The sequence below is a fragment of the Borostomias antarcticus genome, assembly GCF_949987555.1.
Source record: "Borostomias antarcticus genome assembly, chromosome: 20".
In the NCBI taxonomy this organism is placed as follows: Eukaryota; Metazoa; Chordata; class Actinopteri; order Stomiiformes; family Stomiidae; genus Borostomias; species Borostomias antarcticus.
The window spans coordinates 17202863-17347041 of record NC_140253.1 but is presented as its reverse complement, the minus strand read 5'-3'; the positions used below and the strand labels follow the sequence as shown (position 1 = coordinate 17347041).

The window sequence follows — 144179 nt, the reverse complement described above, 5'->3', positions numbered from 1 at the left end:
CGAGTTTCAATAGGGCCTCGCACAGCCAGTGCTCGGGCCCTAACTAGGGCTGCGAGCAGCAGTGAGCGGGCCCTCGCACCCCATGCGGGTCGGGGTGTGGCGCCGTTAAAGTGTGTGCTATTTCGGTGTCCAGTACTGAGAGAAACTTCCTGTCACCAGTAGGTGGCGCTCTAAGCGTGACTCAATACAAACGCATAGATGTGTTCAGGACAGTACCTTGATGAAGCGTGAGAAATGTTGTGTAAATCGGACAATGTATGTAGGAGTTATGATGACTTCCTGTAAGCAGTAGGTGGCGCTATTTGTATGACCCAATGCTCACGCAGAGATGTGTTCAGGATGCGACCTTCATCAAGCGTGAGCAATTTGGAGTGAATCGGATAACGTATGTAGGAGTTATGAGTACTTCCTGTTTCACCAGTAGGTGGCGCTGTAAGAGTGACTCAATCCGGACGCATAGATGTGTTCAGAATGCGACCTTCATGAATCGTCAGCAATTTGGTGCAAATCGGATAATGTATGGAGGAGTTATGAGGACTTCCTGTTTCACCAATAGGTGGCGCTATAAGTATGACGCAATACTGACACATAGATGTGTTCAGGACAGAACCGTCATGAAGCGTGAGATATATCGGACAAATTGGATAATGTATGGAGGAGTTATGAGGACTTCCTGTTTCACCAATAGGTGGCGCTATAAGTATGACGCAATACTGACACATAGATGTGTTCAGGACACAACCGTCATGAAGCGTGAGATATATCGGACAAATCCGATAATGTATGGAGGAGTTATGAGGACTTCCTGTTTCACCAATAGGTGGCGCTATAAGTATGACGCAATACTGACCCATAGATGTGTTCAGGACACAACCGTCATGAAGCGTGAGATATATCGGACAAATCCGATAATGTATGGAGGAGTTATGAGGACTTCCTGTTTCACCAATAGGTGGCGCTATAAGTATGACGCAATACTGACCCATAGATGTGTTCAGGACACAACCGTCATGAAGCGTGAGATATATCGGACAAATCCGATAATGTATGGAGGAGTTATGAGGACTTCCTGTTTCACCAATAGGTGGCGCTATAAGTATGACGCAATACTGACCCATAGATGTGTTCAGGACACAACCGTCATGAAGCGTGAGATATATCGGACAAATCGGATAATGTATGGAGGAGTTATGAGGACATCGTGTTTTATGGCGAAATGTCAAACTTTGGCGGGGCGCCGCGGCAAGGGTGTTTGGTGAAAACTCAATTTTTTTGATAACTTTTGATCACAAAGGTCTTAAGATGAAGCTGACCGGATATGAAGTTGATCGGATGAAATCTGTAGGAGGAGTTCGTCGAAGTACGAGGCATGGAAATGGTCAAAACAAGGACAAAATGGCACATTAAGAGCAAAATGGCGGACTTCCTGTTGCATGTTGGGTATAGCTCCAAGAGACATTTTAGTGTGTCTCGGTGAAATACATGTGCCCTCCGAATTTCTTTCCCCTACATCAAACTGAAAGGTGGGGCTCGCCATTTTAAATTTTCCAGGGGGCGCTCTTGAGCCGTTTTGCCACGCCCATTTCCGTCACCCATGAATTATCAAATTTTTCACCGGGACTGACGTATCTGCAAAGTTTCATCCGTTTTCATCGATGTTTAGGCCGCCAAAAATGCATTTGTTTTGGAAGAAGGAGAAGGAGAATAATAATAACTAGTGCTGCGAGCAGCAGTGAGCGGGCCCTCGCACCCCACGCGGGTCGGGGTGTGGCGCCGTTAAAGGGTGTGCTATTTCGGTGTTCAGTACTGACAGAATCTTCCTGTCACCAGTAGGTGGCGCTCTAAGCGTGACTCAATACCGACGCATAGATGTGTTCAGGACAGTACCTTGATGAAGCGTGAGAAATGTTGTGTAAATCGGACAAAGTATGTAGGAGTTATGAGGACTTCCTGTTTCACCAGTAGGTGGCGCTGTAGGTATGACGCAATACTGACCTACAGATGTGTTCAAGATGCGACCTTCATCAAGCATTAGCAATTTGGAGTAAATCGGATAATGTATGTAGGAGTTATGAGTACTTCCTGTTTCACCAGTAGGTGGCGCTGTAAGTGTTACTCAATACCGACGCATAGATGTGTTCAGAAGGTGACCTTCATGAAGCGTCAGCAATTTGGTGCAAATCGGATGATGTATGCAGGAGTTATGAGGACTTCCTGTTTCACCAATAGGTGGCGCTATAAGTATGACGCAATACTGACACATAGATGTGTTCAGGACAGAACCGTCATGAAGCGTGAGATAAATCGGACAAATCGGATAATGTATGGAGGAGTTATGAGGACTTCCTGTTTCACCAATAGGTGGCGCTATAAGTATGATGCAATACTGACACATAGATGTGTTCAGGACAGAACCGTCATGAAGCGTGAGATATATCGGACAAATCCGATAATGTATGGAGGAGTTATGGGGACTTCCTGTTTCACCAATAGGTGGCGCTATACGTATGACGCAATACTGACACATAGATGTGTTCAGGACAGAACCGTCATGAAGCGTGAGCTATATCGGACAAATTGGATAATGTATGGAGGAGTTATGAGGACTTCCTGTTTCACCAATAGGTGGCGCTATAAGTATGACGCAATACTGACACATAGATGTGTTCAGGACAGAACCGTCATGAAGCGTGAGATATATCGGACAAATCGGATAATGTATGGAGAAGTTATGAGGACATCGTGTTTTATGGCGAAATGTCAAACTTTGGCGGGGCGCCACGGCAAGGGTGTTTGGTGAAAACTCAATTTTCTTGATAACTTTTGATCACAAAGGGCTTAAGATGAAGCTGACCGAGTATGAAGTTGATCGGATGAAATCTGTAGGAGGAGTTCGTTGAAATACGAGGCATGGAAATGGTCAAAACAAGGACAAAATGGCACATTAAGAGCAAAATGGCGGACTTCCTGTTGCATGTTGGGTATAGCTCCAAGAGACATTTAAGTGTGGCTCGATGAAATACATATGCCCTCCGAATTTCGTTCGCCTACATCAAACTGAAAGGTGGGGCTCGCCATTTTAAATTTTCCAGGGGGCGCTCTTGAGCCGTTTTGCCACGCCTATTTCCGGCACCCATGAATTATCAAATTTTTCACCGGGACTGACGTATCTGCAAAGTTTCATCCGTTTTCATCGATGTTTAGGCCGCCAAAAAGGCATTTGTTTGGGGAGAAGAAGAACAAGAATAATAATAATAATCCTTCGAAATACAATAGGGCCTCGCACCGCCAGTGCTCGGGCCCTAATAACTAGGGCTGCGAGCAGCATTGAGCGGGCCCTCGCACCCCACGCGTGTCGGGGTGCGGTGCCGTTAAAGGCTGTGCTATTTCGGTGTCCAGTACTGAGAGAAACTTCCTGTCACCAGTAGGTGGCGCTCTAAGTGTGACTCAATACCGATGCATAGATGTGTTCAGGACGGTACCTTGATGAAGCTTGAGAAATGTTGAGTAAGTCGGATAATGTATGTAGGAGTTATGATGACTTCCTGCTTGACCTGTAGGCGGCGCTATAAGTATGACTCAATACTGACCTACAGATGTGTTCAGGACGCGACCTTCATCAAGCATGAGCAATTTGGAGTAAATCGGATGACGTATGTAGGAGTTATGAGGACTTCCTGTTTCACCAGTAGGTGGCGCTGTAAGTGTGACTCAATACCGACGCATAGATGTGTTCAGAAGGTGACCTTCATGAAGCGTCAGCAATTTGGTGCAAATCGGATGATGTATGCAGGAGTTATAAGGACTTCCTGTTTCACCAATAGGTGGCGCTATAAGTATGACGCAATACTGACACATAGATGTGTTCAGGACAGAACCGTCATGAAGCGTGAGATATATCGGACAAATCGGATAATGTATGGAGGAGTTATGAGGACTTCCTGTTTCACCAATAGGTGGCGCTATAAGTATGACGCAATACTGACACATAGATGTGTTCAGGACAGAACCGTCATGAAGCGTGAGATATATCGGACAAATCGGATAATGTGTGTAGGAGTTATGAGGACTTCCTGTTTCACCAATAGGTGGCGCTATAAGTATGACGCAATACTGACACATAGATGTGTTCAGGACAGAACCGTCATGAAGCGTGAGATATATCGGACAAATCGGATAATGTATGGAGGAGTTATGAGGACTTCCTGTTTCACCAATAGGTGGCGCTATAAGTATGACGCAATACTGACACATAGATGTGTTCAGGACAGAACCGTCATGAAGCGTGAGATATATCGGACAAATCGGATAATGTATGGAGGAGTTATGAGGACTTCCTGTTTCACCAATAGGTGGCGCTATAAGTATGACGCAATACTGACCCATAGATGTGTTCAGGACACAACCGTCATGAAGCGTGAGATATATCGGACAAATCCGATAATGTATGGAGGAGTTATGAGGACTTCCTGTTTCACCAATAGGTGGCGCTATAAGTATGACGCAATACTGACCCATAGATGTGTTCAGGACACAACCGTCATGAAGCGTGAGATATATCGGACAAATCCGATAATGTATGGAGGAGTTATGAGGACATCGTGTTTTATGGCGAAATGTCAAACTTTGGCGGGGCGCCACGGCAAGGGTGTTTGGTGAAAACTCAATTTTTTTGATAACTTTTGATCACAAAGGTCTTAAGATGAAGCTGACCCGATATGAAGTTGATCGGATGAAATCTGTAGGAGGAGTTCGTCGAAGTACGAGGCATGGAAATGGTCAAAACAAGGACAAAATGGCACATTAAGAGCAAAATGGCGGACTTCCTGTTGCATGTTGGGTATAGCTCCAAGAGACATTTAAGTGTGGCTCGATGAAATACATATGCCCTCCGAATTTCGTTCGCCTACATCAAACTGAAAGGTGGGGCTCGCCATTTTAAATTTTCCAGGGGGCGCTCTTGAGCCGTTTTGCCACGCCTATTTCCGGCACCCATGAATTATCAAATTTTTCACCGGGACTGACGTATCTGCAAAGTTTCATCCGTTTTCATCGATGTTTAGGCCGCCAAAAAGGCATTTGTTTGGGGAGAAGAAGAACAAGAATAATAATAATAATCCTTCGAAATACAATAGGGCCTCGCACCGCCAGTGCTCGGGCCCTAATAATAATAACTAGTGCTGCGAGCAGCAGTGAGCGGGCCCTCGCACCCCACGCGGGTCGGGGTGTGGCGCCGTTAAAGGGTGTGCTATTTCGGTGTCCAGTACTGACAGAAACTTCCTGTCACCAGTAGGTGGCGCTCTAAGCGTGACTCAATACCGACGCATAGATGTGTTCAGGACGGTACCTTGATGAAGCGTGAGAAATGTTGTGTAAATCGGACAAAGTATGTAGGAGTTATGAGGACTTCCTGTAAGCAGTAGGTGGCGCTGTAGGTATGACGCAATACTGACCTACAGATGTGTTCAAGATGCGACCTTCATCAAGCATGAGCAATTTGGAGTAAATCGGATAACATATGTAGGAGTTATGAGTACTTCCTGTTTCACCAGTAGGTGGCGCTGTAAGTGTAACTCAATACCGACGCATAGATGTGTTCAGAAGGTGACCTTCATGAAGCGTCAGCAATTTGGTGCAAATCGGATGATGTATGCAGGAGTTATGAGGACTTCCTGTTTCACCAATAGGTGGCGCTATAAGTATGACGCAATACTGACACATAGATGTGTTCAGGACAGAACCGTCATGAAGCGTGAGATAAATCGGACAAATCGGATAATGTATGGAGGAGTTATGAGGACTTCCTGTTTCACCAATAGGTGGCGCTATAAGTATGACGCAATACTGACACATAGATGTGTTCAGGACAGAACCGTCATGAAGCGTGAGAAATATCGGACAAATCGGATAATGTATAGAGGAGTTATGAGGACTTCCTGTTTCACCAATAGGTGGCGCTATAAGTATGACGCAATACTGACACATAGATGTGTTCAGGACAGAACCGTCATGAAGCGTGAGAAATATCGGACAAATTGGATAATGTATGGAGGAGTTATGAGGACTTCCTGTTTCACCAATAGGTGGCGCTATAAGTATGACGCAATACTGACACATAGATGTATTCAGGACAGAACTGTCATGAAGCGTGAGCTATATCGGACAAATTGGATAATGTATGGAGGAGTTATGAGGACTTCCTGTTTCACCAATAGGTGGCGCTATAAGTATGACGCAATACTGACACATAGATGTGTTCAGGACAGAACCATCATGAAGCGTGAGATATATCGGACAAATTGGATAATGTATGGAGGAGTTATGAGGACTTCCTGTTTCACCAATAGGTGGCGCTATAAGTATGACGCAATACTGACACATAGATGTGTTCAGGACAGAACCGTCATGAAGCGTGAGATATATCGGACAAATTGGATAATGTATGTAGGAGTTATGACGACTTCCTGTTTCACCAATAGGTGGCGCTATAAGTATGACGCAATACTGACACATAGATGTGTTCAGGACAGAACCTTCATGAAGCGTGAGAAATATCGGACAAATTGGATAATGTATGGAGGAGTTATGAGGACTTCGTGTTTTATGGCGGAATGTCAAACTTTGGCGGGGCGCCACGGCAAGGGTGTTTGGTGAAAACTCAATTTTTTTGATAACTTTTGATCACAAAGGTCTTAAGATGAAGCTGACCCGATATGAAGTTGATCGGATTAAATCTGTAGGAGGAGTTCGTCGAAGTACGAGGCATGGAAATGGTCAAAACAAGGACAAAATGGCACATTAAGAGCAAAATGGCGGACTTCCTGTTGCATGTTGGGTATAGCTCCAAGAGACATTTTAGTGTGTCTCGATGAAATACATATGCCCTCCGAATTTCGTTCGCCTACATCAAACTGAAAGGTGGGGCTCGCCATTTTAAACTTTCCAGGGGGCGCTCTTGAGCCGTTTTGCCACGCCCATTTCCGTCACCCATGAATTATCAAATTTTTCACCGGGACTGACGTATCTGCAAAGTTTCATCCGTTTTCATCGATGTTTAGGCCGCCAAAAAGGCATTTGTTTTGGAAGAAGGAGAAGGAGAAGGAGAAGGAGAATAATCCTTCGAAATACAATAGGGCCTCGCACCGCCAGTGCTCGGGCCCTAATAATAATCCTTCGAAATTCAATAGGGCCTCGCACCGCCAGTGCTCGGGCCCTAACTAGTGCTGCGAGCAGCAGTGAGCGGGCCCTCGCACCCCACGCGGGTCGGGGTGTGGCGCCGTTAAAGGGTGTGCTATTTCGGTGTCCAGTACTGACAGAAACTTCCTGTCACCAGTAGGTGGCGCTCTAAGCGTGACTCAATACCGACGCATAGATGTGTTCAGGACAGTACCTTGATGAAGTGTGAGAAATGTTGTGTAAATCGGACAAAGTATGTAGGAGTTATGAGGACTTCCTGTAAGCAGTAGGTGGCGCTGTAAGTATGACGCAATACTGACCTACAGATGTGTTCAAGATGCGACCTTCATCAAGCATGAGCAATTTGGAGTAAATCGGATAATGTATGTAGGAGTTATGAGTACTTCCTGTTTCACCAGTAGGTGGCGCTGTAAGTGTTACTCAATACCGACGCATAGATGTGTTCAGAAGGTGACCTTCATGAAGCGTCAGCAATTTGGTGCAAATCGGATGATGTATGCAGGAGTTATGAGGACTTCCTGTTTCACCAATAGGTGGCGCTATAAGTATGACGCAATACTGACACATAGATGTGTTCAGGACAGAACCGTCATGAAGCGTGAGATAAATCGGACAAATCGGATAATGTATGGAGGAGTTATGAGGACTTCCTGTTTCACCAATAGGTGGCGCTATAAGTATGATGCAATACTGACACATAGATGTGTTCAGGACAGAACCGTCATGAAGCGTGAGATATATCGGACAAATCCGATAATGTATGGAGGAGTTATGGGGACTTCCTGTTTCACCAATAGGTGGCGCTATACCTATGACGCAATACTGACACATAGATGTGTTCAGGACAGAACCGTCATGAAGCGTGAGCTATATCGGACAAATTGGATAATGTATGGAGGAGTTATGAGGACTTCCTGTTTCACCAATAGGTGGCGCTATAAGTATGACGCAATACTGACACATAGATGTGTTCAGGACAGAACCGTCATGAAGCGTGAGATATATCGGACAAATCGGATAATGTATGGAGAAGTTATGAGGACATCGTGTTTTATGGCGAAATGTCAAACTTTGGCGGGGCGCCACGGCAAGGGTGTTTGGTGAAAACTCAATTTTCTTGATAACTTTTGATCACAAAGGGCTTAAGATGAAGCTGACCGAGTATGAAGTTGATCGGATGAAATCTGTAGGAGGAGTTCGTTGAAATACGAGGCATGGAAATGGTCAAAACAAGGACAAAATGGCACATTAAAAGCAAAATGGCGGCCTTCCTGTTGCATGTTGGGTACAGCTCTAAGAGACATTTTAGTGTTGCTCGATGAAATACATATGCCCTCCGAATTTCGTTCGCCTACATCAAACTGAAAGGTGGGGCTCGCCATTTGAAACTTTCCAGGGGGCGCTCTTGAGCCGTTTTGCCACGCCCATTTCCGTCACCCATGAATTATCAAATTTTTCACCGGGACTGACGTATCTGCAAAGTTTCATCCGTTTTCATCGATGTTTAGGCCGCCAAAAAGGCATTTGTTTTGGAAGAAGAAGGAGAAGAAGGAGAAGAAGGAGAAGGAGAATAATCCTTCGAAATACAATAGGGCCTCGCACCGCCAGTGTGCTCGGGCCCTAACTAGGGCTGCGAGCAGCATTGAGCGGGCCCTCGCACCCCACGCATGTCGGGGTGTGGCGCCATTAAAGGCTGTGCTATTTCGGTGTCCTGTACTGAGAGAACCTTCCATTCACCAGTAGGTGGCGCTCTAACCGTGACTCAATACTGATGCATAAATGTGTTCAGGACGGTACCTTGATGAAGCGTGAGAAATGTTGTGTAAATCGGACAATGTATGTAGGAGTTATGATGATTTCCTGCTTGACCTGTAGGCGGCGCTATAAGTATGACTCAATACTGACTCACTGATGTGTTCAGGACGTGACCTTCATCAACCCTGAGCAATTTGAAGTAAATCGGATAACGTATGTAGGAGTTATGAGTACTTCCTGTTTCACCAGTAGGTGGCGCTGTAAGTGTGACTCAATACCGACGCATAGATGTGTTCAGAGGGTGACCTTCATGAAGCGTCAGCAATTTGGTGCAAATCGGATGATGTATGCAGGAGTTATGAGGACTTCCTGTTTCACCAATAGGTGGCGCTATAAGTATGACGCAATACTGACACATAGATGTGTTCAGGACAGAACCGTCATGAAGCGTGAGATAAATCGGACAAATCGGATAATGTATGGAGGAGTTATGAGGACTTCCTGTTTCACCAATAGGTGGCGCTATAAGTATGACGCAATACTGACACATAGATGTGTTCAGGACAGAACCGTCATGAAGCGTGAGATATATCGGACAAATCGGATAATGTATGGAGGAGTTATGAGGACTTCCTGGTTTACCAATAGGTGGCGCTATAAGTATGATGCAATACTGACACATAGATGTGTTCAGGACAGAACCGTCATGAAGTGTGAGATATATCGGACAAATTGGATAATGTATGGAGGAGTTATGAGGACTTCCTGTTTCACCAATAGGTGGCGCTATAAGTATGACGCAATACTGACACATAGATGTGTTCAGGACAGAACTGTCATGAAGCGTGAGATATATCGGACAAATTAGATAATGTATGGAGGAGTTATGAGGACTTCCTGTTTCACCAATAGGTGGCGCTATAAGTATGATGCAATACTGACACATAGATGTGTTCAGGACAGAACCGTCATGAAGCGTGAGATATATCGGACAAATTGGATAATGTATGGAGGAGTTATGAGGACTTCGTGTTTTATGGCGAAATGTCAAACTTTGGCGGGGCGCCACGGCAAGGGTGTTTGGTGAAAACTCAATTTTTTTGATAACTTTTGATCACAAAGGTCTTAAGATGATGCTGACCCGATATGAAGTTGATCGGATTAAATCTGTAGGAGGAGTTCGTCGAAGTACAAGGCATGGAAATGGTCAAAACAAGGACAAAATGGCACATTAAGAGCAAAATGGCGGACTTCCTGTTGCATGTTGGGTATAGCTCCAAGAGACATTTAAGTGTGGCTCGATGAAATACATATGCCCACCGAATTTCGTTCGCCTACATCAAACTGAAAGGTGGGGCTCGCCATTTTAAACTTTCCAGGGGGCGCTCTTGAGCCGTTTTGCCACGCCCATTTCCGTCACCAATGAAATATCCGATTTTCACGGGGACTGATGTATCTGCAAAGTTTCATCCGTTTTCATCGATGTTTAGGCCGCCAAAAAGGCATTTGTTTGGGGAGAAGAAGAATAAGGAGAACTAGGGCTGCGAGCAGCAGTGAGCGGGCCCTCGCACCCCACGCGTGTCAGGGTGCGGCGCCGTTAAAGGCTGTGCTATTTCGGTGTCCAGTACTGAGAGAAACTTCCTGTCACCAGTAAGTGGCGACTCAATACTGATGCATAGATGTGTTCAGGACGGTACCTTCATGAAGCGTGAGAAATGTTGAGTAAATCGGATAATGTATGTAGGAGTTATGATGACTTCCTGCTTGACCTGTAGGCGGCGCTATAAGTATGACTCAATACTGACTTACAGATGTGTTCAGGACGCGACCTTTATCAACCCTGAGCAATTTGGAGCAAATAGAATAACGTATGTAGGAGTTATGAGTACTTCCTGTTTCACCAGTAGGTGGCGCTGTAAGTGTGACTCAGTACCGACGCATAGATGTGTTCAGAAGGTGACCTTCATGAAGCGTCAGCAATTTGGTGCAAATCGGATGATGTATGCAGGAGTTATGAGGACTTCCTGTTTCACCAATAGGTGGCGCTATAAGTATGACGCAATACTGACACATGGATGTGTTCAGGACAGAACCGTCATGAAGCGTGAGATATATCGGACAAATCCGATAATGTATGGAGGAGTTATGGGGACTTCCTGTTTCACCAATAGGTGGTGCTATAAGTATGACGCAATACTGAAACATAGATGTGTTCAGGACAGAACCGTCATGAAGCGTGAGATATATCGGACAAATTGGATAATGTATGGAGGAGTTATGAGGACTTCCTGTTTCACCAATAGGTGGCGCTATAAGTATGACGCAATACTGACACATAGATGTGTTCAGGACAGAACCGTCATGAAGCGTGAGACATATCGGACAAATCGGATAATGTATGGAGGAGTTATGAGGACGTACTGTTTCACCAATAGGTGGCGCTATAAGTATGACGCAATACTGACACATAGATGTGTTCAGGACAGAACCGTCATGAAGCGTGACATATATCGGACAAATTGAATAATGTATGGAGGAGTTATGAGGACTTCGTGTTTTATGGCGAAATGTCAAACTTTGGCGGGGCGCCACGGCAAGGGTGTTTGGTGAAAACTCAATTTTTTTGATAACTTTTGATCACAAAGGTCTTAAGATGAAGCTGACCCGATATGAAGTTGATCGGATGAAATCTGTAGGAGGAGTTCGTCGAAGTACGAGGCATGGAAATGGTCAAAACAAGGACAAAATGGCACATTAAGAGCAAAATGGCGGACTTCCTGTTGCATGTTGGGTATAGCTCCAAGAGACATTTAAGTGTGGCTCGATGAAATACATATGCCCTCCGAATTTCGTTCGCCTACATCAAACTGAAAGGTGGGGCTCGCCATTTGAAACTTTCCAGGGGGCGCTCTTGAGCCGTTTTGCCACGCCCATTTCCGTCACCCATGAATTATCAAATTTTTCACCGGGACTGACGTATCTGCAAAGTTTCATCCGTTTTCATCGATGTTCAGGCCGCCTAAAAGGCATTTGTTTGGAGTAAAGGAGAAGAAGGAGAAGGAGAAGGAGAAGGAGAATAATAATCCTTCGAGTTTCAATAGGGCCTCGCACCGCCAGTGCTCGGGCCCTAATAACTAGGGCTGCGAGCAGCAGTGAGCGGGCCCTCGCACCCCATGCGTGTCGGGGTGTGGCGCCGTTAAAGGGTGTGCTATTTCGGTGTGCAGTACTGAGAGAAACTTTCTGTCACCAGTAGGTGGCGCTCTAAGCGTGACTCAATACCGATGCATAGATGTGTTCAGGGCCGTACCTTGATGAAGCGTGAGAAGTGTTGAGTAAATGGGATAATGTATGTAGGAGTTATGAGGACTTCCTGTTTCACCAGTAGGTGGCGCTGTAAGTGTGACTCAATACCGACACATAGATGGGTTCAGAAGGCCACCTTCATGAAGCGTCAGCAATTTGGTGCAAATCGGATGATGTATGCAGGAGTTATGAGGACTTCCTGTTTCACCAATAGGTGGCGCTATACGTATGACGCAATACTGACACATAGATGTGTTCAGGACAGAACCGTCATGAAGCATGAGATATATCGGACAAATCCGATAATGTATGGAGGAGTTATGGGGACTTCCTGTTTCACCAATAGGTGGCGCAATAAGTATGATGCAATACTGACACAAAGATGTGTTCAGGACAGAACCGTCATGAAGCGTGAGATATATCGGACAAATTGGATAATGTATGGAGGAGTTATGAGGACTTCCTGTTTCACCAATAGGTGGCGCTATAAGTATGACGCAATACTGACACATAGATGTGTTCAGGACAGAACCGTCATGAAGCGTGAGATATATCAGACGCATTGGATAATGTATGTAGGAGTTATGAAGACTTCCTGTTTCACCAATAGGTGGCGCTATAAGTATGACGCAATACTGACACATAGATGTGTTCAGGACAGAACTGTCATGAAGCGTGAGACATATCGGACAAATCGGATAATGTATGGAGGAGTTATGAGGACGTACTGTTTCACCAATAGGTGGCGCTATAAGTATGACGCATGCTGACACATAGATGTGTTCAGGACAGAACTGACATGAAGCGTGAGACATATCGGACAAATCGGATAATGTTTGGAGGAGTTATGAGGGCGTACTGTTTCACCAATAGGTGGCGCTATAAGTATGACGCAATACTGACACATGGATGTGTTCAGGACAGAACCGTCATGAAGCGTGAGATATATCGGACAAATCGGATAATGTATGGACGAGTTATGAAGACTTCGTGTTTTATGGCGAAATGTCAAACTTTGGCGGGGCGCCACGGGAAGGGTGTATGGTGAAAACTCAATTTTTTTGATAACTTTTGATCACAAAGGTCTTAAGATGAAGCTGACCGAATATGAAGTTGATCGGATGAAATCTGTAGGAGGAGTTCGTTGAAGTACGAGACATGGAAATGGTCCAAACAAGGACAAAATGTCACATTAAAAGCAAAATGGCTGACTTCCTGTCGGATGTTGGGTATAGGTCCAAGAGACATTTTAGTGTGTCTCGATGAACTACATATGCCCACCGAATTTCGTACGCCTACATCAAACTGAAAGGTGGGGCTCGCCATTTTAAATTTTCCAGGGGGCGCTCTTGAGCCGTTTTGCCACGCCCATTTCCGTCACCCATGAATTATCAAATTTTTCACCAGGACTGACGTATCTTCAAAGTTTCATCCGTTTTCATCGATGTTTAGGCCGCCAAAAAGGCATTTGTTTTGGAAGAAGGAGAAGGAGAAGGAGAAGGAGAAGGGAGAATAATAATAATCCTTCGAAATACAATAGGGCCTCGCACCGCCAGTGCTCGGGCCCTAACTAGTGCTGCGAGCAGCAGTGAGCGGGCCCTCGCACCCCACGCGGGTCGGGGTGTGGCGCCGTTAAAGGGTGTGCTATTTCGGTGTCCAGTACTGACAGAAACTTCCTGTCACCAGTAGGTGGCGCTCTAAGCGTGACTCAATACCGACGCATAGATGTGTTCAGGACAGTACCTTGATGAAGTGTGAGAAATGTTGTGTAAATCGGACAAAGTATGTAGGAGTTATGAGGACTTCCTGTAAGCAGTAGGTGGCGCTGTAAGTATGACGCAATACTGACCTACAGATGTGTTCAAGATGCGACCTTCATCAAGCATGAGCAATTTGGAGTAAATCGGATAATGTATGTAGGAGTTATGAGTACTTCCTGTTTCACCAGTAGGTGGCGCTGTAAGTGTTACTCAATACCGACGCATAGATGTGTTCAGAAGGTGACCTTCATGAAGCGTCAGCAATTTGGTGCAAATCGGATGATGTATGCAGGAGTTATGAGGACTTCCTGTTTCACCAATAGGTGGCGCTATAAGTATGACGCAATACTGACACATAGATGTGTTCAGGACAGAACCGTCATGAAGCGTGAGATAAATCGGACAAATCGGATAATGTATGGAGGAGTTATGAGGACTTCCTGTTTCACCAATAGGTGGCGCTATAAGTATGATGCAATACTGACACATAGATGTGTTCAGGACAGAACCGTCATGAAGCGTGAGATATATCGGAAAAATCCGATAATGTATGGAGGAGTTATGGGGACTTCCTGTTTCACCAATAGGTGGCGCTATACGTATGACGCAATACTGACACATAGATGTGTTCAGGACAGAACCGTCATGAAGCGTGAGCTATATCGGACAAATCGGATAATGTATGGAGGAGTTATGAGGACTTCCTGTTTCACCAATAGGTGGCGCTATAAGTATGACGCAATACTGACACATAGATGTGTTCAGGACAGAACCGTCATGAAGCGTGAGATATATCGGACAAATCGGATAATGTATGGAGAAGTTATGAGGACATCGTGTTTTATGGCGAAATGTCAAACTTTGGCGGGGCGCCACGGCAAGGGTGTTTGGTGAAAACTCAATTTTTTTGATAACTTTTGATCACAAAGGTCTTAAGATGAAGCTGACCCGATATGAAGTTGATCGGATGAAATCTGTAGGAGGAGTTCGTCGAAGTACGAGGCATGGAAATGGTCAAAACAAGGACAAAATGGCACATTAAGAGCAAAATGGCGGACTTCCTGTTGCATGTTGGGTATAGCTCCAAGAGACATTTTAGTGTGTCTCGATGAAATACATGTGCCCTCCGAATTTCTTTCCCCTACATCCAACTGAAAGGTGGGGCTCGCCATTTTAAACTTTCCAGGGGGCGCTCTTGAGCCGTTTTGCCACGCCCATTTCCGTCACCAATGAAATATCCGATTTTCACCAGGACTGATGTATCTGCAAAGTTTCATCCGTTTTCATCGATGTTTAGGCCGCCAAAAAGGCATTTGTTTGGGGAGAAGAAGAAGGTAGAATAATAATAATCCTTCGAGTTTCAATAGGGCCTCGCACCGCCACATTTGTTTGGGGAGAAGAAGAAGGTAGAATAATAATAATCCTTCGAGTTTCAATAGGGCCTCGCACCGCCAGTGCTCGGGCCCTAATTAAAGCTGCAAGCAGCGTTGTGGGGGCCAAGCTGACAACGCAAAAGAGGAAGCAAATACGACTGATGTTTTGAAGGCTTTAGAGATATGTTTGTCGGACTGCAACTACACTGCAGACTTGGTAAACACACCAAACGTTATAACCACTGCAAAGTTCAACCACTGCAAACTATGAAAATCATTCAGCTCAATAAAACAAGAAAAGTAGGCTGGTCTAATACTCAACACTCGTGGGCAGCGGATGAGAGCTAAAGTCTTTCCCACACCCGTGTGTCCAGCCCGTTCGTGGAAATTCTGCCACACCTTCTCTTTCAAGGCTGTAGGGAGGACCAGCTGAAAGATGGAGTTTGCGGTGTTGGGGTCCCTCACACACTGATGCAAGACTCCCTCCCTCAGAGTCAGCCTCTATCTCTCCTTGAGGATCTGCCGAGTGTCACGTTGCAGGGCGATCCTTTCTGTTGCACTGGGCGGTTTCCCTGTCTGCAAGGATAACAGCATGTGGCGAATCATGTCATCTTTTTTGCTGGGCGTCCTTCCATTCTCCAGGGGGTTCGGCCCAGCTGCACTTCTTCTAGGTCAACTTGGACAGGAGAGTTAAGCATTTCTGGGCATGGGTTTTCCACCCCGGTGAGAAAAGTCTTCAGGGCCAGGATCTCCTCCTCTTCACCATCCTCTCCTCCATCCACAGGTACACGAGATAGGGCATCAGCATTAACATTGGTTTTGTCAGGCTGGAACTTGATGTTGAAGTGGTAGTTGTAGAGTCTGGCTGCCCACTGTTGCTCCAAGCTTCTCAGGTTCACCTCCTGTAAGTTTGCGAGAATGTTGTTGTCAGTGAACACTACAAAATGGGAGCCTAGTGTGGAATTTCTTGCTGCACCAGCGAAAGACGGCCTACCTTCTGATAGCAATGAAGGTAAACAGGAGTCTGGCCAGTGTTCTTCACTTCTTCACTTGTACCTTCCCATTCAGACAAACTAGACTCCATTGAATCTTCAAAACCTTCCCCTACTCCACAGAAGTCTACACCCACTCACTGCATTTCCTTTACCCACTTTGACTATTTGTACACGGCCATGAACATGGCAAACAATACGCAACCAAGTTCCGTCTGCTGCATTTTACACAAGAGGACCGCATTATTGTACTATATGTGATTGTCTGTACTGTATGTGCTTGTGTCTATGTAATTGTGTCTATTGTATGTTATGTTCTCTGCTGTACTGTATGTCTGTGATTGTCTACTGTATGTGCTTCCGTCTGATTTTCTCTACTGTATGCAATTGTCTATGTGATTATCTTTACTGTATGAGCTTGTCTATGTGATTGTCTGGATAATCGTCTCTACAACAAAACCCATGAATATGATGTACCGTACTGTAAGATGCCTCCCCCACATGGCAAACATTTGTAATACACACATATTACTTACTCTAAACAATAGGCACACGAGTCCCTGGTCTGTGAGCCAAATTTCACAACTTTTAACTGGCAGGAGCGACCGACAATGATTCTGTTGTCTGCCATTGACTTCCACAGCAGCATAATTACAATAATTATAAGAATGCACTTTGGATGAACGGGAATCGAACCCTGAACTCGCTGCTTGCGAGACTGACGCGCTACCCGCTATGCCACGACGGATCTTACAAAGTGCGTCGCAGATTTGAGTGGATAATGTCAGCTTCTGCTTCCTCTTGGTAGAGTGAGTCCTGAGCACTTAATGAATGTCACCTGGTAGGGTTGCTTCCTCTCGGTAGAGTGAGAGGGGGGGGTGTCTTTGTTTAAATTGGCACACAGCGAAAAGTATACATAGCATAGCTCAACTATTTACTTCTTCAGAATCCAGACAATCACGCGAACATTTCCATGTATAAAATGTCCTTCGGTCTTCAGAAGTGTAGGAGAGGTGAAGAGTTAGAAACAGTTAGAGATTCTAGAGCGAAGAGAGATTTTCTAGAGTGTGGCTCCATTGATTTCAATGGAGGGGGGGGGGTCATTATTCGAACTGTCACAGAGTGAAAAATATACATCGAAGAGCTTAGCTTTTTTTTATTTTATGAATCCCAAGAGTCGTGTGAACGTTTTGATATATAAAATGTGTATGAGCTGTGAGAATTGGAAGAGGGATGGCAGTTTAGAAAATGTGTGACTTTTTCCAAAATGCGCCTTTCAGCACTCTGACACTGGTGAAATTGTGCAGAAGACAAAAAGTGTTCCTTTCATTCTGCAATCAAACAAATGAAGTAATAATGAAACCATGGGGTGTTTTGAACTCGGCATGAGCCAGGGAATCCATTGCTACCATCATTTTGAAGATTGGACATACAGTTCAAAAGTTACTGGCATAAACGCAACTCCAACTTTGACATGCTGGTGGCGCTAGAGTGCACGAGATGTCAACATGAGGCTTGGTGACAGATGTCATGGGTATGTCCCGAATGAGTGTGCCAAATGTGGTTTTGATAGATTAAAAGATTAATGAGATATGACCACAGTTCCTGTTCTGCAGCTTTTCTGCCAATTTTGATTGGCTGTCACGAGCGAACGCAATGGATAATCAAAAATCCCTGTACATCCTCTGTAGACATTAATGTATAGATGACATCCACTGATGTCCGTGCAAATTGGTGAAAGTTCCTAGGAGGAGATACATTTTAAGGGTTTTGCACATCATTCAAAATGGCGGAGAAGCCAAGAAGGCCACAATGACGTCATAGAGTGCGTTGAATCCGGCTTGAGCCAAGGAATTGAAGGACACCTGAAGTTTGAAAATTGGACTTGCTGAAGAAAAGCTGCATGCATAAATGCACCTCCAACTTTGACACGTTGGTGGCGCTAGAGAGGGTGAGGTGTGGACATGAGACTTGGTGAGGAGGGTCAGGGCACTGTCCCGAATGAGTGTGCCATTTTTCATAACTTTCTACCATAAGCTTCTATGGGCTGCCATAGACTACAATGGCAGAGGAATAAAGAAGAAAGAGAAACGGTACAAACTTAATGGGTGCCTGCGCAGCTGCGCTGCTTGGCCCCCAATTAAAGCTGCAAGCAGCGTTGTGGGGGCCAAGCTGACCACGCAAAAGATGAAGCAAATACGACTGATGTTTTGAAGGCTTTAGAGATATGTTTGTCAGACTGCAACTACACTGCAGACTTGGTAAACACAGCAAACGTTATAACCACTGTAAACTTCAACCACTGCAAACTATGGAAATCATTCAGCTCAATAAAACAAGAAAAGTAGGCTGGTCTAATACTCAACACTCGTGGGCAGCGGATGAGAGCTAAAGTCTTTCCCACACCCGTGTGGCCAGCCCGTTCGTGGAAATTCTGCCACACCTTCTCTTTCAAGGCTGTAGGGAGGACCAGCTGAAAGATGGAGTTTGCGGTGTTGGGGTCCCTCACACACTGATGCAAGACTCCCTCCCTCAGAGTCAGCCTCTATCTCTCCTTGAGGATCTGCCGAGTGTCACGTTGCAGGGCGATCCTTTCTGTTGCACTGGGCGGTTTCCCTGTCTGCAAGGATAACAGCATGTGGCGAATCATGTCATCTTTTTTGCTGGGCGTCCTTCCATTCTCCAGGGGGTTCGGCCCAGCTGCACTTCTTCTAGGTCAACTTGGACAGGAGAGTTAAGCATTTCTGGGCATGGGTTTTCCACCCCGGTGAGAAAAGTCTTCAGGGCCAGGATCTCCTCCTCTTCACCATCCTCTCCTCCATCCACAGGTACACGAGATAGGGCATCAGCATTAACATTGGTTTTGTCAGGCTGGAACTTGATGTTGAAGTGGTAGTTGTAGAGTCTGGCTGCCCACTGTTGCTCCAAGCTTCTCAGGTTCACCTCCTGTAAGTTTGCGAGAATGTTGTTGTCAGTGAACACTACAAAATGGGAGCCTAGAGTGGAATTTCTTGCTGCACCAGCGAAAGACGGCCTACCTTCTGATAGCAATGAAGGTAAACAGGAGTCTGGCCAGTGTTCTTCACTTCTTCACTTGCACCTTCCCATTCAGACAAACTAGACTCCATTGAATCTTCAAAACCTTCCCCTACTCCACAGAAGTCTACACCCACTCACTGCATTTCCTTTACCCACTTTGACTATTTGTACACGGCCATGAACATGGCAAACAATACGCAACCAAGTTCCGTCTGCTGCATTTTACACAAGAGGAGCGCATTACTGTACTATATGTGATTGTCTGTACTGTATGTGCTTGTGTCTATGTAATTGTGTCTATTGTATGTTATGTTCTCTGCTGTACTGTATGTCTGTGATTGTCTACTGTATGTGCTTCCGTCTGATTTTCTCTACTGTATGCAATTGTCTATGTGATTATCTTTACTGTATGAGCTTGTCTATGTGATTGTCTCTACTGTATGTGCTTGTCTGGATAATCGTCTCTACAACAAAACCCATGAATATGATGTACCGTACTGTAAGATGCCTCCCCCACATGGCAAACATTTGTAATACACACATATTACTTACTCTAAACAATAGGCACACGAGTCCCTGGTCTGTGAGCCAAATTTCACAACTTTTAACTGGCAGGAGCGACCGACAATGATTCTGTTGTCTGCCATTGACTTCCACAGCAGCATATTACAATAATTATAAGAATGCACTTTGGATGAACGGGAATCGAACCCTGAACTCGCTGCTTGCGAGACTGACGCGCTACCCGCTATGCCACAACGGATCTTACAAAGTGCGTCGCAGATTTGAGTGGATAATGTCAGCTTCTGCTTCCTCTTGGTAGAGTGAGTCCTGAGCCCTTAATTAATGTCACCTGGTAGGGTTGCTTCCTCTCGGTAGAGTGAGAGGGGGGGGTGTCTTTGTTTAAATTGGCACACAGCGAAAAGTATACATAGCATAGCTCAACTATTTACTTCTTCAGAATCCAGACAATCACGCGAACATTTCCATGTATAAAATGTCCTTCGGTCTTCAGAAGTGTAGGAGAGGTGAAGAGTTAGAAACAGTTAGAGATTCTAGAGCGAAGAGAGATTTTCTAGAGTGTGGCTCCATTGATTTCAATGGAGGGGGGGGGGTCATTATTCGAACTGTCACAGAGTGAAAAATATACATCGAAGAGCTTAGCCTTTTTGATTTTATGAATCCCAAGAGTCGTGTGAACGTTTTGATATATAAAATGTGTATGAGCTGTGAGAATTGGAAGAGGGATGGCAGTTTAGAAAATGTGTGACTTTTTCCAAAATGCGCCTTTCAGCACTCTGAAACTGGGGAAATTGTGCAGAAGACAAAAAGTGTTCCTTTCATTCTGCAATCAAACAAATGAAGTAATAATGACACCATGGGGTGTTTTGAACTCAGCATGAGCCAGGGAATCCATTGTTACCATAATTTTGAAGATTGGACATACAGTTCAAAAGTTACTGGCATAAACGCAACTCCAACTTTGACACGCTGGTGGCGCTAGAGTGCACGAGATGTCAACATGAGGCTTGGTGACAGATGTCATGGGTATGTCCCGAATGAGTGTGCCAAATGTGGTTTTGATAGATTAAAACATTACTGAGATATGACCCCAGTTCCTGTTTTGCAGCTTTTCTGCCAATTTTGATTGGCTGTCACGAGCGAACGCAATGGATAATCAAAAATCCCTGTACATCCTATGTAGACATTGGTGTATAGATGACATCCACCGATGTCCGTGCAGATTGGTGAAAGATCCTAGGAGGAGATACATTTTAAGGGTTTTGCACATCATTCAAAATGGCGGAGAAGCCAAGATGGCCACAATGACGTCATAGAGTGCGTTGAATCCGGCTTGAGCCAAGGAATTGAAGGACACCTGAAGTTTGAAAATTGGACTTGCTGAAGAAAAGCTGCATGCATAAATGCACCTCCAACTTTGACACGTTGGTGGCGCTAGAGAGGGTGAGGTGTGGACATGAGACTTGGTGAGGAGGGTCAGGGCACTGTCCCGAATGAGTGTGCCATTTTTCATAACTTTCTACCATAAGCTTCTATGGGCTGCCATAGACTACAACGGCAGAGGAATAAAGAAGAAAGAGAAACGGTACAAACTTAATGGGTGCCTGCGCAGCTGCGCTGCTTGGCCCCCAACTAGTGCTGCGAGCAGCAGTGAGCGGGCCCTCGCACCCCACGCGGGTCGGGGTGTGGCGCCGTTAAAGGGTGTGCTATTTCGGTGTCCAGTACTGACAGAAACTCCCTGTCACCAGTAGGTGGCGCTCTAAGCGTGACTCAATACCGACGCATAGATGTGTTCAGGACGGTACCGTGATGAAGCGTGAGAAATGTTGTGTAAATCGGACAAAGTATGTAGGAGTTATGAGGACTTCCTGTAAGCAGTAGGTGGCGCTGTAGGTATGAAGCAATACTGACCTACAGATGTGTTCAAGATGCGACCTTCATCAAGCATGAGCAATTTGGAGTAAATCGGATAACGTATGTAGGAGTTATGAGTACTTCCTGTTTCACCAGTAGGTGGCGCTGTAAGTGTGACTCAATACCGACGCATAGATGTGTTCAGAAGGTGACCTTCACGAAGCGTCAGTAATTTGGTGCAAATCGGATGATGTATGCAGGAGTTATGAGGACTTCCTGTTTCACCAATAGGTGGCGCTATAAGTATGACGCAATACTGACACATAGATGTGTTCAGGACAGAACCGTCATGAAGCGTGAGATATATCGGACAAATTGGATACTGTATGGAGGAGTTATGAGGACTTCCTGTTTCACCAGTAGGTGGCGCTGTAAGTGTGACTCAATACCAACACATAGATGGGTTCAGAAGGCCACCTTCATGAAGCATCAGCGATTTGGTGCAAATCGGATGATGTATGCAGGAGTTATGAGGACTTCCTGTTTCACCAATAGGTGGCGCTATAAGTATGACGCAATACTGACACATAGATGTGTTCAGGACAGAACCGTCATGAAGCGTGAGAAATATCGGACAAATCGGATAATGTATGTAGGAGTTATGAGGACTTCGTGTTTTATGGCGAAATGACAAACTTTGGCGGGGCGCCAAGGCAAGGGTGTTTGGTGAAAACTAAATTTTTTTGATAACTTTTGATCACAAAGGTCTTAAGATGAAGCTGACCGAACATGAAGTTGATCGGATGAAATCTGTAGGAGGAGTTCGTCAAAGTACGAGGCATGGAAATGGTAAAAACAAGGGGAAAATGGCACATTAAGAGCAAAATGGTGGACTTCCTGTTGCATGTTGGGTAAAGCTCCAAGAGACATTTTAGTGTGGCTCGATGAAATACATATGCCCACCGAATTTCGTTCGCCTACATCAAACTGAAAGGTGGGGCTCGCCATTTTAAACTTTCCAGGGGGCGCTCTTGAGCCGTTTTGCCACGCCCATTTCCGTCACCAATGAAATATCCGATTTTCACCGGGACTGATGTATCTGCAAAGTTTCATCCGTTTTCATCGATGTTTAGGCCGCCAAAAAGGCATTTGTTTGGGGAGAAGAAGGAGAATAAGGAGAACTAGTGCTGCGAGCAGCAGTGAGCGGGCCCTCGCACCCCACGCGGGTCGGGGTGTGGCGCCGTTAAAGGGTGTGCTATTTCGGTGTCCAGTACTGACAGAAACTTCCTGTCACCAGTAGGTGGCGCTCTAAGCGTGACTCAATACCGACGCATAGATGTGTTCAGGACAGTACCTTGATGAAGTGTGAGAAATGTTGTGTAAATCGGACAAAGTATGTAGGAGTTATGAGGACTTCCTGTAAGCAGTAGGTGGCGCTGTAAGTATGACGCAATACTGACCTACAGATGTGTTCAAGATGCGACCTTCATCAAGCATGAGCAATTTGGAGTAAATCGGATAATGTATGTAGGAGTTATGAGTACTTCCTGTTTCACCAGTAGGTGGCGCTGTAAGTGTTACTCAATACCGACGCATAGATGTGTTCAGGAGGTGACCTTCATGAAGCGTCAGCAATTTGGTGCAAATCGGATGATGTATGCAGGAGTTATGAGGACTTCCTGTTTCACCAATAGGTGGCGCTATAAGTATGACGCAATACTGACACATAGATGTGTTCAGGACAGAACCGTCATGAAGCGTGAGATAAATCGGACAAATCGGATAATGTATGGAGGAGTTATGAGGACTTCCTGTTTCACCATTGGTGGCGCTATAAGTATGATGCAATACTGACACATAGATGTGTTCAGGACAGAACCGTCATGAAGCGTGAGATATATCGGACAAATCCGATAATGTATGGAGGAGTTATGGGGACTTCCTGTTTCACCAATAGGTGGCGCTATACGTATGACGCAATACTGACACATAGATGTGTTCAGGACAGAACCGTCATGAAGCGTGAGATATATCGGACAAATCGGATAATGTATGGAGAAGTTATGAGGACATCGTGTTTTATGGCGAAATGTCAAACTTTGGCGGGGCGCCACGGCAAGGGTGTTTGGTGAAAACTCAATTTTCTTGATAACTTTTGATCACAAAGGGCTTAAGATGAAGCTGACCGAGTATGAAGTTGATCGGATGAAATCTGTAGGAGGAGTTCGTTGAAATACGAGGCATGGAAATGGTCAAAACAAGGACAAAATGGCACATTAAAAGCAAAATGGCGGCCTTCCTGTTGCATGTTGGGTACAGCTCTAAGAGACATTTTAGTGTGGCTCGATGAAATACATATGCCCTCCGAATTTCGTTCGCCTACATCAAACTGAAAGGTGGGGCTCGCCATTTGAAACTTTCCAGGGGGCGCTCTTGAGCCGTTTTGCCACGCCCATTTCCGTCACCCATGAATTATCAAATTTTTCACCGGGACTGACGTATCTGCAAAGTTTCATCCGTTTTCATCGATGTTCAGGCCGCCTAAAAGGCATTTGTTTGGAGTAAAGGAGAAGGAGAAGAATAATAACTAGTGCTGCGAGCAGCAGTGAGCGGGCCCTCGCACCCCACGCGGGTCGGGGTGTGGCGCCGTTAAAGGGTGTGCTATTTCGGTGTCCAGTACTGACAGAAACTTCCTGTCACCAGTAGGTGGCGCTCTAAGCGTGACTCAATACCGACGCATAGATGTGTTCAGGACAGTACCTTGATGAAGCGTGAGAAATGTTGTGTAAATCGGACAAAGTATGTAGGAGTTATGAGGACTTCCTGTAAGCAGTAGGTGGCGCTGTAGGTCTGACGCAATACTGACCTACAGATGTGTTCAAGATGCAACCTTCATCAAGCATGAGCAATTTGGAGTAAATCGGATAATGTATGTAAGAGTTATGAGTACTTCCTGTTTCACCAGGAGGTGGCGCTGTAAGTGTAACTCAATACCGATGCATAGATGTGTTCAGAAGGTGACCTTCATGAAGCGTCAGCAATTGGGTGCAAATCGTATGATGTATGCAGGAGTTATGAGGACTTCCTGTTTCACCAATAGGTGGCGCTATAAGTATGACGCAATACTGACACATAGATGTGTTCAGGACAGAACCGTCATGAAGCGTGAGATATATCGGACAAATTGGATAATGTATGGAGGAGTTATGAGGACTTCCTGTTTCACCAATAGGTGGCGCTATAAGTATGACGCAATACTGACACATAGATGTGTTCAGGACAGAACCGTCATGAAGCGTGAGATATATCGGACAAATCGGATAATGTATGGAGGAGTTATGAGGACTTCCTGTTTCACCAATAGGTGGCGCTATAAGTATGACGCAATACTGACACATAGATGTGTTCAGGACAGAACCGTCATGAAGCGTGAGATATATCGGACAAATTGGATAATGTATGGAGGAGTTATGAGGACTTCCTGTTTCACCAATAGGTGGCGCTATAAGTATGACGCAATACTGACACATAGATGTGTTCAGGACAGAACCGTCATGAAGCGTGAGATATATCGGACAAATCGGATAATGTATGGAGGAGTTATGAGGACTTCCTGTTTCACCAATAGGTGGCGCTATAAGTATGACGCAATACTGACACATAGATGTGTTCAGGACAGAACCGTCATGAAGCGTGAGATATATCGGACAAATCGGATAATGTATGGAGGAGTTATGAGGACTTCCTGTTTCACCAATAGGTGGCGCTATAAGTATGACGCAATACTGACACATAGATGTGTTCAGGACAGAACCGTCATGAAGCGTGAGATATATCGGACAAATTGGATAATGTATGGAGGAGTTATGAGGACTTCGTGTTTTATGGCGAAATGTCAAACTTTGGCGGGGCGCCACGGCAAGGGTGTTTGGTGAAAACTCAATTTTTTTGATAACTTTTGATCACAAAGGTCTTAAGATGAAGCTGACCCGATATGAAGTTGATCGGATGAAATCTGTAGGAGGAGTTCGTCGAAGTACGAGGCATGGAAATGGTCAAAACAAGGACAAAATGGCACATTAAGAGCAAAATGGCGGACTTCCTGTTGCATGTTGGGTATAGTTTCAAGAGACATTTTAGTGTGTCTCGATGAAATACATATGCCCTCCGAATTTCGTTCGCCTACATCAAACTGAAAGGTGGGGCTCGCCATTTTAAACTTTCCAGGGGGCGCTCTTGAGCCGTTTTGCCACGCCCATTTCCGTCACCCATGAATTATCAAATTTTTCACCGGGACGGACGTATCTGCAAAGTTTCATCCGTTTTCATCGATGTTTAGGCCGCCAAAAAGGCATTTGTTTGGGGAGAAGAACAAGAAGAACAAGGAGAACTAGGGCTGCGAGCAGCAGTGAGCGGGCCCTCGCACCCCATGCGTGTCGGGGTGCTGCGCCGTTAAAGGCTGTGCTATTTCGGTGTGCAGTACTGAGAGAAACTTCCTGTCACCAGAAGGTGGCGCTCTAGGCGTGACTCAATACCGAAGCATAGATGTGTTCAGGACGGTACCTTGATGAAGCGTGAGAAATGTTGGGTAAATCGGATAACGTATGTAGGAGTTATGAGGACTTCCTGTTTCACCAGTAGGTGGCGCTGTAAGTGTGACTCAATACCGACACATAGATGGGTTCAGAAGGCCACCTTCATGAAGCATCAGCAATTTGGTGCAAATCGGATGATGTATGCAGGAGTTATGAGGACTTCCTGTTTCACCAATAGGTGGTGCTATAAGTATGACGCAATACTGACACATAGATGTGTTCAGGACAGAACCGTCATGAAGCGTGAGATATATCGGACAAATCCGATAATGTATGGAGGAGTTATGGGGACTTTCTGTTTCACCAATAGGTGGCGCTATAAGTATGACGCAATACTGACACATAGATGTGTTCAGGACAGAACCTTCATGAAGCGTGAGATATATCGGACAAATTGGATAATGTATGGAGGAGTTATGAGGACTTCCTGTTTCACCAATAGGTGGTGCTATAAGTATGATGCAATACTGACACATAGATGTGTTCAGGACAGAACCGTCATGAAGCGTGAGATATATCGGACAAATTGGATAATGTATGTAGGAGTTATGAGGACTTCCTGTTTTACAAATAGGTGGCGCTATAAGTATGACGCAATACTGACACATAGATGTGTTCAGGACAGAACCTTCATGAAGCGTGAGATATATCGGACAAATTGGATAATGTATGGAGGAGTTATGAGGACTTCCTGTTTCACCAATAGGTGGTGCTATAAGTATGACGCAATACTGACACATAGATGTGTTCAGGACAGAACCGTCATGAAGCGTGAGATATATCAGACAAATTGGATAATGTATGTAGGAGTTATGAGGACTTCCTGTTTCACCAATAGGTGGCGCAATAAGTATGATGCAATACTGACACAAAGATGTGTTCAGGACAGAACCGTCATGAAGCGTGAGATATATCGGACAAATTGGATAATGTATGGAGGAGTTATGAGGACTTCCTGTTTCACTAATAGGTGGCGCTATAAGTATGACGCAATACTGACACATAGATGTGTTCAGGACAGAACCGTCATGAAGCATGAGATATATCGGACAAATCGGATAATGTATGGAGGAGTTATGAGGACTTCCTGTTTCACCAATAGGTGGCGCTATAAGTATGACGCAATACTGACACATAGATGTGTTCAGGACAGAAGCGTCATGAAGCGTGAGATATATCGGACAAATTGGATAATGTATGGAGGAGTTATGAGGACTTCGTGTTTTATGGCGAAATGTCAAACTTTGGCGGGGCGCCACGGCAAGGGTGTTTGGTGAAAACTCAATTTTTTTGATAACTTTTGATCACAAAGGTCTTAAGATGAAGCTGACCCGATATGAAGTTGATCGGATGAAATCTGTAGGAGGAGTTCGTCGAAGTACGAGGCATGGAAATGGTAAAAACAAGGACAAAATGGCACATAAAGAGCAAAATGGCGGACTGAGAAATGTTGTGTAAATCGGACAAAGTATGTAGGAGTTATGAGGACTTCCTGTAAGCAGTAGGTGGTGCTGTAGGTATGACGCAATACTGACCTACAGATGTGTTCAAGATGCGACCTTCATCAAGCATGAGCAATTTGGAGTAAATCGGATAATGTATGTAGGAGTTATGAGTACTTCCTGTTTCACCAGTAGGTGGCGCTGTAAGTGTAACTCAATACCGACGCATAGATGTGTTCAGAAGGTGACCTTCATGAAGCGTCAGCAATTTGGTGCAAATCGGATGATGTATGCAGGAGTTATGAGGACTTCCTGCTTCACCAATAGGTGGCGCTATAAGTATGACGCAATACTGACACATAGATGTGTTCAGGACAGAACCGTCATGAAGCGTGAGATAAATCGGACAAATCGGATAATGTATGGAGGAGTTATGAGGACTTCCTGTTTCACCAATAGGTGGCGCTATAAGTATGACGCAATACTGACACATAGATGTGTTCAGGACAGAAGCGTCATGAAGCGTGAGATATATCGGACAAATTGGATAATGTATGGAGGAGTTATGAGGACTTCGTGTTTTATGGCGAAATGTCAAACTTTGGCGGGGCGCCACGGCAAGGGTGTTTGGTGAAAACTCAATTTTTTTGATAACTTTTGATCACAAAGGTCTTAAGATGAAGCTGACCCGATATGAAGTTGATCGGATGAAATCTGTAGGAGGAGTTCGTCGAAGTACGAGGCATGGAAATGGTAAAAACAAGGACAAAATGGCACATAAAGAGCAAAATGGCGGACTGAGAAATGTTGTGTAAATCAGACAAAGTATGTAGGAGTTATGAGGACTTCCTGTAAGCAGTAGGTGGTGCTGTAGGTATGACGCAATACTGACCTACAGATGTGTTCAAGATGCGACCTTCATCAAGCATGAGCAATTTGGAGTAAATCGGATAATGTATGTAGGAGTTATGAGTACTTCCTGTTTCACCAGTAGGTGGCGCTGTAAGTGTAACTCAATACCGACGCATAGATGTGTTCAGAAGGTGACCTTCATGAAGCGTCAGCAATTTGGTGCAAATCGGATGATGTATGCAGGAGTTATGAGGACTTCCTGCTTCACCAATAGGTGGCGCTATAAGTATGACGCAATACTGACACATAGATGTGTTCAGGACAGAACCGTCATGAAGCGTGAGATAAATCGGACAAATCGGATAATGTATGGAGGAGTTATGAGGACTTCCTGTTTCACCAATAGGTGGCGCTATAAGTATGACGCAATACTGACACATAGATGTGTTCAGGACAGAACCGTCATGAAGCGTGAGATATATCGGACAAATTGGATAATGTATGGAGGAGTTATGAGGACTTCGTGTTTTATGGCGAAATGTCAAACTTTGGCGGGGCGCCACGGCAAGGGTGTTTGGTGAAAACTCAATTTTTTTGATAACTTTTGATCACAAAGGTCTTAAGATGAAGCTAACCCGATATGAAGTTGATCGGATGAAATCTGTAGGAGGAGTTCGTCGAAGTACGAGGCATGGAAATGGTAAAAACAAGGACAAAATGGCACATAAAGAGCAAAATGGCGGACTTCCTGTTGCATGTTGGGTATAGCTCCAAGAGACATTTAAGTGTGGCTCGATGAAATACATATGCCCACCAAATTTCGTTCGCCTACATCCAACTGAAAGGTGGGGCTCGCCATTTTAAACTTTCCAGGGGGCGCTCTTGAGCCGTTTTGCCACGCCCATTTCCGTCACCAATGAAATATCCGATTTTCACCAGGACTGATGTATCTGCAAAGTTTCATCCGTTTTCATCGATGTTTAGGCCGCCAAAAAGGCATTTGTTTGGGGAGAAGAAGAAGGTAGAATAATAATAATCCTTCGAAATTCAATAGGGCCTCGCACCGCCAGTGCTCGGGCCCTAACTAGTGCTGCGAGCAGCAGTGAGCGGGCCCTCGCACCCCACGCGGGTCGGGGTGTGGCGCCGTTAAAGGGTGTGCTATTTCGGTGTCCAGTACTGACAGAAACTTCCTGTCACCAGTAGGTGGCGCTCTAAGCGTGACTCAATACCGACGCATAGATGTGTTCAGGACAGTACCTTGATGAAGTGTGAGAAATGTTGTGTAAATCGGACAAAGTATGTAGGAGTTATGAGGACTTCCTGTAAGCAGTAGCTGGCGCTGTAAGTATGACGCAATACTGACCTACAGATGTGTTCAAGATGCGACCTTCATCAAGCATGAGCAATTTGGAGTAAATCGGATAATGTATGTAGGAGTTATGAGTACTTCCTGTTTCACCAGTAGGTGGCGCTGTAAGTGTAACTCAATACCGACGCATAGATGTGTTCAGAAGGTGACCTTCATGAAGCGTCAGCAATTTGGTGCAAATCGGATGATGTATGCAGGAGTTATGAGGACTTCCTGCTTCACCAATAGGTGGCGCTATAAGTATGACGCAATACTGACACATAGATGTGTTCAGGACAGAACCGTCATGAAGCGTGAGATAAATCGGACAAATCGGATAATGTATGGAGGAGTTATGAGGACTTCCTGTTTCACCAATAGGTGGCGCTATAAGTATGACGCAATACTGACACATAGATGTGTTCAGGACAGAACCGTCATGAAGCGTGAGATATATCGGACAAATTGGATAATGTATGGAGGAGTTATGAGGACTTCGTGTTTTATGGCGAAATGTCAAACTTTGGCGGGGCGCCACGGCAAGGGTGTTTGGTGAAAACTCAATTTTTTTGATAACTTTTGATCACAAAGGTCTTAAGATGAAGCTAACCCGATATGAAGTTGATCGGATGAAATCTGTAGGAGGAGTTCGTCGAAGTACGAGGCATGGAAATGGTAAAAACAAGGACAAAATGGCACATAAAGAGCAAAATGGCGGACTTCCTGTTGCATGTTGGGTATAGCTCCAAGAGACATTTAAGTGTGGCTCGATGAAATACATATGCCCACCAAATTTCGTTCGCCTACATCCAACTGAAAGGTGGGGCTCGCCATTTTAAACTTTCCAGGGGGCGCTCTTGAGCCGTTTTGCCACGCCCATTTCCGTCACCAATGAAATATCCGATTTTCACCAGGACTGATGTATCTGCAAAGTTTCATCCGTTTTCATCGATGTTTAGGCCGCCAAAAAGGCATTTGTTTGGGGAGAAGAAGAAGGTAGAATAATAATAATCCTTCGAAATTCAATAGGGCCTCGCACCGCCAGTGCTCGGGCCCTAACTAGTGCTGCGAGCAGCAGTGAGCGGGCCCTCGCACCCCACGCGGGTCGGGGTGTGGCGCCGTTAAAGGGTGTGCTATTTCGGTGTCCAGTACTGACAGAAACTTCCTGTCACCAGTAGGTGGCGCTCTAAGCGTGACTCAATACCGACGCATAGATGTGTTCAGGACAGTACCTTGATGAAGTGTGAGAAATGTTGTGTAAATCGGACAAAGTATGTAGGAGTTATGAGGACTTCCTGTAAGCAGTAGCTGGCGCTGTAAGTATGACGCAATACTGACCTACAGATGTGTTCAAGATGCGACCTTCATCAAGCATGAGCAATTTGGAGTAAATCGGATAATGTATGTAGGAGTTATGAGTACTTCCTGTTTCACCAGTAGGTGGCGCTGTAAGTGTTACTCAATACCGACGCATAGATGTGTTCAGAAGGTGACCTTCATGAAGCGTCAGCAATTTGGTGCAAATCGGATGATGTATGCAGGAGTTATGAGGACTTCCTGTTTCACCAATAGGTGGCGCTATAAGTATGACGCAATACTGACACATAGATCTGTTCAGGACCGAACCGTCATGAAGCGTGAGATATATCGGACAAATTGGATAATGTATGGAGGAGTTATGGGGACTTCCTGTTTCACCAATAGGTGGCGCTATAAGTATGACGCAATACTGACACATAGATGTGTTCAGGACAGAACCGTCATGAAGCGTGAGCTATATCGGACAAATTGGATAATGTATGGAGGAGTTATGAGGACTTCCTGTTTCACCAATAGGTGGCGCTATACGTATGACGCAATACTGACACATAGATGTGTTCAGGACAGAACCGTCATGAAGCGTGAGCTATATCGGACAAATTGGATAATGTATGGAGGAGTTATGAGGACTTCCTGTTTCACCAATAGGTGGCGCTATAAGTATGACGCAATACTGACACATAGATGTGTTCAGGACAGAACCGTCATGAAGCGTGAGATATATCGGACAAATCGGATAATGTATGGAGAAGTTATGAGGACATCGTGTTTTATGGCGAAATGTCAAACTTTGGCGGGGCGCCACGGCAAGGGTGTTTGGTGAAAACTCAATTTTCTTGATAACTTTTGATCACAAAGGGCTTAAGATGAAGCTGACCGAGTATGAAGTTGATCGGATGAAATCTGTAGGAGGAGTTTGTTGAAATATGAGGCATGGAAATGGTCAAAACAAGGACAAAATGGCACATTAAAAGCAAAATGGCGGCCTTCCTGTTGCATGTTGGGTACAGCTCTAAGAGACATTTTAGTGTGGCTCGATGAAATACATATGCCCTCCGAATTTCGTTCGCCTACATCAAACTGAAAGGTGGGGCTCGCCATTTGAAACTTTCCAGGGGGCGCTCTTGAGCCGTTTTGCCACGCCCATTTCCGTCACCCATGAATTATCAAATTTTTCACCGGGACTGACGTATCTGCAAAGTTTCATCCGTTTTCATCGATGTTTAGGCCGCCAAAAAGGCATTTGTTTTGGAAGAAGGAGAAGGAGAAGGAGAAGGAGAATAATCCTTCGAAATACAATAGGGCCTCGCACCGCCAGTGTGCTCGGGCCCTAATAACTAGTGCTGCGAGCAGCAGTGAGCGGGCCCTCGCACCCCACGCGGGTCGGGGTGTGGCGCCGTTAAAGGGTGTGCTATTTCGGTGTCCAGTACTGACAGAAACTTCCTGTCACCAGTAGGTGGCGCTCTAAGCGTGACTCAATACCGACGCATAGATGTGTTCAGGACAGTACCTTGATGAAGCGTGAGAAATGTTGTGTAAATCGGACAAAGTATGTAGGAGTTATGAGGACTTCCTGTAAGCAGTAGGTGGCGCTGTAGGTATGACGCAATACTGACCTACAGATGTGTTCAAGATGCGACCTTCATCAAGCATGAGCAATTTGGAGTAAATCGGATAATGTATGTAGGAGTTATGAGTACTTCCTGTTTCACCAGTAGGTGGCGCTGTAAGTGTAACTCAATACCGATGCATAGATGTGTTCAGAAGGTGACCTTCATGAAGCGTCAGCAATTTGGTGCAAATCGGATGATGTATGCAGGAGTTATGAGGACTTCCTGTTTCACCAATAGGTGGCGCTATAAGTATGACGCAATACTGACACATAGATGTGTTCAGGACAGAACCTTCATGAAGCGTGAGATATATCGGACGAATTGGATAATGTATGGAGGAGTTATGAGGACTTCCTGTTTCACCAATAGGTGGCGCTATAAGTATGATGCAATACTGACACATAGATGTGTTCAGGACAGAACCTTCATGAAGCGTGAGATATATCGGACAAATTGGATAATGTATGGAGGAGTTATGAGGACTTCGTGTTTTATGGCGAAATGTCAAACTTTGGCGGGGCGCCACGGCAAGGGTGTTTGGTGAAAACTCAATTTTTTTGATAACTTTTGATCACAAAGGTCTTAAGATGAAGCTGACCCGATATGAAGTTGATCGGATGAAATCTGTAGGAGGAGTTCGTCAAAGTACGAGGCATGGAAATGGTCAAAACAAGGACAAAATGGCACATTAAGAGCAAAATGGCGGACTTCCTGTTGCATGTTGGGTATAGCTCCAAGAGACATTTAAGTGTGGCTCGATGAAATACATATGCCCTCCGAATTTCGTTCGCCTACATCAAACTGAAAGGTGGGGCTCGCCATTTGAAACTTTCCAGGGGGCGCTCTTGAGCCGTTTTGCCACGCCCATTTCCGTCACCCATGAATTATCAAATTTTTCACCGGGACTGAGGTATCTGCAAAGTTTCATCCGTTTTCATCGATGTTCAGGCCGCCTAAAAGGCATTTGTTTGGAGTAAAGAAGAAGGAGAATAATAATAATAATAATAATCCTTCGAGTTTCAATAGGGCCTCGCACAGCCAGTGCTCGGGCCCTAAATATACCTGCAAGCAGGAATGTGGGGGCCAAGCTGTTTAACTGCAAGCAGACAAGGAATCAGCTAGACTGACGTGGTGACATGTTTGACAAGGGTCAAGGATGGGCCCGAGATTTTCGGAAGTCAGACATGGTTGAACGGGATTCGATCTCTGTACCTGCTGCTTGCAAGGCCGACACGCTAACCACTGTGCTACGCAGGCTGTTGCGAAGGTGAACCACCCTAGTCCACAAGGCATGTGAGCCTTCCCTAACCCCGTGTGTCTGAGTCCTGAGCACTTAATTAATATCACCTGGTAGGGTTGCTTCCTCTCGGTAGAGTGAGAGGGGGGGTGTCGTTGTTTAAATTGGCACACAGCGAAAAGTATACATAGCATAGCTCAACTATTTACTTCTTCAGAATCCAGACAATCACGCGAACATTTCCATGTATAAAATGTCCTTCGGTCTTCAGACGTGTAGGAGAGGTGAAGAGTTAGAAACAGTTAGAGATTCTAGAGCGAAGAGAGATTTTCTAGAGCGTGGCTCCATTGATTTCAATGGAGGGGGGGGAGTCATTATTCGAACTGTCACAGAGTGAAAAATATACATCGAAGAGCTTAGCTTTTTTGATTTTATTAATCCCAAGAGTCGTGTGAACGTTTTGATATGTAAAATGTGTATGAGCTGTGAGAATTGGAAGAGGGATGGCAGTTTAGAAAATGTGTGACTTTTTCCAAAATGCGCCTTTCACCACTCTGAAACTGGTGAAATTGTGCAGAAGACAAAAAGTGTTCCTTTCATTCTGCAATCAAACAAATTAAGTAATAATGAAACCATGGGGTGTTTTGAACTCAGCATGAGCCAGGGAATCCATTGCTACCATAATTTTGAAGATTAGACATACAGCTCAAAAGTTACTGGCATAAACGCAACTCCAACTTTGACACGCTGGTGGCGCTAGAGTGCACAAGATGTCAACATAAGGCTTGGTGACAGATGTCATGGGTATGTCCCGAATGAGTGTGCCAAATGTGGTTTTGATAGATTAAAACATTACTGAGATATGACCCCAGTTCCTGTTTTGCAGCTTTTCTGCCAATTTTGATTGGCTGTCACGAGCGAACGCAATGGATAATCAAAAATCCCTGTACATTCTTTGTAGACATTGGTGTATAGATGACATCCACCGATTTTTTTGCAAATTGGTGAAAGTTCCTAGGAGGAGATACATTTTAAGGGTTTTGCACATCATTCAAAATGGCGGAAAAGCCAAGATGGCCACAATGACGTCATAGAGTGCGTTGAATCCGGCTTGAGCCAAGGAATTGAAGGACACCTGAAGTTTTAAAATTGGACTTGCTGAAGAAAAGCTGCATGCATAAATGCACCTCCAACTTTGACACATTGGTGGCGCTAGAGAGGGTGAGGGGTGGACATGAGACTTGGTGAGGAGGGTCAGGGCACTGTCCCGAATGAGTGGGCCAATTTTCATAACTTTCTACCATAAGCTTCTATGGGCTGCCATAGACTACAATGGCAGAGGAATAATAATAAAGAAAGAAAGAAAGAAATAAGAAAAGGTAGAAACTTAAGGGAGGCCTACGCAGCTTCGCTGCTTGGCCCCCAATAATCCTTCGAGTTTCAATAGGGCCTCGCACAGCCAGTGCTCGGGCCCTAATTAAAGCTGCAAGCAGCGTTGTGGGGGCCAAGCTGACCACGCGAAAGATGAAGCAAATACGACGGATGTTTTGAAGGCTTTAGAGATAGTGTTTGTCGGACTGCAACTACACTGCAAACTTGGTAAACACAGCAAACGTTATAACCACTGCAAACCTCAACCACTGCAAACTATGAAAATCATTCAGCTCAATAAAACAAGAAAAGTAGGCTGGTCTAATACTCAACACTCGTGGGCAGCGGATGAGAGCTAAAGTCTTTCCCACACCCGTGTGGCCAGCACGTTCGTGGAAATACTGCCACACCTTCTCTTTCAAGGCTGTAGGGAGGACCAGCTGAAAGATGGAGTTTGCGGTGTTGGGGTCCCTCACACACTGATGCAAGACTCCCTCCCTCAGAGTCAGCCTCTTCCTCTCCTTGAGGATCTGCCGAGTGTCACGTTGCAGGGCGATCCTTTCTGTTGCACTGGGCGGTTTCCCTGTCTGCAAGGATAACAGCATGTGGCGAATCATGTCATCTTTTTGCTGGGCGTCCTTCCATTCTCCAGGGGGCCCGGCCCAGCTGCACTTCTTCTAGGTCAACTTGGACGGAGAGTTAAGCATTTCTGGGCATGGGTCTTCCACCCTGGTGAGAAAAGTCTTCAGGGCCAGGATCTCCTCCTCTTCACCATCCTCTCCTCCATCCACAGGTACACGAGATAGGGCATCAGCATTAACATTGGTTTTGTCAGGCTGGAACTTGATGTTGAAGTGGTAGTTGTAGAGTCTGGCTGCCCACTGTTGCTCCAAGCTTCTCAGGTTCACCTCCTGTAAGTTTGCGAGAATGTTGTTGTCAATGAATACTACAAAATGGGAGCCTAGAGTGGAATTTCTTGCTGCACCAGCGAAAGACGGCCTACCTTCTGATAGCAATGAAGGTAAACAGGAGTCTGGCCAGTGTTCTTCACTTCTTCACTTGTACCTTCCCATTCAGACAAACTAGACTCCATTGAATCTTCAAAACCTTCCCCTACTCCACAGAAGTCTACACCCACTCACTGCATTTCCTTTACCCACTTTGACTATTTGTACACGGCCATGAACATGGCAAACAATACGCAACCAAGTTCCGTCTGCTGCATTTTACACAAGAGGAGCGCATTATTGTACTATATGTGATTGTCTGTACTGTATGTGCTTGTGTCTATGTAATTGTGTCTATTGTATGTTATGTTCTCTGCTGTACTGTATGTCTGTGATTGTCTACTGTATGTGCTTCCGTCTGATTTTCTCTACTGTATGCAATTGTCTATGTGATTATCTTTACTGTATGAGCTTGTCTATGTGATTGTCTCTACTGTATGTGCTTGTCTGGATAATCGTCTCTACAACAAAACCCATGAATATGATGTACCGTACTGTAAGATGCCTCCCCCACATGGCAAACATTTGTAATACACACATATTACTTACTCTAAACAATAGGCACACGAGTCCCTGGTCTGTGAGACAAATTTCACAACTTTTTTTTAACTGGCAGGGCGACCGACAATGATTCTGTTGTCTGCCATTGACTTCCACAGCAGCATAATTACAATAATTATAAGAATGCACTTTGGATGAACGGGAATCGAACCCTGAACTCGCTGCTTGCGAGACTGACGCGCTACCCGCTATGCCACGAGGGATCTTACAAAGTGCGTCGCAGATTTGAGTGAATAATGTCAGCTTCTGCTTCCTCTTGGTAGAGTGAGTCCTGAGCACTTAATTAATGTCACCTGGTAGGGTTGCTTCCTCTCGGTAGAGTGAGAGGGGGGGGTGTCTTTGTTTAAATTGGCACACAGCGAAAAGTATACATAGCATAGCTCAACTATTTACTTCTTCAGAATCCAGACAATCACGCGAACATTTCCATGTATAAAATGTCCTTCGGTCTTCAGAAGTGTAGGAGAGGTGAAGAGTTAGAAACAGTTAGAGATTCTAGAGCGAAGAGAGATTTTCTAGAGTGTGGCTCCATTGATTTCAATGGAGGGGGGGGGGTCATTATTCGAACTGTCACAGAGTGAAAAATATACATCGAAGAGCTTAGCTTTTTTGATTTTATGAATCCCAAGAGTCGTGTGAACGTTTTGATATATAAAATGTGTATGAGCTGTGAGAATTGGAAGAGGGATGGCAGTTTAGAAAATGTGTGACTTTTTCCAAAATGCGCCTTTCACCACTCTGAAACTGGTGAAATTGTGCAGAAGACAAAAAGTGTTCCTTTCATTCTGCAATCAAACAAATGAAGTAATAATGAAACCATAGGGTGTTTTGAACTCAGCATGAGCCAGGGAATCCATTGCTACCATAATTTTGAAGATTAGACATACAGTTCAAAAGTTACTGGCATAAACGCAACTCCAACTTTGACACGCTGGTGGCGCTAGAGTGCACTAGATGTCAACATGAGGCTTGGTGACAGATGTCATGGATATGTCCCGGATGAGTGTGCCAAATGTGGTTTTGATGGATTAAAACATTACTGAGATATGATCCCTGTTCCTGTTTTGCAGCTTTTCTGCCAATTTTGATTGGCTGTCACGAGCGAACGCAATGGATAATCAAAAATCCCTGTACATCCTTTGTAGACATTGGTGTATAGATGACATCCACCGATGTCCGTGCAGATTGGTGAAAGTTCCTAGGAGGAGATACATTTTAAGGGTTTTGCACATCATTCAAAATGGCGGAGGAGCCAAGATGGCCACAATGACGTCTTAGAGTGCGTTGAATCCGGCTTGAGCCAAGGAATTGAAGGACACCTGAAGTTTGAAAATTGGACTTGCTGAAGAAAAGCTGCATGCATAAATGCACCTCCAACTTTGACACGTTGGTGGCGCTAGAGAGGGTGAGGTGTGGACATGAGACTTGGTGAGGAGGGTCAGGGCACTGTCCCGAATGAGTGTGCCATTTTTCATAACTTTCTACCATAAGCTTCTATGGGCTGCCATAGACTACAATGGCAGAGGAATAATAAAGAAAGAGAAAAGGTAGAAACTTAATGGGTGCCTGCGCAGCTGCGCTGCTTGGCCCCCAATAAGGAGAACTAGTGCTGCGAGCAGCAGTGAGCGGGCCCTCGCACCCCACGCGTGTCGGGGTGCTGCGCCGTTAAAGGCTGTGCTATTTCGGTGTGCAGTACTGAGAGAAACTTCCTGTCACCAGTAGGTGGCGCTCTAGGCGTGAATCAATACCGAAGCATAGATGTGTTCAGGACGGTACCTTGATGAAGCGTGAGAAATGTTGTGTTAATCGGATGATGTATGCAGGAGTTATGAGGACTTCCTGTTTCACCAATAGGTGGCGCTATACGTATGACGCAATACTGACACATAGATGTGTTCAGGACAGAACCGTCATGAAGGGTGAGCTATATCGGACAAATTGGATAATGTATGGAGGAGTAATGAGGACTTCCTGTTTCACCAATAGGTGGCGCTATAAGTATGACGCAATACTGACACATAGATGTGTTCAGGACAGAACCGTCATGAAGCGTGAGATATATCGGACAAATTGGATAATGTATGGAGGAGTTATGAGGACTTCCTGTTTCACCAATAGGTGGCGCTATAAGTATGACGCAATCCTGACACATAGATGTGTTCAGGACAGAACCGTCATGAAGCGTGAGATAAATCGGACAAATCGGATAATGTATGGAGGAGTTATGAGGACTTCCTGTTTCACCAATAGGTGGCGCTATAAGTATGACGCAATACTGACACATAGATGTGTTCAGGACAGAACCGTCATGAAGCGTGAGATATATCGGACAAATTGGATAATGTATGGAGGAGTTATGAGGACTTCCTGTTTCACCAATAGGTGGCGCTATAAGTATGACGCAATACTGAAACATAGATGTGTTCAGGACAGAACCGTCATGAAGCGTGAGATATATCGGACAAATTGGATAATGTATGGAGGAGTTATGAGGACTTCCTGTTTCACCAATAGGTGGCGCTATAAGTATGACGCAATACTGACACATAGATGTGTTCAGGACAGAACCGTCATGAAGCGTGAGATATATCGGACAAATTGGATAATGTATGGAGGAGTTATGAGGACTTCCTGTTTCACCAATAGGTGGCGCAATAAGTATGACGCAATACTGACACATAGATGTGTTCAGGACAGAACTGTCATGAAGCGTGAGATATATCGGACAAATCCGATAATGTATGGAGGAGTTATGAGGACATCGTGTTTTATGGCGAAATGTCAAACTTTGGCGGGGCGCCACGGCAAGGGTGTTTGGTGAAAACTCAATTTTCTTGATAACTTTTGATCACAAAGGTCTTAAGATGAAGCTGACCCGATATGAAGTTGATCGGATGAAATCTGTAGGAGGAGTTCGTCGAAGTACGAGGCATGGAAATGGTCAAAACAAGGACAAAATGGCACATTAAAAGCAAAATGGCTGACTTCCTGTTGCATGATGGGTATACGTCCAAGAGACATTTTAGTGTGTCTCGATGAACTACATATGCCCACTGAATTTCGTTCGCCTACATCAAACTGAAAGGTGGGGCTCGCCATTTTAAATTTTCCAGGGGGCGCTCTTGAGCCGTTTTGCCACGCCCATTTCGGTCACCCATGAATTATCAAATTTTTCACCGGGTCTGACGTATCTGCAAAGTTTAATCCGTTTTCATCGATGTTTAGGCCGCCAAAAAGGCATTTGTTTGGGGAGAAGAAGAAGGAGAAGGTAGGAGAATAATAATAACTAGGGCTGCGAGCAGCAGTGAGCGGGCCCTCGCACCCCATGCGTGTCGGGGTGCTGCGCCGTTAAAGGCTGTGCTATTTCGGTGTGCAGTACTGAGAGAAACTTCCTGTCACCAGTAGGTGGCGCTCTAGGCGTGACTCAATACAGAAGCATTGATGTGTTCAGGACGGTACCTTGATGAAGCGTGAGAAATGTTGAGTAAATCGGATAACGTATGTAGGAGTTATGAGGACTTCCTGTTTCACCAGTAGGTGGCGCTGTAAGTGTGACTCAATACCGACACATAGATGGGTTCAGAAGGCCACCTTCATGAAGCGTCAGCAATTTGGTGCAAATCGGATGATGTATGCAGGAGTTATGAGGACTTCCTGTTTTACCAATAGGTGGCGCTATTCGTATGACGCAATACTGACACATAGATGTGTTCAGGACAGAACCGTCATGAAGCGTGAGCTATATCGGACAAAAATTGGATAATGTATGGAGGAGTTATGAGGACTTCCTGTTTCACCAATAGGTGGCGCTATAAGTATGACGCAATACTGAAACATAGATGTGTTCAGGACAGAACCGTCATGAAGCGTGAGATATATCGGACAAATTGGATAATGTATGGAGGAGTTATGAGGACTTCCTGTTTCACCAATAGGTGGCGCTATACGTATGACGCAATACTGACACATAGATGTGTTCAGGACAGAACTGTCATGAAGCATGAGCTATATCGGACAAATTGGATAATGTATGTAGGAGTTATGAGGACTTCGTGTTTTATGGCGAAATGTCAAACTTTGGCGGGGCGCCACGGCAAGGGTGTTTGGTGAAAACTCAATTTTTTTGATAACTTTTGATCACAAAGGTCTTAAGATGAAGCTGACCCGATATGAAGTTGATCGGATGAAATCTGTAGGAGGAGTTCGTCGAAGTACGAGGCATGGAAATGGTCAAAACAAGGACAAAATGGCACATTAAGAGCAAAATGGCGGACTTCCTGTTGCATGTTGGGTATAGCTCCAAGAGACATTTAAGTGTGGCTCGATGAAATACATATGCCCACCGAATGTCGTTCGCCTACATCAAACTGAAAGGTGGGGCTCGCCATTTTAAACTTTCCAGGGGGCGCTCTTGAGCCGTTTTGCCACACCCATTTCCTTCACCCATGAATTATCGAATTTTTCACCGGGACTGACGTATCTGCAAAGTTTCATCCGTTTTCATCGATGTTCAGGCTGCCTAAAAGGCATTTGTTTGGAGTAAAGAAGGAGAATAATAATAACTAGGGCTGCGAGCAGCATTGAGCGGGCCCTCGCACCCCACGCGTGTCGGGGTGCGGCGCCGTTAAAGGCTGTGCTATTTCGGTGTCCAGTACTGAGAGAAACTTCCTGTCACCAGAAGGTGGCGCTCTAAGCGTGACTCAATACCGAAGCATAGATGTGTTCAGGACGGTACCTTGATGAAGCGTGAGACATGTTGAGTAAATCGGATAATGTATGGAGGAGTTATGAGGACTTCCTGTTTCACCAGTAGGTGGCGCTGTAAGTGTGACTCAATACCGATGCATAGATGTGTTTAGGATGTGACCTTCACGAAGCATGATCAATTTGGTGTAAATTGGATAATGTATTTAGGAGTTATGTATATACTTCCTGTAAGCAGTAGAGGGTGCTATAAGTATGACTCAATGCTGACGCACAGATGTGTTCAGGATGTGACCGTCATCAACCCTGAGCAATTTGGAATAAATGGGATAACATATGTAGGAGTAATGAGAACGTCCTGTTTCACCAGTAGGTGGCACTGTAGGTATGACGCAATACTGACTTACAGAAGTGTTCAAGATGCGACCTTCATCAAGCATGAGCAATTTGGAGTAAATCGGATAACATATGTAGGAGTTATGAGTACTTCCTGTTTCACCAGTAGGTGGCACTCTAAGTGTGACTCAATACCGATGCATAGATGTGTTCAGAATGCGACCTTCATGAAGCATCAGCAATTTGGTGCAAATCGGATTCTGTATGTAGGAGTTTTGAGGACTTCCTGTTTCACCAATAGGTGGCGCTAAAAGTATGACGCAATACTGAAACATAGATGTGTTCAGGACAGAACCGTCATAAAGCGTGAGAAATATCGGACAAATCAGATAATGTATGGAGGAGTTATGAGTACTTCCTGTTTCACCAGTAGGTGGCGCTGTAAGTGTGACTCAATACCGATGCATAGATGTGTTCAGAATGCGACTTTCATGAATTGTCAGCAAATTGGCGCAAATCGGATAAAGTATGTAGGAGTTATGAGGACTTCCTGTTTCACCAAAAGGTGGCGCTATAAGTATGATGCAATACTGACACAAAGATGTGTTCAGGACAGAACCGTCATGAAGCGTGAGATATATCGGACAAATTGGATAATGTATGTAGGAGTTATGAGGACTTCCTGTTTCACCAATAGGTGGCGCTATAAGTATGATGCAATACTGACACAAAGATGTGTTCAGGACAGAACTGTCATGAAGCGTGAGATATATCGGACAAATTGGATAATGTATGTAGGAGTTATGAGGACTTCCTGTTTAACCAATAGGTGGCGCTATAAGTATGATGCAATACTGACACATAGATGTGTTCAGGACAGAACCGTCATGAAGCGTGAGATATATCGGACAAATTGGATAATGTATGTAGGAGTTATGAGGACTTCCTGTTTCACCAATAGGTGGCGCTATAAGTATGATGCAATACTGACAAAGATGTGTTCAGGACAGAACCGTCATGAAGCGTGAGATATATGGGACAAATTGGATAATGTATGGAGGAGTTATGAGGACTTCCTGTTTCACCAATAGGTGGCGCTATAAGTATGACGCAATACTGACACATAGATGTGTTCAGGACAGAACCGTCATGAAGCGTGAGATAAATCGGACAAATCGGATAATGTATGGAGGAGTTATGAGGACTTCCTGTTTCACCAATAGGTGGCGCTATAAGTATGACGCAATACTGACACATAGATGTGTTCAGGACAGAACCGTCATGAAGCGTGAGATATATCGGACAAATTGGATAATGTATGGAGGAGTTATGAGGACTTCCTGTTTCACCAATAGGTGGCGCTATAAGTATGATGCAATACTGACACAAAGATGTGTTCAGGACAGAACCGTCATGAAGCGTGAGATATATCGGACAAATTGGATAATGTATGTAGGAGTTATGAGGACTTCCTGTTTCACCAATAGGTGGCGCTATAAGTATGATGCAATACTGACACATAGATGTGTTCAGGACAGAACCGTCATGAAGCGTGAGATATATCGGACAAATTGGATAATGTATGTAGGAGTTATGAGGACTTCCTGTTTCACTAATAGGTGGCGCTATAAGTATGATGCAATACTGACACAAAGATGTGTTCAGGACAGAACCGTCATGAAGCGTGAGATATATCGGACAAATTGGATAATGTATGTAGGAGTTATGAGGACTTCCTGTTTCACCAATAGGTGGCGCTATAAGTATGACGCAATACTGACACATAGATGTGTTCAGGACAGAACCATCATGAAGCGTGAGATATATCGGACAAATTGGATAATGTATGTAGTAGTTATGAGGACTTCCTGTTTCACCAATAGGTGGCGCTATAAGTATGACGCAATACTGACACAAAGATGTGTTCAGGACAGAACCGTCATGAAGCGTGAGATATATGGGACAAATCGGATAATGTATGGAGGAGTTATGAGGACTTCCTGTTTCACCAATAGGTGGCGCTATAAGTATGACGCAATGCTGACACATAGATGTGTTCAGGACAGAACCGTCATGAAGCGTGAGATAAATCGGACAAATCGGATAATGTATGGAGGAGTTATGAGGACTTCCTGTTTCACCAATAGGTGGCGCTATAAGTATGACGCAATACTGACACATAGATGTGTTCAGGACAGAACCGTCATGAAGCGTGAGATATATCGGACAAATCGGATAATGTATGGAGGAGTTATGAGGACTTCCTGTTTTACCAATAGGTGGCGCTATAAGTATTATGCAATACTGACACATAGATGTGTTCAGGACAGAACCGTCATGAAGCGTGAGATATATCGGACAAATCCGATAATGTATGGAGGAGTTATGAGGACATCGTGTTTTATGGCGAAATGTCAAACTTTGGCGGGGCGCCACGGCAAGGGTGTTTGGTGAAAACTCAATTTTTTTGATAACTTTTGATCACAAAGGTCTTAAGATGAAGCTGACCCGATATGAAGTTGATCGGATGAAATCTGTAGGAGGAGTTCGTCGAAGTACGAGGCATGGAAATGGTCAAAACAAGGACAAAATGGCACATTAAGAGCAAAATGGCGGACTTCCTGTTGCATGTTGGGTATAGCTCCAAGAGACATTTAAGTGTGGCTCGATGAAATACATATGCCCTCCGAATTTCGTTCGCCTACATCAAACTGAAAGGTGGGGCTCGCCATTTTAAATTTTCCAGGGGGCGCTCTTGAGCCGTTTTGCCACGCCTATTTCCGGCACCCATGAATTATCAAATTTTTCACCGGGACTGACGTATCTGCAAAGTTTCATCCGTTTTCATCGATGTTTAGGCCGCCAAAAAGGCATTTGTTTTGGAAGAAGAAGGTAGGAGAATAATAATAACTAGTGCTGCGAGCAGCAGTGAGCGGGCCCTCGCACCCCACGCGGGTCGGGGTGTGGCGCCGTTAAAGGGTGTGCTATTTCGGTGTCCAGTACTGACAGAAACTTCCTGTCACCAGTAGATGGCGCTCTAAGCGTGACTCAATACCGACGCATATATGTGTTCAGGACAGTACCTTGATGAAGCGTGAGAAATGTTGTGTAAATGGGACAAAGTATGTAGGAGTTATGAGGACTTCCTGTAAGCAGTAGGTGGCGCTGTAGGTGTGACTCAATACCGAAGCATAGTTGTGTTCAGGACGGTACCTTGATGAAGCGTGAGAAATGTTGAGTAAATCTGATAACGTATGTTGGAGTTATGAGGACTTCCTGTTTCACCAGAAGTTGGCGCTGTAAGTGTGACTCAATACCGACACATAGATGGGTTCAGAAGGCCACCTTCATGAAGCGTCAGCAATTTGGTGCAAATCGGATGATGTATACAGGAGTTATGAGGACTTCTTGTTTCACCAATAGGTGGCGCTATACGTATGACGCAATACTGACACATAGATGTGTTCAGGACAGAACCGTCATGAAGCGTGAGATATATGGGATGAATTGGATAATGTATGTAGTAGTTATGAGGACTTCCTGTTTCACCAATAGGTGGCGCTATAAGTATGATGCAATACTGACACATAGATGTGTTCAGGACAGAACCGTCATGAAGCGTGAGATATATCGGACAAATTGGATAATGTATGGAGGAGTTATGAGGACTTCCTGTTTCACCAATAGGTGGCGCTATAAGTATGACGCAATACTGACACATAGATGTGTTCAGGACAGAACCGTCATGAAGCGTGAGATATATCGGACAAATTGGATAATGTATGGAGGAGTTATGAGGACTTCCTGTTTCACCAATAGGTGGCGCTATAAGTATGACGCAATACTGACACATAGATGTGTTCAGGACAGAACCGTCATGAAGCGTGAGATATATCGGACAAATTGGATAATGTATGGAGGAGTTATGAGGACTTCGTGTTTTATGGCGAAATGTCAAACTTTGGCGGGGCGCCACGGCAAGGGTGTTTGGTGAAAACTCAATTTTCTTGATAACTTTTGATCACAAAGGTCTTAAGATAAAGCTGACCCGATATGAAGTTGATCGGATGAAATCTGTAGGAGGAGTTCGTCGAAGTACGAGGCATGGAAATGGTCAAAACAAGGACAAAATGGCACATTAAGAGCAAAATGGCGGACTTCCTGTTGCATGTTGGGTATAGCTCCAAGAGACATTTAAGTGTGTCTCGATGAAATACATGTGCCCTCCGAATTTCGTTCCCCTACATCAAACTGAAAGGTGGGGCTCGCCATTTTAAATTTTCCAGGGGGCGCTCTTGAGCCGTTTTGCCACGCCCATTTCCGTCACCCATGAATTATCAAATTTTTCACCGGGACTGACGTATCTGCAAAGTTTCATCCGTTTTCATCGATGTTTAGGCCGCCAAAAATGCATTTGTTTTGGAAGAAGGAGGATAATAATAATAACTAGTGCTGCAAGCAGCAGTGAGCGGGCCCTCGCACCCCACGCGGGTCGGGGTGTGGCGCCGTTAAAGGGTGTGCTATTTCGGTGTCCAGTACTGACAGAAACTTCCTGTCACCAGTAGGTGGCGCTCTAAGCGTGACTCAATACCGACGCATAGATGTGTTCAGAAGGTGACCTTCATGAAGAGTCAGCAATTTGGTGCAAATCGGATGATGTATGCAGGAGTTATGAGGACTTCCTGTTTCACCAATAGGTGGCGCTATAAGTATGACGCAATACTGACACATAGATGTGTTCAGGACAGAACCGTCATGAAGCGTGAGATATATCGGACAAATTGGATAATGTATGGAGGAGTTATGAGGACTTCCTGTTTCACCAATAGGTTGCGCTATAAGTATGACGCAATACTGACACATAGATGTGTTCAGGACAGAACCGTCATGAAGCGTGAGATATATCGGACAAATTGGATAATGTATGGAGGAGTTATGAGGACTTCCTGTTTCACCAATAGGTGGCGCTATAAGTATGACGCAATACTGACACATAGATGTGTTCAGGACAGAACCGTCATGAAGCGTGAGAAATATCGGACAAATTGGATAATGTATGGAGGAGTTATGAGGACTTCCTGTTTCACCAATAGGTGGCGCTATAAGTATGATGCAATACTGACACATAGATGTGTTCAGGACAGAACAGTCATGAAGCGTGAGATATATCGGACGAATTGGATAATGTATGTAGGAGTTATGAGGACTTCCTGTTTCACCAATAGGTGGCGCTATAAGTATGACGCAATACTGACACATAGATGTGTTCAGGACAGAACCCTCATGAAGCGTGAGATATATCGGACAAATCCGATAATGTATGGAGGAGTTATGGGGACTTCCTGTTTCACCAATAGGTGGCGCTATAAGTATGATGCAATACTGACACATAGATGTGTTCAGGACAGAACCGTCATGAAGCGTGAGATATATCGGACGAATTGGATAATGTATGTAGGAGTTATGAGGACTTCCTGTTTCACCAATAGGTGGCGCAATAAGTATGACGCAATACTGACACATAGATGTGTTCAGGACAGAACTGTCATGAAGCGTGAGATATATCGGACAAATCCGATAATGTATGGAGGAGTTATGAGGACATCGTGTTTTATGGCGAAATGTCAAACTTTGGCGGGGCGCCACGGCAAGGGTGTTTGGTGAAAACTCAATTTTTTTGATAACTTTTGATCACAAACGTCTTAAGATGAAGCTGACCCGATATGAAGTTGATCGGATGAAATCTGTAGGAGGAGTTCGTCGAAGTACGAGACATGGAAATGGTCAAAACAAGGACAAAATGGCACATTAAGAGCAAAATGGCGGACTTCCTGTTGCATGTTGGGTATAGCTCCAAGAGACATTTAAGTGTGGCTCGATGAAATACATATGCCCTCCGAATTTCGTTCGCCTACATCAAACTGAAAGGTGGGGCTCGCCATTTTAAATTTTCCAGGGGGCGCTCTTGAGCCGTTTTGCCACGCCTATTTCCGGCACCCATGAATTATCAAATTTTTCACCGGGACTGACGTATCTGCAAAGTTTCATCCGTTTTCATCGATGTTTAGGCCGCCAAAAAGGCATTTGTTTCGGAAGAATAATAATAATAATAATAATAATAATCCTTCGAGTTTCAATAGGGCCTCGCACCGCCAGTGCTCGGGCCCTAACTAGGGCTGCGAGCAGCATTGAGCGGGCCCTCGCACCCCACGCGTGTCGGGGTGCGGCGCCGTTAAAGGCTGTGCTATTTCGGTGACCAGTACTGAGAGAAACTTCCTGTCACCAGTAGGTGGCGCTCTAAGCGTGACTCAATACCGATGCATAGATGTGTTCAGGACGGTACCTTGATGAAGCTTGAGAAATGTTGAGTAAATAGGATACCGTATGTAGGAGTTATTAGGACTTCCTGTTTCACCAATAGGTGGCGCTATAAGTATGACGCAATACTGACACATAGATGTGTTCAGGACAGAACCGTCATGAAGCGTGAGATATATCGGACAAATTGGATAATGTATGGAGGAGTTATGAGGACTTCCTGTTTCACCAATAGGTGGCGCTATAAGTATGACGCAATCCTGACACATAGATGTGTTCAGGACAGAACCGTCATGAAGCGTGAGATAAATCGGACAAATCGGATAATGTATGGAGGAGTTATGAGGACTTCCTGTTTCACCAATAGGTGGCGCTATAAGTATGACGCAATACTGACACATAGATGTGTTCAGGACAGAACCGTCATGAAGCGTGAGATATATCGGACAAATTGGATAATGTATGGAGGAGTTATGAGGACTTCCTGTTTCACCAATAGGTGGCGCTATAAGTATGACGCAATACTGAAACATAGATGTGTTCAGGACAGAACCGTCATGAAGCGTGAGATATATCGGACAAATTGGATAATGTATGGAGGAGTTATGAGGACTTCCTGTTTCACCAATAGGTGGCGCTATAAGTATGACGCAATACTGACACATAGATGTGTTCAGGACAGAACCGTCATGAAGCGTGAGATATATCGGACAAATTGGATAATGTATGGAGGAGTTATGAGGACTTCCTGTTTCACCAATAGGTGGCGCAATAAGTATGACGCAATACTGACACATAGATGTGTTCAGGACAGAACTGTCATGAAGCGTGAGATATATCGGACAAATCCGATAATGTATGGAGAAGTTATGAGGACTTCGTGTTTTATGGCGAAATGTCAAACTTTGGCGGGGCGCCACGGCAAGGGTGTGTGGTGGAAACTCAATTTTTCTGATAACTTTTGATCACAAGGGTCTTAAGATGAAGCTGATCGAATATGAAGTTGATCGGATTAAATCTGTAGGAGGAGTTCGTTGAAGTACGAGGCATGGAAATGGTCAAAACAAGGACAAAATGGCACATTAAAAGCAAAATGGCGGCCTTCCTGTTGCATGTTGGGTATAGTTTCAAGAGACATTTTAGTGTGTCTCGATCAAATACATATGCCCTCCGAATTTCGTTCGCCTACATCAAACTGAAAGGTGGGGCTCGCCATTTTAAACTTTCCAGGGGGCGCTCTTGAGCCGTTTTGCCACGCCCATTTCCGTCACCCATGAATTATCAAATTTTTCACCGGGACTGACGTATCCGCAAAGTTTCATCCGTTTTCATCGATGTTTAGGCCGCCAAAAAGGCATTTGTTTTGGAAGAAGGAGAAGGAGAAGGAGAAGGAGAATAATCCTTCGAAATACAATAGGGTCTCGCACCGCCAGTGCTCGGGCCCTAACTAGGGCTGCGAGCAGCAGTGAGCGGGCCCTCGCACCCCATGCGTGTCGGGGTGCTGCGCCGTTAAAGGCTGTGCTATTTCGGTGTGCAGTACTGAGAGAAACTTCCTGTCACCAGTAGGTGGCGCTCTAGGCGTGACTCAATACAGAAGCATAGATGTGTTCAGGACGGTACCTTGATGAAGCGTGAGAAATGTTGAGTAAATCGGATAACGTATGTAGGAGTTATGAGGACTTCCTGTTTCACCAGTAGGTGGCGCTGTAAGTGTGACAATACCGACACATAGATGGGTTCAGAAGGCCACCTTCATGAAGCGTCAGCAATTTGGTGCAAATCGGATGATGTATGCAGGAGTTGAGGACTTCCTGTTTCACCAATAGGTGGCGCTATACGTATGACGCAATACTGACACATAGATGTGTTCAGGACAGAACCGTCATGAAGCGTGAGCTATATCGGACAAATTGGATAATGTATGGAGGAGTTATGAGGACTTCCTGTTTCACCAATAGGTGGCGCTATAAGTATGACGCAATACTGAAACATAGATGTGTTCAGGACAGAACCGTCATGAAGCGTGAGATATATCGGACAAATTGGATAATGTATGGAGGAGTTATGAGGACTTCCTGTTTCACCAATAGGTGGCGCTATAAGTATGACGCAATACTGACACATAGATGTGTTCAGGACAGAACCGTCATGAAGCGTGAGATATATCGGACAAATTGGATAATGTATGGAGGAGTTATGAGGACTTCCTGTTTCACCAATAGGTGGCGCTATAAGTATGACGCAATACTGACACATAGATGTGTTCAGGACAGAACCGTCATGAAGCGTGAGATATATCGGACAAATTGGATAATGTATGGAGGAGTTATGAGGACTTCCTGTTTCACCAATAGGTGGCGCTATAAGTATGACGCAATACTGACACATAGATGTGTTCAGGACAGAACCGTCATGAAGCGTGAGATATATCGGACAAATTGCATAATGTATGGAGGAGTTATGAGGACTTCCTGTTTCACCAATAGGTGGCGCTATAAGTATGACGCAATACTGACACATAGATGTGTTCAGGACAGAACCGTCATGAAGCGTGAGATATATCGGACAAATTGGATAATGTATGGAGGAGTTATGAGGACTTCCTGTTTCACCAATAGGTGGCGCTATAAGTATGACGCAATACTGACACATAGATGTGTTCAGGACAGAACCGTCATGAAGCGTGAGATATATCGGACAAATTGGATAATGTATGGATGAGTTATGAGGACTTCCTGTTTCACCAATAGGTGGCGCTATAAGTATGACGCAATACTGACACATAGATGTGTTCAGGACAGAACCGTCATGAAGCGTGAGATATATCGGACAAATTGGATAATGTATGGAGGAGTTATGAGGACTTCCTGTTTCACCAATAGGTGGCGCTATAAGTATGACGCAATACTGACACATAGATGTGTTCAGGACAGAACCGTCATGAAGCGTGAGATATATCGGACAAATTGGATAATGTATGGAGGAGTTATGAGTACTTCCTGTTTCACCAATAGGTGGCGCTATAAGTATGACGCAATACTGACACATAGATGTGTTCAGGACAGAACCGTCATGAAGCGTGAGATATATCGGACAAATTGGATAATGTATGGAGGAGTTATGAGGACTTCCTGTTTCACCAATAGGTGGCGCTATAAGTATGACGCAATACTGACACATAGATGTGTTCAGGACAGAACCGTCATGAAGCGTGAGATATATCGGACAAATTGGATAATGTATGGAGGAGTTATGAGGACTTCCTGTTTCACCAATAGGTGGCGCTATAAGTATGACGCAATACTGACACATAGATGTGTTCAGGACAGAACCGTCATGAAGCGTGAGATATATCGGACAAATTGGATAATGTATGGAGGAGTTATGAGGACTTCGTGTTTTATGGCGAAATGTCAAACTTTGGCAGGGCGCCACGGCAAGGGTGTTTGGTGAAAACTCAATTTTTTTGATAACTTTTGATCACAAAGGTCTTAAGATGAAGCTGACCCGATATGAAGTTGATCGGATGAAATCTGTAGGAGGAGTTCGTCGAAGTACGAGGCATGGAAATGGTCAAAACAAGGACAAAATGGCACATTAAGAGCAAAATGGCGGACTTCCTGTTGCATGTTGGGTATAGCTCCAAGAGACATTTAAGTGTGGCTCGATGAAATACATATGCCCACCGAATTTCGTTAGCCTACATCAAACTGAAAGGTGGGGCTCGCCATTTTAAACTTTCCAGGGGGCGCTCTTGAGCCGTTTTGCCACGCCCATTTCCGTCACCCATGAATTATCAAATTTTTCACCGGGACTGACGTATCTGCAAAGTTTCATCCGTTTTCATCGATGTTCAGGCCGCCTAAAAGGCATTTGTTTGGAGTAAAGGAGAAGAAGAAGGAGAAGAAGAATAATAATAATCCTTCGAGTTTCAATAGGGCCTCGCACCGCCAGTGCTCGGGCCCTAATAACTAGGGCTGCGAGCAGCAGTGAGCGGGCCCTCGCACCCCACGCGGGTCGGGGTGTGGCGCCGTTAAAGGGTTTGCTATTTCGGTGTCCAGTACTGACAGAAACTTCCTTTCACCAGTAGGTGGCGCTCTAAGCGTGACTCAATACCGACGCATAGATGTGTTCAGGACAGTACCTTGATGAAGCGTGAGAAATGTTGTGTAAATCGGACAAAGTATGTAGGAGTTATGAGGACTTCCTGTAAGCAGTAGGTGGCGCTGTAGGTATGACGCAATACTGACCTACAGATGTGTTCAAGATGCGACCTTCATCAAGCATGAGCAATTTGGAGTAAATCGGATAATGTATGTAGGAGTTATGAGTACTTCCTGTTTCACCAGTAGGTGGCGCTGTAAGTGTAACTCAATACCGACGCATAGATGTGTTCAGAAGGTGACCTTCATGAAGCGTCAGCAATTTGGTGAAACTCCTATTGAAACTCGAAGGATTATTATTATTCTTCTTCTCCTTCTTCTTCTCCTTTACTCCAAACAAATGCCTTTTAGGCGGCCTGAACATCGATGAAAACGGATGAAACTTTGCAGATACGTCAGTCCCGGTGAAAAATTTGATAATTCATGGGTGACGGAAATGGGCGTGGAAATTGACCTGTAGGCGGCGCTATAAGTAGGACTCAATACTGACCTACAGATGTGTTCAGGACGTGACCTTCATCAACCCTGAGCAATTTGTTGTAAATCAGATAACGTATGTAGGAGTTATGAGTACTTCCTGTTTCACCAGTAGGTGGCCCTGTAAGTGTGACTCAATATCGATGCATAGATCTGTTCAGAAGGTGACCTTCATGAAGCGTTAGCAATTTGGTGCAAATCGGAAGATGTATGCAGGAGTTATGAGGACTTCCTGTTTCACCAATAGGTGGCGCTATAAGTATGACACAATACGGACACATAGATCTGTTCAGGATCGAACCGTCATGAAGCGTGAGATATATCGGACAAATTGGATAATGTATGGAGGAGTTATGAGGACTTCCTATTTCACCAATAGGTGGCGCTATAAGTATGACGCAATACTGACACATAGATGTGTTCAGGACAGAACCGTCATGAAGCGTGAGATATATCGGACAAATTGGATAATGTATGGAGGAGTTATGAGGACGTACTGTTTCACCAATAGGTGGCGCTATAAGTATGACGCAATACTGACACATAGATGTGTTCAGGACAGAACCGTCATGAAGCGTGAGATATATCGGACAAATTGGATAATGTATGGAGGAGTTATGAGGACGTATTGTTTCACCAATAGGTGGCGCTATAAGTATGACACAATACTGACACATAGATGTGTTCAGGACAGAACCGTCATGAAGCGTGAGATATATCGGACAAATTGGATAATGTATGGAGGAGTTATGAGGACGTACTGTTTCACCAATAGGTGGCGCTATAAGTATGACGCAATACTGACACATAGATGTGTTCAGGACAGAACCGTCATGAAGCGTGAGATATATCGGACAAATTGGATAATGTATGGAGGAGTTATGAGGACTTCCAGTTTCACCAATAGGTGGCGCTATAAGTATGACGCAATACTGAAACATAGATGTGTTCAGGACAGAACCGTCATGAAGCGTGAGATATATCGGACAAATCGGATAATGTATGGAGGAGTTATGAGGACTTCCTGTTTCACCAATAGGTGGCGCTATAAGTATGACGCAATACTGACACATAGATGTGTTCAGGACAGAACCGTCATGAAGCGTGAGATATATCGGACAAATTGGATAATGTATGGAGGAGTTATGAGGACGTACTGTTTCACCAATAGGTGGCGCTATAAGTATGACGCAATACTGACACATAGATGTGTTCAGGACAGAACCGTCATGAAGCGTGAGATATATCGGACAAATTGGATAATGTATGGAGGAGTTATGAGGACGTACTGTTTCACCAATAGGTGGCGCTATAAGTATGACACAATACTGACACATAGATGTGTTCAGGACAGAACCGTCATGAAGCGTGAGATATATCGGACAAATTGGATAATGTATGGAGGAGTTATGAGGACGTACTGTTTCACCAATAGGTGGCGCAATAAGTATGACGCAATACTGACACATAGATGTGTTCAGGACAGAACTGTCATGAAGCGTGAGATATATCGGACAAATCCGATAATGTATGTAGGAGTTATGAGGACATCGTGTTTTATGGCGAAATGTCAAATTTTGGCGGGGCTTCACGGCAAGGGTGTTTGGTGAAAACTCAATTTTTTGGATAACTTTTGATCACAAAGGTCTTAAGATGAAGCTGACCCGATATGAAGTTGATCGGATGAAATCTGTAGGAGGAGTTCGTCGAAGTACGAGGCATGGAAATGGTCAAAACAAGGACAAAATGGCACATTAAGAGCAAAATGGCGGACTTCCTGTTGCATGTTGGGTATAGCTCCAAGAGACATTTAAGTGTGGCTCGATGAAATACATATGCCCTCCGAATTTCGTTCGCCTACATCAAACTGAAAGGTGGGGCTCGCCATTTTAAATTTTCCAGGGGGCGCTCTTGAGCCGTTTTGCCACGCCTATTTCCGGCACCCATGAATTATCAAATTTTTCACCGGGACTGACGTATCTGCAAAGTTTCATCCGTTTTCATCGATGTTCAGGCCGCCTAAAAGGCATTTGTTTGGAGTAAAGAAGAATAATAATAATAACTAGGGCTGCGAGCAGCAGTGAGCGGGCCCTCGCACCCCACGCGGGTCGGGGTGCGGCGCCGTTAAAGGGTGTGCTATTTCGGTGTCCAGTACTGAGAGAAACTTCCTGTCACCAGTAGGGAGCGCTCTAAGCGTGACTCAATACCGACGCATAGATGTGTACAGGATGGTACCTTGATGAAGCGTGAGAAATGTTGTGTAAATCGGACAAAGTATGTAGGAGTTATGAGGACTTCCTGTTTCACCAGTAGGTGGCGCTGTAAGTGTGACTCAATACCGACACATAGATGGGTTCAGAAGGCCACCTTCATGAAGCATCAGCAATTTGGTGCAAATCGGATGATGTATGCAGGAGTTATGAGGACTTCCTGTTTCACCAATAGGTGGCGCTATAAGTATGACGCAATACTGACACATAGATGTGTTCAGGACAGAACCGTCATGAAGCGTGAGATATATCGGACAAATCCGATAATGTATGGAGGAGTTATGGGGACTTCCTGTTTCACCAATAGGTGGCGCTATAAGTATGACGCAATACTGACACATAGATGTGTTCAGGACAGAACCGTCATGAAGCGTGAGATATATCGGACAAATCCGATAATGTATGGAGGAGTTATGGGGACTTCCTGTTTCACCAATAGGTGGCGCTATAAGTATGATGCAATACTGACACATAGATGTGTTCAGGACAGAACCGTCATGAAGCGTGAGATATATCGGACGAATTGGATAATGTATGTAGGAGTTATGAGGACTTCCTGTTTCACCAATAGGTGGCGCAATAAGTATGACGCAATACTGACACATAGATGTGTTCAGGACAGAACTTTCATGAAGCGTGAGATATATCGGACAAATCCGATAATGTATGGAGGAGTTATGAGGACATCGTGTTTTATGGCGAAATGTCAAACTTTGGCGGGGCGCCACGGCAAGGGTGTTTGGTGAAAACTCAATTTTTTTGATAACTTTTGATCACAAAGGTCTTAAGATGAAGCTGACCCGATATGAAGTTGATCGGATGAAATCTGTAGGAGGAGTTCGTCGAAGTACGAGGCATGGAAATGGTCAAAACAAGGACAAAATGGCACATTAAGAGCAAAATGGCGGACTTCCTGTTGCATGTTGGGTATAGCTCCAAGAGACATTTAAGTGTGGCTCGCTGAAATACATATGCCCTCCGAATTTCGTTCGCCTACATCAAATTGAAAGGTGGGGCTCGCCATTTGAAACTTTCCAGGGGGCGCTCTTGAGCCGTTTTGCCACGCCCATTTCCGTCACCCATGAATTATCAAATTTTTCACCGGGACTGACGTATCTGCAAAGTTTCATCCGTTTTCATCGATGTTCAGGCCGCCTAAAAGGCATTTGTTTGGAGTAAAGAAGAAGAAGGAGAATAATAATAATAATAATCCTTCGAGTTTCAATAGGGCCTCGCACCGCCAGTGCTCGGGCCCTAACTAGTGCTGCGAGCAGCAGTGAGCGGGCCCTCGCACCCCACGCGTGTCGGGATGCTGCGCCATTAAAGGCTGTGCTATTTCGGTGTGCAGTATTGAGAGAAAATTCCTGTCACCAGTAGGTGGCGCTCTAGGTGTGACTCAATACCGAAGCATAGATGTGTTCAGGACGGTACCTTGATGAAGCGTGGGAAATGTTGAGTAAATCGGATAACGTATGTAGGAGTTATGAGGACTTCCTGTTTCACCAGTAGGTGGCGCTGTAAGTGTGACTCAATACCGACACATAGATGGGTTCAGAAGACCACCTTCATGAAGCGTCAGCAACTTGTTGCAAGTCGGATGATGTATGCAGGAGTTATGAGGACTTCCTGTTTCACCAATAGGTGGCGCTATACGTATGACGCAATACTGACACATAGATGTGTTCAGGACAGAACCGTCATGAAGCGTGAGCTATATCGGACAAATTGGATAATGTATGGAGGAGTTATGAGGACTTCCTGTTTCACCAATAGGTGGCGCTATAAGTATGACGCAATACTGAAACATAGATGTGTTGAGGACAGAACCGTCATGAAGCGTGAGATATATCGGACAAATTGGATAATGTATGGAGGAGTAATGAGGACTTCCTGTTTCACCAATAGGTGGCGCTATAAGTATGACGCAATACTGACACATAGATGTGTTCAGGACAGAACCGTCATGAAGCGTGAGATATATCGGACAAATTGGATAATGTATGGAGGAGTTATGAGGACTTCCTGTTTCACCAATAGGTGGCGCTATAAGTATGATGCAATACTGACACATAGATGTGTTCAGGACAGAACCGTCATGAAGCGTGAGATATATCGGACAAATTGGATAATGTATGGAGGAGTTATGAGGACTTCCTGTTTAACCAATAGGTGGCGCTATAAGTATGACGCAATACTGACACATAGATGTGTTCAGGACAGAACCGTCATGAAGCGTGAGATATATCGGACGAATCGGATAATGTATGGAGGAGTTATGAGGACTTCCTGTTTCACCAATAGGTGGCACTATAAGTATGATGCAATACTGACACATAGATGTGTTCAGGACAGAACCGTCATGAAGCGTGAGATATATCGGACAAATTGGATAATGTATGGAGGAGTTATGAGGACTTCCTGTTTCACCAATAGGTGGCGCTATAAGTATGACGCAATACTGACACATAGATGTGTTCAGGACAGAACCGTCATGAAGCGTGAGATATATCGGACAAATTGGATAATGTATGGAGGAGTTATGAGGACTTCCTGTTTCACCAATAGGTGGCGCTATAAGTATGACGCAATACTGACACATAGATGTGTTCAGGACAGAACCGTCATGAAGCGTGAGATATATCGGACAAATTGGATAATGTATGGAGGAGTTATGAGGACTTCCTGTTTCACCAATAGGTGGCGCTATAAGTATGACGCAATACTGACACATAGATGTGTTCAGGACAGAACCGTCATGAAGCGTGAGATATATCGGACAAATTGGATAATCTATGGAGGAGTTATGAGGACTTCGTGTTTTATGGCGAAATGTCAAACTTTGGCAGGGCGCCACGGCAAGGGTGTTTGGTGAAAACTCAATTTTTTTGATAACTTTTGATCACAAAGGTCTTAAGATGAAGCTGACCCGATATGAAGTTGATCGGATGAAATCTGTAGGAGGAGTTCGTCGAAGTACGAGGCATGGAAATGGTCAAAACAAGGACAAAATGGCACATTAAGAGCAAAATGGCGGACTTCCTGTTGCATGTTGGGTATAGCTCCAAGAGACATTTAAGTGTGGCTCGATGAAATACATATGCCCACCGAATTTCGTTAGCCTACATCAAACTGAAAGGTGGGGCTCGCCATTTTAAACTTTCCAGGGGGCGCTCTTGAGCCGTTTTGCCACGCCCATTTCCGTCACCCATGAATTATCAAATTTTTCACCGGGACTGACGTATCTGCAAAGTTTCATCCGTTTTCATCGATGTTCAGGCCGCCTAAAAGGCATTTGTTTGGAGTAAAGGAGAAGAAGGAGAAGAAGGAGAAGAATAATAATAATAATCCTTCGAGTTTCAATAGGGCCTCGCACCGCCAGTGCTCGGGCCCTAATAATAATCCTTCGAGTTTCAATAGGGCCTCGCACAGCCAGTGCTCGGGCCCTAATAATCCTTCGAAATTCAATAGGGCCTCGCACCGCCAGTGCTCGGGCCCTAATAATCCTTCGAAATTCAATAGGGCCTCGCACCGCCAGTGCTCGGGCCCTAATAATCCTTCGAAATTCAATAGGGCCTCGCACCGCCAGTGCTCGGGCCCTAACTAGTGCTGCGAGCAGCAGTGAGCGGGCCCTCGCACCCCACGCGGGTCGGGGTGTGGCGCCGTTAAAGGGTGTGCTATTTCGATGTCCAGTACTGACAGAAACTTCCTGTCACCAGTAGGTGGCGCTCTAAGCGTGACTCAATACCGACGCATAGATGTGTTCAGGACGGTACCTTGATGAAGCGTGAGAAATGTTGTGTAAATCGGACAAAGTATGTAGGAGTTATGAGGACTTCCTGTAAGCAGTAGGTGGCGCTGTAGGTATGACGCAATACTGACCTACAGATGTGTTCAAGATGCGACCTTCATCAAGCATGAGCAATTTGGAGTAAATCGGATAATGTATGTAGGAGTTATGAGTACTTCCTGTTTCACCAGTAGGTGGCGCTGTAAGTGTAACTCAATACCGACGCATAGATGTGTTCAGAAGGTGACCTCCATGAAGCGTCAGCAATTTGGTGCAAATCGGATGATGTATGCAGGAGTTATGAGGACTTCCTGTTTCACCAATAGGTGGCGCTATAAGTATGACGCAATACTGACACATAGATGTGTTCAGGACAGAACCGTCATGAAGCGTGAGATAAATCGGACAAATCGGATAATGTATGGAGGAGTTATGAGGACTTCCTGTTTCACCAATAGGTGGCGCTATAAGTATGACGCAATACTGACACATAGATGTGTTCAGGACAGAACCGTCATGAAGCGTGAGATATATCGGACAAATCGGATAATGTATGGAGGAGTTATGAGGACTTCCTGTTTTACCAATAGGTGGCGCTATAAGTATGACGCAATACTGACACATAGATGTGTTCAGGACAGAACCTTCATGAAGCGTGAGATATATCGGACGAATTGGATAATGTATGGAGGAGTTATGAGGACTTCCCGCTTCACCAATAGGTGGCGCTATAAGTATGATGCAATACGGACACATAGATGTGTTCAGGACAGAACCGTCATGAAGCGTGAGATATATCGGCCAAATTGGATAATGTATGGAGGAGTTATGAGGACTTCGTGTTTTATGGCGAAATGTCAAACTTTGGCGGGGCGCCACGGCAAGGGTGTTTGGTGAAAACTCAATTTTTTTGATAACTTTTGATCACAAAGGTCTTAAGATGAAGCTGACCCGATATGAAGTTTATCGGATGAAATCTGTAGGAGGAGTTCGTCGAAGTACGAGGCATGGAAATGGTCAAAACAAGGACAAAATGGCACATTAAGAGCAAAATGGCGGACTTCCTGTTGCATGTTGGGTATAGCTCCAAGAGACATTTAAGTGTGGCTCGATGAAATACATATGCCCTCCGAATTTCGTTCGCCTACATCAAACTGAAAGGTGGGGCTCGCCATTTTAAATTTTCCAGGGGGCGCTCTTGAGCCGTTTTGCCACGCCTATTTCCGGCACCCATGAATTATCAAATTTTTCACCGGGACTGACGTATCTGCAAAGTTTCATCCGTTTTCATCGATGTTTAGGCCGCCAAAAAGGCATTTGTTTTGGAAGAAGAATAATAATCCTTCGAAATACAATAGGGCCTCGCACCGCCAGTGCTCGGGCCCTAATAATAATCCTTCGAGTTTCAATAGGGCCTCGCACCGCCAGTGCTCGGGCCCTAATAATAATAATCCTTCGAAATACAATAGGGCCTCGCACCGCCAGTGCTCGGGCCCTAATAACATACAGTAACATAACAGAAAAAAGTTGGTGTTCCAACTTGGTGCCCAGATCCCTTTGGTCAAAGTTGTCAACAGCATCACTAACGTCAGGCTGTGGCATATCACTGTTTTGCTGCTGCTCTACAACACTATCTTGCGCCTCTGTCACTTCACTGTTGTCACAGTTATCAAAATCCATCAGTTCCTGTGCTATACTGTCAACAGTTTGGTCACTAGAGGAGGCTTCATCTCTGATAGATATGTCATTATACTCAGAATGAATCTCTTTCAACTTTGATAAGGCTGTTAGCACTTTCCTCATGTTTAGTGTCTGGAACTGGTAATGGCCTTTGTAGTTCATGCATCTTTTCAACTTAATATGGAGCTGCCCCCCCCTCCTTTGCAGCTATAACAGCTTCCACTCTTGTGGGAAGGCTTGTGTCTGTGGGAATTTTTGCCCATTCATCCAAAAGCATTTGTGAGATCAGACACTAATGTTGGACGGGAGGACCTAGCTCGCAATCTCCAGTCTAGTTCATCCCATATAGTGTATTACTATACCATGGTGTTGCTGCCAGCAGACAAGAACAACTATGCTCATGAGTTGACTTGTAGATGCACTTGGACATAGTGAAGAGTGAGCCTATTGAATTTGTACATGTTCAACTAAAGTGAATTACCACCTGACCTGCACTGTGCAACCTTCAAGGGCTTATAAAGTAATTGATTTAACCCTCACCCTTAAACACAGCTCAATGTTGCTGTTTTATCTATTTTTAAGCAAATGGCTTATGGCATCTGGGCCACAGGCATGAAGCCCAATAACTAAACAAAATTGAGTGACTCACTGTTGAGCGTGGCCAACCAAAGGATCCAACAGGACTCTGTAGTATGACAGGGGGAGAGAAAGCACATTATATTAATATAGGGTTAGATTAGAAAGAGCATGGCCTGAGGTAGCTAATTGTCAAAACAACAATTTAGCCAGAAATATAGCAGATGGTTTTCATGCTTTAACTTACCTGAATCACAATCAAATCTGTGAAGAAAGACAAAAGACAGAGGCATAAAAAAAGGGTTTCATTCTGTCCACAAGGGGGCGTCATAGCCTTTATGTCCATTGTGGTGCTATGGAAGCTTGTATTTATCAAGCATCCAAGAGTAGGAGTGCTGATCTAGGATCTGTTGTCCCGTTTGAATGAAATCATATGGAGAAGTAGGGCCCTGATCCTAGATCAGCACTAACTCTGAGACGCTTGATAAATACAGCTTCCTAATTTTTTACTGTACGTTGAATCTATCAACCACTTACAAGTAAGCTACAGTTCAGCTACAGACCAGCACTAGCAGACCACTACAGACTTATCAAGTCATACCAATTCCAAATAGGTAGGAGAAATTAAACGGGCATAGACAGCAGTTCGGGTCTCAGGAGGCTAGTGCTAGCTATAGCTTAATCGTTAACTATAGCTGACAGTGCCGAGATTATCAAGCTAAGTTAGCTAATGTTAGCTAGCCTGTCGAATTTAGGCGTTCTCTAACGTCCCTTACTTTATTAATATGGAGGTTTACAATAACATTCCGCGATTTATTCTTGTAAAACCTGTTGCCATGTGAATAAACATCAAATGTTGGTCTTGTTTAAATGAGTCATTCTGCCTACGGCTCGCTAGTGCTATCGTTTGCGTTAGCATTAGCCAGTTAGCCAGTGTTCAAACTATGTTCAACAAAAACACATCATGTTCATATCAATAACATTGGCATGGTTTAGTTATGACATATTAACATTAGCTAGCCAACCGTCTTAACATTGCTAGCTAACGTTACCTTGCCGGAGATTCAAAGGTGATGGAATGACGGTCCGAGCTGTTGGCCAGGGCAGCTGACAACACAGCGTTCACACGCGCGTCTCTGTACTTCATTCAGAACTGGTCTAAACAAGGTTAGAGTTGACATTTTATGTTCACCTGTTGCAACAGTAGCTTTAACTTGGATACTGAATTTGATGTCTTCCGGTCTCCGTTATTAATAATGCACTTCTAGTTAGGCTACATAGTCATCATCATATCATTTAAACTACAGTAGGGTATAGCATGCAATGACAACACAGGCAATAATGACCTCAGGTTATTGCAAACCATGCATGTGCTGGATTCAGACATTCAGGATCCTGGTCTTGGGAATGCTTAGTGTTTAGTTAATTTGAAAAATAAAATGGCTCAAATGGCTTTATTCTATCCCTCTTTCCCAAAATACATGAACAATGCCAAAGACAACTCAAATAAGTCTCAATAGGTTTGTAGCTTTAATGCACACACGCAGCCCAGGGCTGCAATCATTTCCATGGACAGAGCAGGACCATGTGACTGGAGCTGACAGTGTAGAGCTCCAGACGGAGGGCTTCCTGTATGTGCAGGTCTGACCGGTACCAGCCTCCAGCTACACACTGGGTCTATGGAGATCTGCTCATAGTCCGGACTGGAGGGAGGTGAGAGACAGAAATAGATAAAAAGAAAATATATCATCAAACGTGAACACAAACGCACAGACAGACAAAACACACACACTAACACAATAACTGTCTGGATGAGAATGTATAGATCAACTTCCCGACAGTTTGATAACGCTGTCTTATGCCAGGCTCACATTACAGGATATTTGGGCCAATTTATCTCCAATTCACACCCCCGCCAATCGTAGTTGTCATAGAATTTACAACTGGCCTCAAGACCTTTCTGATCTCAGCTTTTGTTCTTAAAATCTATTGATCCAGTCCCCTGCCTTTTGCTTTCCAAACACCTTAAACCTTTGTCCTCTCTCTCCTTTTGTAATTCACCACCTCCTCAACCTAATTCATGACAGGATGACCTCCAGGAGGTCCACACACCTAGAAATCTGTCTACTCCAGAATAACCATCCTTTGTCCCTTTGTCTTCAAGAAATTACCGCCTTTTCTCATGTCACGTGTCTGTATTCTCGACCACGCCTGCCATTTCATATGACGTGCAATGGGTTAGCCAATCACATCCTCAAAGCGATATACCTGTATTTTGCTTGAGAATAAAGGCCGCGCTGACCAAGAGGCGGCGCTTCTTTGGATGAACCACTCGTGCATTGTCCAGGAAGTCCTTGCGCTCGTATTGTTTTCTCAATAAACCAGACTTAACCTTAACCTGCGAATCTTGGTAAATCCTTTTTGACTAGATCAGTTAAAAATCTATTACCGTTTGGCGACACGGATGAAAGGGAGGACTGCCTGTGTGTTGATTCGAGATTCCAGTGATACGTGTCGGTCCATAGTGGGTTTGGAAAATCAATTTTCTCTCTTGCGCCAGAGCGCACGCTGAGATTATTTCCCCAGTTCTTTCACTGGCTTCCTGAACTCACAGGTACGTTTTGAACAAACCCTCTTATGGTTCTGAGTTGTATTTGCCTTGTTTTCGTTTCGGATTGTGTTGTCAGTCTGGCGTATTGTTGGAAACAAACTCCCCGGGGGGGGAGTAGGTGGTATCGATCTAAGTAGTTGTAACTCAACAATAACGATATATGATTGGTTATATTGTATTGTTCTTTGACTTCGTCTTTGTTTCGTTACTAGAGGGTTTTGCTTTTCAGTAGAAGTGTGATTTTGGTCTTGTGACTCATTTCTTCCCCTGCAATTGATGTACAGTTTAGATTGTTTATCGGCTGCAGTTTAGAATGGTTGAGTTGGTGTTGAGTCAATGCGCCAAAGTTGAACTAGAACTAGAAACGGGCTTCCCCTTTGGCCGGTCGCGGGTGTAATTCAAACCGCAAGCCGTTGTGTGTTTCTCAACGAAGGTAGCTACTGGGAGTGATTTGGTGTTGTCCAATCCGCGTTTCTTGGAGAAGCGTCCTTACCCAATTTATCCCGGGTGGTTGGTGTAGCCTAACGAGTTTATCTTCCAACCAAGGGGCTGTGGTTCAGCCGGGCAGGCATATGCTTTTTTGTTTGTTTTAACGTAGGCCTTTGTTCGTCCTTTGTGTTCCGTGTCCCTACACGGGGTTGTTCATTTTGTTGTTTACTGTTTGAGCTTCGGCTCTTGCCTTGTATTGTTTGTTAAGCGCGCCTATTATCCAGGTAAGTATTGTTTACATTTTCGACACTGTTTCGACTGCCATAAATCGTAACTGCTATGTTTCCGGTAGCTGGTTGTCTGGGAGACAAAGGAAACAACAACAACTACTCCGCTCTCCCGGTGATCCCGCCCGAGCCAGAGGGACAACAAAGGGCCAGTTGCTGGGTGAGTTATGTAGTGGTTTAATGTGTCTTTGTTTCTTTCAAAATTGTATTCCTTTGTTTATTTCCCGCCGTGCGTTTTAACTATACATTTCATTTCATCGTTGGTTTTGAATTATAGGGTGTAGGCGTAGGCTATTGTGTTAATTATGATATCAATACTAGTTCGCTGTCTGGCCCAGCTAAGATTGTTGCGCAAAGGTTTTGGGATGATGCTTGTATGCAGATTTCGCTATGGGCGAGATATTCTGATTTTCCCCTGTCCGGTACAGTCTCGATTCTCGAGTTAGTGACTGTTAGAGCTCAGTTACAGGCGTTTGAGATGACTAAGTTAGGAAGGGAGCCTAGGAATACCATAGATTGGAATGCATTCAGGAAGGGGGAAATAGTCGCACATGAGGGGTTTTTTTTCCAAGTCAGAAAGAGGGTTAGCTGACAAAGTTAATCAGAGAGATGAATATTCAAAGTCCCTTCCTCCTCCTAGTCATTCCGTTTTGAGCTCTATTGCGCCGACTCGGCACTCAGAGCTCACACATCCTTCCCAAACTATGTCTGTTTCACCCGCTGTTGTAGCTGCCGCCCCGCCTCCCGACTCTGTTTTTCCGCCTGCTCCCAACCAACAACGACCAAAGAGTCAAAATAGATGCAATAGAAAACGAGATAATAAGAATAGAAAACTTCACAAACTGAAAAGGAGTGAGAAAGACAGAAATAAGGATGCATGTTTTCATTGTGGTGAACCGGATCACTGGATTAAAGACTGTCACAATTACCGCAAGATAAAAGAAAGGGAGAATTCTCAGACTTGGGGTCCAGCAGGTGGAATTCCATTGAACAATCCATTAGGGAGATTTTAGGTAAATAAACAGGACAAGACAGATGTAGCTGAGGACGTAAGGTTTGTGCATGATGGTGGGAGGATGGATAATGTTTGCCAGTGTCTTAATCTGCATACAGCACCGCCTAACAACCCTTTTATATTTTTTTTTATGTTTATGTTAAATATCTCATGTTTATAGTTTTCAGAGGCACATTCATCGGGTCTGAGTGTTTTCTGAGTGTTTTTACAGACAACTGTCGTTCCGGGAGTGACGGATGAATGCCGAACCTGTCGGAACCAGGAGACGGGCACGGGACCGGAGGTGGTGGTTACCGGCCTGCTTCCCTACAGATGGTTGACACCTGTGGTTCGTGGGATGCAGAGCCAACGCCATGTCACCCGACTCACCGTGAGTGACAGATAAGTATGACATAGGGAAGATTGTCAAACCCAAGAGACCATTTCGTCCGAAGCATGCCCAATACTCTGTCCTCAAATGCAGAAGAGGGAAGTTTTAGATAATAAATATTTAGTTAATTGTAAATGAAGCGAGTTCATTTTAGTGTTATTTTATTTGAGTAATGCATTTTTCCCCCCATCTGTTTCACCCTGACTTCAGGGAATTTTCATTTTCACCCTTAGAGGGTGTTGTTTTGTTGAGACGAGTGTTTTTTATTTTTTATTTTATGAAATGGCCACAGAAATTCTAAGGGCAAAATCCAATTGGTGCGTGAACAGGTCAATTACCTTGATCACGGCTGGGGACTGGGCGTGTTAAAGTAATTCTTACACTGCCCCTGATGTCACTGCAGGCTACTACAGAGCCTAGATCCCTGCTACTGTCCGATTCGGTAAATGGACAAAAGCTAGGTCCCCACTGACAAACTACATGGACTGACGGGCCCGACTGGCTCTAACGACACTTAAACAGAGACTGACCAACGCACCCTGTTTAAGTTTTCCTGACTATGACTAACACCGTTTTCCCCAAAGCAGGATCATCTCCTGCCAGGAAGAGGAGATGATAGAATATGACTTGCACTTAACGATGTTTCTGAGAATATCTTCAACAGACTGCTGCCAGAGTAGCTGAGAGAACTTTGTGGGTCCATGAGAGTCATTGCATCCCAGGGCGTCCTCAAGGGCAAAGCAGTGGACCGCCACACTGTCCTTTCCTCTGATGAGCAATCGGAGAGTGACCTTGCCGGTCACCTCCTTCTCGTGGTCGTTGTTATGACAACGTGGACAAGCTCAACAGAAATGACTGCATCAAAACACACACACACACACTCTCTGGAACCAACATTGAACATTCAGTGGACAAGCCCAACAGCAATGACTGCATCAAAACACACGCACACACTGGAACCAACATTGAACATTCAGAGACGTGAACATGGAAGCTGCGATCCAGAAGAGGAAAAGACATTCGATTGTTCACTACAGGAGTGAATGGACTTTGAAATTATCTTGAGGAAATATATTTGTTTCAGAAGAGTTACAATGGTTAAAACATGAGCTGATAAATGAGTTTGAAGCATATTTCTTTGGGTTTTTCCTCTAAATTGACCAAGAGGTTTTTTGCCCTTTTCAGAACTTCGACTGTTTTAGACTAGTAATCATGTCATCTTTTTTACCTTGTTTCCTGTCAAATTTCTGAACCAAGGAGTTTTGGTGCGTGATTTGCATGTGGAAAGAAAATAATCAAATTTTTGTTAAATATTTCCACCTAGTGGAAAAGAAGAGATTACTTCCTTTCCACATGTATAGCATAGCTGAATGTTTACATTTTGTGTTTGGATTTTATATTTCTATATTTTTATGTGCCTGGTTAGGCATAGCTGTGCTAACCTAATTCATGACAGGATGACCTCAAGGAGGTCAACACACCTAGACGTTGTCTACTCCAGAATAACCATCCTTTGTCCCTTTGTACCGCCTTTTCTCATGTCATGTCTGTATTCTCGACCACTGTTGATGACGCCTGCCATTTAATATGACGTACAATGGGTTAGCCAATCACATCCTGGAAGCGCCATACCTGTGTATTGCTTGAATATAAGGCTGCTCAAGACCAGACTGCGGGACTTCACTTGGATAAACCACTCACGCTGTTTTGTCCTGAAGTCCTTGCGCTCGTATGTTTTCTCAATAAACCAGACTTAACCTGTTTGAGCGAATCTTGGCAAATCCTTTTTGACTAGACAAGTTAAAATCCATTACAATGACCAAAACGGGTCTTTTGAGCAAAAAAGTAATGCTTTATTGGCCTTAATTAGCTAGCTAGATATATGTTCGACTGTGTAGTTACCGTTAACTATCTAGCACCGACTAAGCTAACTAACAGCTGACTGATTTTATAGTGAAGGGCCATTCTTAACGTTGAGAGTTGACGTTATTTAACGCTAAGTACAATTACAGCAACTCTTTATCCCAGTATTAATGTAAAATATATTAGTATTACTTAATTACGGAATCAAACTTATTTTATATTAATATACGTTAGCTAACTAGCTAGCTTCACGTTAGTTAACCTGAAGAGAAGCTAGCTACACAGCACGAGCCTGTCAAATCCATTTAAACTTTCACGGGCTTACGCAAACTGCGCTAGCTCGAGCTACGCAGACTGCGTAGTTAGCTAACAAGCTTAAAGTTAGCCAACCTGAAGTGAATCTACACAGCGCGAGACCCTGTCAAATCCATTTAAACTTTCGCGGACTTACGCAAGCTGCACTAGCTCGAGCTACGCAGACGGAGTGAAGGCTGGCGCGAGTTGACACAGAGTGCAGTATACCAGCAAGTGACAATTTAGCAAAATTTAATACCACCCTACTCAACTATGTTAAACTATGTTACACAAAGAAATTGTCCATTTAAAATATTATTTTCACAAGCCAAGAAAATTGCAGTTTGTCAATGACATATTCAACCCTCTTGTAATGAAAATGAAAAACCAACCAACCAAATAAATAGATAAATAAAGACACAGATTACAAAACAGTAGGCCTAAAGCTGGAGCCGAGAATCAGCACTAGTTTCATCAATGCTGCTTTCTTAACTAGCCTAACTATATGATCAACCATACAAGCATGGTGTCACTATTCAAGCATCACAGTTGCATTAATAAAAAGAAAAAGATTTAAGCTCCAACATATTTTCTTGTTAGGCCATCACTCAACAAAAAGTGCAAAGCATTGGGCCTCTGCCGCACATACACATAGGGCCTATAACCAAAATGCAAACATCTGGGTGTTGGATGAGGAAAAAACTGATCCGGTTCTGTTTCATTTTTCAGAATGGCTCTTGCAAAAATCCTTGCGGACAGATCCACCGGCCCCTACTTCCGGCCGCCTCAACTGACCGTTAAGGTGGTGGCCGAAAAGATGGCAGTTAAGGTCCTGCGCTGGAACTTCAGCGGGGAGGACTGCACACCAGCGGTGGAGAAAAATAATAAGATGGTCGCCATTTCTGATGGCGACAGTGTAGCAAAAATGACTCTCTATGAGCAGAGTGCTGCACGCTTGCAGGTTTTTACTGTTTCATTATCACACTACATACTTATGCCAATAATTGAATTGAATTGAACTGAAAGCTTTATTGTCATTATACAAGACGCTAAGTATCCTATGTGAATATGAATGAAAATTGCTGTGCAAAAAAATAATTATTTATCAACTTGACCTTACACTCACAATATCAAATACATCTAACATTAGATATCAGTTGACTTCCTATGTGTGAAATATGTAGTCTTGTTTGTAGTCTATCCTTATGCATTTCTCATCTGTATTCCTTCCATCTCATTAGTCTGGCAGGACCTATATAATTAAAAATATAGACATCCATGAGCTGCAGGGGAGAAGGATCCTCAATATAAAACCGACCACCTCCGTGTTCTACACCGCTCCCCTCCTCATCACCGAGGATCTCAGGGCAGAGGCAGAGCGCCTCATCAGCCCCCCGTCACCACTGGCCAAGCTCGGCGAGATGAAGACGGAGGGGCTGATGAGCCTGGAGGGCCGGCTGGTCGAGGTTAGTTCACATTCTGAGGCAGGACTCAAACAACTTCAAGTTGTGGGCTAGCTTTTCAAATTCTGATCCAAAGTTGATGTATGTAATGTATCTATTGTAGATGGCTGCGGTACTCAAAATAACCAACCCCAGAGAGGAGTACCCAATGAGGAAAGTCACCATTGAAAAGGTAATACTTAAAACATAGAATATTTGTCTATACTCTTAAGCTGATGACCAATCTCCTACTTGTTGATGATGATGTTGAAAAGTCCTTTTTCAATACAATCCATGCTGTGGTTCATACTGGACACCCAACACCTTACAGTAGTAAGTGTGTTACATACTTACTCCAAAGCAAACGACTTTCTGTGGGTACCCTACCCTGTAAGTTCATGTAAAGGCCTAGTATTTTTTTCAGAGCTTATGGAGACTGAAGAGCCAGGCCATTACTTTACAATATAGTTTTGTGGATAGACAAAGTCATGCTTGTCAATTGTAAAGAATCATATGAATTGTGCTGAGAATTGACTACCCAACAATATACATTGCTGGTAAATAGCAGATGGGATTGTATATTTCAAATAGTGAAAGTTACCCTTCACTGCACTGAATTATATCTACATTTTCAGAGAGGAGTAAGGGTAGCCATCACTCTGTGGCGAGAGGCCACCCTGCTCCCAACACCAATTAATAAGATGGTGCGGTACAGTCACCTGAAATGGGTCAAGGGAGCCACCGGCGAGTACTTGGCCCAGAGTACCAACTTCACTGACCTTGAGGTAAATTATAATATGAGATCAACCGCATGTGAAAAAACACTGTACACTGAACTGTGCGTTAAGCAGCTGAGCGCTCACTCTTAGAATGCTCACTGTGAGCGCTGAGTGGTTTTTAAAACCACTTAACGGTCTAACTGAGCGCTGAGTTGCTAGGAGACGAGAACTTTTCACCTGTTGTCAATCATGTGTAACGAGCATCCTTTTGACATCCATCCTTGTTTTTTTTTAATGATGATTATGACGTGGTGTTTGGCTCAGACTGATCGTAGTTCAAAACTGCTCACTTGTGCTCTGAGCAGCTCAGTTTGAGCGTAACTGAGCAACCCGTTAAGTGAATTCTGCTAACTGAGCGCTCAGCTACTTAATGTTTGACTGTCTTCCTACAGGAACTTAAATCAGCTCCAGAGGAGAAAGTGGTGACGGTGATGGGGGTAGAGGACAACAGTGACACCCTCGGCCTCCTCCTGGAAGATGGAGAAGTAGTCACCATAAAGCCGGAGGTCTGGGAGGAGGCCGTGGGTGCCGACTTTTATGACTTCCCTTTGTTTGCCCTGGCCAAGGTGGAGGACATGACTGTCTTATGTTTGAGGAAGGTGGAGGAGAAGAAAATGTTTTTTGTAATTAATTAATTAAAATTATAATTTTGACAATGTGTGATTTTCTAATGTAGACCTATGTAGCTATAGGGGAAGCTATACGGGTGGGGGTGGGGTGGGGCTGTTGATAGGTCCTCACCTGTCACTGAGCAGTAGAGCGGAGCATGGAGACAGGACCAGAGTCCTTCTGCACAACCTGAACATTGCTGGCAATAGACGGGAGCGTCAAGAAACTACAAATGAAAATGACAAGGCTTCTGATATGGCACAGAGATCAGGACTGATGTTAGACACAAGTTATTTTTATTTTATCTGGGAGAAAGGTATGCAGCTTTAAAGGACTTTAAAGTAACAATGAAACCAAACACTTATGAAAGCAAGGTACCGGTATTCCATCATCATCATAACTAATCATTTTGGTTTAAGGATGAGAGGCTGAGCTGTTTGCATGCATGGACGCGGGAAGGGGGGTGCTGAGCTCCCCCTAGTGGCAAGCATGTGGAGCTCCTCTTCCTGCAAAAAGTATTGTCTTCTTTATTATTATTATTTAAATTATTATTAAATACATTATTTGAAACTATATAGTACATTATTTTGCTTCAGGATCTGGGTTGTGAAAGTCTGAACCAAGTGAAGTAAAACTGGACCATTGAGCTTAATATCTGAAAATGCTCAAGGGATATCACCGAGCACCCTCTTGTATTTTGAAGAGGTACCCCCAAGCTACAAGAAACAGCAAAGAAATAAACTCCACCTGATAAAACAAGGTTAGGCTTAGCAGGGAAAAATGACAGAACATAAGTACAAAATGACGTCATTCTTAACGGGAACTTGTCAGGAGTTGACCGTGTTGCAAGCGGGATCAGTAATCAATTGTCTTGCTGATATACCAGAGGCAGACTTCCAAACATAATTTTCTAAAAACAGCAGCAACATCACCAAGTATAGTTACTACTGCTGATTTATACTATTAATTGTCATTCAGCTCTGCCAATGTGCAAAAGCTTCAAGCGTAATCTGCCTACAGAAACTTGAGACCCTACTGACAGACGTGGTCATGAAAGGATCAAAGAGAAAGAGGTCCTTGACTACTGAAGAGGACGAACACTACTGCTATGGTTATAGTGATCAGGACAACGGTCAGCCTTTTGAGATCTGCTCCGGCCCGGTGGGAGAGTGCAAACACCATGAGGCATATGTAGCCAAAACACTTGGCATGCATGAAGTCCGGGAGCCATGGGGTTGAACCTTGTTTTGTCGGGTGGCTTTTTTTTTTCTTTGCTGTTTCTTGTAGCTTGGGGTAACTCTTCAAAATACAGGAGGGTGCTCGGTGATATCCCTTGAGCATTTTCAGATATTAACCCCTTCATGCCCGAAAATGCCAAAATCACACAAATATAGAGACTTAGGATATTCCATGCTGAATATATAAATTAAATGCATCCAATTTACATTCTCTAATGTTTTCTTTCATACAAGGGGTGATGGGAAATGTATTGCATTCCAAATGATTAGTATTAACCCTTTCAAGCCAGGCCTGTAAAACAACTTTTGTAGCAGGAGTTATCTGCAACACCCAACTCAAGTTTTGCATTGTGTTGGTCCATTTATTGATATGGGCAACAAATCATGAGCAACAGGAAAAGGGGTGCAGCTTGGAATATCATAAATCTCTATTTTTGGGTGATTTGGGCATGAAGGGGTTAATATCTGAAAATGCTCAAGGGATATCACCGAGCACCCTCTTGTATTTTGAAGAGGTACCTCCAAGCTACAAGAAACAGCAAAGAAATAAACTCCACCCGACAAAACAAGGTTAGGCTTAGCAGGGAAAAATGACAGAACATAAGTACAAAATGACGTCATTCTTAACGGGAACTTGTCAGGAGTTGACCGTGTTGCAAGCGGGATCAGTAATCAATTGTCTTGCTGATATACCAGAGGCAGACTTCCAAACATAATTTTCTAAAAACAGCAGCAACATCACCAAGTATAGTTACTACTGCTGATTTATACTATTAATTGTCATTCAGCTCTGCCAATGTGCAAAAGCTTCAAGCGTAATCTGCCTACAGAAACTTGAGACCCTACTGACAGACGTGGTCATGAAAGGATCAAAGAGAAAGAGGTCCTTGACTACTGAAGAGGACGAACACTACTGCTATGGTTATAGTGATCAGGACAACGGTCAGCCTTTTGAGATCTGCTCCGGCCCGGTGGGAGAGTGCAAACACCATGAGGCATATGTAGCCAAAACACTTGGCATGCATGAAGTCCGGGAGCCATGGGGTTGAACCTTGTTTTGTCGGGTGGCTTTTTTTTTTCTTTGCTGTTTCTTGTAGCTTGGGGGTAACTCTTCAAAATACAGGAGGGTGCTCGGTGATATCCCTTGAGCATTTTCAGATATTAACCCCTTCATGCCCGAAAATGCCAAAATCACACAAAAATAGAGACTTAGGATATTCCATGCTGAGTATATAAATTAAATGCATCCAATTTACATTCTCTAATGTTTTTTTTCATACAAGGGGTGATGGGAAATGTATTGCATTCCAAATGATTAGTATTAACCCTTTCAAGCCAGGCCTGTAAAACAACTTTTGTAGCAGGAGTTATCTGCAACACCCAACTCAAGTTTTGCATTGTGTTGGTCCATTTATTGATATGGGCAACAAATCATGAGCAACAGGAAAAGGGGTGCAGCTTGGAATATCATAAATCTCTATTTTGGTGTGATTTGGGCATGAAGGAACTGCTCAAGGGATATCACCGAGCACCCTCTTGTATTTTGAAGAGGTACCCCCAAGCTACAAGAAACAGCAAAGAAATAAACTCCACCCGACAAAACAAGGTTAGGCTTAGCAGGGAAAAATGACAGAACATAAGTACAAAATGACGACATTCTTAACGGGAACTTGTCAGGAGTTGACCGTGTTGCAAGCGGGATCAGTAATCAATTGACTTGCTGATATACCAGAGGCAGACTTCCAAACATAATTTTCTAAAGACAGCAGCAACATCACCAAGTATAGTTACTACTGCTGATTTATACTATTAATTGTCATTCAGCTCTGCCAATGTGCAAAAGCTTCAAGCGTAATCTGCCTACAGAAACTTGAGACCCTACTGACGGACGTGGTCATGAAAGGATCAAAGAGAAAGAGGTCCTTGACTACTGAAGAGGATGAACACTACTGCTATAGTTATAGTGGGTTGTAGTGATCAGGACAACGGTCAGCCTTTTGAGATCTGCTCCGGCCCGGTGGGAGAGTGCAAACACCATGAGGCATATGTAGCCAAAACACTTGGCATGCATGAAGTCCGGGAGCCATGGGGTTGAACCTTGTTTTGTCGGGTGGCTTTTTTTTTTCTTTGCCGTTTCTTGTAGCTTGGGGGTACCTCTTCAAAATACAGGAGGGTGCTCGGTGATATCCCTTGAGCATTTTCAGATATTAACCCCTTCATGCCCGAAAATGCCAAAATCACACAAAAATAGAGACTTAGGATATTCCATGCTGAATATATAAATTAAATGCATCCAATTTACATTCTCTAATGTTTTCTTTCATACAAGGGGTGATGGGAAATGTATTGCATTCCAAATGATTAGTATTAACCCTTTCAAGCCAGGCCTGTAAAACAACTTTTGTAGCAGGAGTTATCTGCAACACCCAACTCAAGTTTTGCATTGTGTTGGTCCATTTATTGATATGGGCAACAAATCATGAGCAACAGGAAAAGGGGTGCAGCTTGGAATATCATAAATCTCTATTTTTGGGTGATTTGGGCATGAAGGGGTTAATATCTGAAAATGCTCAAGGGATATCACCGAGCACCCTCTTGTATTTTGAAGAGGTACCCCCAAGCTACAAGAAACAGCAAAGAAATAAACTCCACCCGACAAAACAAGGTTAGGCTTAGCAGGGAAAAATGACAGAACATAAGTACAAAATGACGTCATTCTTAACGGGAACTTGTCAGGAGTTGACCGTGTTGCAAGCGGGATCAGTAATCAATTGTCTTGCTGATATACACGAGGCAGACTTCCAAACATAATTTTCTAAAAACAGCAGCAACATCACCAAGTATAGTTACTACTGCTGATTTATACTATTAATTGTCATTCAGCTCTGCCAATGTGCAAAAGCTTCAAGCGTAATCTGCCTACAGAAACTTGAGACCCTACTGACAGACGTGGTCATGAAAGGATCAAAGAGAAAGAGGTCCTTGACTACTGAAGAGGACGAACACTACTGCTATGGTTATAGTGATCAGGACAACGGTCAGCCTTTTGAGATCTGCTCCGGCCCGGTGGGAGAGTGCAAACACCATGAGGCATATGTAGCCAAAACACTTGGCATGCATTAAGTCCGGGAGCCATGGGGTTGAACCTTATTTTGTCGGGTGGCTTTTTTTCTTTCTTTGCTGTTTCTTGTAGCTTGGGGGTAACTCTTCAAAATACAGGAGGGTGCTCGGTGATATCCCTTGAGCATTTTCAGATATTAACCCCTTCATGCCCGAAAATGCCAAAATCACACAAAAATAGAGACTTAGGATATTCCATGCTGAGTATATAAATTAAATGCATCCAATTTACATTCTCTAATGTTTTTTTTCATACAAGGGGTGATGGGAAATGTATTGCATTCCAAATGATTAGTATTAACCCTTTCAAGCCAGGCCTGTAAAACAACTTTTGTAGCAGGAGTTATCTGCAACACCCAACTCAAGTTTTGCATTGTGTTGGTCCATTTATTGATATGGGCAACAAATCATGAGCAACAGGAAAAGGGGTGCAGCTTGGAATATCATAAATCTCTATTTTGGTGTGATTTGGGCATGAAGGAACTGCTCAAGGGATATCACCGAGCACCCTCTTGTATTTTGAAGAGGTACCCCCAAGCTACAAGAAACAGCAAAGAAATAAACTCCACCCGACAAAACAAGGTTAGGCTTAGCAGGGAAAAATGACAGAACATAAGTACAAAATGACGTCATTCTTAACGGGAACTTGTCAGGAGTTGACCGTGTTGCAAGCGGGATCAGTAATCAATTGACTTGCTGATATACCAGAGGCAGACTTCCAAACATAATTTTCTAAAGACAGCAGCAACATCACCAAGTATAGTTACTACTGCTGATTTATACTATTAATTGTCATTCAGCTCTGCCAATGTGCAAAAGCTTCAAGCGTAATCTGCCTACAGAAACTTGAGACCCTACTGACGGACGTGGTCATGAAAGGATCAAAGAGAAAGAGGTCCTTGACTACTGAAGAGGATGAACACTACTGCTATGGTTATAGTGGGTTGTAGTGATCAGGACAACGGTCAGCCTTTTGAGATCTGCTCCGGCCCGGTGGGAGAGTGCAAACACCATGAGGCATATGTAGCCAAAACACTTGGCATGCATGAAGTCCGGGAGCCATGGGGTTGAACCTTGTTTTGTCGGGTGGCTTTTTTTTTTTCTTTGCTGTTTCTTGTAGCTTGGGGGTACCTCTTCAAAATACAGGAGGGTGCTCGGTGATATCCCTTGAGCATTTTCAGATATTAACCCCTTCATGCCCGAAAATGCCAAAATCACACAAAAATAGAGACTTAGGATATTCCATGCTGAATATATAAATTAAATGCATCCAATTTACATTCTCTAATGTTTTTTTTCATACAAGGGGTGATGGGAAATGTATTGCATTCCAAATGATTAGTATTAACCCTTTCAAGCCAGGCCTGTAAAACAACTTTTGTAGCAGGAGTTATCTGCAACACCCAACTCAAGTTTTGCATTGTGTTGGTCCATTTATTGATATGGGCAACAAATCATGAGCAACAGGAAAAGGGGTGCAGCTTGGAATATCATAAATCTCTATTTTTGTGTGATTTGGGCATGAAGGGGTTAATATCTGAAAATGCTCAAGGGATATCACCGAGCACCCTCTTGTATTTTGAAGAGGTACCCCCAAGCTACAAGAAACAGCAAAGAAATAAACTCCACCGACAAAACAAGGTTAGGCTTAGCAGGGAAAAATGACAGAACATAAGTACAAAATGACGTCATTCTTAACGGGAACTTGTCAGGAGTTGACCGTGTTGCAAGCGGGATCAGTAATCAATTGACTTGCTGATATACCAGAGGCAGACTTCCAAACATAATTTTCTAAAAACAGCAGCAACATCACCAAGTATAGTTACTACTGCTGATTTATACTATTAAGGGGAGACACGGTAGGTGAAAACATCGTTTTTCAACACCCTGGTCAAATTTGAGATTTTGTGCTAGTTTGCTTCCATAACATGTCTTCTTTCATACTAGTGGAAATAAAACATCAGAAATATGCATTTAGATGTTTATTTTACTTCATTTAGTCTGTTTGCGTCTGTAGATTCTTCCTAATATCACCAAAAGTTAGCATTTTTTCGCAACGAACCAGAGCGCGGCCGTCTTTTGGATCCGCTCATGTGATATATCATTAGAGAGATATCTCTCTCAAGCCTGATGTTATCGCAACCAAACCTGATAGTTTCATTTGTATCAGCAACCAATCGTGGAAATACAAAGGCGGGTTTGATGCTAAACGTGAAATATCATTGGCTGTTGTTGATTTCTGAGAACGTGATTGGTTCACCGCGTCATGTGACACGTTTCCATTTCCTGATATCTAATCCAAACAATGCCGTCTGTAAAGCGTTCTAAACGTAATAAGCAACAACGACAACAGTGTTTGCCCGCAAGGTTGAACAGAAAACAAGAGAAACTAAATGGAAAGGTTTACATTTATGAGATATAAAGTGCCTATTCGCGCAAGTTGACATTAGCCGGTGCTAGCATGTCCAGTGAGCAGCAGGGAGATGAGGCTAGCGTTAGCATGTCCAGTGAGCAGCAGAGAGATGCGGCGCGTTTGAATGAGCTGATAACTGGGTTGATTTGTCCTAATTGTGCAGGGACTGGTCTTAAAATTAACATAGATCCTCAGAATAGTGGGTTATGTAGTACTTTGCTCTTAGAGTGCAGTCTTTGTGAGAAATGGCTATCGCAAAAGTGTCAACAACTAGGAATGATGTTGCATTTGATGTCAATGTGAGGATGGTCCTCTTAGCGCACGAGTTAGGGTTGGGGTATGCAGCTCTCCAAAAGCTTAGTAAAGTGTTAGGGATCCCAGGGCTTCATCTGAAAACGTATCAGAAACATGACAAGAGGGTGACAGGTAGGCTATTGAAACGTGTTCCCTCTTTCTCTCTCTCTCTCTCTCTCTCTCGCCAATATCAGAAGCCTATACATATGCACAGTAGTCTCCCTCTCTCTACCTGTGGCATTTCTACATGCATCCATAAACTGACCAAATAAACTGTTTTAATTTCAGTTGCTGAAATAGAGAGATGTCTGGAGTCCTTGCACAGAAGCAGAGAGCAGATTAGGCAGGCAGATGTGGACCCAGAGGTAGGTAAGCAGACTGCCAATAAATGCAAAATGTTACAAAATTATTACAGTTATTGAGAATTATTACAATAATTCTCAATAACCAGCGTTCAGTGGACAACATGAAGGCGGCAATATGGGGTAGTCTGCTTCACTGATGACAACCCCATGCGCACCAGGAACATATTGTGGTTTTAGGACAGTTTTATGGACTGCAGCTGAGTGGGATCTACAAACCAGCTGCTTAGAATAGTTTTGTAGACTGCAGCTGAGTGGGATCTACAAACCAGCTGCCTAGAACAGTTTTGTAGATAGCTAGTGTGGTGCCATCTGAGGAGTGACTCTGTAGACCTATGACGGCGTAGCCTGATGTCTCCTATGGTGTTGCTTTTGACGATGGTTATATCACTTGTTTGTTTGTTTGTCAATCTATATTTAGCTTCTATTGGTGTTTACCCTGGATTGTTAACCACATCTTGTCCTGTGTATTTATGAATCAGTTTACTCTTCATGTTCATTCATTCATGTTTTCTCCATGTAAAACGGTTAAAAAAAAAGTTGACTAATCTGTTTTCTCATGCATGTCCTCGTCAAATGTGTCTGTCTTTGTCCATGATCTGTTTAGCAAAATAATACAAGCTTTCTAAAAGGGAATGTTCTCTTCCCTACTAACATTGTCTCGTCTCTAGTCTCGTCTTACTAACATCCCACTCGTGGCCTGTACCTTGACGTGGTGAGTCGGCTTCCAACTAAACAGGTCTTGCTTCTCTATACAAAATGTCTACTGGACTATTTTGAATCCACAACATGCTGTGTTATTCAGTTTTCAGTTTCTATGTGTTTTCAGATGTTGTGTAATGTTGTTACTAATGATGTGATTGGATACTTTGTTTGTAAATATTGGTTTACAATGCAAATGCATGGTTTTTTACAATACAAATTTTCAAAGCCCGTTTTCTCAAAATGAGTTATTTCTCATCTTAGGGACATCAAAACCACCACTTGAGTAGCACCTACATACACCTCACTTTCCAGTTTTGTTCCAATCCATATTCTGAAGGGTTTGGCCAAGGGGGATTTTTTAAATTTCATTCATAGTCTGATTTATATAACAGTTTATCCCTAAAACATGGCGAAAATTGGTCTTTTTATGACTGTTGACAGTATTTTCTGATTTCTGAAGTGAAGAAAAGAGATATCAAAAATCCCCCTGGCCAAAGTTTTGAATAGGGATATGTGAACAAAATGAAACAAGAATTTTGAACCTGGCTTGAACCAGTTTAAAAAAAAAATGTCCCGAATTTATGCAAATGAGCGCATATTTAGCACATATAATGCCTAATTTGCATATTTATCCATAAGATTTCAGAAAACTTGTAATACAAAAAAGATGCTCCTTAATGTACCTAACAAACTGGGGGAGTTTGATGGTGATACCTATTAAGGATTTTTTTTTTCCTATTCACCTGGGGTGTCTCCCCTTAATTGTCATTCAGCTCTGCCAATGTGCAAAAGCTTCAAGCGTAATCTGCCTACAGAAACTTGAGACCCTACTGACAGACGTGGTCATGAAAGGATCAAAGAGAAAGAGGTCCTTGACTACTGAAGAGGATGAACACTACTGCTATGGTTATAGTGATCAGGACAACGGTCAGCCTTTTGAGATCTGCTCCGGCCCGGTGGGAGAGTGCAAACACCATGAGGCATATGTAGCCAAAACACTTGGCATGCATGAAGTCCGGGAGCCATGGGGTTGAACCTTGTTTTGTCGGGTGGCTTTTTTTTTTCTTTGCCGTTTCTTGTAGCTTGGGGGTACCTCTTCAAAATACAGGAGGGTGCTCGGTGACATCCCTTGAGCATTTTCAGATATTAACCCCTTCATGCCCGAAAATGCCAAAATCACACAAAAATAGAGACTTAGGATATCCCATGCTGAATATATAAATTAAATGCATCCAATTTACATTCTCTAATGTATTTTTTCATACAAGGGGTGATGGGAAATGTATTGCATTCCAAATGATTAGTATTAACCCTTTCAAGCCAGGCCTGTAAAACAACTTTTGTAGCAGGAGTTATCTGCAACACCCAACTCAAGTTTTGCATTGTGTTGGTCCATTTATTGATATGGGCAACAAATCATGAGCAACAGGAAAAGGGGTGCAGCTTGGAATATCATAAATCTCTATTTTTGTGTGATTTGGGCATGAAGGGGTTAATATCTGAAAATGCTCAAGGGATATCACCGAGCACCCTCTTGTATTTTTGAAGAGGTACCCCCAAGCTACAAGAAACAGCAAAGAAATAAACTCCACCTGACAAAACAAGGTTAGGCTTAGCAGGGAAAAATGACAGAACATAAGTACAAAATGACGTCATCCTTAACGGGAACTTAACTTAACTTGGCTCCCGGACAGATCTTGAGGTCCTACCATTCAAGCAGATCCAGGTCCAGATGGGCCCCAGGTCCAGAGAACTGTTCCAAGAGTCAGTGAGACGGCTGACTTGTTATCTGCCTTGAACCTTCAGCTCGCATCAGGTGGGCAAGTGTTTTTAATGAGACACGGATCATTGAAAAGCTGGACGCGGAAGGCCACAGTGTGAACAAACTAGATGTTCACGATTTTGGCAGAGCGACTGAACGACGATGAATATGAATGCATCATGCAGCCACTTTGCAATGATATCATAACTGGCATGGACATACCGCTGTATATTTATTAAAATGAAATTACCTTCACCTACCCCGTGTGACTTTTGTGTTTTGTACTGTGGGTTAGGGGCGGCGGTTAAAAAAAACAAAACAAAAAAAAACACAGAACATATCTACAAAATGACGTCATTCTTAAAGAAAATTAATGGGAAAATGTCCCTATTGCGACGATTGTTAGGAATATAAATTCAACTTGTTTAGTGCTTCCTATATTTTAGTGTTAAAGAAATAACAGACAGTCAAGTTTAGGAATACAAATGTGGATGTTATATGTTAGGAATTCCAGTGTTATGAAGTCACATATTTCAAACTCATGATACGCAATTGGATCACATAGGCAGGAGTAAGTAAGTGAACAGACAAAATAGACAGTCGATCTATATGTAGGTCAACAAGTTTTTATTTGCACAATTGCAACAAATATCCCAACCCTCACAACAGTCCCAGGTTGCCACTCCCTGTGCCAGAGCCTCATATGCTCTGTGCCAACCTTAGCTGTATACTCGAGTCCTTGGCATTGATTTCCTTGCGGCTGTGACACAAGAAAAGCAGAGCAGACAGCACATCATCACGTGTGTACTCGCCGCCAATGGACCTCTTACCACCGGTGGTGACGATACTGCCTCCCCCCTTGGTGGACTCCTTCATGGTAATGAGGACCATCTCATCCCTCAGCTTCACCAGCAGCTCCTTGCCGTGCTCAACGTGTCTGGTGTCGGTGAGCCTCCTGTTGGCCAGTGTCAGCTGGTTGGGTGCCTCAAGCAAGTTGTCCAACAGCCTGTTGGAGGTGTTGAGGCCCCGGTTTGAGTTGCGATACATGTGCACGTCCATGCCGGCAAATCCAAGAGTGGTAGAGCCGGCGGTGGTGTAGCAAGGGACACCCAGGGTTGTTGCGAAGCTGCTGGCCTTGCTTGTAGCGTCAGCAAGTACAGCCCAGCCGAGGGACATAATTGTATCGCAGTACCAGAGTTTGTTCTTGCGGATATCGTCGACGCATGTGAGCACCATGTCGACCTTGCTCCTTGCGCCCACATGTTTACCCAGCATGTACTTGCCAAGGTTGGGTGACCACTTGGTGTAGAAGTGAAGCCTCAACCCGGAACCACTTAGCGCGTTCTGAACAAGGCCCTTAACATCCTCCATGGCATTGACGTATGTGTTCTGCTCGAAGATCATTATCAGCGGCACCTTTTTCCAGTTGACAACTGGCATCGTAACCGGCAGGAGCCTGGCGTGAGCGGTCAGTAGTGATGCATAGACCTGGTTCACTTGGTCGAGGTCTCTGATCTCCAGCTCATCCAGGCTCACGATCTGGGAGAGAGAACATGAAAGGGAACACAGTATGTATATATAAAAGGCAATAAAATTGGCAAATTTTTCGGTTTGAACAACAGATATGGCCTGCAACAAGTGCCGAGATGCGGCGCTGGCCATCGAGAGACTTGCCGAAATTCCTTGGCCTATGCTCCTGTCGGCATTCGAGTTCATGATATCCTATAGCTCCTTCCAGAGGCACTTCAACTTCTATTCCAGTATGGACCAGACCCAGATGATGAAGGTATACAACAAAGTGGTACACTACTTGCCAGCTAGAGTACTGCAGGCTGAGATGCTCACCAGGACTTACTCGCTGAAGCCGCCAGCTGAGGCTCCCACTGAACTACTGCAGGCAGTCTCACTGATACTCAATGGCAGCATGTCACAGCAGCATGTCGCTATTTGCACCAATGCATGCCAGCCAAGCTGCTGGGCTTTGACAGCCCTAGCCGCTGTGGCCTCAGCTGAGCTGGTGCGCAAAGGTCCCCTCAAGTATCTTGCCCCATTCAAGGCCTTGCCATATGCTCCCAGCCACATAAGACTTATTGTCTCCATGGCTGTGACGGCCTGGCTCAGGGAGTTTCACAGCCCTGGCCGTGAGTGTGGATTCTGGGATCAGGCGTGCTCTGTGCTTTCATGTGACACCCCAAACCTGGAGAGCACACTGGCTATCCAGGATGAGTCAACTCCATGTCACTACATATGCACACTGCTTGGCATATCCCCACCAAACGAGTCAGCTGAGGCTGCTGTGTCGATCGGCATCGATGACCCTGTGGACTACAGGCACCTGTTTCGAGACCTGTTGATACGCAACATGCCCTCCCAGCCCTAGATGTACCGGGCATTCCAAGAACTACCCTAGGTCATCAGACATCCCCCCAACTCACCACAAGCCTTCCATCAGCCAGTTCAACAGCAGTGCATAGCCCAGCGCCAGACCTGGATCCCCCACCGAATGTTGGGTCAAAGCACACGTAAGATGCAATAACCGATACAGCGCATATGTCCACAGTGGACACGTTGTTGTGCATGAACCTGTCTATGACGGCCCGCTCAAATGGCGTTGTGATGTCGGTCTTGAGGTCTGCAGACAGGCCGCTGCAGCTACCTGTGACTTCGTTCTCAAAGCCCCTGGGTGACACCATGTTCATCAGCTGCTTCAGGTGGTTGTTGACAGAGATGTGCTGCGGGCAGTAGACACCAAGGCAGCAGCATGTCAGGCCTGGTGTCTTGTCATGGTACTGACACTTGAAACTCTGGGACACGACGTGGTAGGCCTGCTTGCCATGGTCACCGCGGATCCCTGCCACCTTGTTGATCCATGATGAACTCCCGACATGGCTGGTGATGTGCACCTGCTTTCGTCCCTGGAATGCTATGTTGGGCAGTACAGCCAAGAGTACCTTTGCGCTCACAAAGCCCACTTCGTCGACCAGTGTCAAGTCCGGGCTCTGCCCGCGGCTCGCCTGAGAGAGAGAGAGATGTTAGAATGAGACCTGTGAACCCCAGAAATAGTGAGAGCGGTGGCGCTCATAGTGCGCCTATAACTGTATATCACCACCTCAGCGACCTGCTGGACTCAAAGGAGATTGAGTGGCGGCAGAGTAGCAGCAACAGAGCAAAGAAGCAGCAGAATAGAAAGTGCAAAGCAGGCGAAAGAGGCAAGGGGACCTTACCAGTTCCATGGGCAAGACTATGTGCCGGGCAAGTTGGGTTTCATGCTTGGCTACAGCGGCCCAGAGCATATGAATCGCAGCAGCAGCAAGACAACACCCTCAGCTGAACTTGTGGTTGAGACAAAGGAGAGGCTTTTAAAGGCCAGTGTGCCTGTGCTAGTCACGCTCTACTTGACACTAATCTCAAGCAACTTCAAGGCCCACTATGCAGCTAATCGCAGCAAGGTTGTTGCGAGCGATTGCACCTGGATGGCCTTTGTATCCAGGAGGACCAAGGCAATGGTCAACCGGGGCTATGCCAGATACCTCAGGGGGCTAACACTCAGGGCTGCCGTGAGGGAGGCGACACTTCATGCACTCACAGGCATTTCACTTCTCTTCAGAGCCGACTCGGCTCCACGGTTTGTAAATGATTTAATCTTCAAGTATGGTGTTATGCATGCCAAGCAGACGTCCTCGCTTGGCTTCATCACCATGGTTGTGATGCTAGCTCTCTGCCTCCATCCATACATCAAGCACGGGCCCATGTACAAATGTCTGGTACAAAAGAACCTGGTGATGCTCTTCTTTGACAAGGACTTGACTCCACACAAGTGGTGGTCGAGCCTCTCCAAGGTTGTGTACCGCAATGCCAAGGAAATCAAGTCCCTCTTTGACAACTCTAATGTCAGAGGAAGGTTCAAATTGCCAGCGGTCGTCACCGCCAGCTTGGATGACATGCTCAAGATGCAGAATTCAGACCCTCAGTCCAGGTCCTAGGCTCTACAAATACCTTCAAGCATATTTAATTTCACATGAGTATTCCTTGTTCACCAATGGTATACTCTGTTTTAATCTAGCTTTGTATTCTTTTTTTTCTTCTTTCAATTGTGTTTGCACATTGTGTTGATCGCTTTATTTCATTTATTTTAATTGTGTTTTACTTGCATGTTTAATGCCTGGGTTTTACTGTAAGCAAAGTTTGATATCTTACATCTAAAGTATATTATGTTGTTCACTTAGCATTATTATTCGTATTATTTTTATTTTATTTCATATTCACTTCTAGCAGAGTTGGTTAAACTATGGATGTTTACCATAATTGTTGTTTAAACTTTGTAATATATTTCTTTGTACTCTGTTTTGTCACAGTGTTGTTGCGGTTGTCTTTGTTTTGTTCTCTGTTTGTCTCCCTCCCCTGTTCCCACTCTTTCTGTCCCCTGGCCATTCATTCTCCGGATGTCCTAATAAAGTTTAAATATGCAACGGGGTGAATGTCTTCCACTCATATTGTAGAGCCAGCATTCTGCTCTGACAGCAAATTTGCCCCAATAATAGAAGAGAAGAGAATAGTGGTTTTGAAGGAATAGGGTACTTTTGAGTCCGAAATGTCAAATGATTCCCCAATGTACACCCCCCTGTAGAGTCCCAAATGTCAAAATGGTACCCCAATGGACAGTTAGGCCTAACAACCTTAATTTAATCAGGACATATTGTACTGTCCACAGCTCCACAAGGGATGCAAGTAGAAGGTTATCTTATTTACATATGTTAATCCCACAGTGGGGTGCTATATGTAGCCCAATTACCAGCCTTCTACCTCATTTCCAGGGCTACTTATACCCAATAATGTCAGTGACATTTTGAGACCCAAGTGTCAGAAACCAGGGACATTTGGGAATCCTCAACTTTGGGGGGCATGTGGAGTGGCTTCCCATGATCCAAAGTGCTCATCCTTCATGTCACACATTGTCCTCGAAGCCAGCTTTAAGCCACAAGTAGTTGCATGAAAATGTTAAGAAAGGTCACATAGGTCACACTGTCCAGTTGGGACTCAAGAAAGATTCCCAAATGTACAACCCATTTTTAACATTTCCTATCAAAATAGAGTATTGCTTATCAGTGTGTGGGTGTTTTAGCATGCCCCAAGACCAGCTAGAGGGGTCCTGAGACGATTGCACCTTTGCAAGTACCAGAACCATACTGTCCCATTTGGGAATCAATAAAGATTCCCATATGGACATCCCATTTTTGACATTTCCTATCAAACCTGAAGAGTCTGAAAAAGTATGCAAAATGTTATTTGGGCTACCTTTATTTAAACTCGAATGAACATTGAGAATTGCCTCATGCATTTGCATTGATGTCCAAAAAAACTAGCCTACAGTAATGATAGGCTACAACAAGGCTTAGTCGCCTAGGTAATAATAGCCTAAATGAATGGCCAAAAACTATGCAAATAACAAAATACAACAGACTACAAACAGATGAAAGACGGTCGGACTGTTAACTTTCCTTGAGTTATAGCCCAGCTTTGACACCGCTAAATTAACTCGTGTAATCTAACGTTACGGCAGCCTACAGTAGAGTTGTGAACGTCAGAAACATTCAGAAGAATTTGCCTAATTACTGCAAGTTAGCTAACATAACTTCTACAGTCTGAAAGAGCACGAATCATCCACTATATTCGTGATAAAACAGGGGGGGCTCCTGCACACCTAGGGTGTCTCGATTATAATGATGATTAGCGTGCGTTTCTGACACAACGTGGCTACCTGGGCTGGCTAACGTTAGCTACCTTCCATAATCCATTAACGTTACCTGCTATTTATGGGACGCTCCAGCGTCTCAGCCCTGATGTCCTTCAGGGACAGCATAGCCACCTCCAGTACATCTCTCTCCCCACATAACATCTGGAAAGTCCTCTTCGAGGTAATGCACTGGCCTTCACCCACAAAATCGTCCAAGTTTGCCTCCTGGCAGCAAATACACTCCACCGCGGTCGGCATTGGGATGCAACACCCACAGCTGCACCAGTCGTTGCGGCCGACCCGCTCCTGACCCCGAACAACCACCACTTGTTCCTCAGCTTCTTCCTCTGCAAACTGCACGATTGGTGTTTCTCGCACAGGCTCATACGCATACGCTATGGGGTTTAAAGGCACCACGATTTCTCTCTCCTGGTCGTCTGAATCGCTCATTTTTAGGCTACTTTACAACTAGCTAGCTAGTTATATTCTTGTTTGCTTTAAACGCGCCGCCGGTTTCACCATACCAGTGATGTAGTGTGACGTGGAATTTAAAGATGGCAGCGCTAGACAGCTAGAAACGTACATATCAATGTTGGAAATGTGATTTATTTTGAGTTTTTATCTGTTTTTTTGGGGAGTAATGAATTTACTAGTTCTCTTTAAATATGAGGAACAACACGTGATCAGTTCTTAGTTGGCTATTTCTGTTCCCCTTTAAAGAAAACAAGGGAGGTGGACATAAGACCCACCTCTACATATTCCAGAGGGAAGCAAAAAAAAACAGTAATCACCCGGGGGCCAGATAAGTGAGCTGTAAAAATTATTCCCTCACCCCTCTCAACAAAGCAATCGAGCAAGCTCCTGGAGTATGTTTGTCTACCGGCTAAGAACATTTATATAGCAGTACATTACATTAAATTACATTTCAGAGTAAGAGAGGCTAAACAGCAGACAGCAGTCTATCGGACTCCGGGAGGTCTGCTGGTGACAGTGGGGCATCCACTGGACCTGGTTAGAACATAGGAGGGAGAGAGAGATGCACTAGGGGAGGCAGAAAATGGTTAGTATCACGCTGAGCCATTGAAGCAACGCAGCTGTCAGAATAGAACACGCCTGTTTAAGAGTAACCAGCTTCTGTACACTACTTGATATACATACAGTGCATATCAGGATATACACCAATGTATACAGAGGATTCACATGTAGGTTTGAGGCTGCCTTTCTGTGTCTCAAGGTCCTGGCTAGTGCTGGTAGGCTAGGTCGAAAATGTCCGTCTTGAGAACTTGCTTGAAGACCTCTGTTGTTTCGGCCCTTCTTAGGCACTCCAGCAGGGTGTTCCAGGGGTTGGGGACATAACAACTAAAAGCTGCCTCTCTGTGTTTCTTGGTCCTGGCTTTTGGAACTGTTAAAAGTTCAGTACCTGAGATGTCTGAGTGGTCTGTTGGGCATCTACCTAACAAGCATGTCTGAAATGTATTCTGGTGAGTGACTGTGGAGATATTTATAGACTAGTAATAGTATTTTAAAGTCAGACAAATAAAACAAAACCATAAGAGAGCAAGATGCTCGCCTGCGAGCAAGACGCTCGCTGTCCCAAAAAAATAAAACCAAAAGAGCTAGATGCTCGGCGGCGAGCAAGACGCTATGCAGCACTAAAGAACAAACATATTATTATTCAGGATAACGATAGATTCCAAAAATGTAAATAGTATAACAACAAAGCCAACAAAGAACAACAAAATGTGTTGACTGAGAATCACAACAAAAATTAGCAAAAAAAACAACTAAAGTCTCTTTGGATGGGGAGGTAACCTACAGTTTCCCCTTCCTCGCCCTCCTAACCCTCTCTTTTGCCGTATTCTTCTGTGGTGAAATAAGCTTTCTCTTTATTTTCTTGACGGCAACCATTTTTTCTTTAGGCGGGCTGATGCTCACTATACACATCTCGTACCGCTTCATAGTTTTCGCTGGTGTCTGTTGAGCAAACATAAATGGAAAACAGATTTTCAGAAGTTTTGTGATTGGGGTGTGGATCCACATAATCCAGAGTGAGGCTTAACAGCTATGGTTTATACTTACATGGGGAGGACCAGCCTGGCTCACTGCAGGAGGTTGAGCCTGGGCCGTGGCCACTGTGGTGCCCTCTTCAGCTTCCAACTCCTCAGGTGAGGAGGCACCAGACTCTGCATACTCCACCTTTGTCTTGTCCACGCTGGTGCTGTCGGTCTCAGGCTTCCTCCTCCTCTTTTGGGTGGGGCGGGTGGCGTGGGATGCCTTAGTACGGGCAGGCCTCTTCTTGAGATGGGTGGTGGTTTCTGAGGGAGTGGTGGAGGCCGAAGGAGCAGTGGAGGAAGGAGTAGCAGTGGAAGAAGGAGGAGCAGTAGCGGCATCAGCCTGAACCTCCGTGGCAACAAAGAGCTGCCGCATCTTTGCTGCCCGGTTGACGTCTTGGTGCAGTGCATAATATGCAGTCTGCGTCTGGAGGCTATGACCCATTAAAGTTGCCACCATTCGTTGTACCTCTGGGTCATTTTCCTTCTGGTTCTGAAAACAGAAGCAAGGAACATTTTGAGCTGTTGTAACCATAAGGGCAGATGGACTGGTGTATGTCTGTGTACGTGTGTTAAATAAATGCTACTCACTTTTGTGGACACTGCACTTCTAAGGTCCAGGAAGCTTGGCCTCCCTGGAAGGCCCATGTCTTCCCAGGCCTGCCTCATGTAGTTGACCATGTTCTTTGCTGGTCCCTTTCCCCGGGTCATGAAAAATAAATTGTTCATGGGCCCTCGCACCTGTATGAGATTAGTTAATAGAACAGTTGTTAGAATACATGCTAGAGAAAGTCATTACTCATATGTTACATCAGGATAAGGCCTAACTCTGACTCTGATTCAGAAAGATTTCAAGATAACACAAAAGTCTATTACCTTCCTGAGCTCCAGCCAAGTGGTGAACCACAGGTACTCCTCCACTGTCAAGTTTATCTGAGCCGCCCCAAACCGACGGTTGGTCTTGTGGTTTGCGACCTACAACAGAGCAACAAGCTTTCAGATGAATCATTAAAGGGGCACAGTCAAGTTTTTCCGTATTTCGGTTGGGTAAAGAGATGACTACTCTGACAATGATTTTAACCCTTATGTGATGTTAGGGTCTGTCTGTTTGTCTCTGTGTGCCTGTTTGTCTCTATGTGTCTGTCTATGTGTCTGTGTTTGTCTCTATGCATCTGTTTGTCTCTGTGTCTGTATATGTGTGTGTGTTTGTCTCTATGTGTCTGTTTGTCTCTGTGCATGTCTGTTTGTCTATGTGTCTGTCTGTCTATGTGTGTGGGTTTGTCATTATGCGTCTGTTTCTCTATGTGTCCCAGTCCCTACAGTCCTGTCCCTCCACCAAGGACAGAAAAACCAACACTACTTGCGACAAGTGTAAGAAATACATCTGTGTTGAGCACACTCATACAGTCATGCTGTGATTCATGCATCTGAACACACTCTTTCTCACACACATGCACATACACACACAAATATAGTTTTTGTTAACACCAAATTAAGATAAATCAATAAGCAGCACACAAGGGTTAAAAGGCCTACACACAGAATTTTAACATGTAATCCAAATGTTGTTCAGTTAAAACAAGTGGGACTTTGCCCCTTTAAAAGTGAAACAACTTATATAGTTAACACCTAAGTTGACTGATACTTACCCTAATGACATAGCCAGTCTGGTCGTTGCCATCAGCGTCCATCACCTCCTTCACAGTCATGCTGGTCAGCACACCGAGGCGGTGCCCATAGATGGAGGAGAGGTATGCGGAAACGTACCCATAGAACTGGTACCATCCCCCATAGTCAGACACAGGGGCAGCCTTGATGTTTTCTGAAAGAATACAGCCCACAAGACAACAGAAAAAGACATTTCAGCATGTTGGAGAGACACACACACACACTGTGGCCTCCACAGGGCCGTCTGGTGTTTCATACCCAGAGGCAACACAATGCACTTACAGCACACACACACAGACAATAACAAAGGGGTAATACAAACTTACCCAGTATAATGGGAATCATTGCCCTGGCCTGCTCCTGGCACTGGGACAGGGAGTCTGCAGGGAGAACCCGGGCCATCTTTGCCTCCTTCACTTGCAGGACCAGCTCTCGGCTCACCTCGTGTATAACCTTCTTGACGTTCCTTATGGCAAGTTTTATTTCCTTTGACTTGAAGCGGTGATGCGGTGGGGGGCACTGCTCCATGTATTTTAAAAAGGACACTACATTGAGCATATAAATCCTCGCTGTAGTGACCTTCACTTGCACATTTATCAATGCAACAACCCATCTGTCAAAAAGCAAGGCTGTATTTAGTCATTGTTCACATCAGAACTGTGTTATGACAAATTAGTAACAACTGTGATGATCACTTACTTGTGAATGCGGTCGAGATTCACTGCAAACTCCCAGCCCCACAGCTTAGGCTGGCTGAAGGCCATGTAATGGAGGAAGGATTTGACGTGGCTCACTATGGCACCTTGTGGCAGTGGCTAGTTGCAAAACTAGAATGGAGAAGTAAGACGCCTCCTTCCCTCCACTAGTCTGGGGGTCCACCTTGGGCAAGTGGTAGTACCCCCTGGCCCCCCTACCTGGGGTTACAGGTATAAACCCCGATGACAGAACAACATAAAGGAAGAGAGACCCGGCCCGGAGGAAGCCCGGGGCCCTCGTCTGGAGCCAGGCCCAGACGGAGGGCCCGCATGCGAGCGCCTGGTGGCCGGGCTTACCACGGAGCCCGGCCGGGCCCAGCCCGAATAAGCAACGTGGAAGCACCATCTCCTCCTCCATCGTCCCGTGGACCCACCACCCGCGGGAGGAATTGTCGGGGTCGGGTGCGCTGCCAACTAGGTGGCGGTGAAGGCGGGGGACACCGACGGACCGGACCCGGGCGGCAAAGGCTGGCTCTGGGGACATGGAACGTGACCTCGCTGGGGGGGAAGGAGCCGGAGCTTGTGAGGGAGGTGGAGCGATACCAATTACACCTGGTGGGGCTAACCTCCACGCACAGCACCGGCGCCGGAACCAAACTCCTGGATAGGGGTTGGACCCTGTTCTTCTCCGGAGTTGCTCACGGTATGAGGCGTAAGGCAGGTGTGGCTATACTAGCTAGCCCCCAGCTGAGCGCCTCTGTGCTGGAGTTCACCCCAGTGGACGAGAGGGTCGCCTCCCTGCGCCTTAGGACTGTGGGGGGGGGGACTCTGACTGTGGTTTGTGCTTATGCACCGAACAGCAGTTCAGAGTACTCAGCCTTCCTGCAGACCCTGAGTGGAGTCCTTTTGGGGGCTCCTGCAGGGGACTCCAGTGTCCTACTGGGGGACTTCAATGCACACGTAGGCAATGATGGAGAAACTTGGAGGGGCGTGATTGGGAGGCATGGCCACCACGATCTGAACCCGAGTGGTGTTTTGTTGTTGGACTTCTGTGCTAGTCACGGTTTGGCCATAACAAACACCATGTTCGAACACAAGGATGCCCACAAGTACACCTGGCATCAGAACACCTTAGGCCGAAGGTCGATGATCGATTTCGTTATCGTATCATCTGATCTGAGGCCATGCGTTTTGGACACTCGGGTAAAGAGAGGGGCAGAGCTGTCCACTGATCACCACCTGGTGGTGAGCTGGTTTCGATGGCGGGGGAAACTTCTGGACAGACCTGGAAAACCCAAGCGTGTAGTGAGGGTGAACTGGGAACGTCTGGAGGAAGAGCCTGTCCGGAGAGATTTCAATTGCCACCTCCGGCGGAGCTTCTCAGGCATCCCTGTGGAGGTTGGGGACATCGAGCATGAGTGGTTGGTGTTCAAAGCCTCCATTGCTGAAGCTGCGGCTGGGAGCTGTGGCCTGAGGGCCATAGGTACCTCAAGGGGCGGTAACCCTCGGACACCGTGGTGGACACCGGTGGTGAGGGAAGCCGTCCGACTGAAGAAGGAGGCCTTCCGGGTTATGTTAGCCCGGGAGACCCCAGAAACAGTTGCAGGGTATCGACTGGCCCGGAGGGCTGCGGCTTCGGCCGTGACCAAGGCAAAGCAGCGGGTGTGGGAGGAGTTCGGAGAAACCATGGAGAAGGACTTTCGGTCGGCACCAAAGTGTTTCTGGAAGACCATCAGACACCTCAGGAAGGGAAAGCGGGGGACCATCCAAGCTGTATACAGCAAGGAGGGGACACTGCTGACCTCAACTGAGGAGGTTGTTGAGCGTTGGAAGGAGCACTTTGAGGAACTCCTGAACCCGACTAATCCACCCTCTACGATCGAGGCAGAGCCGGAAGATGATGGGGGGTCGTCAATGTCCTTGGAGGAGGTCACTGAGGTAGTCAAACAACTCCACAGTGGCAGAGCCCCAGGGACTGATGAGATCCGTCCAGAAATGCTGAAGGCGCTGGGTGTAGAGGGGCTGTCTTGGTTGACACGCCTCTGTAACATTGCGTGGAAGTCTGGGTCAGTGCCGAAGGAGTGGCAGACTGGGGTGGTGGTCCCAATATTCAAAAAAGGGGACCAGAGGGTGTGTGCGAATTATAGGGGCATCACATTACTCAGCCTCCCAGGGAAAGTTTACTCCAAGGTGCTGGAAAGGAGGGTCCGGCCGATAGTCGAACCTCAGATCGAAGAGGAACAATGCGGATTTCGTCCTGGTCGTGGAACTACCGACCAGCTCTTCACTCTCGCAAGGATCTTGGAGGGGGCTTGGGAGTTTGCCCAACCTGTCTACATGTGTTTTGTGGACTTGGAGAAGGCTTACGACCGGGTCCCCCGAGAGGTCTTGTGGAGGGTTATGCGGGAGTATGGGGTGAGGGGGTCCCTACTTAGGGCCATCCAATCCCTGTACACCCAGAGCGAGAGCTGTGTCCGGGTCCTCGGCAGTAAGTCGTCCTCCTTTCCGGTGGGTGTTGGCCTCCGCCAGGGCTGCGCTTTGTCACCAATCCTGTTTGTGATTTTCATGGACAGGATATCGAGGCGTAGCCGGGGGGAGGTGGGTTTGCAGTTCGGTGAGCTGGGGATCACGTCACTGCTTTTTGCAGATGATGTGGTCCTGATGGCATCAGCTGCCTGCGGCCTCCAGCACTCTCTGGATAGGTTCGCAACTGAGTGTGAAGCGGCTGGGATGAGAATAAGCACTTCTAAATCTGAGGCCATGGTTCTCAGCAGGAAACCGGTGGCCTGTCCGCTCCGAGTAGGAAATGAGTCCTTACCCCAAGTGAAGGAGTTCAAGTATCTGGGGGTCTTGTTCACGAGTGAGGGAACCATGGAGAGGGAGTTTGGCCGGAGAATCGGAGCAGCTGGTGCGGTTCTGCAGTCGCTTTACCGCACTGTTGTGACGAAAAGAGAGCTGAGCCAAAAGGCAAAGCTCTCGATCTACCGGTCTATCTTCGTCCCCACCCTCACCTATGGTCATGAAGGATGGGTCATGACCGAAAGAACGAGATCACGGATACAAGCGGCCGAAATGAGTTTTCTCCGGAGGGTGGCTGGGGTCTCCCTGAGAGATCGGGTGAGAAGTTCAGTCATCCGGGAGAGACTCGGAGTAGAGCCGCTGCTCCTTTGCGTCGAAAGGAGCCAGTTGAGGTGGTTCGGGCATCTAGTGAGGATGCCTCCTGGGCGCCTCCCTAGGGAGGTGTTCCAGGCGTGTCCGGCTGGGAGGAGGCCGCGGGGTAGACCCAGGACTAGGTGGCGGGACTACATCTCCGCACTGGCCTGTGAGCGGCTAAAGATTCCCCAGGCAGAGCTGGTTGATGCTGCTAGGGAAAGGGATGTCTGGGGCCCCCTGCTGGAGCTGCTGCCCTCCGCGACCCGACCCTGGATAAGCGGATGAAGATGATGATGATGATGATGATGACTATGGCACCTACGTTTTCCCTCAGAGTTGGAGTGGGATTGAATCCCTCCAGGTGGCACAGGTATTCATCGAGGTAGTGTTCTGTGAAGACACGTGGGAAATATATGATTTACATTAAATAATGCATCATGTCCCTCCACACACACACACACACAAATACATACACATAAATAGTTTGTTCTAGCTTACCGATTGACTTTGGGAACATCAGTTTCCTCATGGCAGATGCCTTGCCGCTGCTAGACCCGACGACCCAGTTCTCCTCACCTCCTTCTTCTTCTTCTTCCTCCTCGGCAGCCTGTGGGAACAAAAGTGGATAAATGGAATGGCCTTTGTATAGCGTGTTGGGTAAAAACACTATAGAAGTGCACTCCATTTAGCATTTCATTTACCTGAGGTCCAGACCTCTTTCCCTCCTGTGATCTACCGCTTTGAAGGCTGACCCCGCTCGGACCTTCTCCCTGATCCTCCTCGTGCTCCATGGAGAATTGTGGGAACATGAGGGGGTGAATTAGATGGCCATTGAAAGGTGCTTTGGGAAACAGTACCATATGTGACCGCCGCTGGTAATTTGGTCCTCAACTAGGCATTTTCATTTTTCAGTTTATTACAGATTATGAAAGTGCACATTGTAAGCTTTCAAATGAGGTCTCATACATTGAAATCTGAACATAATTGAAGAAGATATGCTTATTTGAATGCTAGTACTGCCAAATCAACTTAGCTGAGAAATCTCCCTCCAAAGTTCTCCAACATTTTCACACCTCTGACTGCCAGGTAATGGGCGTGAACAATAGCCTGGTAACCCCACCCCCAGCCACTCCCCCACTGGACGATCTGTCATTATCTGTCAGAGTGGCTGTCAACTTGGGGTATTACCTGAGAGTGGCAGCCAAGTGGGGAGCTCTCTCACTGATGACCCCACACTCTTTGAGTCAGTATTAATCTTGTGTTGTGAATGCAGTTAAGAACAATATAAGATGAAGTTCAAATTTAACGTTCTTTATTGTCACATACATGATATAAAGTACAAGCATAAGTAGTTAAGTGTACAAAAAAAGGCAACAGTCTAAGTGTTAAAGTGTACAGTCAGTTGTCTGTTTTATAGACAAGGTGCATAGTGTTCATTGTGATCAAGTGTACAGCAAAGTAATAACAGTCCCCAGCTCAATACTCAAGGTAATAACAACAGTACTCAGCTCAGTATTCAATATTCTAACAATGCAGTCTGTGCAAGTGTGGGCAAGTCTGTGCAAGAGAACAAGCAACGCTTCAGTATACAAACAGAAAAAGGCTGTGGCCTTTCTCCTGCAGTGCTGTCCGTCCTGATGATCTGCAGTGAATCTACAAGCGGACAGTCTTGTTCTGAGCTGCTGTGGAGTTTGGCGGGGGACATGTGACGTCTCGTCCCTCATCAGAACAGAACTCTCTGATCTTGTCAAAGAGATACGTCTGTCTGGCCATGTCCAGTCCGGGTGGGGCTTGCACAAGAAGACCTTCTCTGGGGGGCAGGACATCAGGCTTGCGCAGCAGCTGAAACTCGACTGCCGGTGCATCACGGTGTTCTCTGGCCACAACCATGCCAGGTCTCTCAGCATCAAAACTGCAATAGAATAGAAGTTAGAAAGTACATTAAACTATTGCCCACAGTACTGGAATTCCATATAGATAAAATAGTACCAGAATGTGTTGATTAAATAGACTAGCTGGCTAGTTTAGGAACAAAGGGCTAGCTCAGCTAACTAGCATGTTAGCTAACGTTAGCTAGCTAGCCTTTGTTAGTTAGTGCTAGTGCCTTTGTTATGCTAGCTAGACTTAGTCACTTGTTCAGAAAGGAGCTTCTGCTAAACGACTAACGTTAATGTAATGTAAACAGCACAGATAGTATAAAGATCAGCTTACCCCAAAGCAAAGCAGAATGCTTGGCGGTGGTGTGAATCTGGTACCTCGTTCGACGCAACTCTGCGCTTGGTAGCAACTTGCTAGCAACAAGTTGATACAGTCATCTCTGTATCACAGGTCATCAAGAATAAAACTCTGTATACGAACGAGTCCTGCTCTGCTGGAGTTTTAGCTGCTCTTAAACTCTTTCCATGTCCTGGATGCCATCCCCGTCTTCTCTTTAGCAAAAGCTGTAGCATCCATGGTTTAACTTGGGACTGAATGTAAACAAAGCCGGCGTGTTGTTTGGGAAGGGTTGGGGGCGGAGAACCCGGAAGCAATAGCCAATGAAAACAAATCATGCTAATCGATCTGCCCGCCCCCAAACCCGACTCGAAATCAGCTAAAAACGAGCTTAGTTTGTAGACTAATTATACGTATTTTTGTAATTTTTGGTAATACAAAATAAAACAAAAAACGAAAAAAAACGTTTTTTTCTTTATTTTGCCCTCTAGCGCATTTCGGGGTTTGCCGAGTTGCGGACCAAATCACCAGCCGCTGTCACATATATGTGCAGTCCATTTAGCATTCCATTTACCTGCTGTCCCGGCTCCACTCCCTCCTCTCCTCCAGCTGTCTCCGGGCTCATACAGCTCTTGCTGGCCGCCTCCTCTTCCTCCTCCTCGGCAGCCTGTGGGAACAAAAGTGGATAAATGGAATGGCCTTTGTATAGCGTATTGGGTAAAAACACTATAGAAGTGCAGTCCATTTAGCATTTCATTTACCTCAGGTCCAGACCTCTCTCCCTCCTCTCTACTGCTGTGAAGGCCGACCCCGCCCAGACCTTCTCCCTCCTCCTCCTCCTCCTCCTCAGAAAACTGTGAGAACACGAGTGGGTGAATAAGATGACCTTTGTATAGCGTGTTGTCTAAAAGCACTATAGAAGTGCACTCCATTTAGCATTTTATTTACCTGAGGTCCAGACCTCTTTCCCTCCTGTGATCTACCGCTTTGAAGGCTGACCCCGCTCGGACCTTCTCCCTGATCCTCCTCGTGCTCCATGGAGAATTGTGGGAACATGAGGGGGTGAATTAGATGGCCATTGAAAGGTGCTTTGGGAAACAGTACCATATATGTGCAGTCCATTTAGCATTCCATTTACCTGCTGTCCCGGCTCCACTCCCTCCTCTTCTCCAGCTTTCTCCGGGCTCATACAGCTCTTGCTGGCCACCTCCTCTTCCTCCTCCTCCAAGACCTGTGGGAACACAAGTGGGTGAATGAGATGGCCATTGTAAAGCGCGTTGGATAAAAGCATTATAAAAGTGCAGTCCACTTAACATTCCATTTACCAATCTTCCCTGCTCTTATATTGGCACTTACTACATTACTACGCTTACAACCAGTTAATCCTCTGCTCTAACTCACCGGAATCTTCTCTTTCTTCTGGCCCTTCATTGTCTTTTGGCCAGGGCTAGCAGAACTCGGACACGTCTCCTATTCCAGGAAAATAAAAGTTAAAAAGTTATTATTTTGCACTCATTAGGTATAGGTACTGCATTTGTAATGTGCTCCCCATCCAGTTGTTACACTGGCCCAGAGTACCATTCACACACGAATGGTGGAAGCTGCCATGCAAGGTGCTTGCCTGCTCATTGGGAGCAATTTGGGGTTCAGTGTCTTGCCCAAGGACACTTCAACAGGTAGCAGGGTTCCCCCAGGTTTCTTCAAGTTAAATTCAGGACTTTTTAATACCTTTTCAAGACCATTAATCCCAAAAATTAATACCTATCACGGCCTAATTTCACAGCCCGACCGACAAAGAAAAAATTAAATCCTTGAATTTCAGTGTGTTCATTTTTATTTATTACTTGTAAACAAAGAAGAAACAGAACAGTCCAGTCTCTTTAGCGATTCACCAGTAAGAGTAAACAAAATAGAAAAAGTCAATTCCTGAGCTCTGCACTCTTGGCAGCAATCTCTTTGTCAAGGAGAGCAAGTTGCGCCAACTTCTCCTTATACCCTCTCCGCAGGATGTTGGATCTTGCAATAAGGTCAGACATCTTGCTCCCTGCCTTTCCCTCAGCCTCCTCTGCTAGCCTGTCTGCATCCCTGCCCAGACCCTCAGATACCTCTTCCAGGCGCTTCCTTTTCACCCTTAGCTCCTGAAGATGGTCCTCTGCTCCCTTCCTCCGAAGAGACTGTTCAGCTGCCTCCCTCTTCTTTCGCTCTGTCTCGAGATGGCCACGGTATCTGGTCCTGGCTGCTGCGACACTGGCTAGAAGGTCTTTAGTGAGTAGAACCTGGGTAAAGGGTTGGAACAAGAGAACAAAAATCAACTACATAGCTGGCCTCTGACTTTATCCACTTATATCAACAGTATATTCTAGTCAAGCCAGGGGTATTCTTACCTGGGTAACACCTCCGTGTTGGAAAATGTAGTCACACACCAGCCTCCTTGTCACCACTGTGTCTTCCTCCAGGTTGTATGACTCCACCTCTTTATTAATCGAAAACCCTCGTTCCACTGTAGCCTGGCCATGGGAGAGTATAAGTAGCTTCTGGCAGAAGGACCACAGTTCGGGATAGGGCTCCCTGATCACACTCCTCAGGAAGATGTCCAGCCTCTTTTGCATGGGGAGGAATCCGGAGAAGTCCTCACTCCGGCTCTCCACAGACAGCAGCCTATCAAACTGTTCCAGAATGACATCCCCTATAAAAATACAGATGAAAGAGAAAATGGAGAAAAAAATTGATACATAAATCATTGGGCTAGTGGGCCTTCATGAAGCCAATTCAACCAATCCAATTTGTGATAAATGAATAAGGTGTGGTCTTATTTTCATTGGTGATAAATGAATAAGGTGTAGTCTTATTTTCCTTTCTTATTCCTACCCGCAGATGTATCTGTAAGCTGTCTGTCCTGCAGGAATCTCTCGACCAGCCCTTTCATATACCTCTTGCATCGCTCAGGGTTGTTGTACATGACTGACGGGTCAAGGCACACCAGCTGCCTAACAGTCAGGAACTTGAGAGGGGACTTGTCTTGCACTTTCCTCACCATGTTTATAAGAACCTGTCTGCACTCTGACCTGTACTCAAGAACCCTGAGCTCTGACACTTTGATGCTCTATGGAGAGGGGGGAAATTAGCCATGAATATAGAACACATTCAATGCCATGTTGCCTGCCTATCCCTATTTGATAAATCATCTTTTTTGTAAACATCACTACCTTAAGGACGGACTCAGCACCAAGTCCAACACCGATGTCCTGTGGGCTCAGCCAGTTCTCCTTAGCCGTGACATCCAGTTTGGTCAGCTGCAGGGTCGTGAGGTCTTGAAGGACGTCAGTCTTCACAAAGCGCCTGAGTAGACTCTGTCAACAGACACGCACAAATGTCCGGTGCAGCACAAATCAAAAACATCAATGTCTAATTATTATACACAAAGTATTTATTTGTTTTACACACTCACCATAAACTCATATTGTCAAAAACATATCAATTGAGTCTGATCAGTGGTTATTATAATGTGCAGTGCGCTAAATGCCCAATGCAAAAGCATTCATACTTTATAATAATAACAATAATAATAATGTAATAATTACCATGATCAACTCAACCAGGTCCTTGGCGAGGAATGGCAGGACAGGCTCATCGGTTTGATATTTCTTTAGGAATGGGGTGAACGTCCTGGCCAGTGCTGCGTAGTAGTGGAACTTGGCGAGGATGAGTGGATCCTTAATTGCTTCAGCAATCGTGTCATAGGATGCTGAGAGAGAGGGAGACATAGACAGACAGACAGAGAGGGAGAGACAAAGAGAGAGTGAAGCAAACAGTGAGAGAGAGACAGACATTTCAACTTAGGGCTCACTTATACTAGGTCTCCAGAGCCATGTCTTTCAAGGCTAAAAGACCACCAAGTTAAGGACACAGTTACAGGCCTACCTGTTCCTGGGTTCGGAAGTTTTTTGGTCCGCACAGCCTCCATGTAGAGGAGCAGTGATGGCCACACAGCAAGGGCTCGCTCAACAACAGGGAGGTTCTCGACCCAACGATGGGCACAGAAGGACAGGGGGAACTGACTGGACCTGGTGGTTGCAATGTAGTCCTCTCTTCTAGCAGGTACATTGTGAAACAATGTGTGCATTGCCCGTAGCAACTTGTCCAACTGCCATGCAGTGAACCCTCCTTTGAAGGCGTTGTGCAGCGTGTGCAGGCCACAGCTGCCCACACACACAAGCTGAACACCTAAGGGTTTCATTAGAAAATGTGATATTAAAAACCAAAATTGCCTAATACAAGTGTGGATCCCATGCACACACACACACATTTAATGATAGCATTATATATATCCTCACCATAAATACTACAGTGGATCACACGCACGCACGCACACACGCACACACACACACACACACACGTAATTATAGCATTATATATCCTCACCAAATACTGCAGTGATTCACATACACTCACACATATAAATGGCATTATATATATGTCCTCAACATAAACAACTGTGGATCACATGCACACACACACACACACACACACACACACACGTAATAATAGCATTATTTAAATCCTCACTCACCATACTGATCTGTTTGATCCTTCTGGAAAAGGTCGAATAGTTTCCAGTTTACATTGGGCCCATCCATTGAGATGGATACCAATCGGCTGAGGTCCAGTTTGTCCATACATACCTGGGAAAATGTGTTTTGATCATTACTCTAAACTCAGAACCTAATAATTGGTCATGTAACATTGCTCAATGTGTACTATGGACAAAAGTTGGGTAACAATATGTGACCGCCGCTGGTAATTTGGTCCTCAACTAGGCATTTTCATTTTTCAGTTTTTTACAGATTATGAAAGTGCAGATTGTAAGCTTTCAAATGAGGTCTCATACATATTTGAAGAAGATATGCTTATTTGAATGCTAGTACTGCCAAATCAACTTAGCTGAGAAATCTCCCTCCAAAGTTCTCCAACATTTTCACACCTCTGACTGCCAGGTAATGGGCGTGAACAATGGCCTGGTAACCGCACCCCAGGCCACTCCCCCACTGGACGATCTGTCATTATCTGTCAGAGTGGCTGTCAACTTGGGGTATTAACTGAGAGTGGCTGCCAAGTGAGGTGCTCTCTCACTGATGACCCCACACTCTGAGTCAGTATTAATCTTGTGTTCTGAATGCAGTTAAGAACAATATAAGATGAAGTTCAAATTTAACGTTCTTTATTGTCACATACATGATATAAAGTACAAGCAGAAGTAGTTAAGTGTACAAAAAAAGGCAACTGTCTAAGTGTTAAAGTGTACAGTCAGTTGTCTGTTTTATAGACAAGGTGCATAGTGTTCATTGTGATCAAGTGTACAACAAAGTAATAACAGTCCCCAGCTCAATACTCAAGGTAATAACAACAGTACTCAGCTCAGTATTCAATATTCTAACAATGCAGTCTGTGCAAGTGTGGGCAAGTCTGTGCAAGAGAACAAGCAACGCTTCAGTATACAAACAGGAAAACAGGAAAGGCTGTGGCCTTTCTCCTGCAGTGCTGTCCGTCCTGATGATCTGCAGTGAATCTACAAGCGGACAGTCTTGTTCTGAGCTGCTGTGGAGTTTGGCGGGGGACATGTGACGTCTCGTCCCTCATCAGAACAGAACTCTCTGATCTTGTCAAAGAGATACGTCTGTCTGGCCATGTCCAGTCCGGGTGGGGCTTGCACAAGAAGACCTTCTCTGGGGGGCAGGACATCAGGCTTGCGCAGCAGCTGAAACCCGACTGCCGGTGCATCACGGTGTTCTCTGGCCACAACCATGCCAGGTCTCTCAGTATCAAAACTGCAATAGAATAGAAGGAAGAAAGTACATTAAACTATTGCCCACAGTACTGGCACTCCATATAGATAAAATAGTACCAGAATGTGTTGATTAAATAGACTAGCTAATGCATGAAAGGATGAACGTATTCTCACCTGTTGTGCAAAATCAAAGCTGTAGTGCATAGTGATCTTCTTGCTGGCTGGTATGGAGGGGCCCAGGGAGAGCTGCAAATCCTCACCTTTTTGCTCATCCTGTAACCAAAACAAAAAACAAAGGTGTCAGACTACCATACCTCTCATGCTCTCTCATTCTGTTTCTCTCTATAATATAGCTACCTAGCTAGATATTAGCTGCCATGCTGGCTAGTTTAGGAACAAAGGGCTAGCTCAGCTAACTAGCATGTTAGCTAACGTTAGCTAGCTAGCCTTTGTTAGTTTGTTATGCTAGCTAGACTTAGTCACTTGTTTAGAAAGGAGCTACTGCTAAACGACTAACGTTAATGTAATGTAAACAGCACAGATAGTATAAAGATCAGCTTACCCCAAAGCAAAGCAGAATGCTTGGCGGCGGTGTGAATCTGCTACGTCGTTCGCGTTCGCTTGGTAGCAACTTGGTAGCAACTGGCTTTGTTGATACAGTCATCTCTGTATCACAGGTCATCAAGAATAAAACTCCGCGTACGAACAAGTCCTGCTCTGCTGGAGTTTTAGCTGCTCTTAAAACTCTTTCCATGTCCTGGATGCCATCCCCGTCTTCTCTTTAGCAAAAGCTGTAGCATCCATGGTTTAACTTGGGACTGAATGTAAACACCGGCGTGTTGGGGAAGGGTGGGGGCGGAGAACCCGGAAGCAATAGCCAATGAAAACAAATCATGCTAATCGATCTGCCCGCCCCCAAGCCCGGCTCGAAATCAGCTAAAAACGAGCTTAGTTTGCAGACTAATTAAACGTATTTCGTGAACCTAAAACTGTTGTCTGTTATAGTAAGTGGGTTCTTCACAACTTCAACTTTGGTAATACAAAATAAAACAAAAAACGAAAAAAAACGTTTTTTTATGTATTTTGCCCTCTAGCGCATTTCGGGGTTTGCCGAGTTGCGGACCAAATCACCAGCCGCTGTCACATATATAAGCTGAAAATAAATAATAGTATATATGTATTAGGCTTACTTTGAGGTGGGAGAGTAGGTCCTTTGCCGTTGAGTGACCCATAAACTCGGAGCCGAGATATCTTGAGGCAACCTGATCATCATCCCAGAAACGGACATGTACATCCAGCTGCTTGGACTTCGTGGATTCATTTAGGCTTTCATCAAACATTAGAATGAATGTTGACCTGTTGACTTTCGCGATCAGTTCCGATTTAATGAAAACAGCTAAGCCGAATTTGGCTATGTACGCCGTCTTGTTGTAGCCACAACTGAACGTACTGGCGATTTCGGAATCGGGGAACATGGCTTTAAATAAATGTGAAATACCTTCATTGCCATTGTATGAATTGTGTTTGGCGACGGTATGTAGGGTCCACACAATCTCGGCCTTCAGCGTTGGTGTAGACCCGAAGGTTGATCTGAGATCAACGACAACGTTAGGTCGTGCAGTTGTAGGAACTACCGGTAAAGTACGCTGACTAGCATTAGCCTCAGCTGCAGCTGTTTCGGGTGCATTGCCTACCGGTAGCTGGGTAACGTTAGCTGGTGTGAAAGTGGTAGCCACTGAAGGTTTTTTTTCCTTGGCTCTAACTGAGTCACAGTGTTTTGTTGACTTCGCATGGGAATCTAATGCTCCCTGTCCCATGGTTCCTAGCTGGATACGCTTTTTGCACAAGGTGCAATACGCCTCAAAAATATGGTCTACCACTGGTTTCAGCCACATTCGATAAGCTACTTTGTCCATCCATGTCTCGTTGAACTTGCATTTCCCCATAGCTACTACTTTCCGTTAACTTCACGTCTACTAACGTAGTAGCTAGCTAGCTAGCCCAGAAACGCAAACTTGTTTTTGTTTTTAGCCGTAGTTTTCGCGCGTCGTGCTTCTCCGTGTCGACTTGATTTGTTTCCCCCGGGCATGCAAGCTTCGCATTGGTTCCGCCACGCTATATTATTAATAATGATAGTAATTACGACGCTTACAATGTTAATAATAATACCGGTAGGCCTAATTAATAACGGACATTATTTGGAAAAAGTGTTTCCGAGCACAATTTTTAATCCGAGCACAATTTTCAAGAATGTCACCAAAATTCAATACCTTTTCAAGTCTTTTTAAGGCATTATTTCATATTTGTAAATTCCATACTTTTTAATGCTATTTAATGTGCGCGGGCACCCTGAGGTAGTCAGTAGGAGCCGGGATTCGAACCACCGACCCTACGATCACTGAACGACCAGCTCTACTCTGCTGTTTAACCTTCTCCCTCTCTGCTCTCACTCACCTGCTTGTGACGCATTCCCTTGACCTTCTTTCGGTAGAGTCTGCACATTTTGGTTAGCTCCTTGCTGAGCTCTTCATTTTCCTTCCTGAGGTCTTGCTTCTCCTGCAAGCAGGACTGGTCTCTGCAGCCGCTTTCGACACCAACCTGCTCCGCACTGAAATCAATTTCCTCCTCCAGATATTGCTCTTCCTCCCCCCGGAGGTCGAGGGTGGAGACCATTGGGATGGAGGGATCTGTTGCCCTCAGGTCCTGGAGGAGGGCTTTGGCCTGGTTAAACCTGGCAGTCTGAACGAACGATGCCCACCTCTCTGCTCCCAGATCCATATGGCTCTCCAGCATGTGACGATCCAGCCTTTTGCCCTTATAAGGGCAGCCACCGACTAGACAGACAGTGTTGCGGATATTGGTGCGGCCTGTTGCAAACTGCATCAATATTTTTCTCTCTTCTGGGTTTCTGAACCCGTGGCTTGTGCTGAGATGCCGCGCCAAGGATAGGATGTTCTTGGGGCAGATGGGGCAAAGGCAGACCTTCTTAGGAAGAGTCATTTCTACAAGGAAATAGAAAATAATAACTCTTTAGTTGGTCTAATTAAGCCATACAAAGCAGTGAAAAAGCCTTTAATTAATATAATTTAGGATTTATTCGCAAAAATATGAATTAAAATTCAAATATGGATAAAAGCGCCACCTAGAGATGCAGTACCTCAGAAATCGCTGGCTAGCACCACATTAAGGTATTCTATGTATGTGCCTTGTGGAAAGTCTCTATGACATTTCTATCAAGAATTATTTCCCAAAATATGAATTTACAAAATTCAAATATGCATAAAAGCGCCAACTAGCGATGCAATACCTCAGAAATAGCTGGCTAGCACCACGTTTAGGTACTCTATGTATGTGCCTTGTGGAAAGTGTCTATCACATTTCTATCAAGAGTTATTCACCAAAATATGAATTTACAAAATTCAAATATGCATAAAAACGCCACCTAGCAATGCAGTAACTCGGGAATCGCAGCGTAGCACCACGTTTACATATACTATGTATGTGCCACGTGGAAAGTGTCTATGACATTTCTATCAAGAGTTATTACAAAAAAATATGAATTTACAAAATCCAAATATGCATAAAAACGCCACCTAGCGATGCAGTACCTCGGGAATCGCTGGGTAGAACCACGTTTAGGTATTCTATGTATCTACCAAGTGGCAAGTCTCTAGCAGCTTCATACAGAAAGTTCTGGATAAAAGTAATTCACCAGACATGTGTTTCCAGCTTGTAACAAGTTTCTAAACACAATAACAATATATATATATAGGTGAAATACTGAACTGTGTTCATTAATCTGATAAACACAATACTTACTGATGTCGCTGGAGGACTATAAAAGTTGTCAAAAATTAGAAGTAATTTCAGAAGAAATTGTTGAGCTCTCTCTCCTGATTTTTGTCGCTACTGATGATACAGGAAGTGCTCAAGGCAAGGCAAGGCAAGTTTATTTATATAGCACATTTCAGCCACAGGGCAATTCAAGGTGCTTTACATGAGACATTAAAAGCATTAAAACAAAAAGCAAGACATTATAGACATTTAAAACAAAAGGCAGGACAAATTAAAAGCATTAAAACAAAAAGCAAGTCATTATAGACATTTAAAACAAAAAGCAGGACAAATAGAATACAGGAATAAAAGTTACAGTGCAGTATACAGATAAACATAACTCATCTTAGAAAGCAGTCGCAAAAAGAAAAGTCTTCAGGCTTGTTTTAAAAGAACCGAGAGTTGCAGCAGACCTGCAGTTTTCTGGAAGTTTGTTCCAGATATGTGGGGCATAAAAACTGAACGCTGCTTCTCCATGTTTTGTTTTAACTCTGGGGACAGAAAGCAGACCTGTGCCAGACGACTTGAGGGGTCTGGATGGTTCATAGCATATGAGCAGATCAGAAATATATTTTGGCCCTAGACCATTCAGTGCTTTATAAACCAACAGCAGTATTGTAAAGTCAATTCTTTGATAGACAGGAAGCCAGTGCAAAGACCTTAGAACTGGTGTGATATGCTCTACTTTCTTAGTCTTAGTGAGGACTCGAGCAGCAGCGTTCTGAATCAGCTGCAGCTGTCTGATTGATTTTTTAGAGATACCTGTATACATGCCGTTACAGAAGTCGAGTCTACTGAAGATAAACGCATGGACAAGTTTTTCCAAATCCTTCTGGGACATAAATCCTCTGATCCTTGATATATTCTTCAGGTGATAGGATGTCATTAAATACCTTAATTAGAGCAGTCTCGGTGCTGTGGTGTGGTCGAAATCCTGACTGGAAGACATCAAAGCCATTACTTAGTACCAGGAAGTTATTCAGTTGTTGGAAAACAACCTTTTCAATTATTTTGCTTAAATATGGGAGGTTTGATATGGGCCTATAATTGTTCATTTGTGAGCTGTCTAGATTATTCTTTTTTAAGAGTGGCTTGATGACTGCAGTTTTCAGGGTTTGTGGGAACACACCTGAAAGAAGAGATGTGTTAACAATTTGTAATAAATCAGATTTTTCAATCAATTTTTATTTTTTTCTAATAGATAAATAGATAGAAAGATATCTAAATAGCTAACTATAAATGTATTTATAATTTAATAACATGTATATGCAAATTAAAATTGTATCACAAAAAGCCAACAGGAAGTTCACATTTTGACCTTTCCTTTTGAACTAGAGCTTTGAAACTTGGTGTGTAGGGGTATTTGCATGTCTCAAGACCAGCTAGAGAGGTCCTGTGTTGATTCGACCTTTGCTAAAAGTTGTCAAAGATGAGGAGGAAAAAAGATAGATAGATAAATAGATAGAAAGATATCTAAATAGCTAAATATATTTATAATTTAATAAAATGTATATGCAAATTAATTAAGTATAAGCATGCCTCAAGACCAGCTAGAGAGGTCCTGTGTTGATTTGACCTTTGCAATTATAAAAAAAACAACAACATACTCTCCATTTGAGAATCCATCATTTGGGAATCTTTTTGACATTTGGGACTCTCCAGGGGCGTGTACATATGGGACTCTTTTGACATTTGGGACTTGTCCATTGGGCACTCTTTTGACATTTGGGAATCCCCATTGGATTTGAATGGGGAACACTTGGGAATCATTTTGACACATGGGACTCATTTTCTGGCAAACGGTTATAATCCAAAATATAACCGTTTTTCAGATAGGCTATCCCCATTGGATTTGAATGGTGACATTTGGGAATCTTTTAGACATACGGGACTCTCCAGGGGGGCGTACATATGGGACTCTTTTGCCATTTGGGAATCTTTCACAAATTGGACACTTCCAATCAAAATAGAGTCTTGCTTATCAGTGTGTGGGTGTTTTAGGGTGCCCCAAGACCAGCTAGTGGGTCCTGAGTCGTGCAAGTACCAGAACCATACTGTCCCATTTGGGAATCAAGAAAGATTCCCAAATGGGCATCCCATTTTGGAATCAAGAAAGATTCCCAAATGGGCATCCCATTTTGGAATCAAGAAAGATTCCCAAATGGGCATCCCATTTTTGACATTTCCTATCAAAGTACAGTCTTGTGCCTTGGTGTGTGGGGGTATTAGCATGCCCCAAGGCCAGCTAATGTGTTGATTGGACCTTTGCAATTATGAAAAAAAAACATACTGTACATTTGAAAATCCCTATTGGATTTGAATGGTGACATTTGGGACTCTTTTGACATTTGGGAATCCCCATTGGATTTGAATGGGGAACACTTGGGAATCATTTTGACACATGGGACTCATTTTCTGAGAAACGGTTATATTCCAAAATATAACCATTTTTCAGATAGGGTATCCCCATTTGGGAGTCTTTTGACATTTGGGAATCCCCATTGGATTTGAATGGGGAACACTTGGGAATCAGTTTGACACATGGGACTCACTGACATTTGGGATCCTTTTGGCATTTGGGCATCTTGTCCACTGGGGTAACTTTTTGACATTTGGGAATCGTCCATTGGTGACTCTGGCAGAAAGATTCCTATTCTGATGGATTCGAACCCAGAGACCCATGCCACGACTCAACAGAACCATTTTGTATGAAAAGAGCCCCAAATTGCAGAAAGATGCCCATTTGGACGGATTCGAACCCAGAGACCCATGCCAGAACTCAACAGAGCCATTTTGCATGAAAAGAGCCCCAAATGTCAGAAAGATGCCCATTTGGACGGATTCGGACCAAGAGAACCAAACCCGCACTCACCAGAGCCATTTGGCATCAAAGAGCCCCAAATGTCAGAAAGATTCCCATTTGGACGATCAATAGGATCAATAATCATATCGGCAACCCATTTGGCATAATGATTCCCAAATGTCAGGAGTTGGAATTGAATTGAAACGATCCCCATTTGTACATAGAAATTAACGATTCCCAAATGTCAAAAGATTCCTATCTGGCAGGACCTTTCCGAGCCCCGAATGTCAGAGAGATTCCCATCTGGAGGATCAATAGGATGGTCTGTTCCCGGTCTGCCTGCCACAGAATGCGCACTTTGTTTCATTTTTGTTTTTAGAACTTTTGCAATTGTCCGATAATGGGTTGCTAGCCAGAGCTTGTACATACTTTTTTTTTGCTTTTCTGGCTATGCGTAATGTGACAGACCGTAAACCTCATCCTTGTAAATATGTATACTTTTAATTTGTTTTGCAATGTACTTTGTCTAATAAAATGTTCTAAACTGTTAATGGTGTTCAGTCTCATCTTGGTTTGTATCATAATGCTTGCTGCTATATCCCCATATAGCATTAATTCTTTTTTGTACTGCAAATGCTAAATATAGCCAGTGGTCAGGGTTTAGTAAGTAAGTGACCATATCTGCACCGTGCAAAAAAGACGTGCAGACCAAGTCATATAAATACCTGTAAATCTAGTGTCAGCCAAGTCAGTCTACGACGGTACTTGCTGCTCACGTGTAGATCAAGTGTCAGCCAAGTGAGTTTATTACGGAAGTTCCTGCCGACGTGATCACGTGCGTTTTTTGCACGCGGCGGCAACTTCTGAATGACGTGACGTTCTTACGTAGCAGCTACTAATCGGCAGATCTCGCGTTTCCGTAAATGGCTGCGTAATTTCCGCACGTGCCGCAGATGAATGGTCACATATAGCGGCCGTATGTAGAACGTTTGCGCAACCTGCGTGTGTTAGTAGGGTAGTCTAGTGTAGGACTAGGATAGGCTATAATCAAAGTCCTCATCTCTGATATAACAATAATAAACTATTTAAACAGATTTAAAAAATAATAAGAATATTTTCACTACAATCCCCTACATACCCATGGTTTAAGCACTGTTGAAACTTGAGTAGGCTATAGGCCTACAATTAGGCAGTCATTTTCCTTGGCATATTAGCCTAGGCTACATTTAATTTGGCTTTATGTCATATTTGCTGTGCAAATGCATGATTGGTTGCATATGTAGCTTATACATTTAATATTTGGGTTGTTGGAATATTGTTTATTGAACATTTGTAATTTGTTCAATAATCTTGTCCATAGGCCCTAGCTCATAGGCTCGAGCGAATTCTAGAGGCGCACGATTATTATTTTTTTGTTGATCCATTTTGGCCTACGCTTTATTGTAGTGGCTCATACATGATCCTAATTTGAATAGACCTATATAATTTGGTGTACAGCGGCAACAGGTTAACATGGCAAGTGTACACTGACATGTGGCCATTGTACACGCCTGTTTCTCCGAAGAGGTGAGGGCTAGAAGGCTGATACCGTAGTATGTTTATGGCCCTCCTTGGTAATCCTATTGTAGTCTATTCTCGCTTATTGCATGTCGTTAAAACGCGCAGCCAGCTACATCCAACATGGGGAGAAAGCACATACAGACCCACTGGGTGGTTTGGTTGGGGAGGCTGAGAGGAGGGGGTGGGACAGGGATCGGAAAGGGATGAGGAAGAACAGTGAAATAATTAACAATGTGATAACCACAGATATTTGTTGGTACCATAAAATAAAATAAACCAAGAGACGGTATTGGAAAGTATAAACAGGAATTTACTTTATTAAAAAACAAACATTGTGTTTAACAGACAACAAAAAACAAAGCTAGCCCACCTAATAACAGCATTATTTAGTGAATGGTAGGTAAGAGGCTGAGTGGAATGCTTAGCTCAGTATATCTATTTATATTGAGACATGAGATTTGAAACCTGGTCTCAGTGTGTAAGAGTGATCTGGAACGCTTGTTGTGTGTGTAGATTTGGAGATTGAGTAAATGGCTTTCTATAGTGGCTACACATTTATATATCTACACGGTATAACACATACTTGTTTATGTTAATGTTTATTTGCACCATGTTTACAATACAAAAACAATAGATAATTCACAAATACAGTGACCAGAGAATGAGGTACCATTTAGATATACAAATTGCTCACTGTTTTCATAATAGTTGGATGTATATACATCTGCTCTATACATTGTAATGATCACTTTTCTCATGACCAGGAAAGTGTGGAGAGGGTGGAAAGAAAAATATCGGTCTCATTAAGGCTCAAAGTGGTATGGATTATATTCTCTTAGATGGACCCTCTGGTGCCTCAAAAGGTACTCGGATAATTTAAGGCCTTACCACATTGAAAACAGACATGTGGATCATCTCATGTATGAACCCGCTGGTGTGACATGAGACCACTCTCTCGAATGAAGCGCTTCGGACAAAGTTCACAGTGGAAGGGCTTCTCTATTGTATGAGTAAGATTGTGTGATTTGAGGTGAGCCTTCCGTCTAAAGGTCATCTCACATTGGTCACATTGGTACGGCTTTTCACCTGTATGAATACGTCGGTGAGCTTGGAGATTAGATAATTGACCGAAGTGCTTCGGACAAAATTTACAGTGGAAGGGCTTCTCTATTGTATGAATAAGCGTGTGTGACTTAAGTTGACCCTTCTGTCTAAAGGTCATCTCGCATTGGTCACATTGGTACGGCTTTTCACCTGTATGAATACGCCGGTGAGCTTGGAGATTAGATGGTCGACTGAAGTTCTTCCCGCACTGCTCACAATGATAACGACTCGCTCCTGTTTTAATACCCTCTAGTATATGATTAAGCGTGTGTGCTTTGAGGTGACCCTTCTGTCTAAAGGTCAGCTCGCACTGGTCACATTGATAGGGCGTCTCTCCTGTATGAACACGCTGGTGTTTTTTGAGATTAGATAATTGACTGAAGTTCTTCCCGCACTGCTTACAGTTGTAAGGCTTCTCTCCTGTATGAACACGCTGGTGACGTTTGAGAGTATTTAATCGTTGGAATTTCATCCCACACAGATAACAGGTATAAGGCCTATTTCCTGTATGAATAAGCCGGTGAGTGCAGAGAGAAGATGATCGACTGAAGTTCTTCCCGCACTGCTTACAGTTGTAAGGCTTCTCTCCTGTATGAATACGCCGGTGAACAGCGAGAGAAGATGATCGAGTGAAGTTCTTCCCGCACTGCTTACAGTTGTAGGGCTTCTCTCCTGTGTGAACACGCTGGTGAACAGAGAGATAATCTAATTGACTGAAGTTCTTCCCGCACTGCTTACAGTTGTAAGGCTTCTCTCCTGTGTGAACACGCTGGTGTTGCCTCAGATTACCTGCTGAATTTACGTGCTTCCCGCACTGCTCACAGTTGTAAGGCTTCTCTCCTGTGTGAACACGCTGGTGTTTTTGGAGATTAGATAATTGACTGAAGTTCTTCCCGCACTGCTGACAGTTGTAAGGCGTCTCTCCTGTGTGAACATGCTGGTGAACTTGGAGAGAATATAATTGACTGAAGTTCTTCCCGCACTGCTCACAGTTGTAAGGCTTCTCTCCTGTGTGAACACGCTGGTGTTTTTGGAGATTAGATAATTGACCGAAGTTCTTCCCGCACTGCTTACAGTTGTAAGGCTTCTCTCCTGTGTCAACACGCTGGTGAACTTGGACAGAACTTAATTGACTGAAGTTCTTCCCGCACTGCTTACAGTTGTAAGGCTTCTCTCCTGTGTGAACATGCATGTGAACTTGGAGAGAATGTAATTGACTGAAGTTCTTCCCGCACTGCTCACAGTTGTAAGGCTTCTCTCCTGTGTGAACACGCTGGTGTTTTTGGAGATTAGATAATTGACTGAAGTTCTTCCCGCACTGCTTACAGTTGAAAAGCTTCTTTCCTGTATGAACACGCTGGTGAACTTTGAGAGAAGATGATTGACTGAAGTTCTTCCCGCACTGCTTACATTTCTTAGGCTTCTTTCCTGTATGAACACGCTGGTGACATTTGAAAGAATATAATCGACTGAAGTTCTTCCCGCACTGCTTACAGTTGAAAAGCTTCTCTCCTGTGTGAGCACGCTGGTGTTTTCTGAGATTTCCTGCTGAACTTAAGTTCTTCTCGCACTTGTTACATTGATGATACAGCCTATCTCCTGTATGAACACGCTGGTGAGATTTGAGAGCATGTAGTCGCCTGAAGTTCTTCCCGCACTGCTCACAATGATAAGGCCTCGCTCCTGTATCACTATGGTTTGCCCTGAGAGTAACTGCTGCATTGAATTTATTCTCACACTTGTCATATTGATATGGCGTCCCTCCTGTATACATAAGCTGGTGTCTCCTGCGTAAACATTCTTGAGTGAAGGTCTTCCCACATGGCTCACAGTGGAACATTTTCTCTCCTGCAAGACGGGCCTGATTACTGGGATGAAGAGAGAGAGAGAGAGAGAGAGAGATGTTTGATAACTTAAAATCCACGTTGATCAACTGAACACACACGCATGCAAGCAGGCAGGCACACAGATCACACACACACACACATACACGCACAAACAGACAAACCCACAAGCATGCACGTGCACATACACAAAACACATTTATTTAAGATCTAGTTATATTCACACTGAATGGGATTCAAATGCATCCTAAGATTTGACATCTATTTTGATGCCGTGACACGTACATAAAGCAGTCAACAGTCAGTGCTCAGTCAGATGTCAGATTGGGAATGGGTAGACCATAACCTCCTCTTTTTTTCTCTTTTTTTTTTTGCCAAATCAATTGCGATGTAATATACTCATGAGTGCCGGTTTCGATGCTTTCTACTAGACTCTACTTTCCGGGCACCCATAAACTACTTTTTGGTTGATGAGTTGTGCGCACTCCCTCGGATCTCCAGGACTCTGATCATGACATCATAACTCTGATAGGCCTAATGACTGAATAACTCTGCGGATCATATTAACATCACATTGATCATCTGGGACCCTGAGAAAGGTTGACCACCAGGGACAAAATAAAATAAAATAAAAACCTAAAAATTGTTCGATTTGGATGCCGGGGCTGCCCACGGATCATGGCGTCAGGGTTGACTGCAGACCGCCCTGGCAAGCATAAATCTAACAACTTCAACAGGCGAAAGACCAAACCCTCCCAACCCTGAAGATGTGTAGCTCAACTAATCAGCTGGTTTTCATGCTGACATCTTCTAACAGACCACATAAGACCTACCCACCTTGAATTTAGTCTGATGATTATCTGGAATCGACTCTCTCTCTCTGTCTCTCTCTGGACAGCTTAGACAGCAACCCGTGGCTCCTTCAGATCATCGTCCGTTGTCTGAAACACACCAGTGTATAAATGTGAATGTGCATAAAAATGTGAATGAATGAATGAGTGTTGGTGGTGGTCGGAGGGGCCGTAGGCGCTGATTGGCAGCCACGCTTCTGTCAGTCTGCCCCAGGGCAGCTGTGGCTACAGGTGTAGCTTACCACCACCGGTATGACTGTTTCTCAATAAATACAGGACTCTGTAAAGCGCTCTGCGTATCATGAACGGCGCTATATAAATCCAAATTGATTGAAGTGACACGTTCACTTGGAAAATTTCAACATCAATGAAAAAGGCTTAGAGGAGAAATTTGTAGAAATCAGGACATTTCCAATGCAGTTTCCTAGGAAATGCAGCATTTTTAAACGTTTTTACAGTACATCTCCCAAACTACGCCGACATCAGGAGACATCGTGGCAGGTGATTACACACACGCACTGGCAAGCTAACCAGTTAGTATTATCCAATAAGGTTTATTCAAAATAAATGAATTGATCTGTGAACTGTGTTGGCTGGGTCCTCTCATTGATGAATTGATCCTGCACGGCCTACTCTGCTGTCTGAGTTAAATGTTGAAAAACCCTGTTTAAAGATTGTCATTCAGGATGCCTATGGCATAAAAGCTATTCAAAACAGCTTATAACAGGAGGCCAATGAGGCTTAAGAGACAATCGGCTGTTACAAATATAAAATGGAGTGAGGTGTGCACAGCAGGGAAAAATGACAGAACATATCTACAAAATGACGTCATTCTTAACACTAGCAGCGCCAAGCATTTGAAACTTACCAGCTTAGCTGGGGGGTGGGTCAAATGCCCCCGCAGTCTTTAGAATGGGAGGCTGTTATTGACACACAATGGCCGCTAGATGGCGCTCGTGTGTGTGTTTGTGACACCAAATGCGGCTGTATCGGCTTGGGCTACAAATAGATACACCTGTCTAGAAATAAGATGGTCGTGTCTGGGACTACGTTTTCCCAAGCCCTATTATCAAATAGAGAGCATATCACTGATAACACTTGAAAAATAAGAACACATTGGCGCAGTATGATGTAGGACTATTCACCTATTGAGCAATTTATGGATAGATTTATGGATGAATTCTATGTTTACTCAGGCCCGGTCGGATTTAGCCAAGCCGCTGGGGTAGGCTTGTGTTAGTTTTACCACATTAGTTATTATTTTCGGAATTTGAGCTGAAAGGCATTTTTCTTAACATGTATTATGATATATAGATATATATTATACTAAATAAATATATAATATTTGGGCGGGTTTTTATCGCATTGGGGGGATTTGGAGCACTCGTTGGGGCTGGAGCACCAATCTGGCAATCCGGCTTGTTTACATCCGGACGTGAAGTATGTAGCAACATTCTGTGGAGGGCAGTAATAGTTGCATCGACACTGGCCGTAAGAAGAAGTGATTGAATACATTTTCCGCATGTTTGTTGTATTCTATTTGACATGTTCCTTTGCCTCATTTAGCACCAGCTGCAACAATCTCCTCCAAATCCGTTCTCTCCGTTAGCAGGGCTAACGTTGCACTCAGTAGCTTGTGCTTATTAGCTAGGTTTGGTATAACGCTTGTGCAGTGGAGGGGTTCATTTGGTGAATTATTGGATTATGCCAGCTAACGTTAGTTCCCAAGCTTGTTTGATAACTATTCGATGCAGTCTGCCAGGCTAGTGCCTGTCGACGTCATGAATGAGACGGCCCCACTTTAGAGACGGCCCCAGCTTTTGTTTGCTTTTAACTTCAAATTAACGTTTTTGTGTTTTGGGGCCAACTCTTAAAATAATATAATACGGCATGCATAGCTAGCGAGAGATATGCCCCCGCATCATTTTACAACCTGTATTGTTCGACTTTGCAACTGCTTGCTTGCTAGCTAGCTTAGCTAGCCTAACGTTGGGTGTATGAAGCTGGATAGTGGCCATGATTGCACCACCCTCATCCCACGATGGAGGCTATCAACTGGGCTTGGGACTTTGCCTCTCATCGCTAACTGGCAACTGTCCCGGTTGAGCTAATGGTAGGTAACGTTAGCTAGCTCAAACGTATTTTTTTATTAGGCTATTATTAGCCTATCCAACCAATGTTATGTAGTTGTAGGTGCTGCTGTATGGGTGGGGTTGGTATTTGCAGAGGGCTACAAACACAGCGTGACACATGAGCACAGTTTTCTATGCAATATAAAGGCTACTGAAAAATAAATTGACTCCAACAATAATCTGATTCAGTTAACACTTTATTTTTGAATAAGTGGCTCTTGTGGCTTAGAATAAGGGTCTGCAAGTGCAATGGGAAAATATCGACTATTCTAGTAGGCTAGAGTTTGTCCATGTTGCACATTAAAATTCAGGTATTGCTTAGCCTATATTCACATTTACTGTAGCTTCCTCAATGGGTCAAGACAATATACAATGTAAACATTTACTCGGTACAATAAATATCACAGCCAAGAATAGATGTGAAAGTTGTGATCAAGATGCATTGGACTTGGCCGGCTTGTGGATTTATAGATCTTTCAAACCTTTATTTATGCTCGAGAGGCACGGAGGTTGCCCTCATTTACAGTGACGACGAGCGATCTTGCACCCAGCCACTGCAAAACTGGCAGCTAGCAGTCTAAAACTGGCAGCTAGCAGCCTAGCCTATTTGCAAAACTGCTGCAAAAGTGTCACCTACCATCCTAGGCTATTTGCATGTCAATGTAGGCTCATTGAGAATTCTGTGAATGGTGGGGGTTGTAGTGAGCCTGCCCACTGACTGTGCAAAACGTTGGGTTAGTGGACAAGTGTGCCTGACAAATGTGAAATTAGCAGAATCGTATTGTCTAACTCAGTAGTGGCGACCGCCCATGACTGTTGCTCTCGATGTAATTTTGTGTGTGGAAAAACGAGACAGTGCCAGTTTCCAGTGCAATGTTGTTGTTTTTTTGTTATTGTTGTTTTAGGCTTAGCCTAGCCTAATGTGTGGCTGAACAGCCAGTCAGCCCCGTTGTGATTTCAGATTATTTTCAATCTCACGCACCGTTCCTTCATAGATCACGAGGGTAGCCTACCTACACCGAAACCAATTCAATTGGGTGATAAGTGATATATATTATAGTGATATAAAAACATACATGTTCCAATAAAATGCCACATCAGATGCCACAAAGTAAACATCATCTCATCACTTAGGAGAGTTGGCTGAAATAAAAGGTTGCTCCCTGTCCTTTGACATTCGCTACCAGCAAACAGACAGCTAGGCCTATTTGCATGTCAATGTAAACCAGTGGGGGTTGGGGAGGGCTACAAGGTATGGCTTGGTTAGGGCATGCTGTGGCTGAGGAGATAGATGAGATCATGGAGGACTTCAGCATCCAAGAGAAGGTTGTGGCAGCCACAGTTGACAATGCCTCCAACATGGATGTTGCTATAAAGAAGCTCCACCTTGTCAAATTTGGGTGTATATATATATAAATGAAATAGCATAGAAAAGTTAGTTAAAATAGCCAAATTCATCTATAATCAAAGCCTAAAATACAATTATGTAAAATACATTTTTTAGTAAATTGTTGTTTTTCACTTTACTTTCCCCAAATGTAATACTGGGATGTAATAATACTGAATAATGACTACACACCACATAAACCTTCATGGAATGTCTGGAAATAAAAAGACCAAGGAAACAGGTTCTCTTTCTCCAAACGTATCATTTACTTGTAATTTTTCACTGGAATGAACAAACAAACAATGGACTTGTTACTCCATAAATTAATAAAATCAATAAATAAACCATCTCATGAGTGTATCAAGCTATGAACAAGATATCTGATAGCAAAGCCGGTGGTCTTGAACGCATCTCAGCAGAACCAACTAGGATGGAAACTGGCGTGGATAATGTGGCTGGTGTGTGCTTCTCTTTTCTGAAAAATACAAAACAGAGAAACAACATTAATGATAAATTAGATTTATAAAGCGCTTTTCAATACACCCAAGGACGCTTTACAAGAACAGAGAAGACCAATGAGACAAAACAACAGGCAGGACTAACAACACAGGGTAAGCTAACCGAGTAGGTAAACTGGCCAACTATGGGCCAAAGGCCTGGGCACGCGCACACACACACACACACACACACACACACACACACACACACACACACACACACACACACACACACTCTAGTAGAGCACTGGCAAAACAGACATTCACTGGCAAATTAAACATGCATTGTTGGATAGAAAGATGTATATTTTGCAGGACGTAAATCATTAGGCCTACTTTAGATTTGGTTTTGACTGAAACAAGAAGTTGGCGCACTTTGGAGAAGCACAGCCGCACCTAGGCCGGATTCATAGTCGACGCAAACTACATAACGGGCGGTTTCACACAACTGGAGCGCCCTAGAAATCGGTTGCGACCCATGGATGTAGGTTGTGACCTCTCCGAAAACACCTCTTCAGGAGGGTCTCGGAGTGGCTGTTTTAGTGTGCACTCGTCTGCGATTGTTGTCTTCACACAGGCCCATACAGAGCGCTCTCGGGCCCAAAGCTCGTTTGGTGCGCACAAAACTATATGTGTGAAACCACCCTAAGTTACTCCCTTTACGCACAAATATAATGAGCGGATATTTATTCTTGATAAGTTCATGAGGTAACTTACAGTAGGATTGATCATTTTGTGTGCATAAACAGTGGCTAAGCATAAAACATAAACACACAGAGCTAGCTAACATACAGTGCTAACATAAACAGTGCTAGCTAACATAAGCAGTCGGCAACATTACAGTAACGTCAACATTACGGGTAAGAATGGGCTAACGTTAGCGAATCTAGCCAAACTTACATCATCGACGAGATCCAAATTGTTGTCACGTCTCCAAATCCCCCAAGCTCCTCTTCTGATGAACTGGACTCAAAGACGGCCTCTAAAACCTCAGCACATCTCCTGTTTTTTGTTTGTTTGCTCATTTTATCTTCTCCGGTAGCCTAAGTTCATTCAGGTAACGTTAGCCCAGCCGGATTCAAAACATCCTCCCTAGTTGTTTGCAAACCACATGGCCCAGGTTTATCCAATGGGGGGCTCTGTTGATAGAAAGTGGTGAATAATGTGGATGGTCATTGGTTTATTATGTCTGAGACTGATAGACAGCTGAATCCATGGGGAAAGCTCCAACCAATGGAGATTCAGAGAAGGCGGCGTAGGATGCCTTCAGGAACCAATCATAAACGCTGTAAATCTCAAGACACGAAACAGACGTCTTATACACAAAACAACGGTGTAACATTTTGTATATGATTTCTGTGCGTGTTGATATGGCTGAAAAATCTATAAGAACGTACGACGCCCGCGCCACCGCGGGCGCAGACTCCAGAGGGATAAAGCACAGTTCTTTTTACTCACACCAATGCTCCTATATAATTATAATTATATTATACTCCCAGTTATATTATATATTTGCTTTGTCCAGATTGCCAGTTGAACAAAAACGACCCAAGTGCCAAGTGCAACATTGTAACATATTATTCCCTGAACCAATGCAAACGATCTAGAGGGTTGAATAGCCTGCACCCCTAGTAATTTTGCATTCATTCAATAGCCTACATAAGCATTCACATCCATAAACATAAGGCTGTGTTTTCAAGACATTTACAGCATTTCAAAATTCAACATTTGCATCATAGACTATTGAGTGCTATTCGTTTAAAGACATTTGACCTGTGTTGAGCTGATAGCATACGTTTTGAGATTAAACATAGTTTTATCTAAATGAGCCATTGTGTGAGTGTAACCTTTTGCATTCATTGTTGAAGTCACATATAGTCTACCACAAAAATATTATTGCTGTGCACATTCTTATATCCATATGTAAGGATGGATTATTCATTCAACCTTGATTCCTATAAAAAAAAAAACATATTGATGAACCTAGGCGACATCTGCTGGGAGAAAGTAGCATTGCAGCCTAAAAGTCAGGTAAAAAAAGATGGCTGACCGGCTTTTAGCCAGAATACACTAAAAAAATGACAAAACTACCTTTTCCTGGTGGGATTTTGAAGTTTCAAAAACACTGAACCGTAAAACGCACATATCTAGGAAAAGTCATGAAAGCAGGGCGCTGTAACTTTAACGGTTGCAGAGAATTATTTTTTAATGTAGTTGCATGGGTCACCTTGACCCACCCTCAGCTATTCTAGTGTTAATGGATAGGGAAACGCTATCGTCTGCCACCAATGCTATTGCAGGAAATGCGGCATTTTTAAACGTTTTTACAGTACATCTCCCAAACTACGCCGACATCAGGAGACATCGTGCCAGGTGATTACACACACGCACTGGCAAGCTAACCAGTTAGTATTATCCAATAAGGTGTATTCAAAATAAATGAATTGATCTGTGAACTGTGTTGGCTGGGTCCTCTCATTGATGAATTGATCCCTACCGTATAAATGACAGATATTTAATAAATGACAGAAAAGTAAAACAGTTGTACAAAAAAATGTTTACGAAAGTCTAACATTTAACAAGGACTGAAAGCTGCTCCACGGCCTTTTACCACCTGCACGGCCTACTCTGCTGTCTGAGTTAAATGTTGAAAAACCCTGTTTAAAGATTGTCATTCAGGATGCCTATGGCATAAAAGCTATTCAAAACAGCTTATAACAGGAGGCCAATGAGGCTTAAGAGACAATCGGCTGTTACAAATATAAAATGGAGTGAGGTGTGCACAGCAGGGAAAAATGACAGAACATATCTACAAAATGACGTCATTCTTAATGGATAGGGAAACGCTATCGTCTGCCACCAATGCTATTGCAGGAAATGCGGCATTTTTAAACGTTTTTACAGTACATCTCCCAAACTACGCCGACATCAGGAGACATCGTGCCAGGTGATTACACACACGCACTGGCAAGCTAACCAGTTAGTATTATCCAATAAGGTGTATTCAAAATAAATGAATTGATCTGTGAACTGTGTTGGCTGGGTCCTCTCATTGATGCATTGATCCCTACCGTATAAATGACAGATATTTAATAAATGACAGAAAAGTAAAACAGTTGTACAAAAAAATGTTTACGAAAGTCTAACATTTAACAAGGACGAAAGCTGCTCCATGGCCTTTTACCACCTGCACGGCCTACTCTGCTGTCTGAGTTCAATGTTGAAAAACCCTGTTTAAAGATTGTCATTTAGGATGCGCATAAAAGCTATTCAAAACAGCTTATAACAGGAGGCCAATGAGGCTTAAGAGACAATCGGCTGTTACAAATATAAAATGGAGTGAGGTGTGCACAGCAGGGAAAAATGACAGAACATATCTACAAAATGACGTCATTCTTAATGGATAGGGAAACGCTATCGTCTGCCACCAATGCTATTGCAGGAAATGCGGCATTTTTAAACGTTTTTACAGTACATCTCCCAAACTACACCGACATCAGGAGACATCGTGGCAGGTGATTACACACACGCACTGGCAAGCTAACCAGTTAGTATTATCCAATAAGGTGTATTCAAAATAAATGAATTGATCTGTGAACTGTGTTGGCTGGGTCCTCTCATTGATGAATTGATCCCTACCGTATAAATGACAGATATTTAATAAATGACAGAAAAGTAAAACAGTTGTACAAAAAAATGTTTACGAAAGTCTAACATTTAACAAGGACTGAAAGCTGCTCCATGGCCTTTTACCACCTGCACGGCCTTCTCTGCTGTCTGAGTTAAATGTTGAAAAACCCTGTTTAAAGATTGTCATTCAGGATGCCTATGGCATAAAAGCTATTCAAAACAGCTTATAACAGGAGGCCAATGAGGCTTAAGAGACAATCGGCTGTTACAAATATAAAATGGAGTGAGGTGTGCACAGCAGGGAAAAATGACAGAACATATCTACAAAATGACGTCATTCTTAATGGATAGGGAAACGCTATCGTCTGCCACCACTGCTATTGCAGGAAATGCGGCATTTTTAAACGTTTTTACAGTACATCTCCCAAACTACGCCGACACTACGCCGACAACAGGAGACATCATGCCAGGTGATTACACACACGCACTGGCAAGCTAACCAGTTAGTATTATCCAATAAGGTTTATTCAAAATAAATGAATTGATCTGTGAACTGTGTTGGCTGGGTCCTCTCATTGATGAATTGCTCCCTATCTTTTAAATGACAGATATTTAATAAATGACAGAAAAGTAAAACAGTTGTACAAAAAAATGTTTACGAAATTCTAACATTTAACAATGACTGAAAGCTGCTCCATGGCCTTTTACCACCTGCACCTCCTCCTCCGCTGTCTGAGTTCAATGTTGAAAAACCCTGTTTAAAGATTTTCATTCAGGATGCCTATGGCATAAAGGCTATTCAAAACAGCTTATAACAGGAGGCCAATGAGGCTTAAGAGACAATCGGCTGTTACAAATATAAAATGGAGTGAGGTGTGCACAGCAGGGAAAAATGACAGAACATATCTACAAAATGACGTCATTCTTAATGGATAGGGAAACGCTATCGTCTGCCACCACTGCTATTGCAGAAAATGCGGCATTTTTAAACGTTTTTACAGTACATCTCCCAAACTACCACAACCACACATAACAGAAGAGGCACTTCACCCAAATCTCGCCTGGCTTAGACATGGAAAAACGCTCCTCACAGACAAGGCACAGCGGGTCGTCACTACCGACAGTTTCAGCAGCACCAGCTTTGCGGCCTCCCCTTCCTGACCTCTTCAGGGCTGGCTTCACTGCTGTTCTACGGCGCGCTGATGGACCTGAGCCGTCAAGGCCTCCCTGCTAGAGTCCGACCGATTAATCGGTTAACCAATATATCGGGCCGATATTCACACTTTAACAAATATCTGCTATCGGTAAATCACTATAAGGCATTTCCGCGTTGCAATTTGCCGCCAGAGATACGCTGCAGCTGTTGTGATGACGTATGCTGGTGGAGAAGCGACTGGAAACTGAGCGAAAATCCAAACAGTCCATCACGGGTGCACAGCAAGGTAAAGTCTCACACTCACTGGACATTGGAATTATGCTCACATAAAATTGATGTTCATCCGTGGAACATGTCGAGGGCAATGGTATCATCCTTCATCCTCAGCCGGGTAGTGGACTTTCCAGAGCCCCGCTGGGCCGTCTGGAGTTGCCTGCCCTTCTTCACTGACTTGCATGTTGAAGGGTTGCACAGCAAATACCATACTGGCAGTAGTCAAGCACAACCACATTACGATCAGCCAGTGACAGCTTGGTTGCATGTCTCATATTGAGCATGTCCTTCCTAGTCTTCTCGAATGCCTTGGATGCAGTTGTACAGATCTCAATCTTGGCCTCTATCTTGTTCTTGTCTTTAATTTTGGGAGACTCAGAGCTCTTCAAAATCATGGGCCTTTCAGCTTTCTCCACCTTGATATCAGGAGGCTCGTATGTCGCTGTACTCGCAAGCTTATTGCACTTGAGATCGACAGTGATATCCAATTTTGCCTCAGGAAACTTTGAATCTTCTGAGCTGTAATCCATCTCATTCTCCTCAGTCTTTGTTGCTCTGAATTCCCCATATATCTCCTTGACCGTCGTGCCAGCAGGCTCACTGTTGCTTTCTTGTTCCTCCTTGATCATAGCTGTAGTCTCACCATCGTTATCTCGGTCCTCTATATTTTTGCTGGCAGGTGAGATGTCCCCTTCTTGGTCCTGGCCGCTTTTCATTTTCAGTGACATGGCAGCCTCATCGGCTGCGAGCTTGGACATGTGACTCAAGAAATGGTTGTTGATGTCAGCGTAGAGTGGGGCCGAGATCCATCGTTTCCACATCCAGCTTGAGTGGATTTTCAACAAAGAATTGGAGCCGCGGGTTCTTGGCAGGCATGAAAGTAGTCTATGATCTCAAGCATCTTGGCCACCAGTGAATCGGCAAGCCTCAGGTCCCTGGGCTTCTTGGCGGTGGTTCTAGCGATGCTGTAGTTCTTGCACTCGGGCCCTGCGAAATCTGTATTCAGCGTCGGGCCATGGGAGATACATTAACATCTTGTAGCACCTCAGCCTCCATGTAGGTGATAAACTAACTTGACAAGTGCCTGGTGTGCATCTCAGACCAGATTGCCCTGGCCGGGCCATGTTTAGAGTCTGGAGCAATAAAAAGGAGTATGTGGTTCACTCCTTCCAGGCTGTCTCTAGGGGGATAGCTGGAGCCTTTGGGATCCTTGTTGGCATTGTTGTACTAATGCGGCTCTAAGGGAAACTAGGGGAATCGAGTCTGGAATGTCCGCGTCTGGCTCTATGAAGTAATTATTCTGTCTCTGTATATACCTCAATTACCTAGTAAAATGAATCCCAGTGCAACACACTTGATTCAAAAAGCTCTGACAAGGCTGTACCAGGAGCCTGCCAACCATGCATATACAGATGTGGGAAGTTAGAAATGTCACATGCTGCAGCATTTCACCTTCGCGGTATTTGGCAGGGAAATCCCGTTGGAAATCTTGTGGGATTTCAGACGGGTGTTATTTCATTTTAGTGATGCACCACCGCCAGGTGGCGTCTTTGAGTAGATTTAGCAGGCTGGGCTCAGTGTTTTTCTCCTATAGTCTACGAATGAAGCATCATTAAATTTCACATTCTTTTATTTAAATGCTCTGTTGTAAAGCACTTTGAGCTGAATTTATCTGTATGAAAGGTGCTATACAAATAACGTTTAATTGTTATTATTACCTTGTTCTCAAACACATGTTTTCTCCATCTGGATGTAATTTAATTATTACGAACACCTATATCTAGGCCTACAGTAGCCTATCTATCTCGGTAACTGACGTCGGGTCAAGACGTGGTGGCTGTTAGGTCAAATGCGCAAAATAACAGTATTGTAAATATATTTGCTAGTAAAGATGTGGTGAACGTGGGGGTTTTACGTTTTGTTTCTGGAACGCATTCAGCTGGTAGGCTACTCGTAAACCCCGGAAGTAAATTTGAAGACGGGGCACCAGCTAATGTAGCCAAGTCTGAGCGCAGTAGGCTATATGGCTTCGGCACGATACAAAGAAAAAATAAGCTTGATCGACTTGTGGATCCATACAAAATTGACATAGTCGCCATGAGTAAAGATCACTCATTGCCAATCATATCCGGACATTAACTATCTTGTGCATAGATAGCGGCAGGTTTGACAGTGAGTGCGTTCACATGCACAATATACACAATATTTTGTTATTTGAATGATCTTGAATATATATATATTCAAGATCATTTAAATAAGAAAATATCGTGTATGTTTTTATTTATTTATACCGGCCGCCAGCCGTTTAATGAACGGCTATTGGGAATGTGCAGTTTCGCGCTGGCTACAGCCTATTATATGCACAGTTTCGCGCTATGTAGGCTATTATAAATAAGTATTATTCATTGGGGGAGCTTGGACTCGCTGGGGACTGGTGGAGAGACGCAGAGCCTCCCCAGACACGACATCCTCCAGTTGGCTGAAGAGCTGCGTGCTCTGGAGTCCAAACAGCCACCGGCGGCGCCCCTCGCAGTGTCCACAGAAGAATACCCCCACCAAAAAACCTGCATGGTGAAGACAAGCTGCAGCAAGAACAGAACTGTCTACCAATGCATGAAGTGCACCATAGCTGTCTGTGGCAGTTGCACTGCAAAGGTGCAGAGGATATGTGCGAAGTGTATTTGAGCTGCCGCCTCAACCGTGCGTAAGAGCAGAGCGCATCAACTCGTGTATAGCTACAACTAGTAGCCCATAGCCATTAAAACGGCTTATTGTTTTATTCATATATCAACTAGATAATTCGATAAATATGAGTAGCCTAGTAGGCTATAAAGGAATTCAAAAGGGCCTAATAAGCCTTAAGTTGTAGCCTAGGCTACAGTACAATCACAAGACGCATAGGCCTAGCCTACCGTAAAAAGCGTTGCGTTCTCATAGGCCTATATTAACTTAGATAATTATTAATTATGCTCAGGTCATAATGTTCGTTAAAATAGGCTAAAATTAAATGTCCACATATTCTGATTCCTTCTAGGCCTATATAAAAAATTCATTTTTTTAATGTGTAGCCTAGGCTATAGGCTTATGCGATGAACAAAACAGCCACAATGTAGCCTGCTTAGCGAGCGAGAGGGCAGTCTACCATAAAGTGTAGGCTATAGCCTAACCATAATGTAAAATATCTAGACTACATGCATTGTGGTATTTCTTTATATAGCCCAGCCTGCCTATCAATTGTTTCTCAATAAACAGTTATGCCATCCTCTGAGTCCGAATAAGCAGGCTAATAGACCGGCAGCTCTAAATGCCTTCCCAATTAATGAGACATGGTTGTAAAAATGATGTTTTATTGATGAAAAGGGTAAAACTGAAAAACATGTTAAGTCATTGCATTGATCGATGCAGTCCGTTCAAATAGGCATCAAAAGATAAAGTAGGCCCATTTAAAATGACCAATTACATCTTCAAATCCCTTCTAATCTTGGCCTTTGATAGGGTTTTTCCCCGCCCTACTGCCAATTATATCCGAACATTAACTATCTTGTGCATACAGAGCACAAACAATGAAACAAATAGATTTCCTCCCTGTCTGTCTGTGGCATTCGCTACCAGCAAACACTGAAAATACAGGTCCTCAATTTATTCAGATTAGACTAGCCTATCCAACTGGACCACTCCAATGAATGTTGAACGTAGCCTACTTTTATTCTTTAGGTTTTAGAGAACAGGCCTACAATGTCCACACATGCATGCGCCATATGACTAGCTCCCCACTCGCCAGCGAACCTGGACTAGACTATTGTTAACCCCCCCCCCCAAATTATTTTATATTCAAATAAACTGGATGGACCGGTTTCCTAGCCCTGGATCGTGGGGGAGGGGGGTAGCCTACGTTAGCGGGTGCTTTGCCATGACCGGCCACAGGTGTTGGATTGAATTCGCTAGTTTGATTGATAGATGTCAGCACTGCGCCGTAGTGTCCCAAGATGTCCAGCAGATGGCGGCAGAGTGCACCGTACTTGGATTTTGTGGACTGATTCGGGCTTGGCTCACCCTAAGTGGGTTCACCTGTTTGGTTGCTAATTACATGCACCTGTATTTAAGACGTGTCTGTGTTTTGCCATGCATTCGAGCCTCATATGTTTCTAGGATACGCCTGTACCTTTGTTACCCTTGTGGGACCTTCTTTTGGATTAAAGCAAGTTTGTTTTTGGCTCCTATGCTCAGCGTCCTGTACTTAAACTCAGTACTCTTAAGTTAGCATCGTGACAGTAGGCTCGAATCATCAACATGAGTTTAACAGGCGCTGAAGGAGCGGACATCAGCCTATCCCAAGTGCTCGGAGCTTTGAAGACCCAAGGATCCTCAATCCAGCAGATCCAGACCTGGATAACACAGCAAATGCATCAACAGAACCCCCCAGGCGGCAAGACATTCCTTCAGAAACCGGAGCGGTATGATGGCATCCCAGAGACCTGTCAGGGATTTTTGACTCAATGTGACCTGTTTTTTGTTATGCAGCCAGATCAGTTCCCCTCAGAAAGAGCTAAGGTCGCTTTTATGATTTCTCTGCTCTCAGGTAAAGCTCTAGTGTGGGCTACTGCCCTGTGGGAGGCTAGTTCCCCACTTTGTGCTAATGCAGCAGAGTTCTCTAAAGCACTACGCCAGGTTTTCAACCATCCTGTGAGTGGCAGAGAAGCAGCACGCCGCATCAGCACGCTCCGCCAAGGGGCCAGAGCCGTTTCTGAGTATGCTATAGAATTCCGCACCTTGGCAGCTGAGAGTAAATGGAACAATGAAGCACTTTTGACCACTTTTTATAACGGCCTGTCTGAGGCGGTCAAAGATGATTTGGCTAGTCGGGAGTGGGGTGCCACTTTAGATGAGCTCATTACCACCTCTATCTGCCTCGATCAGCGCATACGCGAAAGGAGGCGTGAGCGCAGGCTTCCCAACTCCGCACAGCCCCAAGTGTGTTCGCCACAGAACGCGTCAGCTCCCGCTGCTCAGCCCACTCAAGCGGAGGCTATGGAGATAGGCAGGTACCGCATCACACCTGCTGAAAGAGAGCGTCGCCGCAGAGAGAGATGCTGTCTTTACTGCGGTGAGGCTGGTCATTACAGAGACCGATGCCCCCAGCTGCAGGGAAACGAAAACGCTCATTAGGGGAAGGGGACAGCTTAGTGAGCAGTTTGGTCCGATCTCAGTCCCCCAACCCAGCTAAGCGCCTATCCCTGAGTGCTCAACTCACCTGGACCCCAGAGAACCCTGAGAACATCCCAATCACTGTGCTGATCGATTCCGGTTCAGAGGAGAATCTGATGAACTCTGCTCTGGTCACACGCCTCGGTCTACCGGTCATGGCTCTTCCCAATCCTGTGAGAATACAGGCACTCGACGGACGACCCCTAGGCTCCGGTAAGATCAACTACATGACGCGCCCCTTATCGCTACAGATTGGTTCACATAAAGAGACTATCTCTTTGGCTTTAGTCGAATCCCACCATGACATGGTGGTACTAGGGTTTCCCTGGCTCCAGAAGCACAACCCCCTAATCAATTGGTCCACTGGGGCAATTTTGTCATGGAGCTCGGAGTGTGTTTCAGCCAATCATTTTACACCTGTGATGGAGTGTTCCGCTGCCTGTTCATCTCCTGAGCTCACTTCAGTCCCTGCCGAGTATCATGACTTAGCTGAAGTGTTTAGTAAGACTAGAGCTACAGAACTACCCCCTCACAGATCTTATGACTGTGCCATTGACCTGTTGCCTAACACTATTCCCCCCCGGGGACGACTGTACCCTCTCTCCGTCCCAGAGACTCAGGCCATGGAGGATTACATTAGTGAGTCCCTTACCAATGGGCTTATTAAGCCCTCGACCTCACCCGTGTCAGCAGGATTCTTCTTTGTACCCAAGAAAGATGGTGGTCTACGACCATGCATAGACTACCGAGCACTGAACAACATCACAGTGAAAAACAAATATCCGTTGCCACTCATGTCTTCTGCTTTTGACCTCCTTGGAGGAGCTACAGTGTTCACCAAACTAGACCTGCGGAACGCTTACCATTTGGTCCGCATCAGAGAGAATGATGAGTGGAAGACTGCATTTAGCACCCCTAGTGGACATTATGAATACTATGTGATGCCGTTTGGTCTGACTAATGCACCCGCTGTGTTCCAAGCCTTTTTAAACGACGTGCTCAGAGACTTCCTCAACCGCAGTGTGTTTGTTTACCTCGATGATGTGCTCATCTTCTCCAAGTCCCTTACAGAACATCGTCAGCACGTCCGGCAGGTCCTACAGCGGTTACTGGACAATCAGCTGTTTGTCAAACTAGAGAAGTGTGAGTTCCATGTTACACGCACCTCCTTTTTGGGGTATGTCATCTCCCCTGACGGTGTGATCATGGACCAATCCAGGGTGCAAGCAGTACTGGACTGGCCGGTTCCTACCACTCTCAAACAGGTACAACGTTTTGTGGGATTTGCTAACTTCTATCGTCGTTTCATCCGAGGTTTCAGCTCCATTGTAGCACCCATCACAGCAGTGACCCGTGGAGCACCGACCAAACTCAGATGGACCCCAGAGGCACAAGCGGCATTCGAGCACCTCAAGGCTCAGTTCACGTCGGCTCCCCTGCTGAGGCATCCTGACCCTACCCTACCGTTTGTATTGGAGGTGGACGCGTCCGGTTCTGGAGTTGGAGCCGTGCTTTCCCAGAAGTCAGGTATGGACAATAAGACTCACCCGTGTGCCTTTTTCTCTCGCAAGCTCAGTGACGCTGAAAGGAACTACGACGCCGGTGACAGGGAGCTGTTGGCCATCCTACGGGCGCTTGAGGAATGGAGACACTGGCTAGAAGGAGCACGCCACCCATTCACTGTCATCACGGATCATAAAAACCTCCAGTACATCCGTGGAGCCAAACGCCTGAACCCCCGACAAGCCAGGTGGGCTCTGTTTTTCACCCGATTCAGGTTTATCATCACGTTTCGCCCCGGAACCAAGAACGCCAAGGCTGATGCCTTATCACGACAGTATGACATTGATGTTACTGACCCTGTCCCCGAGTGCATCATTCCCCCCAGCTGTGTGGTGGGACAGGTGACGCTTGCCCTGGAGGACGCCATCCGGCGTGCGCAAGAGGAGGATCCGGGTCCTGGTGGAGTACCCCTGGGCCATCTGTATGTCCCACTCAACGCCCGCTCTGATGTTCTACAGTGGGGGCATGACTCACCAGTGACGGGGCATCCGGGGACTGCCCGCACGGTAGAGCTAGTTAGCCGCCACTTTTGGTGGCCGCGCATGAGAAGCGACATTGAGGAATATGTCCACGCATGTACAGTCTGTGCTACACAGAAGTCAGGGAACCAAGCCCCGGCAGGCCTGCTTCACCCCCTGCCGGTCCCATATCGACCATGGTCCCACATTTCGATGGATTTCATCACAGGCCTACCACCTTCTGATGGCAACACTGTGATTTTTGTAATCGTGGACCGGTTCTCTAAAGCTGCCCACTTTGTCCCTTTACCTAAGCTGCCTTCAGCGAAGGAAACCGCCGATGTGGTGGTCCGGGAGGTGGTGCGTTACCATGGCATCCCAAGTGACATTGTCTCTGATAGAGGCCCCCAATTCATGTCCAAGTATTGGTGTGCATTTTGGTCCTTGTTTGAAACATCTGTCAGTCTTTCTTCAGGCTATCATCCCGAGAGTAATGGACAGACGGAACGTGTGAACCAGGAACTGGAGAAATACTTGCGCTGTATGGTCTCATCCAATCCGGGTGCCTGGAGTCGGAAGCTGGTGTGGGCTGAAATCGCCCACAACCAACTGAGTGGGTCATCCACCGGTATGTCCCCTTTTGAGGTTCAGTATGGATTTGTCCCACCGTTTTTTCCCTCTCAACAGTCCGAGTCTGCGGTCCCCTCTGCGGATGCTGCTGTGGCCAGGTGCCGCCAGGCCTGGAAAAAGGCCCGTGCTGCGCTTACGCGCACCACCGAACGCCATCGAATCCAGGCCAATCGCAGGAGACGGCCTACCCCGACGTTCCGCCCTGGACAGAAAGTGTGGCTCTCCACCAAGAACCTGCCTCTGCGCACAGCCACCAAGTTCACTCCCCGGTTCATCGGCCCGTTTCCTGTGGAGAGGAGGGTTAACCCGGTGGCTTACAAACTCAAACTTCCTAGGACTCTCCGGGTGAGACCGGTGTTCCATGTCTCCTTATTGAAACCTCTATTCTCCTCACCCTTGTCCAGGCCTGCCCCGCTGCCGCCCCCTCCGCGGGTCATCGCTGGTGGCCCGGTCTACACCGTCCGGAGGCTGCTGGATTCCCGGCGGTGGGGGCGGGGCCTCCAGTACCTGATAGACTGGGAGGGCTACGGCCCGGAGGAGCGCTCATGGGTGCCCTCCCGGCACGTCCTGGATCCTGGCCTCATCCGCGCCTTTCACCGCGCCCACCCTCTCAAACCTGGCCCACCTGGAGGTGGTCGTCGGGAGGGGGGCACTGTCAGCACTGCGCCGTAGTGTCCCAAGATGTCCAGCAGATGGCGGCAGAGTGCACCGTACTTGGATTTTGTGGACTGATTCGGGCTTGGCTCACCCTAAGTGGGTTCACCTGTTTGGTTGCTAATTACATGCACCTGTATTTAAGACGTGTCTGTGTTTTGCCATGCATTCGAGCCTCATATGTTTCTAGGATACGCCTGTACCTTTGTTACCCTTGTGGGACCTTCTTTTGGATTAAAGCAAGTTTGTTTTTGGCTCCTATGCTCAGCGTCCTGTACTTAAACTCAGTACTCTTAAGTTAGCATCGTGACAATAGATGGATGGATTTAACATCCAAAGTAGATTGTGCAAGTATTGTATAGGCCCATGTGTAAGAGATGAATGGTTGTAACCATAAACTCAGCCAGAGGTAGGCCCTAGCTACTGTAGATTATCAGCATTATCACCAGTCTCAATTTATGTTTTCCTCTAGGCTACGTGTTGCCATTCATTTAAACCACCATCTCATCTAGACTACTTCTGTTGCTGCATTTTTACATTTATGCTTTCATGATTTTAGAGCGCAATAAACATTTTCCAGGATTCCAGTAAGTCCATCCATTCATCCAACTTTGTGCTGAGCGCAGCGCAGGCTGGTAGCCTACGGTCAAGGCTCACGACTGATGCACTCCCTTAACACGTCTCGCAACTCCCCAGACCATCAAGATAATTTCAATATGAAAGACCTTAAGTGGGGTATTCCAGGGGTTAGCCTAATGTAGCAAGTCGTCGGTCTTCATGACGCACTGTTATGCTTGTTTGCTGTGTAGATCCAGTCATAGAAGCAGGCATCTCGTCCGGCGATTTGAAACAGCTGGTCAATTCACCCCAACAAGAATAGCCAAGCGAAGGGCAAAAATGAAACCACAAACGTTACTACTGGTCTTGAAACAACTGTGTTAGCCTAGTTCCATATGAGAACACTCCTCGGTCCAATTCCGTATAGTAGATCAGCCTGTGTCCACGTAGTTGCTAGCTAACTGGTGTGTACATTCCATGAATATCTGAAGCAATTATTCCCTATGTAGTTCACTATGGGTAACACTACATAGGGAATAGGGAGCGAGTGAACCATTTCAAACACATCACTAGTCAGCCCCGTTTGCTAGCTTACTCGTCCTGATGCCATGTTCCATATGAGAACACTCTGCTAGCTAGCTAGTAAGCCTACTGTATTAAACCTCTACTTGTCCCGATACCTTGTTCCATATGAGTTAACAGATACAGACCCGATGACAGTTACAGAGATAGATACTATAGTATAGATGATAGGCTTTGTTCGTAATAATTAAAATAACAACCAGACAGAGAACAAGGAGTTTGAGTTCACATAGTTGTTAGATAACTGGTACAGTTGTTTACGTTGCAGTCTAGCTTACAATAGCTTCTCACGCCGTTCACTACCATTCCATATTTCTTCTGATTTAAGGTCCCATGACGGGTTTCTCTTCCTGCTTCTGCCTAAGCACTCCACAATACCACAGTGTCATGTTTTACCGAAAGAGAAGTGAAGAAGACGGTAGCTATCAGTGGCTAAAGCAGCTGCTAATGTTAAGATCATTCCTGTAGCTGCTAATGCGAGTTCGTCTCCGTTCCTGCCCGAGAAAACAGAAGTTGAACTAATAGCATCAAAATCAAAATAGCTACAGGAATCATCGTTGTAAAGTTAGCTATCTGCTTTTTAGCCACCGACAGCTACCGTTAATATTATGAAGCTGCTGTCGTGAGCTAACTTGCTATCACGGTCTTATCGTGCAGCTTCACAGCCTGCTATTAGCAGACAGCACTAAAGTTGACAAAATCACACTTGCACATCATTAGAATTCCAACCATTTATATGGGATTTATAAACTAAACATGGAACCTGAATACTACCTGATATTTCAACCTGCTGCCATCAGTGATTGGCGCGTCTGCGTTTGAGTCATTAATATCTTACGCAGTGACATTCCATGTAGTGTCCCAAAACTGTTAAATCATTCCCCATGTAGTTCACTATGAGTCGCACTCAATACATCCATGGTAGCACTACATAGGGAATAGGGAGTGAGTGAACCATTTCAAACACATCTCTGGTCAGCTCCGTTAGCCATCTTACTCGTCCTGATGCCATGTTCCATATGAGAACACTCAGCCTACTGTATTAAACTTCTACTTGTCCCGACAGTTAACAGATATAGACCCGGCAACAGTTACAGATATAGAAACTATAAATAGATAGGCTTTGTTCGTAATAATTAAATTACAACCAGACAGAGAACAAGGAGTTTGAGAACGGTAGGATCATCTAATGTGTGAGATGAGCTACAGCAATGGGTCAATGAGTAGTATTACTGCGCCCCTATGGGCAGGCGAGCGGTGGTGCGGAATGCTGTAAAGCGCCTGTTAGAATACCGCGGGTCAAGTTACATTCTTATGTTCTTACATCTGTAAGTGCTGTTTAAGTCTCTCTCTAAGGGTGTTCTGTGTTTCTCCTATATAAATCTGTGAGCAAGCTTTGCAAAGGATAGCATAAACAATGTTAAGATTGTGTAGACCCAGTTTTTGCCATATGGGGCCTCCAGCCTGTTGTAGAAGTTTTGATCTTAAGTCAAAAATAAAGTATTTGCCCAGGTTCGCACAAAAAGGTTCAGTCAGATTTATTAAGAAAACAATACAATTGCAAAAGGACCTCAAGATAAAACACAGAGTGGTTCATCAGAACAGAAGTGAGCCTAAGCTCGTCTAGTACCGCCTTATATGTGCTCAAACAAGGATGTGATGCTAGCCGACATTTGGTTGGCTGACTCATCTATATACGTCATAGTAAGGTGACGGATATCAAACAGTGGTCGAGGGATGAAAAGAAAAGCGCGGTACACTTTGAATATAGACAAAGGATCAAAAGGCCTGAGCCAGGACGGGAAGGTTGAGGTGTGAGGCCTTTCCTGTCCTGGTGAGGAAACAACAACAGGGGTCTGTCTTAAAAGAGAAGTGAGGAAGACAGAGGTTCAGGAGGTGTTTGGAATTACAAAAGAGAGAGAGGAACAAAGGTTTAAGGTGTTTACAATAGCAAAAGGCAGGGGACTGGATCAATAGGTTTTAAAGAACAGAAAGCTATCTGAATAGTCTTGAGACTAGTTGTAAAATTCTATGACAAGCCCCAGACAATGTATTGGAAAGGTTCTTGGGATAAATTGCTCTGGTCTCCAAAGGAGATTCAGGAGCTTTCCTCAACTTAGAGTGGACAAGGATATCCTTCAAGTTTTTATTTATTTTATAGGCAGAGATTACTCTAAAGGTTTCCAATGCTACATTCTCCCTACTGGCCTGTTCGAAATGCACTTTAATCTCAGAGCTAAACTGTAAAACAGTGTCTGAAAATTTCGCCACAAATGGTATGCACGTGCGTGTGTCCGCTTCCTTCTGATATCGTCCCTCCTTCTGGAAAACCTCTCTGACTTCAGCTTTAATCATTCTCAGACTACGTCTGGAGTACCCTCTGGGTCTTAGAGCTTTAAACAAAATGTGTGTGGCCTTCTCCATATCACTAGAGTCTGTACAAAATTCTATAAAATCTAATTAACTGGGATTTTACCAGGCCTCTAAAAGTGTGCCTAGGATGGAAACTGGTTTTGTGTAGGAGAGCATGGCGATCTGTTTCTTTGAACCAAACTCTCGTACCCACTCTCTTAGATCCCTCTCCACCAGGAATAAAATAAACCTGTGTATCTAGAAATTCTAAGGCCTCTGTCTGCAGGTTAAAAGTGACTGAGATGGCAGGATGGTGAGAGTTCAAGATGTTAATGAACTCTGAAAAGTCCTCCCTGGAACCCCCCCATATCCCAAACAGATCATCTAAATATCTGAGATAAAACAGTGGTGTGGTTTTACTTTTAGGAAAGGCTGTCTCCTCCCACATACACATGTGTACAAGTTGGCAAAGGCAGGGGTGAACTTTTTACCCATCGCAGTCCCGGATCTGCAAATAAAATTTCCCATTAAACTCAAAATCATTTCTCAGAAGACTCAATTCCAGAAGTTGAAGGATAGTTCCATCAGGGCGATTAGGGTCAGGGTACTTAAAAGGCCTCCCTAACTGCTTGAAGTCCCAGCTGGGTGTCTTTATTAGTATAGAGAGAGTTAATGTCAATGGAGAATAAAAAAGCTGAGTCAGGGACCTGTATCTCCTTTAGCCTATTAACAAAATCATATGTATCCTTCACATAGCTCGCATGTTTTTGAGAAAGAGGATTAATGTGAAAATCAATGTGAAAATCAAAAAGTGCAGTGAAAAGTGTATCTATTGCTTCCTGTAGGTGTTGTTGTGTGGATGATATTCGATGGTAACGTATGATTTGTGATTTGATGATGCCTTGTAATGTATGCTTTGGGTGATAACTGTGTTTATGTAATAGTGCATGTGTATCTGTGGGTTTGAAATAAACTTTAGTTCTTCATATTTTATGTGTGGGACTATGTGTATGGAAGTAAACTGTGGTATCTAAAAAAAATGATTTCATGTGTGTGTATGGTGTGTTTAATCTTAATGGATGTATGGTGAGTGTTCAGGGTGTTGACAAAATCTGTAAATAAATATGTGGTGAGGCCAGATTCCTATGATGTCGTCTAAAAACCGGTAGTAAAGGGTGGGTAGATGTGTGCATTTTGCTAGCGCCTCTCTCTCCCACTCAGCCATGTATATGTTTTGCGTAAGTATCTCTGGCCCATGGCCGTTCCCTGTACCTGTAAATACTGTTTATTATCAAATGTGAAGTTATTGCAGGTGAGGCTCATTTCCAGTAATTCTAATATTTCTTTATCCGGTCTATGTGTGTCTGGGTAACGTTGAAATGCTTTGTTTATGGCAAGCTAGTCCGGCTTGTGTGTTGATGTTTGTGTACAGGCTATCTATGTCTATTGTGAATATGTATGCTTGGGAGGGAACGACCATGGACCTGATCTTATGGATGAAGTCGTATGTGTCCTTTAAGTAGCTGGGGTGTCTGCTGGAGAGGGGATTGAGAAAGTGATCTATGTATTGTGATATGTTGTTTGATTCGCTGCTACAGTCTGATACTATTGGTCTGCCAGGAGGAACCTCAAAGGGAATGGTCCAGGTTTCTGGGTCTTTATGTATTTTGGGAAGTAGGTAGAAAAGTCTTTGTCTGGGTTGGTCCGGTCCTAGATAGAAGTTGTGTTGTTTATATGTTATATACCCGTTACTATATGTGACCGCCGCTGGTAATTTGGTCCTCAACTAGGCATTTTCAGTTTTCAGTTTATTACAGATTATGAAAGTGCAGATTGTAAGCTTTCAAATGAGGTCTCATACATTGAAATCTGACAGTGGGGGGAAACTCCGGAGAGCCAGAGCGTTGTATGCCCGGGCTGATGCGACGTGCGGTAGAGCGCGTAGGACGCCCCGAGCGCGCAGCGGGCCCAGAGGGGAGAGAGGGAGACGGTTGTGGAGGCGAGGGCATGCGAGCCGTAACAGGACCCCCCCCCCCGAGGGGAGCCACCTGGCGACCGACCGGGGGCGTCAGGATGGGCCCGGTAGAAGTCCCGGAGGAGAGACGGGTCCATAATGAGCTGCCTGGAGATCCAGCTGCACTCCTCGGGGCCGTACCCCTCCCAATCCGCCAGGTATTGGAACCCCCGACCCCGGCGGCGCACCTTCAGCAGCCGCCGAACCGTCCACTGGGGATGCCCGTCGACCATCTGGGGAGGCGGAGGAGCTGGGGCAGAAGGCTTGAGAGGACTCGAGGAGACAGGTTTGATCTTGGACACATGGAATACAGGGTGTACCCGCATGGAAGCAGGGAGCTTAAGACGCACCGCAGCCGGGTTCAGGACACGGTCGATCTCGAAGGGCCCAACGAAGCGCGGAGCCAGCTTCTTGGAGGGGACCTGGAGCGGAAGATCAGCAGTGGAGAGGTAGACACGTTGACCGGGCCGATACGCCGGAGCAGGAGTGCGGCGGCGGTTGGCACCGCGGCAGGAGCGCTCGTTGGAGCGGAGCAGGGCCCTGCGGACCTCCCTCCAGACACGGCGACAGCGGCTGAGGTGGGCCTGGACGGAGGGGACGGAGGCCTCCGACTCCTGGAGAGAGAACAGCGGGGGCTGGTACCCGAGGGATGACTCGAACGGAGACCTGCCAGTGGCAGCGCTGGTCAGGGCATTGAGGGAGTATTCGACCCAGGGCAGGTCCTTGCACCAGGAGGTGGGGTGGAGAGCCGACACACAGCGGAGAGCGGACTCCAGGCTCTGGTTGGCCCGTTCGGCCTGGCCGTTGGTCTGCGGGTGGTAGCCAGAGGAGAGGCTGATGGTGGCGCCTATCTCCTTGCAGAAGGCCCTCCAGACTTGGGAGGTGAATTGAGGCCCACGGTCCGAGACAATGTCTCCGGGGAGACCGTGGAGCCGGTAGACATGCTGGACGAGGAGCTCAGCTGTCTCCGCAGAGGACGGGAGCTTGGGGAGCGCCACCAGATGGACCGCCTTGGAGAACCGGTCCACCACGGTGAGGATGACCGTGTTGCCCCTGGAGGGGGGAAGACCGGTGATGAAGTCCAGGGCGATGTGGGACCAGGGACGGCTGGGGACCGGGAGAGGACGCAGGAGGCCAGCCGGGGGCTGGTGGGACGCCTTGCTGCGGGAGCAGACGGGACAGGCGACCACAAACTCCCGGACGTCGGACCTCATGGAGGGCCACCAGAACCGTCGGCTCAGGAAGGAGAGGGTGCGGTGAACCCCGGGATGGCACGCAAACCGGCTGGCATGGCCCCACTGGAGCACCCGGGACCGGACCGAGTCCGGCACGAAGAGCCGGCGAGGAGGAACGTTGGCCGGACTGGGTTGGGCGCGTTGGGCCTGCCTCACCACCGCCTCAATGTTCATAGTGATCACCCCTACGACACGCGAGGTCGGCAGGATGGTCTCAGGCTCCGCGGGGGGCGCCTCGGGCGCGTGGAGGCGGGACAGCGCGTCGGCCTTGGCGTTGCGGGAGCCGGGCCGGAAGGTGAGGGTAAAGTCGAACCTTCCCAGGAACTGCGACCACCGCGCCTGGCGGGAGTTGAGGCGCTTGGCCGCCCGGATGAAGGTCAGGTTCTTGTGGTCCGACCAGACGAGGGTGGTGTGTTCCGCGCCCTCAAGCCAATGGCGCCACTCCTCCAAGGCCGCCACCACCGCCAACAACTCCCTGTTCCCGATGTCGTAATTCACCTCAGCCGGGGTGAACCGGCGGGAGAGGAAGGCACAGGGGTGCAACTTCTGGTCCTCCACTGACCGCTGGGACAGAACAGCACCGATGCCGGTGTCCGACGCGTCAACCTCGACCACGAACTGCCTGGAGGGGTCAGGATGGAGAAGGACCGGAGCGGTGGTGAAGCGCTCCTTGAGCGCAGAGAAGGCGGCGCTGGCAGCCGGTGTCCAGATGAACGGACGCAGGGATGAGGTGAGGTGGGTGAGGGGAGCTGCTACCCGGCTGTAGTCCCGTATAAAACGGCGGTAAAAGTTCGCGAAGCCAAGGAAGCTCTGGAGTTGCCTCCGGGTAGAGGGTTGAGGCCATTCAACCACGGTCTTGATTTTGCGGGGGTCGGGTCGCGTCAGGCCTCCCTCCACAATGAGCCCCAGGAACTCCACTGACGCGGAGTGAAAGGTGCACTTCTCCGCCTTGATGTATAGGCGGTTCTCCCGGAGACGCTGGATTACCATGCGGACGTGTTGGACGTGCTCCTCAGCGCTCCTGGAGAACACCAGGATGTCGTCCAGGTAGAGAACCACAAATACGTCCAGCATGTCCCTGAGCACGTCGTTCATCAGGGCCTGGAAGACGGCGGGGGCGTTGGTGAGGCCGAAGGGCATGACGAGGTATTCGTAGTGGCCACGGGAGGTCTTGAAGGCGGTCTTCCATTCGTCCCCCTCACGGATACGCACCAGGTGATAAGCGTTTCTGAGGTCCAACTTGGTGAAGATGGTGGCACCGGTGAGGGGTTCAAAATTGGAGCTCATGAGGGGGAGTGGGTATTTATTCTTCACCGTGATGTTGTTGAGCAGCCTGTAGTCGATGCACGGCCTCAGGTCTCCTCCCTTCTTCTTTACAAAGAAGAACCCCGCTGCCACCTGGGAACGAGATGGTCGGATGAGGCCCTCGGCCAAGCACTCGGAGATGTAGGTGTCCATGGCAGCTCTCTCCGGGAGGGAGAGGTTGTAGAGACGACTGGCCGGGAGTGGGGCGCCAGGGTGGAGCTCGATGGCGCAGTCGTAGGGTCGATGAGGGGGAAGTGTGCGGGCGCGCTCCTTACTGAAGGCCTCCCCGAGGTCATGGTACATCAAAGGGACCGTGGAGAGGTCAGGAGGAGCGGGACGGGGCCGGTCAACCCGAGTGGAGGTCTGAGCAGCTCGGAGGCAGCGGGCGTGGCAGGTGGTGCTCCAGCCGAGGATGCGCCCCGAGCTCCAGCAGACATGAGGGGTATGGAGTTCCAGCCAGGGCCTCCCTAAGATGAACGGAGCGTGGATGATATTCGATGGTAACGTATGATTTGTGATTTGATGATGCCTTGTAATGTATGCTTTGGGTGATAACTGTGTTTATGTAATAGTGCATGTGTATCTGTGGGTTTGAAATAAACTTTAGTTCTTCATATTTTATGTGTGGGACTATGTGTATGGAAGTAAACTGTGGTATCTAAAAAAAATGATTTCATGTGTGTGTATGGTGTGTTTAATCTTAATGGATGTATGGTGAGTGTTCAGGGTGTTGACAAAATCTGTAAATAAATATGTGGTGAGGCCAGATTCCTATGATGTCGTCTAAAAACCGGTAGTAAAGGGTGGGTAGATGTGTGCATTTTGCTAGCGCCTCTCTCTCCCACTCAGCCATGTATATGTTTTGCGTAAGTATCTCTGGCCCATGGCCGTTCCCTGTACCTGTAAATACTGTTTATTATCAAATGTGAAGTTATTGCAGGTGAGGCTCATTTCCAGTAATTCTAATATTTCTTTATCCGGTCTATGTGTGTCTGGGTACCGTTGAAATGCTTTGTTTATGGCAAGCTAGTCCGGCTTGTGTGTTGATGTTTGTGTACAGGCTATCTATGTCTATTGTGAATATGTATGCTTGGGAGGGAACGACCATGGACCTGATCTTATGGATGAAGTCGTATGTGTCCTTTAAGTAGCTGGGGTGTCTGCTGGAGAGGGGATTGAGAAAGTGATCTATGTATTGTGATATGTTGTTTGATTCGCTGCTACAGTCTGATACTATTGGTCTGCCAGGAGGAACCTCAAAGGGAATGGTCCAGGTTTCTGGGTCTTTATGTATTTTGGGAAGTAGGTAGAAAAGTCTTTGTCTGGGTTGGTCCGGTCCTAGATAGAAGTTGTGTTGTTTATATGTTATATACCCGTTACTATATGTGACCGCCGCTGGTAATTTGGTCCTCAACTAGGCATTTTCAGTTTTCAGTTTATTACAGATTATGAAAGTGCAGATTGTAAGCTTTCAAATGAGGTCTCATACATTGAAATCTGACAGTGGGGGGAAACTCCGGAGAGCCAGAGCGTTGTATGCCCGGGCTGATGCGACGTGCGGTAGAGCGCGTAGGACGCCCCGAGCGCGCAGCGGGCCCAGAGGGGAGAGAGGGAGACGGTTGTGGAGGCGAGGGCATGCGAGCCGTAACAGGACCCCCCCCCCGAGGGGAGCCACCTGGCGACCGACCGGGGGCGTCAGGATGGGCCCGGTAGAAGTCCCGGAGGAGAGACGGGTCCATAATGAGCTGCCTGGAGATCCAGCTGCACTCCTCGGGGCCGTACCCCTCCCAATCCGCCAGGTATTGGAACCCCCGACCCCGGCGGCGCACCTTCAGCAGCCGCCGAACCGTCCACTGGGGATGCCCGTCGACCATCTGGGGAGTTGGAGGAGCTGGGGCAGAAGGCATGAGAGGACTCGAGGAGACAGGTTTGATCTTGGACACATGGAATACAGGGTGTACCCGCATGGAAGCAGGGAGCTTAAGACGCACCGCAGCCGGGTTCAGGACACGGTCGATCTCGAAGGGCCCAACGAAGCGCGGAGCCAGCTTCTTGGAGGGGACCTGGAGCGGAAGATCAGCAGTGGAGAGGTAGACACGTTGACCGGGCCGATACGCCGGAGCAGGAGTGCGGCGGCGGTTGGCACCGCGGCAGGAGCGCTCGTTGGAGCGGAGCAGGGCCCTGCGGACCTCCCTCCAGACACGGCGACAGCGGCTGAGGTGGGCCTGGACGGAGGGGACGGAGGCCTCCGACTCCTGGAGAGAGAACAGCGGGGGCTGGTACCCGAGGGATGACTCGAACGGAGACCTGCCAGTGGCAGCGCTGGTCAGGGCATTGAGGGAGTATTCGACCCAGGGCAGGTCCTTGCACCAGGAGGTGGGGTGGAGAGCCGACACACAGCGGAGAGCGGACTCCAGGCTCTGGTTGGCCCGTTCGGCCTGGCCGTTGGTCTGCGGGTGGTAGCCAGAGGAGAGGCTGATGGTGGCGCCTATCTCCTTGCAGAAGGCCCTCCAGACTTGGGAGGTGAATTGAGGCCCACGGTCCGAGACAATGTCTCCGGGGAGACCGTGGAGCCGGTAGACATGCTGGACGAGGAGCTCAGCTGTCTCCGCAGAGGACGGGAGCTTGGGGAGCGCCACCAGATGGACCGCCTTGGAGAACCGGTCCACCACGGTGAGGATGACCGTGTTGCCCCTGGAGGGGGGAAGACCGGTGATGAAGTCCAGGGCGATGTGGGACCAGGGACGGCTGGGGACCGGGAGAGGACGCAGGAGGCCAGCCGGGGGCTGGTGGGACGCCTTGCTGCGGGAGCAGACGGGACAGGCGACCACAAACTCCCGGACGTCGGACCTCATGGAGGGCCACCAGAACCGTCGGCTCAGGAAGGAGAGGGTGCGGTGAACCCCGGGATGGCACGCAAACCGGCTGGCATGGCCCCACTGGAGCACCCGGGACCGGACCGAGTCCGGCACGAAGAGCCGGCGAGGAGGAACGTTGGCCGGACTGGGTTGGGCGCGTTGGGCCTGCCTCACCACCGCCTCAATGTTCATAGTGATCACCCCTACGACACGCGAGGTCGGCAGGATGGTCTCAGGCTCCGCGGGGGGCGCCTCGGGCGCGTGGAGGCGGGACAGCGCGTCGGCCTTGGCGTTGCGGGAGCCGGGCCGGAAGGTGAGGGTAAAGTCGAACCTTCCCAGGAACTGCGACCACCGCGCCTGGCGGGAGTTGAGGCGCTTGGCCGCCCGGATGAAGGTCAGGTTCTTGTGGTCCGACCAGACGAGGGTGGTGTGTTCCGCGCCCTCAAGCCAATGGCGCCACTCCTCCAAGGCCCCCACCACCGCCAACAACTCCCTGTTCCCGATGTCGTAATTCACCTCAGCCGGGGTGAACCGGCGGGAGAGGAAGGCACAGGGGTGCAACTTCTGGTCCTCCACTGACCGCTGGGACAGAACAGCACCGATGCCGGTGTCCGACGCGTCAACCTCGACCACGAACTGCCTGGAGGGGTCAGGATGGAGAAGGACCGGAGCGGTGGTGAAGCGCTCCTTGAGCGCAGAGAAGGCGGCGCTGGCAGCCGGTGTCCAGATGAACGGACGCAGGGATGAGGTGAGGTGGGTGAGGGGAGCTGCTACCCGGCTGTAGTCCCGTATAAAACGGCGGTAAAAGTTCGCGAAGCCAAGGAAGCTCTGGAGTTGCCTCCGGGTAGAGGGTTGAGGCCATTCAACCACGGTCTTGATTTTGCGGGGGTCGGGTCGCGTCAGGCCTCCCTCCACAATGAGCCCCAGGAACTCCACTGACGCGGAGTGAAAGGTGCACTTCTCCGCCTTGATGTATAGGCGGTTCTCCCGGAGACGCTGGATTACCATGCGGACGTGTTGGACGTGCTCCTCAGCGCTCCTGGAGAACACCAGGATGTCGTCCAGGTAGAGAACCACAAATACGTCCAGCATGTCCCTGAGCACGTCGTTCATCAGGGCCTGGAAGACGGCGGGGGCGTTGGTGAGGCCGAAGGGCATGACGAGGTATTCGTAGTGGCCACGGGAGGTCTTGAAGGCGGTCTTCCATTCGTCCCCCTCACGGATACGCACCAGGTGATAAGCGTTTCTGAGGTCCAACTTGGTGAAGATGGTGGCACCGGTGAGGGGTTCAAAATTGGAGCTCATGAGGGGGAGTGGGTATTTATTCTTCACCGTGATGTTGTTGAGCA

General features: G+C 45.3%; 1 long non-coding RNA gene across 1 annotated transcript; it reads right to left on the bottom strand.

Annotated features, from left to right (window-relative positions):
* Nucleotides 1–99808: 99808 nt before the first annotated feature.
* LOC311322178 lies at nucleotides 99809–100582 on the bottom strand. Its single transcript, XR_014630912.1, has 3 exons — nucleotides 100482–100582; nucleotides 100142–100305; nucleotides 99809–99910 (listed from the first exon to the last, which is right to left on the bottom strand). It is a non-coding gene; the product is annotated as an uncharacterized lncRNA (long non-coding RNA).
* Between the last annotated feature and the right edge of the window lie 43597 nt (nucleotides 100583–144179).